This window comes from Sinohyriopsis cumingii, chromosome 14, assembly GCF_028554795.1.
Source record: "Sinohyriopsis cumingii isolate HCF-2022 chromosome 14, ASM2855479v2, whole genome shotgun sequence".
Lineage (NCBI taxonomy): Eukaryota > Metazoa > Mollusca > Bivalvia > Unionida > Unionidae > Sinohyriopsis > Sinohyriopsis cumingii.
In genome coordinates, this window is record NC_142974.1 from 23,419,739 (window position 1) to 23,563,917 (window position 144,179).

At 37.7% G+C, this 144,179-nt stretch overlaps 1 protein-coding gene across 1 annotated transcript; it reads right to left on the reverse strand.

The window, feature by feature from the left end:
• Positions 1–13,007: 13,007 nt before the first annotated feature.
• LOC149783422 (uncharacterized) lies at positions 13,008–77,287 on the reverse strand. Its single transcript, XM_089932838.1, has 9 exons — positions 77,124–77,287; positions 76,663–76,806; positions 72,645–73,418; positions 70,706–70,871; positions 56,170–56,267; positions 21,659–21,877; positions 21,084–21,227; positions 14,605–15,393; positions 13,008–13,306 (listed from the first exon to the last, which is right to left on the reverse strand). Exons 1-9 carry the CDS (start codon positions 77,272–77,274, stop codon positions 13,134–13,136), a joined length of 2,658 nt encoding a protein of 885 aa, XP_089788964.1. The 5' UTR covers positions 77,275–77,287; the 3' UTR covers positions 13,008–13,133.
• Positions 77,288–144,179: the final 66,892 nt, after the last annotated feature.

The window sequence follows — 144,179 nt, forward strand, 5'->3', positions numbered from 1 at the left end:
CAAATCTCGTATATGTCTAAACAGAAGTATAATCTCCACGTATGCCGTGCAGATATTACTTTGAAAATGAATCCTTACAAATGGATAAAAGAGGCAAATAGCTTACCAGTCGTCAACACATAAAAGATTATATGCATACCTTAAATCAGTAACACTCGAAATATTCCAGATTATGTGAGTGTTGGAATTACTTTTTAAGATATAATATAAACTTCAACATTTATAGAGTGCTAATTTCACACTGGAAATAGTAGAAGAACAGAGCGTTTTCCAGAACTATAAAACTGTCGATTGGAGTATATAATATTCCAAGTTGCTTATGGTGATCATATGCTTGTATGGGTGAGCGTTCTACATACTTATCCTGGGGAAATATAAATATTAATATATTTTTTTAAAGATATGGTTCCTTTTGTTGATACACTTATTTATTGTATTGCATTCATTATGACGATTGCTAGAAAACATTTCGATTTAGATCATGAATATTAATGGGTGTTATTTTTCTGTAGTGCCCAGTTAGCACAGACAAATGATTTATTTGGGTAGCATATATAATCAGTGAGAGCTCTTACCTACTACCTTGATACATAGTCCCTCACCCCAAATGTAACAGTGGTCAAGAATTCAAGTCCAGAGTGAATTTACAGATTTGCACGTGGCTCATTTATATATAGTTTTTTATTTGTAATGTTACATTTCAGGCAGTTTGGCAGTGTCCCTGCCCCCAGTGCGACTAATAAATGAAAGACAAAAATGAAGATACGAACACTTAACAGAAGATTACTGACGTTCGTAACAACATAGAAGCAAAGAACGATATGGCGTCCGCATACAACCTTTTGTCAATTGGAATGTTAAACTATTTTGAATGAAGGAAATGCAATTTATACATTTCTCTACATGTCGATATGCCTGTCTACCTTACTATCCATGTGTCTATAAACAATGTATTAAATGTGTTTACGCAATGAATATCGCAGATTTTTAGCTGTCATTTTGCATTTTTCCTCAATGCATGTGATTAGTGTTTTGTTTATTGTTAAGCTTTTTTCTTTCTTTCTCTTCTTGTACATATGTCTTAGTTTACTGACAGTTCTGGATTGGTTTAGTCACACTTATTTACGTCAGTAGCGCAGGGGGCAGTTCCCAAAATTACACAAGTATACATGAAAGAATGGAAACTCCGTTATTAAGAGATATATGAACAATTCGAAAACGTCATCTCCAACGTCATTCTCAAAAATTGGAAGTAAAATACAAAGGTTAGAGAACGGGCACTAAAGTAATTATTTTTCCATACGCAGAATATATCGGTTATGTCGTTAGCACACATACATCATAGATGGTTGTCCGAAAGTGCACTAATGTGGGAAGGATGTATCCAATATAGAATATCTAAACTTTGCATCCTGTATTGGACATATATAGGAACGAGTGAAATAGACTTGTATATGCAAGTAATTAACATTTCAGAAAATTAAATTTTGTTGTTCTGAAAAACTTGTTAAGAAATATCTAATCGACGTTGTCGCCATTGTATCTGATGTTGCATAATTATTGCGGCAGGAGATACGATACCAGCAGGTTCAGCACTCACTGTAAAGGTCCATAATGGCATTACATGGGAACAGTTAACTTATGAGAGAATTAGGAAAATAATGTGGAACAGTTTACAAAGTACAATATGCCATTAGCGAGAGGAGAAGTAAAGTTAGTTATCCCAGTGATATAAAATACCTTTGACATGGCAGTATCATCATCATAATTGGCGGCTCACTCTCGAAAGACCATGTAGCGCCCTTGGAGTGTAGTCTGTCTGTAGGTGTTTGGCAATGTCTGCTGTGGCTGTGCAGACCTATGCGTGACAGTCCTTATTGCAGTTGGTGCAGACGTACTGGGAAGTTGCTGTGGTTGCTGACGCGCTCTTCTTTCCCTCACGTTTCTCTGCCGACAGCTGACCTCTCCTCACATCAGCCACTGCTATGCCCTTACGGACCGTTTGTCTCCAGGTGTTTCGGTCCTCGTTCTGCACTTCGCAACCGTCGGATGGAATGTCGCATGCCTTCATGTCCCTCTTGCACACATCCTTGAAACGGATTGACTGGCGGCCGACTCTTCTGGTGCCACTGGCGAGCTGTTCATATAAAATTTATTTTGTCTGCCTTCCATCATCTACGCGTCGGACGTGTCCCAGCCATCGAAGGCGGTGTTTGCTCAGCAGGTTGTACATGCTTACGATACTAGCACCCATAGTTGAGCGCAAGAAATTCTTGATGAGTTTCAATTTACTGAAAGAACGCTCACTTGAGGCAACTGTTACTGGCTTTGAAGAGAAAATACGCAGCGCTATCACTGTATTTCTGAAGAGTTCACCAAGCTTCAGGTCTGAAATCTTGTTCATCATGTCAAATGGAGAAAGAGGTTTCTCACCAAATTTTGCTGCATGAATTTGTTTCGTATGCGGCAATTCTTCAGACAGTTCAGTTTTAGTTACGTCACATGAATATTTCTTTGAAAAATCAGAACAGGCACTTTAATTTCATCTTCAGACTGTTTTTAATACTCCCACAAGAAAGAGAATCTACAAGATGTTTTGAATGGCTGTGAAACGAACTGTAAGTCCACCACAAACTGAATCACTAATGTGATAAAAAAAGCAGTTATCCGAAAAGTAGTCTCTTCTTCTGATTCCATTTCCGTTGAATCTGTGATATATTCATCGTCTTCATCTTGTTCTCCAGCAAAATATTTACGCTTCACTTTCCGATGGATTGGAAATTTAGAACTGTTTTGGCTTCTTTCAAAATTGTTGGCCATTCATCTCGAACAGATTTGAGCTGACTGATCAATGCCTCAATATTTTTCTCCTCAACATCAATAGTTGCCTTTCTTGCCTGAATGACCTGGTTGCAGCGATCAATCAATGTGAGGACTTTATCCAAATGCCTGCCATGAGAACACATTTGAAGGAGTTCATATATTTTATGGCATCTTTCACATCAGTTCGTGTTTTTTGCAGTCAGATTCAAGCTCTGGACTTCTTCCAAAGAGGCAATGATTCCACACAAGTGATTGAAGAAGGAGCGAATGCTATCAAGTCTCTCAGTCCATCGCGTCCCAGATTGCCCATTCAGAGACACACCATGCAGCTTCTTTTGAAATATTTCCCAGCGTTGTGGACTAGCAGAGAAGATGGCATACACAGTTTGAACAATTCCAAAGAAGGTCTCAGCATTCTGTCCACACAAATTCAATGAATGACAGCCACAGGGTGAGAATACAGAAAGTGGGTTCTTTTTTAGGAACATTGCTTGAACACCTTTATACTTTCCTGACATGTTGGCCCCATTGTCATAGCCTTGGCCTCGGCAGTCCTCAAAGCGAATTTTCAAAGTTTTCAAAGTCTCCTGGACTAATTTTGCAATATCAGATCCAGTCTCTTTTGCACATCTGCAACGATCAAGAACCTGTCATAGATGGAATATTTTCCAAGTTCTTCATGTACGTATCGTATGACAAAAGTAGTTTGTTCAGTATGATTCACTTCAGGGGTGGCATCAACCATAACTGAAAAATACTTTGCAGATTCACACTCTTCTACAATTCGTCTCCGAACATCAGCAGCACAAAGTCCAATGAATTCATTTTGAGAACGATTTGAGAGATAATGCGCTTGAAACCTTCGACCCTTTTCCTGTGACCGTTTAACTTTCATCACATGTTCCTTGAAAATTGGATCATAATGCAAAATCAATTCTAGCAATCCTAAGAAATTTCCATTATGAGAATCTCCAATACTGTCGGACTTTCCGCGAAAAGTCAACCCACGTTCACCAAGAAACAGAACCACAACCAAGATTCGTTCTATTATTATTCTCCATGTAGCTGCTTCGGTGATGATTTGGCGACCCAGAAAATATTCAATTGACCGATCATTCTTCACTCGAACTTCTAATTCACTCCGTTGAATGTAGCACTGTTTATGGGCTTTTGAATGTTCATGCTTAGGAATACGATTGATAAGATTCTTCCATGTCTTTCCAGGTCCCCATCCTTCCGTCATTGCAAGTGATCAAGTCAAGCGTTGAACCTGATTTTCAGGTGAAAATAATCGACATGGCAAACAAAATAGTGCCATCAATGCTCGGCATTTACCTTTCAAAACTGACATTGGAAATATGTGATTTCCAATATCTTTTGGCAGCTCCAGTGGAAAGGAAATGTGACCAGCCTTGACACAATCATCCCGCTGAATGGATAAGAATGTCTCAGTTTCAAATTCCCCAAATGTCAAATGGCTGCAGCAAAACTGCTCCAGTTGGCCTTGCAGAAGTATTATCACTCCCACCAATTTCAGTGATTTGACTGTCCTCAAAAATGACTGGTGCACTTGTACTGTCACTGTCAGCACTGTTACCAGTAACAGATGCACCTGCACTTTGGCTTTTTGCTGAACTTCCAACGTCATGACCTGTGGTATCAGCTTCTAAACTCTATATAGCTTCTGGAACAAAGATTTGATGTCAGGGTCATCGTCTTTCTGAGTTGATGAACTGCAGGAAGGGGCATCTGAGGTCTTGGTAGTCGTCGTAATTCCAACATCAAATAAGGTTTGCCTCCCTTTTTGCAGAGCTGCTTTTTTTGCTTTGCTGATTTTTAGCTTTGACGCACCTGATGGATATGTGCGTTTCAATTCTTTCCACGTACTATGCAATGCTTTGACGACTTCAGGGGTATATCTTCCAACTAGAAAAGTAACGTACTGAAATGCAGTACTTGCTGTGTACTACTGTAGTGCTACTGAATCTTCAACCAAAGCACTCATTTCTCAGCAGTATTTCCATATTTCCGTTTTTAAATACGGTACACTTGAATTATTTTCAATTTGGAAGACATCGGCAGATCACAGCTAACAGATCCTTTTCATGCAAAATATATGCCTGACGACTGTCGTTTCCGACCCGAGAAAATTGCTCGGGTATCTCGACCTCTGCACGGACCTATATATATATATATATATATATATATATATATATATATATATATATATATATATATATATATCCCGGGAGGGAAATATAAATGTACACTAGTACTGATTATAGAAAGTAATTCCCAAACGTTTTAGGCTCCATAAAAGTTATTGTTTTAATTTTTAAATGCCATGTCATTACAGTTATGTGTCATGTCAGTCAGACATCAATTGATTAGTCTTCTCTTTCTCTCTCAGTCATTATGCTGCTGGGATGAATTATCAAGTTTCCTACCTTTGCAGTTTGTGACCCCGAAGAAGACAAAAAGCATAGTGTCATTTATGGTACGACATGCTCTAAAGGTTTCCAATAAAGTCTACAACAACACAGGAACAGCAGTATACAGACACCTATGCACTGGTTTCACGCCGTATGCAATAATAATTAAAATCCTTTGTTGATTCACCATTTCTGACACCATTCAAAGGCCTCTGATGATTCAAATCAGACTTTACTTTTTTCTTTCGTAATAAATGTCATCATTGAATTGAAACTAACAAATGTATGTTACTGCTGTATTAGATTTTGCCCTTACCTGTGCACTCATTAGTGTTGAAAATTGTGTCAGAAATGCTGTATATATCGTGCTTATTATGTAACAGAAATATACCCCACACCGATAGGGGGATGGATTGACACATACGTGTAAAGGGTATTTACCGATGAGTTAATATAGAAGCGAACGTATGTAGATAATCATATTTTTTTTAAATCAGGTAAAAACAAAAAGAAACTAAGGATATGGTCAAATTAAAAACAACAATTATAATACTTTAAGTTCAGTTTTATAAATTGGGAGTACGCTCATACAGCGATTATTACTCAGATATCATATTGGTAAAATAAACCTGAAATTAAAAGACGACCCTCTAGTCTATGAGCGTTTTAAATGGTTTATCCAGAGAAAGTATTATTATGATTAACAAAAGCACTTAGTATGCAATACAATAGAAGTACAGAGCATATACGGCTACTTTTGAAAGAATGTCAGCAATGCTTGGCTGATAGGACCATACAATTCAAATGGACGATTAAGTAAGACATATCCCTTTAAAAAAACGTGTCTCATTTAGCCGATTACTGGCGTATGGCAAATATTGGGACATCCCCATAAGATAATTAATTAAGAACACAATTGGGAGCTTTCCAACCACCTAGTTAAATTTACTGAGCAGCTCTGATGAGATAATAAATAGTTTGGAAGCATTGATCAATGCGAGAATGAGAAGCAAAACCGGTTAAATAACCATCGCATAAAGATTCCATAATGCCATAAATATTATAACCATTCCGTACGGTGGATGTCTCAAAAGAACGTTGTTATCAAAATTAGCAAAGACCATTAATATTTACAACTAGCTGATTGTTTCCGGAACACTCGTAAGTGTAGAATGCTTTCGGATGGTATGGCGCAAGAAGAATGACTAATTTTACTAATTTTATTTAGCCTAATTGCAAAGTTTCAAATAGAGGAGAAATAGTTTAGGATATATTATTCGGAATTTTAATTTTATGCCGTGTGATTCTTAGTTAGCACATCAACTTTCAGTCATCGTGCATTGGTCACAAATGTTACCTTTTTTTGTGGATTCGTTTTCTTGTTGTTCCATTTCCAACTTTTGTCTTAATTGTTGTTCATAATATGCTTGTTCTGAGTGTAGCAAACGTGTTGTGCATTTGATCCGCAGGAAGGATCGTTGTATAAATGTTATCTTTTGATCAAAATAAAAAAAAAAAAATTAATAATGGTTTTGTGAGTAGGACCATAACATAGTGGATTCCGAGGATTTGCATGGCTTTGCCCGTCCTCAGCCAGCAACCATAGCAATTTTATGGGAGACAATGATATATTAAATGAAATTAAGGCAAAGACATTGCGTACAAATTACTGCCCTCGCCACTCAGTTACTCATTCAGCACATAGAATAACTTAAAGGGATATGTTCCTTTATAGTCGATAGACAACAAGCTACAAACTAACTTAGGTATGACAAATTTATCTCTCTTCTAATGGGCAGTTCTCTAATGTATTCAAGTCACTCCAAGAACTAGTATACGTGTCTGTAAGCAAATATGCAAGTAAATGAATTTTTAAAAAATGTGAACCGTTTTCTCGTTGTTTCCATTGCCACATGCATTCAGTTTAAGACTGATTGAAACATGAAGTTATGATTAGGGTCAGCAATTACTCATGTTAGTATTGCATGCTGTATAGATCAGTTAATATTCTGACATTTATGTTTGTGTATCCGTCCCTTTATAATATATAATGATACCCTGCGTTCGAACTAGTTTTACCAGAGCAGAAATATTTCTTACTACCTACTGGTAACATCAGAAGAAGTTCTTCCATGCTATCTTTCTCGAACTATTCCATAGTGAATTAACTTTTCTTGTATAATCATAATGTATACTTCTATACTTGTATAATGTTGTATCTAGCCTCAACAAGTTGCATTTTTGAGGAGCATTTATAGTTAGTAATTGTATATCCGTTAAAACCATTTATGTATTGCTTTTAATTAACGTGATTGACGATTATACAAAGCTATCTTAGGGATGTCTTTGAGAAGTTACATTTTATCGATCTACTGTGAACCAACGTCATTGACTCCCATTGTCAACTGGAGCGTTTAATGATATAAATGTCATTATTTATGTGATTTGAATATTTGTCACGGTTAATACCTAATATAAAGGTATGTATTGCTTTCATAAAAGCTGCATACCCATCTACAACCCTTGATAGCTTTAGATATGTCTTATCACCAACATCTCACCTTGCTGTCATAGTAGGAACTCTCTCAGTCCGACATTAACCATGGTCAATAATTCCTAGCCGATGGAAACGTGAATGATTTACATGTGGTTTAGGTATAAACTAAAAATACTTTAAACGTTACATTTAGGTTAGATAATGACACACATGTCACTGACGACACTTGCAGTTTGCTCTCGTTATGATCCCCACCACATCGCAATAAAGGACGAAAAGTAGATCCAGATAATGATCTGATGTCGCAATAAAAACTTAGACAATGGAAACACATATTATTTTTATTAAGAAAACACAGTTTATATATTTTTATATGCACGTGTTCGTTTGTATGTCTGTTAACTTAACTGTCCATGTTTCTTTCTGTAATTTCGTTATATTTTTCATGCAATGGATATCTTCGTGCTTTGTCCTTCCCTTTGTGTCTTTTCACAAAGCCTTTAATTATTATTTTTATTGATATGATTATCCTTATCTTTCTTTTCCTCATCAAATCTGACAATTCTGGTGGATTAGTGATTACAGCGTCCGCTTCGGATGCGGGAGGTTGCGGTCCGAACCTCGGCCAAGTCACACCAAAGATTTATAAAACAGTTTCGAACAGATGCCTCGCATTGTGCTAAGCATTAAGTGGTTATTGTTAGGACAGGCCAGCCCGGCGTCAGGATATTGTGACTGGAACAGTTTTAAAGGAGACCAGAAACCAATGGAAACACAGAATAATAATAAAAGCACTATCTAAGAAAACCTGATTCTGAAGTAACATCTGCGACCGTAATGCCAATATTTAAATATTGGCATTTCTTCTAGGAGCTGTATTTCCGTGACCTCGTATGCAAAATTTCCGCTCCTATTCGGTTACTTTCGGGATGTGACGTCATAGTAGTGACTCCAGCATCCCAGCTGGGAGTTGCCAGAGTAAAAGACAATGCCGTTTTGCGTTGCTTACGAGTGTAACAGCACATTAAGAAAAGCCTGTGGACAACATTTCTTTTTCTTTTCCAAAGATAAAGGCATAAAGAAAGTATGGATGCATTATTACAAGCGAATCGATTTCAAAGCAACACCATACAGCATTACATTTCTCAAAGCAATGTTACGAGAAGGATCCTGAAAAAAACCTCAGTTCTAGGATACGCAAATGCTAGGCCTAGACTAAAAGTTGTCGCTGTTTCAGACATAACGTTGGATATTTTAAATCCTGGGAAAAGTGTTAAACGTGTGAGTTACGAAAATAGGCAGAAAGCCGAGTAAGTGACCACAAAATACAACAATCAATTCACAAATCTTTTATCTACACTAGCAGTGCTAAAAATGTGATAGCCCGACAACAGGGGCCCCTCTAATTTAGATCAGGCCCATCCTGTATTCAAAGTTAGGTGCCCGTCTGGTTTGTCGGGAAAAAAAAATGTTTGCTTGAAGAAACTTTGATCGCGCTGATGAAATGAGTAAGTGCATTTTCAAGGTGTTGGCATACATACCTTAACACGGCACAATCGAAATCAAAACACTTCTGTCGTAGGTGAAATTGAGATCTGATTTTAATCAAATGGAAGCTATGCTAAAAATAAGATTCTAAACCCCTGACACGGTCATGTTTCGAGAAAACACAATTTTCAGTAATCTTACACAAAAATTAAAGATTACAAAAAGTTTCAGTCTATGCCTGTTACACGTATTATGTATAAACGGTAATCTGTAATGATTGGAACTGATAATAAAACTATTCCTTGGAATGTTTAAATAACAGCGACTAAAAGAAAAGAGGTCAGGTATAAAATCAAAGTTTCAATTTAACTGGCTGACAATATAAATTGGGGGAAGGCTACTATTGACCCCACCCCTTGCCCCAATGTGCGAGCGCCCATGGGACACGCCATTTCTTCCTGTGATATGTCTTATTATCCCCCAGGACAAGCCACTTTTTTCATATTCTGGTCAGCTGTGGCTAAATTGCATAATAGCTAAAGGTTAGATCTGAGTACACAAGCGTAAGGCCAGTGTGACTAATTAACAGTTAATCCTTATCAATTCATTTATCTTGTGAAAAGGACTGCCCTTCAGACATACTTCAAAGAAACCATGTTCTATAATATGAATATGTAAACATCAGCAATTGATAGGCAAATAAACGATGCCCTATTGTGTTGTAGCTTACGATGCCTAGGACTTCATTTGAACAGTTAAAATCTGTTTTTTCCCACATTTAAATCCCACCTTATTTCCTTAGGTTTAAGTCTTAAGGCGTGTAACACTGTTTACTGACTAAAATATGTATTCTGGATTAATTCTTTGGGGGCAAATATACTGCGTGGCATATTTTCTTTTATTTCATCTTTTCAGTTAATCATTGTAATTAAACTTTACATATACGGTAGAGGAATGTCAGGCGTTAACTGGCCGAATTTCTTTGGCAGAAATGGAGATTGATTTTCTTTGCAGAGAAAATCAGTCAACATTCACATTGATCATTCATGGGATTTAAGCTAATTGGTGACATTCTTTTTATGCTTTTTTTAATACAATTATGTTGCAGTGATTTAAAAGATCTGAAATTTACGTGAAAAATGTTTAATCTTAATGATCTATTTACTGAAGAAAAAAAATGTGTGATATTTATTATTTCGTCACTACAATATTCACAAGTGATACAAATATAATATGGCATCTGTGGATTGTATACGTGTTATCTGTTTATGTGTGATATGTTTTTTTTTCTTTTTCTGAGAAATGAAAATTGGCAGACATAATGTAATAATAGGGAGTTCTCTGCGAAAACTCGGGAGATGTTTCTCCAGGCTTGAGAGTTGACAGGTATGAACTGTCCGGGCTTGTGGAATTTTAGTCAGGGCTAGTGAGTTTATTTAAGTCACCAGCCCTGGGCCTGGGCCTAACAAATTTATTTCAGCACTGGCCAGTACAGTACATAAACTATTTATACCAGACATGTATATACTATCAGATTTGTCAATACGCTATCTGTAGCCTGCATGTAAGATACACTGTAATTGAATCATAAGAGGGGAGCTTCTTAATGTTTAAATGAATTACTTATGATTTCTGCTTTGCAGATTTATTTGTGGGTTTTTTTGGGGGTTTGAAGAATTAATGCTTAAGTTACGACCGATGAAAACCGTTTTCAATGCCTTTTACACCTCCAAGGTAATGGATATTGTTTCACACACAAATCGGTCCCAGTTCTAGTCTCTTCGCCCAGAATTCAGTATTATCTCTCAGCGTTTCAGTGTTGGATGTATATTTTCAAGATATCCTACCTTCGATGGTGTGTGTGTGTGTGTGTGGGTGGGTGGGTGGGGGGGGGTAGGTAATGAATATGTCATTTACATATAAATACGATTGAACCTCATCCTTCTTAAATGAATTTATTGCATTGTGGTCAATTTTTAATTTTTACGTTGGGCACCATCCTTTAATCCTTATCACATTTTTGCACAGCACACAATGTATAAGTATTTATTTAAAAATCAAATTACTTTTTTTTAAATTCCAAAATATGAAACATGAACGCCTTCTTAGTGTTGTACTCTTCTTCTGTCAGGTCTTAAACACATTGCTAACACACAATTCAACAGATATAGTTATGAGCATAACTAGGAAGTATATTCAACTTTTGATTTAGCAACCCAAATCTGGTCTCTTCCTGTCTGTCTCGCTCGCCATGTGTATGTTTGTACTTGAGGACAGGCTAGTATTGCGTCACGGGACCACGTGATCTGTCGTCTCATCAAAGCTCGGAAAAACTCGGCAATTTACGGAATCGTGGTATCTTCCGCGCAATGAAATCACTAAAAGTGGGAAAAGTTATAGTCTTTTCCAATAAATCTCTAAACATAAAAGACAAATTCGCACACTCCTCATGGTAACGTATAGTTGGAAGATACTTGACTTAAAATACCAGTTTCGTGTTTATGTTATATGCGGTTTTGGCTTTTTATTGTACATATATAGTATGTACCTTCATTGGATGAATTTAGTATAAACAAGGTAAAAATAATACACTGTGCGTCATATGGTTTCACGTTTAACACATTATGGTCTAACTCATGTAAGGGAAGTGGGAGATAAATATCTCTCCCATCGGGTATAGAACCATTGACCACAGGAGTTCAGTTTAAATGCTATAAAAAGCTGAGATATTCCTATAGGGCAGTACGTTTACCTTCTATATAAAATAGCCTTTGTAAATGATTTCAATCGGATTATCAAGCTGCAAAAGTAGTTGTGCATCTTTGGCTAACACATTTCTGCTCTTGTGTTTGGGATGTAGCTTTATGGTGTTTTGTTTTGCTTTCAGTCACTTTTATAAGACAATTCTATAGCTTTTACTGACTAAAACCTGGTATGTACCATTAATCTTATCAAACGGATAAAGCTTTACTCATAATAAAATAGCAATGAAGCTTCCAAAAGTTCAAGCTCTAGTTCGACTATTTATGTCATTACCACAGTGAAATTATATATGATCTCGAAATGTGCATTCATATGGGAGAGATGCACCGCTGTCCCAGATGGGCTCACTGTCTCACAATAAGTACGAATAACTTTAAAAGAAGGTTTCCATTGTATACCCAGTACAAAAATATAAGTAATTCAGAAAGTCACTAATACATCTAACTGTCGTAGCCCTCATGTTTTCTTGAAATTATGTTTGTGGATATCATTAAATGTTAAACTGATTAACTAATATACAATTCTAAAAAAGAAAATGAGTACACTTTTTGTCAAAAAACACCAGTTAAGTAAGTGCACACATTATAATGTGTGATCAACATCATTTTTTTTATTTCTATGAAATAGTTATGTATTCATTTATTTTAATACAACCATCTATGTATTAGAAAACATCAATAAAATATTGAAACTGTATTTGCGATCATTAACATTCATAAATTGTAAAGACCACCTGAATATTTTGGTAACCCATGCCTTTAAAAACCATATGTACTCAACCGAGTTCACGTAAAGGAAGGCATAAGAAATGACTACGTCATTTACTTGAAGCACGTAGTAATAAGAATAGAAGATATCAAATATACTTCAAGAACAACAATACAAAATGTATAATTTTTTTATTGTATTGAAGTCTCTGCAAAAACTTTATATATATATATATATATATATATATATATATATATATATATATATATATATATATGTGTGTGTGTGTGTGTGTGTGTGTGTGTGTGTGTGTGTGTGTAGCGGTTCTTAAATAACATGATACATCTTAATGATAAAGGGTTCCCAGTCAAATTCTTCCACACATGTATTCACGCAAGTATCAGTCATTCCATAACATTACGTTACAATTTTGTAACTGTAGAAACGTGTTCCGCTATATCTGATATAACTATAATCCTTTGTCTCTGACGCTTCCTAAATATTGCTGCAAGATAAAAGATTGCAGCAATACCAGCACTAGATGTAGATATCCATAAAGACATTGCGTAGGATCCAGAACTATCTCGAATTCGCCCTGTATAAATAAACGAAAGAAACACGTACATCAATGTCAGTCGATTAAAGAAACACGAGTGGTCATTATTGCAAAAATATCAAATAATGTTATGTCGGTTAATTTTCTTAAGTTTGCGAGTCAATATCATCAATTTAAATAAGCAGGGTTAGTTAGAAATGGTAGCATCTGCTATGACGTTTTGACTGTGCAAATAATTTCACTTCTCGTTAATACGATGTTAGTGATTTTATAATTTAAAAAGTGCATTACAAAGGTGATAGCCGTAATTCATTGAGTCCTATACAGTGAAGATATGTGTAAAAATTACTCGCAGTCCTCTACACAGCTGAGCATTATATGGATAGGCATACTGGATGCAATATTAAATGAGTATTATCAATAAAAATAATGTCTTGATATCATGTATATGCAGCTTTCGTTTTATGGTCAACATTTTCAAAATCAATTCTTACTGCTGGACTATGAAATTATTAGATGTTATCTAGATGTTTCGTAGCACTATAAACCTTGTAAGTAACATAATATGATTGCAAAGCTTGAATGCTGCTAAATAATGAAAAGAAAATGTCGAATCAATTCTCATAAAAACTGCTATTTGAAAGAAAATGATAACGTCAATTAAATGTAAACGAGTTCTTGGGTAAACTTTGGTGATTTGCGACCTGCCGTAAATTGATTACTCATGCTCTTGGCTGCTGAAAGCGATCTGTTATAAATATGTGTTTTTCTACGGACACATTTAATACTTTTCAGCTCCTATGTTACGGACAATCTATAAGATTGTATCAAAAATTTAAATTATGTTTTATGTGAAGGACAATCTATAAGATTGTATCAAAAATTTAAATTATGTTTTATGTGAAAGCCTTTTGTGGCGACAATCTATTCAGCGAAGAACATTGCAATAAAATGCACAACAGACTATACTTTGTGGGTAAATTTGGAAATGCATGTGTAACAGTACAACATTTGGTCAAGGTTAACTGCACACACAATTTGCATTTCATCATTGAAACCCCAAGGCAGTTTGTTTCACAATAAGGATTTCATATTCATATTGTTCTCTCCATTTAATTCATCATCTCAATTACATCATTATTCTAGCAACTTGAAACATCAACGACAAGGAGGATTGTTAGGTATGTCTATCTAATCACACATTGTTAAGTCATTATTCCATGTTCTAAAGTAATGTCGAAGAATGTACTTTGACACTCATTGGATAGCGTCGTGGAAGACATTCCATATCAATTGAACAACTCTGAAATATTGATGGGTATAGAGAGAGTACTTACCAAAAATAGGTCCTACGACTACATTGCCAACTCCTGTCAACGAGAATAGAAACCCCATTCCAAGTGGCATATGTTCAATACCTAGAATTTTCATTGTACAAATGGGGAAGCTTGAAACTGTTGCACCAAATTCAAACCCAAAGAAGAAACTTGCAACGGCGATGGTACTGACGTCCTTTGCTAAATGTATAGTCACAAACGAAATGACTGACATGCACGCGTTAAGTAAGAGTATAGACATGATACCAGTTCTTGGTACTTGTTCAAGGACACCAAAGGAAATCCTTCCAAGCAAGTTTGATATACTGTGAATTAAATACACGAGGGTTATGTTTTCTTCACTTAATCCTTGATTCTTCATTATGTCTGTGAAAACTATTATAAATCCGTTGTGAGGAACATAAACGAAAGCCGTGCCAATGCAAAATATAATGAAAATTGTATGTGTCAGAACTGGTGAACATTGCAGAGAGAAGCATTCTTTTGCACGGGTTATTACACTCTTATTTGATAGTGATTGTAACTTCTTTGAGATTTTACGTTCTGTAGATTGCGGCATTTGCCAAAGCATTGGTATAATGCAGCAATTTAATAAAACACCACCCATAATCAGAAACGTCCCTTTTAATCCGAAAGTTTCACAACATTCGGTAAGGAGATAAATGAATATTAGCCTGCCTATTGCAGCTGCCGTTGACTGCACGGAAAGAGCAATTATTCTAGCATATCCGGTAAAATGATGACTCAGAATATTGTTTGTGCTTATCAGAACCACGGACGTTCCAATACCTGAAACGAGAATTAATTAAATTAATTACATGGATTAAATGACTAAGCAGAGTATTCAGGGCATGGTCATTTAACATTATGACCAGGAAGACCAGAATATAGAAACTATTACAGATATACTTTTATTTTATTAATTTTATTTCTTTATCTTGCACTTATTAAATGTCATGAAAGACAGAAGGATAATTAATCGATTTGATATAGATAATGGTGTTTATTATCTAAGCTGCCTTTGATTGATATATTTTAATTGAATTATGGTAATTTTTTGAAGCTTTTCTACCGAGTTATTTTTAACTATCCACAACCGGACATCTTGAATGTCATCCTCAATACTTTTAAATTTTATCTTACATTTTACTCATTTCGTTAAGAATTACTGATGCGATCTAGGTTGATGTGGTCCAGATAAACCTAAGATCCACAACTACGTACGCAGACATGTTTTATTTCTTTAGGGCTGTGCATAGTGAGTACTTCATATGCATGGTGTGTTTTTCTTTTGTGTGCTTACCCTAATTGTCAGATGGTGCAACTTCTGAGATTTGTGATGAGTTCCCATTTAGATCTCTATGTGGACCTTTATCAGAACTTCTATACTGTGATTAGGAATCAATACGTCTCCTAATGTGCTTCGAATATAATTTGAATGGAGTGCACATTATTGTTCCATACATAACTTCTTGTGACAACGTTTGAAATAACTATAGGCTAGAATGTTGTAGTGAGTGATCCGATCATGAGTCATCGTACTCTTACACATTCTGTATACAAATACGACAGTGTTAAGCATTATTAACTGTCCTCTTTCAACCGTCACAAATCCGTCTGTATAACTGAATTTCATCCAGGTGAAACCAGCATCCAGCATCGTCTTGTTTGGATTGCTTGATTGCTTTTAAATGGCCTTAGCAGTGTTAGCAATATGATTAGACATATTTCGTTATTTTGTCTACTTTTAAACGTCTTATTCGTAGCTGTTCCTTTGAAGGTAGTATTGAGAGTTTGCTACACTGCAGCGTAGACGAGCATCAGCTTTGCTGGATCTCAATCTACTTTATCAAAGTCTTCAGTTTGGACTGCTCCGGGGCCTAAGCAGGAGGTTGTGGGTTAGATCCCTGGCCGAATCATACCAAAGACTTACAAAAATAGTACTAGAAGCTGCCTCATTTGGCGCTCACCATTAAGAGGTTATTGTTAGGACTGGTCGGGCTGGTGTCATGATAATGTGACTGAGTGGGACATCATGCTACATGTCTGATGCATGACCCAGTGCTGGACATCACTATAATCTGCCACACTGCCGACATCGTAGCGATATGACTGAAAAGTTGTTAAAGCTACGTTAAAATACACACACACACACACACACACACACACACACACACTTCAGTTTGGCTTCACATATAATATATGTACATCGATCAGAACTTCCATGTGAAAATAATTATTGCATGCCCATACCTGAGTATGGAGTCTCATGATGTTTTCATCCATTGCTTGCATAATCTATATCTTGCTAATTTCTATATCGTCAATATTGTACAATTATTATTTTAAACGTGCTTGCATTTACAAGGCTTGCGTTCACAAAATTGATCTGTGGTAGGTCCTTTGCAAGTTCTGACCAAACGGTATATGTATCCCTCCTTGTTGTTTTAACATGCTGAGATATAATGCTAATATTATTTGAAACGTTTGGACTATTCTTCTATAAGTCGGTGGGAATCAGAATCAATTACCACACAATAGATTCTACTTAACTATCGTTTTCCCAATAAAGCCAGAAGTAGCATTTACTGAGAAAACCTAGATTATTGGGTTTAATGTTTTTAACTGTTTCAGCTTTCATGGTGATGGAGTAATACCGTGTAATGCATCATATATGTAGCGATTGAGGTAACCTCATATTGTCTTGTAAACATTTTCAATTAACCCATTGTATCGACAGGTTCGTCCTCCACCTCTTACACTTCGAATGAATCATCTTGACTGTTGAAAACATCGCTGTAGATTCGCATAATGCTGTTCAAAATAAACACAAGGCCGGCGTATTATCGTAGATACCATTATTATCTGTGATGTGGGTCTTTTTTCTCTAGTAATATCTTATTTAGTGATGATATTTGGACCTCGGTGTCTTTAAAACAGGAAACGTACTTACACATTCTTGCTTTTGGTACAGCTAATATGGACTTCGTCGATTTTTAATATTTTGATATTGATTCTTAGAATTGTGCAGAGCGTTTTTATTGATTCCATTGGTGTGATTCTGTTTAAAGTATTTACATTTCATGATGGTGTATTAATCACGAGTTTGCAGATATTCTGCTTGCCCTTAGTGTTTAGGCAGTTTATGTCTGGTCTGTTCAAGTAGTTCTGGTCCTTTCTTCTTTGGCGTGTCCAAAACGTCTTGCAGTCAGTATTAAACTCTATGTATGCATTGTTATCACCATTAAACTCTTGTGATTCAAACATCATGTTATCACCATTAAACACATGTGATTCAAACATCATATTATCACCATTACACTCACCATTACACTCTTGTAATTGAAACATCGTATTATCACCATTAAACTCTTGTGATTCAAACATCATGTTATCACCATTAAAATATTGTTATTCAAACATCGTGTTCTCACCATTACACTCTTGTGATTCAAACATCATTTTATCACCATTACACTGTTGTTATTCAAACATCATTGTATCACCATTACACACTTGTTACTCAAACATCATGTTATCACCATTACACTCTTGTGATTCAAACATCATGGTATCACCATTACACACTTGTTATTCAAACATCATGTTATCACCATTAAACTCCTGTGATTCAAACATCATGGTATCACCATTACACTCTTGTGATTCAAACATCGTGTTATCACCATTGCACTCTTGTGATTCAAACATCGTGTTATCACCATTACACCCTTGTGATTCAAACATCATGGTATCACCATTACACTCTTGTTATTCAAACATCATGTTATCACCATTAAACTCTTGTGATTCAAACATCATGGTATCACCATTACACTCTTGTGATTCAAACATCGTGTTATCACCATTACACTCTTGTGGTTCAAACATCATGGTATCACCGTTACTCTCTTGTTGTTCAAACATCGTGTTATCACCATTATCCTCTTGTGACTCAAACATCGTGTTATCACCATTACACTCTTGTGATTCAAACATCATGGTATCACCATTACACTCTTTCTATTCAAACATCGTGTTATCACCATTACACTCTTGTGATTCAAGTGTCATATTATCACCATTACATTCTTGTGATTCAAACATCATTTTATCACCATTACACTTTTGTGATTCAAACATCGTGTTATCACCATTACACTCTTGTGATTCAAACATCGTGTTATCACCATTACACCCTTGTGATTCAAACATCATGGTATCACCATTACACTCTTGTTATTCAAACATCATGTTATCACCATTAAACTCTTGTGATTCAAACATCATGGTATCACCATTACACTCTTGTGATTCAAACATCGTGTTATCACCATTACACTCTTGTGATTCAAACATCGTGTTATCACCATTACACCCTTGTAATTCAAACATCATGGTATCACCATTACACTCTTGTTATTCAAACACCATGTTATCACCATTAATCTCTTGTGATTCAAACATCATGGTATCACCATTACACTCTTGTGATTCAAACATCGTGTTATCACCATTACACTCTTGTGGTTCAAACATCATGGTATCACCGTTACTCTCTTGTTGTTCAAACATCGTGTTATCACCATTATCCTCTTGTGACTCAAATATCGTGTTATCACCATTACACTCTTGTGATTCAAACATCATGGTATCACCATTACACTCTTTCTATTCAAACATCGTGTTATCACCATTACACTCTTGTGATTCAAGCATCATGTTATCACCATTACACTCTTGTTATTCAAACATCATGGTATCACCATTACACTCTTGTTATTCAAACATCGTGTTATCACCATTACACTCTTGCGATTCAAGCATCATTCTATCACCATTACACTCTTGTGATTCAAACATCTCGGTATCACCATTACACTCTTGTTATTCAAACATCGTGTTATCACCATTACGCTCTTGTGATTCAAACATCATTTTATCACCATTGCACTCTTGTTATTCAAACATCATGGTATCACCATTACACCTTTGTTATTCAAACAACGTGTTCTCACCATTACACTCTTGTGATTCAGACATCATATTATCATCATTACACTCTTGTGATTCAAACATCTCGGTATCACCATTACACTCTTGTTATTCAAACATCGTGTTATCACCATTACACTCTTGTGATTCGAACATCATTTTATCACCATTACACTCTTGTTATTCAAACATCATGGTATCACCATTACACTCTTGTGATTCAAACATCGTGTTTTCACCATTACACTCTTGTGATTCAAACATTATGGTATCATCATTACACTTTTGTGATTCAAACATCGTGTTATCACCATTACACTTTTGTGATTCAGCATCGTGTTATCACCATTACACTCTTGTGATTCAAACATCGTGTTATCACCATTAAACTCTTGTGATTCAAACATCGTGTTATCACCATTAAACTCTTGTGATTCAAACATCATGTTATCACCATTAAACTCTTGTGATTCAAACATCGTGTTATCACCATTAAACTCTTGTGATTCAAACATCGTGTTAGCACCATTAAACTCTTGATTCATTATCATTAATTAAATATACTTGTTTGTTTTGCACTACTCTTAAGATGTTTTATTATTCTAGGTTGTGGTGATCGTGTTCGTTCGATTTTGTTGTTCTATGAACCTCGTTTATCGTCGGTATTTTTTAGGTGTCACTGGTATTTGTTTTGATTTAATGAAATCGACGGGCGTCCTAACTGGCATGAATCAAGATTCGTCTCTGAAGTCTTTATGTGCAGCCTTTGAGTCCCTCCTGAAACAAACCATTTGGGTGAATTTATCTAAGCCATTATTTGATATTGCCTTTTTAAAGCAAACGTCTTTTATCGTTAAGCTTTAGAGGTAAACATCGAACAAGAACGCATATAGTTGCTACCGGGTGGATATAACGGTTGTACTTCACTGAAATTGAGTAATGAATTGTTACTATGTTTAAACACAAAAGGGTTATCTTTCCATCTCTATCTCTCGATTGATCGATTGAAATCCGTCGTTTAAGTCGACAGTCTCTATTCCATAACAGTAGGTGTTCAAGATGAGATTGGTACTAACCACATGTTATTGATTACGCTGAACAGTTGGAACACTAAGGCTGCTTTTGCTTCTCTCATTGTTTTATGATCTACATAAGCTATCCCGGTTCCGATTCCGATTCCGATTCCATGCATCGTCTTATGTAGCCCACTTCTGAAGTTGCCCGTCTTCACCGTTTAATTTTCATTCAGACTTCACCTTTTCAGTTTCTTTCATAACTAACTGTTTGTTGTCCACCATATATCATATTCATTTAACATTATCTTGGTCATCGTCGTCATTGACATCAACACCACCATCACCATCATCATCATAATCATGATCAGAAGAAGATTATATACAGCTATCATAAAAAGCACCACTGCAATGTTTATTATTATTTGTAGTAGTAATAATAATAATAATAGTAGTAGTAGTAATACTTACCCATTGGAACAGCCAATAATAAATCTAGATAAAGAATCGATGACGAGAAGAACGACACAATCCATCCAAAACCCATCAACAATCCAGCTAGCGATCCCGATCTGCTCGATCCTATTCGGTGCACTAATATTCCATTGAAGACACCTTTAAGTAGAACGAAATGTCATAATATTATATATATATATATATATATATATATATATATATATATATATATATATATATATATATATATATATATATATATATATATATATATATATATATATATATATATATATATATATATATATATATATATATATATATATATATATATATATATATATATATATATATATATATATCGAGTATGTCGACAGGAAAGTATAAACATACATCGGCATTAATTACTATGTAAAATAAAATCATCACAAATTTTCCGCCATGAGATCAAACAGTAATATATAAAAAAAAACTTTAATTTGTTGATGATATTTCATTATTGTATTATGTTATCGAACAATATTTATTCCTCCACCCTTTCGCTCTCTCATATTAGTTCTGCTGCTGAGATGAACGTTCAGTTTGCCTACCGGTACATCCTGAGACCCCTAGGAGTAGAGAAATCGTAGTGGCAGTTATTTCGCGACTTTCTGTAAAATTTTCCAATAAAGTCAAAAACAACACCGGAAATGCGGTAAACAGACCCATCGCTATTGTTTCCACAATGTATGCACTAATAATGACAATCCATCGATGATGCACCATTTTTGTAATTTTCTTGTGATATTGTTCCTTACAAAGGTACACTCCTGATTAAAATCAATTTGTACTTTCTTCCCATTTAATAGCTTTAACATTAGAGCAATCTGCGTGTTTACACTTACTCAAGTTTGTAAATGATCAAATCTAGATTGTTGGCACGCTAGTATGTACTAAATTTTTACCCAGGACAAATAGGCGTACGTGACACATACACGTGTTGGGTAGACTCGGACGAATTACTATTTCTAAGAATTTTGGGGCGTGAGATGTCTGACGCTTTTATCTTAAAACTATATGGTGAAACCCGAGGAAATTAAATACTTTAAATTCAGTTTTATTCCTTTTGTCCATTATTAATAAAATTTGGTTCTGAAATTTCAAATATGCATCTCACAAAGTATCAAACTCATTTTCAAGGACTATGGTATGGTCTATAGTCATCCTAATTGTTTAAATTAGGTAATACGTTATGCCTCTTATAGTCAACAACAACAGGTATATTTATATTGTGTGATGAACGTTTGTCTACGATTAGAGACTGTCAATTTTAGTCTAGAGTGTAGCGGGTTATGATCACAACATGTTTACTAGGATTTGAGCTTACGAAAGGTGATTTTACTCTCGAGAAGGTCATAGCTTACCTGCCTTTTTAGGTTTGTTTGTGTTAACGGACCTGACATTGTGTACGATTTCCTTGGCTATTTCCATTAGCATTGATATATGTATAGGGATTTTTATTGCGTCAAATGGCAGGTGGCAGTGTGCTTGTTTGATGGAAACACAAGTATTTCAGTGCTACTTTTAGTTCAAATGTATTTAGATTTATTTTAAGAGGAATAAGTTATTATAAATTTCTCATTGAAATTATAACATGCTCACTGACATTTGTTGACTAAAACAAATTGGAAAATATTATGAATTCATCCAAGGAAATTAGGGATATATCAGCGTTCAAGCACCAGCTCATCCGATGCAGTTGGCACCTCATTACATTTAAATACAGAATTAATTCGGAACACAGCTTACGTTTTCACTTGTGATAGAACATTTAGGATTAGTCCTGATTTAATTCACAATATTAGAACTTCCTTTAAAAGTTTAACTTTTATTCTAGGAAATAAATTACTTTTCACTTTTTGATTTTGCTATTCTTGATATTATTTTGACAATAGACCCGTAACTGATATTGATGATTCGTAATGGATTAGAATTTCTTTAAATATTTCAAAGAATAAAAACATTGCTATTGAAATTTAAATTTCCTTCTTTTCGAAATTTCCAGTACCACTGTGAGAAGATCTTCCATTAACATATTTTAGAAATGGTGTTGAAACCAACAAACTGTAACAGCGTCATCTTAAGTGAAGAACTTTGTTTTAAATCCTACCCAGGATGGGTAGACTCTTTAATAACGGACCAGCTTACCACACATTATAATCTTCCCGAAACAAAGGCTTCGTTAACAAAGCAAAATATAAAGAATGTCTTGATTCAATATTTGGTGGGGAAAATGTTGGATAAAAGTGCTTTGTGTTTGATTAGTAAATCGGTATACCATTTCTTTAGTACCTTCAATGAATTGTTGTTTAAAATCAGATGGAACAAGAGCTTATAAAAATGCAGCTTCAGAAAGTAATAATGGAAATCCAAAATCAAACTGAGAGAGAAAAGATATACAAATTCAGAGAGAGGATGAAGACAAGAGAGAACAATGCTGAGAGAAAGAGAAAAAAATCGAAAGAGAAATGCAAATGAAGAAAGAGAAATACAGTAGAAGGAACGAGTATCGATCTTGTAGTGATGTGCAGTGACTTGTGAGGGAGGCTTCGGACAACAGTAACACTAATTCATGCGCAGATGCACACATCCTTAAGGGTCATGAATGTCGTTGTCCAATGAACGACGTAAATCAGAAGCAGCAGATGTTTGGACAGCTTGCGTGCCGAAGGCGTCTCTCTTTGCCTGATTAGCCATTCTCAAAGACATGTGACCTTTGTCCTTTACTCACTCGTTTTAGGATTTAACACCAAACATGGGTGCTGTTGTTGGGGTGGATTCAATTTCGTCTTCAAACATGATTAATATAAGTATAGCCTGGATTGTTCATTGAACTCTTTGTTCCTTTATATCTCATGTAGGTACTTGTTTAGGTACGAGATCGCTTAGGCGAACCGGTTTGCAATATATTCTCATTGGCATTTGCTTCCAGCTTCTTGTCCCCCTTCACTGTAAGTATTCTCAGAGTTTGTTAGCAATTTTAAAGTGTTACTTCTCTATGGTCTAAAATTATGAAACAGAAGAAAAAATAGATTTGCAAAACTTCACACATAATTTAATTCTCTAAGTCTTATAAAGAAAATGTATAATTAACCTAGCCTATTATGTATTAAATATTATAGATTAAATTCGAAATAGTCTTAGAAAGGTTTTATATACGACTAAAAGAGTTGAATGCTCTGAACAAATAACATGTTAGGGAATGAGTGGATGCGCACACAGTCTAGATGTATCACAATATCATTGTTCAGAACTCATTTGGAATACAATCAAAATAATCACAGTATAATACTTTACTCCAGAGGCAAAGGGCACTCGTAATTCCAATGCATAGTCGAAACTAATCATTTCCTTTCAAATTATATATCAACGCAACATTAAATACATCTGCAGAATTATATTAGAACATAATCCCTGAGATAAGAATTAATTAATTGATCAACTCTGCCCTTTTATAGACGTTATGGATGTATTACTACTTTTAGGTCGCTATACGTCCTACAACTGATGTGTCAAATTATCCGACGTCTCAACATAATCTACCTGAATGAACCATCCAGTGGAAAATTACCCCATACTTGTCATCAGATTTCTAATTAACATTAATTTTAAAAACTGTAAACGCCTAATAACAGTAATATAGTGCTTAAAACAGAGCGCATCAGCTTAGTATCTGCAACTAACAGCTTCATAGAAAAGTAACTCTTTAAATATATCATTGTTAATTGTCTTTTTCACACCGTTGGTTGGACTAGACGATATCTATCCAGGTTTAACCTAAACTCGAACAGGTTATGTTGTAGGAAGCGAAAATCAGTCCCCATGCTTGTGCAAAATACACCATTGCTGGTCTATGAGTCTTTTTCCAGAGTAAGGTACTTTTAAGTTTTCCTTCGAATTTAAGGTGCTTGGTACGATAGATTTCGCGCCCGTCATTTATGGGGGTTAGCGAGGTTTAGCTGTTAGCATTCTCGATAATTTGTACTTGAACCTAGTTTTGCTAAACCTGATCAATCTTTAGAATACCAATCAATGTGGATATATAGCACGAAACTGATTATTGATGTATCGTTGTGTATAAATGGAATACAGATCTGTGTGAGCATTTAATTGACGATTTTCTTCGAGCACGTGATGACTTCCTTTTTCGTGCGGTCTACAATTGCATTTTCTACAATCGCGCTCCTAGCAACACCAGTAAAGTATCGTGCGAGCATCGAAAGACCACGTAATTTCATTCAAAACGGGACACAATATTCAATAATTATATGCATGATTTCGACATTTCTTTACAAAATCTTAGCAGATGTATAGCACAGTTAATATTTGACGGATGCTGCTGACCCACTTGTCGATTGTTTTGTTTGTTAGGATTCTGCTCAGTAATTTCCACCAGCCATAACTTCACAAATAAGCTAGATTTAATATAATTTATCATCTGCTATATTAATGTTCTCTCATTAATTTAAAAAGCATCGGAAACTATAAAAACAACAAAATGATTGAAACCAGATATCCACTGTCCTGGGTGAAGATCTGACCGCCGCAGATTAGGGGAAAAATAGCCAGTAATAACTCAGCAACCATGATCAGAAATGATCAGTGTAACTCAAAATGTTCAACACAGGCTTTAAGAATATAAGTAAATAATATCCTGACTGCACGTAGAGATAAAAATATAATTGCAGAAGATCCAGTACCTGAAATAAGAATTAATTAAATTAATTACATGGACTAAATACTTAGGCAGAGTATTCCGAGACGGGTCCATTTAGTATAATGACCATAAATGTGAATTTATAGTAACCCTTACAGGTAAATCTTTATTTTAATTCATGTTATTACTTGCATGTTATAATTGTCAAATACCAAAAACTGCAGATTAAACAATCAGTATTATCTTGACTGAGATGGTGACTTTACTGCTTCATCAGCCACTGAACATTATCACTTTAATGTCACGGTAATAATTTTATTCCCTTTAACCATGTACATTCATATAGTTTGAGAACGCGATTTCATATTCTGATTTTTCCAAAAGATGTAAATATAACACTAGCATTGTCCCCGATGTCCTCAGATTACCCCACGTTACATCATTTTCATCTGTAATTCGGATACGATCTTCTTTTTTGATTTTAAGATAAAACAAAGTTCCATAACCCAGTCAGGGTACCTGTTTTATTTCTCCCGGGCTGTGTACTGTCTGCAGTATATATATGCATGGTGTGTGTGTATGTGTGTGCGCGTTCATGTGTGTGTGTGTTTGTGTAACTGCCATATGGTACAGTGCCCATCCTTTGTGATCTAGTCTGATCTGAATCCCCATGTATCAATTCATTATGACATCACTTATGTTGTTCTAAACCAGTTTACCTTTTAAATGGTCATACGTCATGTTGTGTACTGCAATAGCTGTAACAAGAGCTTGCATTATGCAGTCAAGGACAGTCGTGGTGGCAAAAGTAGACAATTATATGGTTTGAATGTCGTACCCATTCATCATCATCCTGGATCATACATTTTCAAGCTTGTAAACATTTTGTACATATAATATGCCGTGTTAACCGATCGCAACTGGTCTTTTACTGCAATCGTGAATTTGAAAGTGTCGATTAAATTTCATGAATTCGAAACCACCTTTTATTATAACAGTGTTTCGGTTTTGCTGATTCCGGGACAATTGTTATTAACTCATCCAGGATTTTCGAAACGCGGGCGCGCGCTTTTGATTGTACGTAAAAATGTATATCAATCAATAATTACTGGATGTTAGTTATTGGATGATATTTAAGGTGCAGAACATTTAGTAATCAGTAATGAATTGATATTACTATTAAGTAATAGCAATTAATTGGTTTAGCTTTAGTAAATAAAGCCACAAGACATCGGTGTCATACCAATTAATTCTCCTACTAAACTTGATTCAAATTACTGAATAACCTTGATAAGCTTTAGCACATATGTACTATGTGTATAAAGTTCATGTTTCTTCCTATTTGTTTTCCGTAGAATCTGAATGAGTATCTTACTTTCTGACTTTGAAATAATCTTCAAGAAACAACACATGCAATATATAATAGTTTAGAACAGATTGTGTCTCCTTACTATAGTCAAGCAAACCAATAGAGCGTGCATAACCATTAATGATAAATAAATTAGTACATAACATAACATGATTATAATTAATATACTTTGTTCAACAAGAGCAAGCCTTAAGAAGTCTCACTTGATCAACTGTAAGGATCACAAATCAATTGCAAAGCCTGCGCCCAACCAGCCAATGTTAGATAGTTTCATTACTTAAACAAGTATGAACAGAAGATGTAATGGGTCGATATTGTTATGGACTGACTCCAACGATTGCTGTGTATGTTATGTTATGTTATCGGAAGTCACCGTTTTATTTAGGGTATGGCAAAACAGATATATAGTACCCTTAACCCTACGCTCAGACCTAACTGTACCCACTTTCAATTCCTTATTATTGTTTGATTTCATAGGCATTATATAACAATTTGGTGTACCATTTCAAGGAAATGTACTTTAACTTTCACTATGTTCTCTATCTCGATAAGGCTAATTTATTTTTCCTTTTCTGTCAAACTTTCACAGCTAATTGGTATCAGTGTATGTCTCAAGTGCATTATGGACAGGTATATATCTTGATCAAGTTCATCAAAGACACTACACAATGGAGTATATATATATATATATATATATATATATATATATATATATATATATATATAATAACCTGAACGTTCAGTGTGATTATAATTACTGTTTTTTGTATATTCGTTATCTTAATACATCTGGAAATATGAGATGCAAACATGAATGCATTTGGATATCCTAATATTTCGACCTGACCCCTAATTTGGACCACCCGTTTCATGTCTCTGTAAGATGCCCATACTATTAGCTTTTACTACTTTTATATTTTTCTTATCATTCGGTGGGACCTATCGTTACTGTCCCTACATTGGTGGATATGCACATATCGTTTTTTCAATAAGGCTGAATGTAGCATAATGTTTTTTTTAAAAATAAATATTGGTTACTGTATTTCTGTTAGTTATATCAGCATTCGCATTGAGATACGAACATATTTCAAAGACGCGAGTCAGATAACCTCATAACGTGTTGGATACTTTTTCATTGATTCCATTTTATGGTCTTTTCCCACCTCCCTCTTCATCTTACAAATACTAACGTATCACATTTTCGGTAACTGATTCATCTTTAATATTGTCGGTAACTCTTTAACGTTCTCTCAGGTATACATTTTTCTTCCAAATGATCATATAACTGGTAGGCGACAATTTATATTTAAGAACGTCGATAACATTATGCATGTTCTCTCTCTCTCTCTCTCTCTCTCTCTCTCAATCGATCGATTGACCATTCCATCTGTAAATCTGGTTCAACACTTACAAATATGGATAATTTACATTGTAGATGTGGCTTGTGTATCTTTTAACTTCTGGAGGCTGGATTTGAATGATTTCATCTATTCCATGGCCTTCTGCGCGTAGATGTAGGTATAGTTCTTATATATGTTGTTACTATAATTTGGCGTTAAGTACTCTTTCAGTTTGTTTGAGTGCATTTTTGCCTTTTGTCACTCATGAAGCATTTTCTTGTTATTGTCCATTTGTATCACATGTCTTTCAGTAACTAGTGTTCCTATCGTAATTGACCAAACATCGTTCATACATTCGCTGTTAAACTCATGGTTAATTATCTTTAGTTAAATTGACCTGTTTTCTTTGCACTATGTTTACTATGATGTTATACGGGTTCAGGTGGTTTTGTTTTTATCCATGTTTCACTTGTTCTTTTTACCTAGTTCATTTTTCCTTTTTGTTAATAATGTTTTGTATATTAAATTTGTATTTGCTAGTTTTTTCTCCATCATTATCTGTTATGTATAATTGTACTTTGGACTTGCTCTTGTCCACAATCAATGTCACTGTGTACCTGACTTGAGACCACGATGTTTTTTCTTCTTCATGTTTTATTTCGCACAGTGACCTCTAGAGGGATGGACAACATAGTGGTAGTTCGTCTTTCTCTAAACGTTTCCAATAAAGTTATAAACAACACCAGCAATTTTAAACCTATATCCTTAGCCGTTGTTTTCATTATATATTTACTACTAACTGCAACCATTATTTTCGTAGTCTTCCTATAATATTGTTCTTTACACTGGTATTCCACTTATTGTAAACAAACTTTACTTTCTTGCCCAGATCATCACGAGGTAACTATGAAATTTATTTAACAATACTAAACTATGCCATTTTGCGCCTGTCAGTGCATTCATTATTGTTCAGTATTTGATCTAAGTTGTGAGCATATGTTAAGATATCTTGTACTAGATGTTTACCCCGGCTAAACAGGTTCACAAAACATATACTTCCATAGGGTACGTGCGGATGAATTAATATTTGAAAGACAATGGGTATAATATAACAATGCTTTCTAATCAGTAGAAAGACTAAATATATGGTAAAAACTGAAGCAGATGACACATTTCAATTTCAAGGGTATTTGTTTGGAGTGTATACATTAATGGATTATCTTATTAAAATAAAACGTTTCTAAAAATGTCAAACAGACAGTTAAAAGACAGTAAAAACAAAAACCGATGAAACCTCCTCCACAAAGTCATGAAATTCATAGACAAACATTTGGTCGATGTGTGCTATGAACATTTAATTCCGTAACCTATAATGATGCTTATAATTAAAAACAGAACGATGTCGGTAATAAAAATAAATGTAACGAACACTTGAGGCTAATATACAATGTTTTGTAGCCAATTTCTGGTTCACAGGGCCATTTAATTATCAGAAGTCAGAGAATATTCAGTAAGTAATATCAATGCTTAAATATTGATGACTTTTCAGCGAATTGGGGTATTGAAACTATCCGTTGTCCATAGAAGGTCCATAATTAAGGAAAGCAATAATGTAAGCACTGGCACCATAGAGCCAAATTTATCATACTTATCTTATAAGACCATGACGAGTTATTGAATATCGATAAGTACATATTAAAAGCCTAATCCTTCTGAAATTGTACGAAGTTATGAATTCAGCATTGAATGAGTATACTTATGAGGAGATGTGACTGCTTCATTATCTCAACAAAGTATGATGTTATTATAATATGTGCTACCCCCCTACAGCGTCATTGAGTTAACTATTTCTCTGACACATGTCAGTGTCAATACGATCGATTTGCCTAGCACAAAAAATAACTGAGAATTTTACATAACTACACATCCTTGCAGCCCTAATTCTTGGTTCGCAAATATTACCCGGAACTTTATGACTCTAACCTTGTTCATGTGCTATGCAAATCTTCTAATTGTTTATTAATTTTTTGTTTTAATGTTCTGTTGTTTTATTTGTTTGTTTTCACTCAATATACTATTCTTCACTTCAAATAGTAATTAAAATCTGTACAATTTTTGTACACGACTTGCTAAGCGATCTTCTCGTGGCAAAGATATTTATATTAGGAAACGTAGATGCAGTTCTTTATCATTCATGTGTGAGTGGGCTAATTACGTGGCTTTCATTTTAACTTTTTCAGTTTAAGATATATTCATACTTAAAGATAACATGTTAGCTACTGAATTATGTGCCTGCAGTATAGATCTATTAATATACTGCCATGTATATATTCATTTATTGGCCATGTATAGCATATCGTTGTATAAAGAAGTTACCTTTATGCCCTTGATGCCAATGTATTTATTTATGTTAGTTACTTTTGATGTCCATGTGATCCTCTCCAGCGGCCAAGTGGTTGGAGAGTCCGCCTCGGTAGGTCGCTGGTTCGAACCCTGGCCGAATCATTCCAAAGATTAATATAAATGGTATTAACAGCCACCTCGTAAGGCGCGAAGCATTAATATGTTAGTGTTAGGACTGGTTTGGCCTGGTATAAGGATAATGCTACTGACGCTACATGTCTGCGGCATGATACCCCAGTGCTATACATCACTTTAAGCTAACACACTGCAGACATCGTAGCGACATGAGTGAAACATGCTGGAGCTACGTTAAAAATTAAAAACAACACTTATCATATGAGACGTCTATGTACTGGTCCTATTAGCAGCATAAATTGTTCATCTTAGTGTAATCCCGTTACACTATGTGCTCTCGATGCACATTCACTGGTCAGTTTAGCAGTACACATAACTGATTGCATGAATTACTACTACTCACTGTATCATTCATGTTCATGTATTTAGTCCTGTTATTGGGATAGATGACATATTTCGGTTTGGTCTCGCTATCATTCAGCTTTATGTTTACGTATCTTGGTCTCGTTATTTATGCACATTTTAATCTTACACTGAAGCTTTCAACCATTTATGCCGTATATGTCCGTGTGCTGCTCTTGTTACCAGTACACCTTTACTGCTTGCATTATTTTACCCGCTCTATCCTGCCATAAAAAATACGTGCTTTTTTGTATTAGTTGCTCATCGTGCCATTATGTTTTATATGTTCGTATTGGTAAAGTTACATGTCATCATTATAGGTTGCAGTACAGTTGTCTACTATTCAGTCATATGTACTGGCCCCGTTACTAACACATATACATATATCAAGCAATGTTTCTGTTTCTTAGCAATTTTACTAATTGTGTTGTGACCATATAGGGTACTGAGTAATTATTTATGTTAACGTTAGATGAATTTTGTATCTCTCAACTAGTGTGTTGTTACCTACAATACTGAATAATATGCTTAAAAAAATTACATATTCTCTTTAATGCTTACAATGAATAAATTTCAAACATATCGACGGTTTTAAATTTTAAATATGCTAATGTGCGAGCATTAAGATATAATATTTGCATATATTGCTACAGGTCTTGCCAGTTTACACTTCGGAGCCGAGAATACGTCTACAATATATTAGTCTACGTGTAGGCCATATGGGTAGTGGCCCAAACGCTCCAGGCTAAAACCTCAGACAATGTCGATGACTACCCAGTACATGGATTGCACGCTCACAATCACCACTTTCTCCAGTTCTGATCACTTCTGTAAGCCTGGAAATAGCAAAACTAGTTACTGAAGCGAAATCGGTACAAGTGGAAGAAAAATCCAGCAGGCTTGATCGGCTCAATATAAAATGCAACGGTTTTCATCAGCTCAAAAGGTGTGTGCCCTAACCAACCTCTCTTTGTCCATTGGACTGACCAGTGTTGCTATAAAGTATCATAAGGCAAAACAACTTGGATAGACGCTGTCAAATAATATTGATGGGCCTAGTTAATAGCAAACAACCTTATCCACACGTCCCCTACAACTTAAATGTGTAAATACGCTTATCCTCAAGTTTAAATATATTGTATTAATGTGTGAATCGTTTATGAACTTCCAACTCCAGTTTCGACAGACCGAGAAGTCTACTCGTTTGAAGATTGTAATATAAAACCCATATAGCATCTAGTACAATGTCTCATCCATGACATTCCTATGTGATACATATATATTTATCGTACAAGAGGCTGCCAGCATGTCCTGTTCCGAAAATAATTTGCAGCTATCTCTTAAAGATACGAATTGAACTTTAATTAGACAAAATTGACGAGCCTTATTTGTATATCTTTATTTTCGGCTGTAAATTGTACATATTGTCCTTAGTTAGATTTTGCCGACGTTACTAGGGTCCGTTTTAGAAATATTAAGAGCGTACAATTACATATGATATATAAATGGACATTCACATATATGTTAATAATTACTAATTATAATCTTAATATAAAACTTAATGAAGACTTTGGGTTAATATTTCATTGGCTGATGGTGTTTGGATGGTTCTAAAAGAATTCAATAAATTTCCATTGATTGGACTCGGTTACATTAATATCCAGTTTCGAGAAAAATTCAGAAGTAAGATCTGTCATGTGGGGTGTTATGTGGAATATAGTGGTGATATACGGAGGGAGCCGAACAATCATATTCATACCTATTTTGGAGTCATTCTTATTTATTCTGGTCCTGTTGTAAGACAACATAAGTGTTTTATCTTGTACTGCGATATGTTTCGGGAGGAAAACAATTGTTTGGATTGTTCAGTGGAAAAATCAGATGTCAAAGGTGTCGACTGTAACTGCGATCTAGAACTATTGTGAATCATCCAAGGGATTTTTCGAAAATGCCATAACGACAACGTCACGATTCCTGGCAGACCAGAAGATTTCCGGTTTTGAAAATTCTTTATGGAATTTTTATTTCATTTTTGATTTCATATAATTTTATCAGGAGTATTTTGGATTAACTTCATAATACTGTATGTTAATGTCACACTATCATTTACAACTTTGACAGCGAAATTATGTTTCATGCTTTAAAACATGTTAGTTTGGCTTCTTTCAATAACTTAGTATATGACCATAGAACCGAAAGTAGTGAATAGGGATAGTATAGCGACAATGGGAATTAGCATTAAAAACACCCTTGGGAACATATAGCGACAATGGAAATTTAACATGGAGAAAAATCGTGGGAACATATAGCGACAAGGGAAATTAACATGGGAATAAATCGTGGGACTGTTGAGCGACAAGGGAATTGAATATGGAGAAAAATCGTGGGACTGTTTAGCGACAAGGGAATTTGAACATGGGATTTTTTTTTTTTAAAAATTTAAATTTAAAAAAAGGGTAGGCAATTGAAAGGCTATCTCTTTTCGAGAAATATGGCTGGCCCTGAAAAGGGCCTTTGGGTTTTCTTCTTCTTCTTCTAATTTCTTCTAATTTCTTCTTTTCCTCCACCAAGTTCTTATTTTATCTCCTACACTCTTCTTCTCTTTCTTTTTTTTCTTCTCCTCCTCTTCTTTCTTCTTCTCTTCCTCCTCTTCTTTCTTCTTCTTTTCATTTTCTTCTTCTTTTTCAATTTTTTCGTTCCAATTGCGTATTCTTATTCTTTCCTCTTCATCCTCCTTCTCCTCCTTGATCTCTTTCATGACACCACTAATCTTGTCCTTTGCTTTCCTTAAGTTATTAATTTCCATCTTCACACGATGGGGACTATAGGAATAATGGTCTTCAACCAGTCTTAATAGCATCTGTTCCATTATTCCTAACTTGTCTAAAACGTCTTGCAAGGTTTGTATTTTGTCGATTTGGTTTGACGCCATCTTCTTTTTATTCTTTGCAGAATGGTTTGAACAACGAACACTATGGGTTCTTATAGTGAAAGCGCGTACGTGAAGGAAAACATCCTCCTAATAACATAAATTTGATCTTACCTAGATCATGACTAACATCGCGCGGACGTGAAGGAAAACATCCCCACTTTTCTCATTTCGTATAATATAACCCAAACTATACTCTCCACATACGCTAAGAAACAATAAAGAAACCCATAATCTACTATTCACGCAAACTTACTTTATTAGTTACTAACACAAACACAAACACACAATCACATACACTTCCACTATTAATAAAGAGTTAGTGTTTATATTCACACTACTCTACCTACACACATTGGCTAATCGATCGTTATTTCTTTTCTAGAGTATTGGGTAGCCCTGAAAAGGGCTGTTTTGTTTGGAACTTCATGGACACCTGGTTAATGGTGGCACCTTCCAGGCCTGGCGCCACATACACATCTTATCCCCCAGTTACTTTTTACCTTTTGGGGGGAGAGAGCAGAGGCAGGATATGTCGCTTCAGAATCCCAATTTTCGCTCTCTGGGATTTTGAAATTTCTTCTCTCCTTTTCCTCCTCCTCCTCTTCTTTGTTTCTTCTTTCCTCTTTATATCTTCTTTCTTCTTCTTTGTATCTTCTCTCCTCCTCTTCTTTGTTTCTTCTTTCCTCCTCTCTTATTCTTCCCTCCTCGACAATGGCTTCCGCGGCCAGTTCATTTAATATGCGCCTGGCATATTCCAGATGCACATGAAGCTCCAACAGTTTCTCCAGTCTCGTGTTCATTTTTGGTGTTGATCAATCAACAAGGGTAGCTGGACTGCCGAACGAGTTTCAATTTATAGTGAAAGCGCGGACGTGATGGAAAACATCCCCTAATAACATAAAATTGATCTTACCTAGATCATGACCAAAATCAACGCGCGGACCTAAAAGAAACACTCACTCACTTTTTTTATGTTACCCATCACTTCAATAGACTATCCACATACGCAAGGCAATCCAATCTAACCCCAAATATACACCTCAAACACCAAAACAACAAACATCATTTTAATCTACTATCCATACCAACTTACTTAACCACTTACAAACACAAACACACAAACACATACCCTCTCATTTTTTAAAAAGAGTTAGTGTTTATATTCACACTACTCTACCTACACACATTGGCAAATCGATCGTTATTTCTTTTCTAGAGTATTGGGTAGCCCTGAAAAGGGCTGTTTTTTTTGTTTTGCTATGGCATTCTTTTTTAGTTTCTAAGAATGCGATGTCCTCTGAGGATAGACTTTCTGGCGATAGGTCTGCTTCTTCGGAAAGAGAAGAAGAATTCTTTGGTGTCGATACGACAATCGACAAAGCCTCTGTCAGCTTCAGGTTGCTGCTGCTGCTGTTGTTGCTGCTGTTGCTGCTGTCTCTGAAGTCTGTACTTCTCTGTCCATTCTTCTTTCTCCCTGTTCATTTCTTCTCTGAAGAGCTCTTCTATCAGGTCTTCAGTGATTTTTAACATTCTCACGTTCTCTATTTCTTCTGGTTTCGGTATCAGACTGTGTCTGACCCTATGCAGATTCACGTAGGCTTCGTTGAGCTTAGCTAGTTTGGAGCACATCTTCTTAGGAGGATGAGTCGACAATGGATGGCTAGACTGGGAACAACCCGGTTCTTAAAGTTAAAGCGCGGACGTGAAGGAAAACATCCCCCACACGGTTTTCGAGCCCAACGTTCATGAGAGGGATAGTAAGAAATGAAAGAGCATCAATCCAACATTCTTATAGCTAAACAAAAGACAAAGGCATTTTTTTCTAAACACAACATTTTTTATTCAAAAATCACTTAACACTAAACAACAACATTTTTAACAATAATCCAACACTATAACATCAAACAATTTTTTTCAAATCACAAACATTTTTTCTTCAAATACAATCTACTTTGAACAAGGCTGACAACGTTGTGAATGAAATTGTGATTTCCACTGTTGGAAATCATTAGGCCATTGATGGACACTACGTTTCCTAGCTTGAGACAAAAGATAAGCATAATGGTCACAAAACCATCGATCTACTTTCACATCGTTTCTAGCAGAAGAACGAGGATCAAAATGAGTCACTAAATGTTCTAAGGAATAGCCCAGGCTGCGATGATGCAGAAAATACACACAGTACTGTCCACACACCAAGGAATCTGTGCCTTGTAATTTCACGTTATTGAATCGGGTGGTTTGAGCATTTCTTCTCATAAAGTCGATGATATCGTCTTCCAAAGGGGGCAATCCGTACGAATCGAAATATTCCACACAGCCTTCTTGAGGAAAGTAGACGGCTACCCAGTGGGTTCCTGGGAGATGACTGTCGTCCGTGTTGATCACGTAAGCTTGATGGTCTTTAGGTTTGCGATGAGGGAGTTCATCTTTAGCACAGACGACAGGATTCCAAGAAGCCGTATACGAACTGTGGTTCAAAAGGTAATAAAGTTCCCAGGTATCCATTTGTGTGGTTTTTTTCTTCTTCACAGGTAATAATAAGTCGTCAATTCGATCCTGACTTTTTGCTTGAAAATGTCTGACGAATAAACGGTTATTCTTTCTGTTTCCTCACTCTGATTCAGGAGAGCTTCGATACGATGGATCTCTTGAGTGGTTAATGGTGGACAAGAATGTTCACGCAAGTCTTTATACCACTGGTGCAACACGTCTTTGTTCGAGATGAGACTCCAAGCTTCGTCCAGATACTCGTCCAATTTTTCTTCTTGACTCAACATTAGGCATTTATCGTGTTGAATTTGACTGGGATGATCGTTTTGACATCCATAACAATTTTTCTTGATCAGTTCCGTCATTTTATCGACCAAGTGTTTGGCAAAACAGGAGACTAAATGCGCTTCTTGTTCTGGCCATCGGGACTTCATCATGATCACTTCTTCTTCTTTTTCCACGGTCTCCTTACATTCCATGTCCAAAGTTTCTCCACTAGGTAAAGAGGGATAACAGTCTTCCATGGCTTCTAGTAATCTAGAATGACTTCTCTCAAACTATTGATTTCTATGGTATTATCAAATTCGGCATACAGGATGACGTTCACCGTTACATCAGGGTCTCGGTTTGCAAACTGAATTTCCACACGAATTTGGCCGGATTTTATAGGGTGGAAATGTCCCTCGTCGCTGCCTTGGTCTGGAGTGAAATCGAAAGCCCACAAAGCATAACCTCCTGCGTAATCCTCGTACGTAATGCCGTGACTGGCGTTGGTTCCTAACTGGCCGGTGGCTTCGTACAGGGACAAGTACGATCTCAAGTAATTCTTCTTCTCAAAGTCAGGTTCGAAAGGTCGGGTACACAAGGTCTTGCCATCGCGACTGACTTCGATCTTGGACACGCCAAAGTGTTGAAAGTAGAAAGGATTTTTTTCGACAGCTCCGTTGAAGGCTGTATTCTCGACGATACCAACGATTAAACGTTTGGGTAGCTGTCCTTGGAACAGATGATCTTCGATCATGGATCGCTGTCCCTTGGGAATGGTGAAGGTTTTCACTTCCACGCGTCGTATGGGATACTTGGCGGTCGTTCTGCTCAACGTCTGACTGATGTCGTTTCCCACTTTAGGTAACACTTCCACACGGCGTACGTAGAGCCTGGCTTCCTCGATGACAGTTTTGCAAACAGTAGTACCTATCAAATGGAAAGCGGCACTGCTACGATTCAGTCTCAGGCGAACATTCACCCCGTTTAGCAAATATTTCTCTTGCAACCACATGTCCAGATGTAAACGATCCATCAGTTCTAAACTTTGTCCGTTTTTGATTTTGTCTCTTCGTTCTACAAATCCGTCATTGTTTGGTGTTTTGCTTGCATCAGTTTCGAATCTTTTAAACTGGCCTGCTTCGTCAGCTTCCCATAGCACACAGGCATTGAGATGAGTGTTCTTGGCATCTATTCCGTACGTCAAGAGATTTTCCAGGTACGCTCGATAAGGGTAAGTATCCATGCTGCTGCTGACCAGTTTGTTGTTCAAGTACAAGTCCACTCCGCTAAACAAGGAATGCATGAAATTGTTGACGGGAGCTATTACCTCATCGCCATCTAGGGTCGAATTGTTGTCATCGACAACTTTGACTTTCAAGTACAAGTAACTGCTATTCAGATCGATGTAATCTTCGGGCTGTCCTTTGATTTCAAACTCGATGGGAGCTGAGGCTGTCAATGAGGAGACGGGGTGAAATTCCACCCACTGGGATTCTTGCATCGTCATCATGGTGGGGGGCATGGCAAACAGATCCAGTTCCGTCTTGGAACAGGCGCATGACTCTCGGTGCATCATTTTTTTGTTCTGTTCTTTCTCAATAATCGAAAACGTCTAAGTCTCGAACGGTTCTTCTTTTCTTGGCCTTTCTAGCTTGAAGTCTGGTGAAAGGGTGTTTTCTTCGTCGTCTCTTTCTGCCTTGTCCTTGCTGAATGCCTGACTCGGTAGCGTGCAGGGCATTTATAGGTGTGTCTCGTCGGCCCAAAATGTCTTTGCCCGTTTGCAGCAAGACATTTTTGCCTGCCCTCATGAAGGCTTCTTTAGGGTTTTGTTTGTCGATAATAACATTTTGGAGAAATTCTTTGCCTTGTGTCAGTGCCGCATCTTTCAAGGCGTGCAATCCGCGTGTCACCATCGGTTTCAACACCGGAGCCACCGAACGAAAGGCCGATTTTAACATGTCTCCTAAACCGTGTCCTCGCTGTCGAGCAACCCCTCGGTACACTGGATACATGACTTACTTACGAGTCGTGAGAAAACCGTTTTCGAAAATGGAGTTTCACCGTGACTTTTCCTTTGGTGAATGGAATATTTTGTCCCAGATCTCCTTTTATAGCAATGTTGACCGTGTCCAAATACGACTTACTGACAGGCAAATAGTGAGGATGGACAAATTCGCGGTGGACGTGGTAAGTGTTTCCACCTTCCTCGTCAGCGTTCGTGGCAGAATCCACTTTGAAAGGAATGACACGCAGTAACGGTACGGAGGTGTGTCCCACCACGTTATACTCCACCACATCGGAATACACGAACATCAAATTCAGTCCTTGGTTCAGTTCTACCGGGGCACGAAATAACTTGCTAAAAGACTCGTTGTCGTAAACGATGGGTAATTCGTTTTTCTTGAGCATGGCCTTTCTCATGTCCATGTCTCCGCCCAACATGTCAAACAATTCAGGACAAAATAAAATGGACACGATTTTACTTCGTTCAAATTTCATCAAGAAGCGACGAGCTGCTTTGTGGTACTCCATGGTGACATTTTTGTTGACATGCTCCAAAGCTTTCAGAAACACGACATTAAACCTGGAGGTTATGGTGCTGACCAAATGTTGACCACTAAAATAATAGCCTGGGGGAATGAACAAGTGATAGGTGGTGCACTTTTGTGTACGGGTTTTCTTGTCATATTTGACATTGCTATCCATCCACTGTTGCATTTGCTCGTCATGAACTTCCACATCAAAAAAATTTTGATTGGGAAGGACATTGAGGACTTGGGTCGGGTGAATCATTTCTACTAAAGCCACTTCCCAATGGGCTTCGTGATCTAACTGGATGGCCTGAGGTAACTTGGCCGTGTAACAGCACAACGTGTTCTTGGGAAACACCTCCATGGAACTGTCACTGGGTAAAGTTAAGTAAAATTGGTTTTGGTGACTCATAATTCCAGAGTTCTGTGGCTGTCCGAGGGGATATTACTGGACGTCAGAGGCGTGTCTCCGTCTAAAATGGGGTTCTGGTTGTGATTGAAGTGGTGACTGGCACTGGCACTGGACACAAGGTTCCCGGGGTTCCCGTTCGAGGTGAATTTCAGGGAGGGATTAGGAAGCAGGTAACCGATGCAACTGCTCAATAAAATGGTCCACAATTGTTTGTCTCCTTGTTGCAAACTCAAATTGGCGATGGCTGCCCCGATGACACAATACACCACGAAGATTTGGCAGAAAAAGACGATTTGCGTTTTAGGCACACGTTCTCCACACCACACCCACAAGGGTTGTTTTTGTAAATCTTGCACAGAAGAACTAGGGGAAGGAGGATTGGTCGACGTAGCTGCGTCTGCTGTGTGAAAAGGCATGATGGTCACTTCTTTTTATAGTCGATGACTTGCGAAGCGTCGATCCAAGAATCAAAACTGGGTGGATATCCTTTCCAACGTACTTTGACTTCTTTGACACGTCGTTTGCCCACTTTACGGGTTCTGCGTTCGAGAATGCTTTCGATGTCGTACACGTCGTCTTCTTTTTTGGTCACACGTTGTAACTCGGGCAAATAAAACGTTCCTTTGAGCACTTCTCCGTTCATGTCTTCCAATTTATAGACGGCAGGATGACGGCCATGCACTCGTCCAGTGACGCGAAACAATTCGGTCGTCCAGTTAGGTAAGTAACCTTTGTCGAAAGTGCGTTTGGTTTTGCCAATGCGCACCCAATCTCCTACGGCCAACTCTCCACTTTTCTTGGGGACAGCCCTCGTCGGGGACGTACCAAACAGGCGCTCAAACACCAACACTTCGTTCTCGGGAGCCACGTCTTGCGGGGCACGTCCGATGCTTCGATGGTAAGATTGGTTGTACGCTTGCACCAGGTGTGGTAAGATGTCGATGTACTTCAGAGTGTGGTGATGCGTAAAATATTTCCACATGCGTTCTTTCAAAGTGCGTTGAAAACGTTCCACGATGCTGGCTTTGGTTTCGGGATTCTCGGTGGTAAAAAAATGAATGTCACGTTTCTTTAATTCTTTTTGGAAAGCTTGGTTCAGAAATTCGGTGCCTTTGTCCGTTTGCCATCGAAGAGGGCGACGACCGCTTTGTTTCAACACCCGTTGCAGGGCTCGCACTAACTCGCTGCTCGATTTGGAAGTCAAAGGCACGACCCAGGCAAATTTGGAAAAGACGTCGATGACACAAAACAAATATTTGTAGCCACGATTGTAGCTGGCCAAATGAGAGACATCGGCTAAATCGGCTTGCCATTGATGATCGATGCCTTCCACTCGGGTGCGACTTCTGGCAAACTTGCGTCGAATGGGTTTGTGTAAAGTGTAGGTAGCTTGTTCTTGTAACCATCGTTGCACTTGAGGTAAACGGAGACTTTTCAGTCGCGTTTTGGCAGCACGATACAATTTTTGAACTCCTGCGTAACCTGCAGGATGCGAGGGATCGTAGTAAATGCTAGCTAAGACTTTTTCCATTTTTTTGTGTTGATTGGTGTCTTAATAAGGCACCCACTCTTGGAAGAGGCTACTCTTTTTCTCTTGGGGTATTTTCTTGGATTGCAAGGCTTTGCGTGTGCGGCCAGCAATAGGTGTCGAAGAGGAGGAGGATGTCTGAGCAGGGGATATCGGTTCTTGTTTCACTTCTGTCTTCACTTCTGTCTTCACTTTCTTTTTCTCTTGTGAGGAAGAAGGGGTGGCCATCATCTTTTTAATCCATCCAATTCTGGAGGTAGGTGGTGTTGTTAACTTGCGTACTTTTTCTGGTTGAGTTTGAAACCCTTCTTCTTCTTCTTTTCCTTTTTCTGTCTTGGTCACGGGTACTGGTGGTACTGGTACTGGTACTGGTACTGGTGATGGTGCTGGACTTTTCATCAAGGTCTTAAAATCTTTCAGAGGGGGTAAAGCTGTTTCGTCTAAAGCTTTCTGGTGAAAGAGTTGCAGTCTTTGCAAGAGTTGACCATACTTTTGCGATTTTTCTGTTTCGGACAAATCTTGGCGATCCATCAAGGATTGCAATTCGTGTTGTAACTGGGACATCTCGCTCAAATTGGGATTGGGAGGTAAATGCGGGGTGCGTTGTTCTTGCCACCGATGGTATTCCATCCATCGTTTGTAAGGCACTAAAGCTAGTTTTCGTCCTTCCATGGGGTTGTCAGGGGTGAATTCTGAGATCTTGGGACTTCCGAGGGCCTTTTTATCTTGCTCCCACCAGTCCTCCCAACATGGTTCCCAAGACTCCTTTCAGTATGGGGCCTAACAAGAGAGGTAAAATGCCTCCACGTTGGACCAACATCTTCTTTTTTTGACGAATGGGAATTTTCTTTTGAACCATTTTCCGAAGAACGTGACGATGTTTGCCTAAGCATTGTTTCTGGTGTTTGGACAAAGGGATCGTGCCTTTCAAAACGTTCAAACAACATTCGCACACGGTATCGATGACCTCTTTGGAGGCCGTTTGAATGAGTTTTTTTCGTAGGGGTGGAGAAGCTTTGGACAGGACAGATAACAGGTCCCCATGTTTGGCTAAACGTGGTGGCAGTCCTTTCCTTTTCTTTCCTTGGGGTTTTCTGGAGGGTGACATCTTTGAGTCTTTAGGAGCACCTAAAAACACTGATACCCTACTCGGTCACAGGCCTTTTTTATACTGGAACGCGTCGCCACTGATTGTCTTTACGGCGTATCAGTTTGAGGACAGGCATGACACGTCGTGCAGGGGTACGCAACGGACTAAATCGAGCCAGTTCTTGCTTGGACAAATCCAGTAAACTTTGTAACATGCCCGATCTTTCATGGACTTTGATTTTGGGAGAAGGTACTTTGTGAGCAGCAGCCACTGCCGCTAAATGGGAAGGTCCTGCCACTGGGGAAGTTCTTTTGGGGGTCATCAACGGAGAAGTTCTTGGTGTAATCAACGTCTCCAAGTACTCTTCAGTTCCTGGTGACATCAACGGAGAAGTGGACAAACGTGAGGCTGCCGGAGACGCTGTGGCAGGTCGTGGTTTGCGAGTGTAAGGTTGCGTCCTGGCCGAAGTGCCTCTCTTGCGACTAGTTTTCTTCTTCTGTGGACTTTTCTTTTTCTGGGGACTTTTTCTCTGTTTCTTTTTCTGGGGACTTCTTTTCTTTTTCCGGGGTGGTGTCTGGTAAGAGGAGGGTCCTGCCACTGGAGAAGTTATTCTTCTTGGGGACTTGGTCTTTTTCTTTTTCTTCTTGGGGCTTTGTTGAACTTTTGTCTTGGGGATAACTTTGGGGGCATTAGGATCCCATCTTAAGAGTGAGCGAATGATGACCCCTCCTAGAGTACCGCTCCCTCCAGGTTTCAAAATGATTTGTTTTTTGGTTTGAGTGTCGATGCGGGGATCGGCCAGTTGGACCAAAGCGACTTTGTTTCGATCGAAAAAGCGTTGGGTTTGATGAGGAATCTGAATGATTCCTTGGAGTAATTGACGTGCCGTCACCGTGAACCATCGTAAGACTTCTTTGAGACTAGCTTCTAAGACACGAGCTTGTGTTTGTGGATCTTTTTCTCGACTGATGCCATACAAGGCACGAATCAATTTGACGGGAAGATGCGACTGAAGGGACGTCATGTTCGCACTGAGAGTGAGACAGACGAAAAAGGGTCTGAGGTTTTTATAGATTTTTTTATGTGGAGTGAAATGAAGTCGAGGACGGAGACGTGTACAGGACAGGCCCTCCGTCTTGGCACCAGTGGTGAAACAAGTGGGTACGAAATCGCAAATCCTCGGGAGTCGTAGGTTTCAAATCGACGAGTAAATAGGCGTGTGGCGTTTGAGTGGCATCGTCGTACGCCTGAGTCAGCCAAGGCGTTCCTAACTGTTTGGCTAAGACTTGCACTTGCGATTTATCTCGAGGGCTTTTAAACAAGAGCACGTAATGTGCATTGAGACTGATGGTACGATGGGCTTTACTTTGTTGAAACAAATTTTGGGTGATGTAAACGACACTGGCATTACGGTGATGCCCTTTGCGCGTAAACCACAATTTAATTTCTTCTTCGTCTTCTCCTAACATGTCGTCGAAAATGACCAAATGGGTTAGACGGGAGTCAGAGACGATGCCATCGTCTTCTTTAGGAATGCATTCCACAAACACGATGGAATCGCCTTGACTTTCTCGCAAGAGGTTGTACGCCGATTGCCACTCTTTGTAACACCACACGATCCGTTGAGGTGGCCGATCGATCAAATGATGTTTATGTTCGATCAAACGTTTGACGAATTCGGTTTTGCCAGAACCGCTAGGTCCAGCAATGAGCATGTTAAAGGGATGGCGAAGATACAAAGCCTCCCAACTGGCACGATCTAAGTGTTCGTCGATGACTTTGACAGTAGAGGAAGAGGGAGCAGAGACAGTAGAGGTAGCCATGGTGTCAGAAATGTCACTTGTGACACGAAAACAAACAAGACAAGAGTTTATATACTTTTTCAGAACACGTTTATTGAATGTTTTTTATCAAACATGAATACGAAAGACAAAAATACATAAAAGCCAAAGGCTTAAGTACAAGAATAAGAGGCACATGATAACGATGAACGTGGAATAAACACAAGTGTCTGTACAACAATCACATGTTTTGGGTAATGTTCCAACCAGTTCTATAGTAGGGAGTAAGGTCACACAAGTGTCCTCCCGAAAGGGTCTTTCAGGTCTGTCCACGACAGTCCTGTCCTGGGTGACGGGTTCTTCTGGCACCGTCACTAACACGGGTTGAAAAGTAACTTTTTTCCTTGAACAACTCTCGTGCATACTGGGCCACTTCTTGGGTCCAAGCCTCAAAACCCCATTCTTTCCAGGCACGGACATCTGTCCAATGGGGATGTAAGTCACAAGCTACACACACATCGTCATACACGTCTTGGGTAGCTAAAAGTTGACGAATCTTTTTTTCCTGTTGAGGTCGAGAAGTATCCAGATGAAACCGCAAGGCTTTGAGCAAAAGAAGTTTTTCGTGACCATTTAAGGCCATGGAGGTGGTAAGTACTGATCGTAAAGAGTCCACAAAGAATCGGCTGGTAAACGAAATCCCAGAAAACAAGTCACTAAGACACACACCACTTGTCGTCCAAAATTGAATGGATACAGTTCTTGTAATAATTGATGGTAATGATCCACGGTTTGAATATGGTCATTGAGTTCCTTCCACGGAATCTGTTGGATGACATGTGACATAAACCGTGGCATGGCAGCCTGTTTTTATATTCTCTTTTTTTTGGATGCAATACACGTACTTTCTAGCCAGAGATCTTCGTTCTCCAGTAGGGAATCTAAAACTTGCATACTGTAACCGAAACATCAGAGTTCGTTTAGAAGTTTCCTCTTCCGCTAAGTAGATTCCACGTAACAAATGTTGGTAATCCTTTACCTTGTCTTCCTCAATGTATTGCTGTAGGTGAATCTCGAAGTAACCATAATTATGAACATGTCGATCATTAGCGACCTCAAAGTTTTGAACAATGTCTGACCATTGAAAGAATTTCTGACGAATCAGTTCTCTTATACCATTCAGGTACCAGTGGTTAAAGATCTGGTGACGTAACGGATGCAATTGTTCTTTACGTTTCACTTGTATTTTGACCAGCTCTCGGTAAATCCTTTCTCTTAACTCCACAGGCAAAGCACGAATGTTCTCTTGTAAAGTATCCATGAATAGGTTATACTAAATCCTCTTTGGTCTGACACAAGAAATGTACTGTTTGCACAAACATGGTTTTACTTCAGTGTCGAATTTAAATCGTTGAGTCACTAATCTACACATTACAATTCGTTCAGAAGTTTCCTCTTTCACCAAGTTGATATTGTGTTCAAGATGTTGGTAATTCGTTAACTCTTCCTCTGGAATTCGATGCAGTACGTTTACAATGTAGTAGATAGAATCGTCCATACCAAACCATTCCTTTTTATAACCAGGAGGTCGTTGATCAATGTCTGTCCAATGGAACACTTTCAACTCAATCAGTCCTTGTATAGCCTGAAGGTACCAGTGGTTAAAGATCTGGTGACGTATCGGATGCAATTGTTCTTTACGTTTGACTTGTATTTTGACCAGCTCTCGGTAAATGCGTTCTCTCAACTCCACAGGCAAAGCACGAATGTTCTCTTGTAAAGTATCCATGAACAGATTATTATGGTAAAAAGTTACTTCAATGTCTCGGTCCCACTAAAGGTAAGTAATGACAATTCGGTGACCATCGAGCATGTTCAACGTAGGCCGAATCTTGCGGTTCCCAGTGGTGAAGTGACACACCGCAACTGAAGCACTTGACTTTATCTCCTTCGCCCAAGTAGAAAAATCCGGCTCTGGCTAATTCTTCGGGGGTCGGTCCTCCCAGATACTTTGGCCATTTTCCTTTGAACGATTGAAGACGATTTTCAAAGTCGCAGTATTCCGACAAACGCACAGGAAACGAATATTCGTTTTTCACAGGTTCGTTTCGATGAGGGTTGGGTGACAGGAACAGGAGTTTGCTCAGGGCTGGATGACATCCGTAGGGGGGTAGACGTGAAGGTGAACATTCCCCTTTAAACCCGGTAAAATGTCTAAGAGGACGAGCGGCATCGCTTTCGCATCCCTCAGGTTTGACACGCAGAGCATCACTTTCCATGATAGGGGCAGTGAGAACAAAGTCCCCATGATGCTTTACGGCATCGCTCAGGTCACAACGTACAGCATCGGTCCCATCGCAAGGCTCACAATCGCACTCGTCTGCAAACTCCGTTACGCAATTACAATGGTAACCACATGGACAATCGCAGTTTCCTTCCGGACATTTTCCGTCGCAATGTCTGGGTCTTATCCATCCAGTATTAGTCACACTAGAGGAAGATACAACTTTTTTACAATCCCCAAACTGGAACGATGTCTTTTTCAAAGTATTCATCTTGTTCGCTCGGTCTTGGTAGTCACAATGAACTATCGGTCTTGCCTAGGGTTCCTTTTTTATATACAGACCAATACCGACGTGACCGTACGGTAAGGTGAAATGATTGGGAAGTCGAACTCGCTTCTGGTACACGATTTGATAGACTTTTTCCAAGGGCCGACTGACGATGTGGTGAGTGGGTAAACGTACAATCTTGTTCGGTTGGTAAGTGGTCACTTTAAAGTTTCCATCCTCTCCCGATTGCAAGGCTTCTTTCAATACCCCAAAGTTGACCACACGACTGGTACGATAATTCAGAGTCAGTCCTTTCACTTTGCACGTCGTGTGCACTTCTCCTTGTTTGTCCCGGTATTCGTAGCCGTAATTTTTGGGACCGCCACTGACGAAACTTAGAATCTTGTCGTCGGGATGCTCGTCTGTCCAGGCTCCTAAACGGTCTCCTTCGATGTTAGGGTGATGTTGAATCGGGTGATGGATGTAAATGCAACTGTCCGTGTCAAAGTACAGGACGCGTTCTTCTAACAGTTCTAAAGCTTCGTACAATTTTAAGCGAGCATGGGCTGTCACGTAAGCCGCAATGATGACATTTCCAAAAGGATCGTCTTGTACAAAGTCCAGATCTTCTTCGTAATTGACCAAGATCAAATTCTCTCGAACGACGTCCACGTGTTTCATGTATTTGGTTTTGTCGTGAATCATCTGGAAGTAGCGGGAAGGTTCTGTCAAATATTCCGTCTTGGGTAAACACGGTCGTTGTGCCATTTTACCCCACAAGCAATTTAACATCACTTTGGCAAACGATCGCCTGCCTTCGTTTTTCTCGATGTGGTCTAAAGTGATGCCTTCTTGTTCGTAATATTTCTCTTTGAATTGTATTTGGTCTTCGGGAGTGTGACACCAGGAAGGATAGCCGCTGGCTTCTTGCTTCAGTTTCAAAAAGGCATCCACGTAGTCGGCGAAAATGCCTTTCTGACTGGGATCACCCTTGCGGTACTGTTGTGTCTTGGGAAAGTGGCAAATCTCGTATACTTCTAACAGTTCGTATCCCATGTCCAGAGCTTTGAACAATTCTACGCTGACCCAGGTTCCCGTCAAGGCCCGTTCTTCCTGGCTGTGATGACAAGGCTGGTCTTGGTTGCACGTTTCGGCACAAGTACGGCACAAGGGAAACATCAGTTTGCCTTGACAATGGTGAGGTAAGACGGGATGGTAGAGGTTCGTGGGAGGCAAAACTTTACACTTGATCAAGCCTTCGTATTGTCGAATGTTTTTCAGGTCGATGTGTTCCGTTAACAATTGCGGGTGCCCTACAGGAAAGCGACAATATTTGCACACGTAGGGATACAGCGAGCACACGTCCAAGTATTTGATTTCTTCTCCTTTCTTTTCGTCGGCTTGGTACAGCAAACAGGTGGCATTGGTCCTTCCTCCGTACAAACTATCACTCGGGTTCAGCGGGTCCATGAACTGGTAACTTTCCACGAGGCGTTTAAACTCGGGATCGGTTTTCATACGGTGATCGTACTCGTGTTCCCACATTTCCACCACTTGGTATCCTTCCTGTTCCAACTTTAGGCGCCGCTGACAAGTGTCCTGGTACAAGTCTTCCATGGTTCGTTGCAAAAACTGATTTTTAGTGCCACGGTCAGGGTAACAAACAGGACATCCGTGAAATAAGCAACCGTTAAACTCGTACACGATCTTGGGGTTTTCTAAGTCCCAGCCATCGACCGAATACGTTCCGATGGTCTTTTCGCCCCCTCCGTTGCGGGCATGCTGAATCCACTTGTCTTCCTTGTCGCACAAGTAATGTAACCAGCGTAAGGCTTTGACCGAGTATTGACGTTTGACAAAGTGGGTCGTTTGAGGGCTGATGACAGCCACGGTGTTTTCAGGCATGAATCGTTGTCGATACACTAAGGAACACGCTTTGGCAATGGTACAAGCTTCTTTCAAAGGATCGACCCCTCCGTGTTCCATGAACAGTTCTCGAAATTTTCCACAGCAACGCCGTAAAATGTCCACGTCGGAACGACAATACTTTAGCATTTCTTCCTGAAAGTCGAAAGGGTCCGAGGCGTGAGCCTGGTACCAAGCGTAGAAAGCTTCTCGTTGTTCGGTACGCATGTTGTCGGGGTCGTAATAGTGAGCCTCAGGCAAATGGGGTAGAACGGCGTGTTGATTGGCTTCCGTATTGAAAAAGTGTGGAAAGTACCCTTTAGCCATTTCTGTCATTCCAAACGTTTTAGGCATTCGACTCAAAGGCATGGCCAAATAGCTCATCGAATCTTTAAACTGCACTTGTCCCACTTGCATGAAAATGATTTTGGCTCCGTTCAAAGTCACTTTAGGACGCTCGGTGCCTTGTTCCGTATAGTACCTCAAAAGAAACTGTCCATCGTATCCGGAGAAATTGTGAGCCATCACCGTGGCATGACGATGACAATCTCCGTAACGTTCGATGTCCTCTTGGCTCCACGTCTTGTCGATGGGGTCTAAGACCCATTGGGCAAAATCGGCTAACGTGTTCGGTCCCCGAAAGATTTTTTCACGCCCTCCGGGAATCTTGCTGCAGTGAGGGCAATGACTGAAGATAGGTTCTTGAATGCACTTCTCGCACGCTCGATGAGCCACGCAAAAATTAGGAATGTGAATCCCGGTTTCTTGCATGCATTCGAAATCGAAAAAGATGAAATTGCTTTTCTTCTTGTGACCATCCTCTTTCTCTGGTGGGGGTTGGTATTTTTGCACGTAACATTGGTGTTCCAAGTCCACGATGTGGTGACAAATGTGACATTTTTTCTTTCCTCGACATACGTGTGCCTTGGCAGCATTGGTACATATGACTTGTTCACACGTAGGGCACAATCTCTGGAGTTGACAAGCACATTTCTTCTGTGAACCTTGCGTTTTCAGATGTTGTTGGTAACAGGTAGGGCTGACAAACGTGCGCAGACAAGTGGAACAAGGCACTGGTTCTTCGCTCAGACAGGGTGAAGAGGCCAAACATCCTGAGCATTTCAATCCACAATGCTTGTGTTGCTCTCGATTATTATAACCATGGTCACATTTCTCACAGTAATAACCGTATCCCAGGAATCCGGTGATACTGGTAATCGTATCGAAATGGTCATCGTGATAATAGACATGAATGTATTTTCCGTCCTTAAAGTCTTGGCCTCGAAACAACAGAGGTCCGCGCACTTCTTGAGGGTGCACTTTCAAGGTGTAGCGTGGAGCTAGGGCATCTTGCAATTTTTGCATCTCAGGAATGCCACAGGGTGTGTCTTTGGACAGGCCGGCTTGTTGCAACAGGAGTTCTGCTTCATTTCGTTGTTTGGCTCGATCGGATCGTTGAATAGTTTTCCAGGTTCTTTTCCATTCTACCGTGTCGTTCTTGTTGGCATAGGTTCGTCCCACCACGATGGCACGGGCTAAACACATCTGGTCATGAGGATTGTGAATTTGGACAAGGCTACGCTTAATGCTGCGAAGGTCGTTCACCAATAACATCTTTTTGCGTCCGGTCCCTTGAGGAGGAGAGACGTGGGTCATGTCCAATGTGGCTTTTCCATCGGTGATGTCAAACTGGTCATTAGATTGTTGCACGTGTTGAATCTTGTCCATGACTTTGGAAGCGGTCAATTCTGCAGGGGTGCTAAACTCGATCCAAACAGGGGATTTCAAACCGTCGTGTTGTATGGAAAGTCTCAAGCGATCGTCTTCTTTGGGTTGACATTGTTGCTTGAGTGCAGTGAGCAAAGAATCCCACACCTCAGTGATGAACACTTCTGCTTTCTCTAACGGCACTTCAGCCTTGAAATCTTTAAACTTCACCGTGTATTTGTAAGCCGTGGTTCTAAATTTTCTAGAGGAGCGCTTTTCCGTCTCTCGAATGGAATAGTACTTTTCAGGGTTGACTAAGGGTGGTGAACTTGGTTTAAAGGTTTCAAATTCTGGTTCACTCATGTCCTCTTCAAAATCACTGGCATGAATTTGTGCCAAGATTTCAGCCCTGGTACGAGGCGATAGATCACGTTTCTGCCTCTTACTTTCTTCTTCTTCTTCTTTCTTCTCGAATGAATAGGATCGTTTCATCTTGAGTGCAAAAAGTCAAATGACTCAAGTTCAAACACCATGAGCTACTTTATAGTCATAGCAGACCAGCGTATATAAAAGGGTGTGTGTCTTATCCTTTCACTATTCATTTCACTCTCAAGCCGAGCACAACGATGGAAGAGACTAACCAGATGGAACGTTTCGTCAGAGCTTTGCGAGGGGTCATTAGAAAATTCTCTTCAGACCAGCCTACGGACTACTCTCCTTCCTTTCGAGATAAAAGTCAAGATACTTGCTATATCTGTCAGAAGAAAGGGCATTGGTCTTCAGAGTGTCCAGACTGTCAAAAAAGAACAAAAACAGGGACTAAAAAAGACAAAAGTCAAGATACCTGTTATTATTGTAAAGAAAAAGGACATTGGTCTCCAGATTGCCCAAAAAAGAAACAAGAGGAGTCAGAAGAAAAGAAGGATTCTTCAGAAGAAGAGAGGGATTCTTCGGAAGAAGAGAGGGATTCTTCAGAGGAAGAAGAGGAAGAAAAAAGACAATTCTATTTACAAGAGGCAAAGAAACAGGAGAAGAAGAAAAGAAGAAGGGAAGAAAATGAGGAAAAGACGGTGAAGAAATTTAAAAAACAGAGAGAGTAAACAAGGAGAAAGAAGAAGTCAATGAACTTTTTATTAAAGTGTTGTGTTGTGAATTGGATTGTAAAAATGGATGAAAGAATAAATGAATGATATAAGGTAAGTGTCTTTGAGTTTTGATTTTAAAATAAGAACGTACACTCACGCACTCATACACAGACACGTACTATAAGGGTAAAATGGGTGTTTTTTTTTTTTTGAGTTATTGGCAAATTGAAATTGTATTTCTTTTCGAGAAATGTGGGTGGCCCTGAAAAGGGCCTTTTTTCTTCATGGTGAAGGGGTGAGTTTAAGCAATCAACTTTAACTGCCTTATGCCTTTGCCACGGCCAAGGCCTACTTCTGGACTGCGTAATGTTGATGATGATGATAATGATTGGGTTGAAATCACTAAGGGTGGTACGGTAGGCTTAGTCACAGGGTTGACGTGTTTAGCTCGGGAAGGTCGTATTCTCTTCGGTCGTGATAAAGAAGTCTGATACATTTGTTTCAGACTTCTTAACTCCGCTAAAATGTCCAACAGTACCGTGACCGTTTGATTTTCACCCTCTTGTTTCTTTGCTGCTACTTCTTCTTGCTGTTGTTTTTTTCTTACCTCTTCTTCTTGTTGCTGTTGCTGTAGGAGAAAAGCCTGTTCCGCTTCCTTTTGTCGTTGTATAAATTTCTCCAATTCTTCTTTCTGTCTCTGTCTAAAATTCTCCACTTGCGGTAATGAAGAAGGTAACGAAGGTTCCGGAACAAATTCTTGCGAAGAGAGAAAATCCACAAAATCCCAATTCACCTCTTCTGAAAGTAAGTCCGGGTTCCCTTGGGCGGTCTCCCCTGCTGGTGCACCCCATTGGATCGTTTTCTGAGTTTCCGTCATGTTGAATCACTGTCGCATAGATTGACTGCACACAAGCGCTAGCGAATCTATATAGACTAAGTGACGTCACAGACTGCTCTCTTCGGATTGGATGCGGGCTGACTGAATTCTGTAACGCGTGTTCGGATTGGTGAATGAACTCAATCCGTTTCAATCCTTTCTGTCCCTATAAATAAGCGCAGTTCACTGCATTGATTCACCTATTCTCGGAGCCTCAACATGTGGACCGACGTTGAATCTTCAACCCTTGTGTCAACGATGATGTTCAGGACGGACATGCTCATGTATGTCCGATCCAAGTGGACCGTTGTCCACAGGACCACCAGCAGTTTGTGGATACGAAGAGTCTACATAGAGAGACAAGGTTGCCTCAAGAGGACTCTGATGTATGGCCCTGCTGTAAGACGAAGTTTGAGGAAAAGAAGATGCCACAGATGCCCTTTATGTTAAGGGCATATTAACATAAACCCAAAGGCCCTTTTCAGGGCCAGCCATATTTCTCGAAAAGAGATAGCCTTTCAATTGCCTACCCTTTTTTAAATTTAAATTTTTAAAAAAAAAAATCCCATGTTCAAATTCCCTTGTCGCTAAACAGTCCCACGATTTTTCTCCATATTCAATTCCCTTGTCGCTCAACAGTCCCACGATTTATTCCCATGTTAATTTCCCTTGTCGCTATATGTTCCCACGATTTTTCTCCATGTTAAATTTCCATTGTCGCTATATGTTCCCAAGGGTGTTTTTAATGCTAATTCCCATTGTCGCTATACTATCCCTATTCACTACTACCGAAACGTCAAGGATTCCAATTTCAGAAATAATTAAGAGAAATTGAAAGTGTTTTGAAATTTAATCCATTTTCTGGACATTACTTTATTCCTGGTCCTTTGATCTTACATAGTGAAAGCAACAAGCTTTCACAATATTATCCAAATCTGAAACCTGTTTTTTAAATCTTTCCCAGAAATGGTTAGAGTCCAGGATGAATTGTTCCAACTTTCCAAAAATATGATCTTTGTGAGGCAAAGCCATCTTTGTCAAAACATGAAATAAAAAATATTTTGGTTCAATACTTGGTGGCGAAGAATAATTTGGAAAACATTGCTTTTGGTTTGTTTCGTAAATCTCAATATAGGTCTTGTAATAAATAAATAGTATAGTCTCCTAAATTTATCAAATAAAACCAGCGTAAAATCACTTTACAAAAATAAACCAATTCTCGCTTCTAGTAGACCCAAACATTTGCAAGATTTTCTAATTAGAACGAAACAGACAGAAAATGAAAAACACACTTTCCGTCATCTAAATGTAACAGAGATCCGATGGTCCCAATGTGCAAACAGAAGAGAAAGTACTTCTTTCAGTAGCGCTAATATAAAAGACGTTATTTTTTCTTTACGAACACTAACTGCATATCAAGTGATGTGATTTATCTGGTAACCTGTAACAAATGTAGTATGCAATATGTTGAACAAACAGTTCAACAAGTTTCTAAGAGATCGAATAATCATCGCTTTCATATAACAAAATATAGAGATCATCAGTTTTCCTGTAATATTTCAACACACTTTAACACAAATAATCATTCTCTACTCGATTTTTCTTTCATGCCAATATATTTTGTGCATTGTGACATAAATAGAAACTTAAAAAAGAAACTTATTGGATTCATAAGTTCGATACTTTTTATCCTAATGTCCTTAATGCCAATGTACTATATAAAATTGTATACGATTATAAAAAGAAGTAAAACCACCAGATTTACTTGTCCGCCAAAAATCGTGACCTTGTCAAGATGGCGTCGTTCAGAACGCCTTCAAATAATTCCCAACAGTTCCAAAATGATATGATATTACGTATAACGAACACTTTTTATTTCGACTGAAGAGTCTAATCAAATGTTTTTTCTCTCGAATAATATCTAAGAACAACACAAGACTCATCTGTAGACTACTAACTGAAACACAAGAAAAGAGGATAACTCCAAATTCTAAATGAATCTGATTGCTCAGTTATTTTCTTATATATACATTCTACAAATGTTCATAATATGCCCCACGTGACAGCTCTTACTACTCATTTTGCTTCGACTTAGCTTCCTCATGTGACACAGCACAACAAATGGAAGGTATAGTCTGATCATTCAGATCCATTCCTATTTAGGACTGAGTCTTATTTCTTGCATTACTTCTGTAAGTCTGCAGAATTTTTTTATTTTTTTATCTTGTACTTAATATATCATCCCAGAGAGGAAACATTTGTTTGGTCTGTTCGTTGCAAGTATAAAGTGCGCTTTATTTGGACTATAATAGTATTTGTAACTATTGTGAAATATTTAAAGGAGTTCTGGACTACACCATCTTGACAACTTCACCATTCTTGGCGGACCAGTACATTTCCGGTATTGAAATTTATCAGGAAGTTTTCTTTCGTTGGGACTTCCATATATCGCTATCGGGATTATATTTTATTCACTTCATAACACTGTAAGTTCATCTAACGTCGTCATTTGTAACTGTGATAACTAAATCATGTGTTACGCTTTAAAATTGTTGTTGATTTTGTTCCTTTCTATTACTTTGTTTATCACCATAGAGTCTCAACAATATCCATTCAGATGTCACCTCGGGAAAGAGTTGAAAGGAATGTTACAGTCGGTTTTCTAGTAATCCATCACCAACCGTTTCCATGAAAGATAGTAACATAACGACACGATTTCACTGAAAACATTGCTCAACTTATGAAAACTTTACAATAGCTACATGTTTTACCAAACAACTTGGCTCTGACCAAGACTAAGACTAACATTCTTTAAGCTTGTCTTATTGTCGATATCTTCGAATGACATTACAAAAGGTTTATATTAAAATGGAAAGATGATATTACAGTAATGAATGCGTGCCTATAGAATGTAGATAGAGATACCAAATATTTGACAGATTAACATCGCTCTTCATTGGCTTGCAAAAAGAACATTACCAATCCGGAACCTGACTCATATACTAGATGAAATCTTAATGCTGATTACAGTAGCCCCTTCTGGCTGCGTGGTCTTGTGCGATCGATTTTGCAGCACACTGGCATCTCATTTCGTTTCGAGTACACTTGAGTCTCGGGTTCGACCAAAGTGGGAAAGTAAGAAAGCTAACTTGTAGCTTCTCGTCTGTCAATTTTTCTTCCGGGGTTTTTCCACCAAGAATACGGCCGCCATGCATAACTGAAAAATGGCGTTTAACCCACAAAAACAAATCGCAATAATGAATAAACCCATCACGGGTGGACAAACAAGCCCAATTGCTATTTATCTATCTATCGGTGTTCTCACATATGGGCGTTGTAATTGTCCAGGTAAAAGATAGATCTCCAGCACAACTAGAACTGACCTTGGCTGTGAGACGACTAGTTGGATCTGGGGGTGAGATGTTTTCCTCTAAGTAAATTATAACAACGGAACATATATTTTGTGGCGTGCAGTTGATAATCGCAAAGTAGTTTCGGCTCCACTTCCCTCGTAGGATGGATAAGGATTGGCCACGCAAGATATGCGCCCTCGAATATTCAGAAAGATGCCTCAGGAGTCTTCTTATTCGAGGCCGACACGAAGCGTTAGTCCTACATAGCGATAGAATCGCTATCTTCTTCCGAATCAGGCTCACCACCGACAGCAGCACAAGTGTTATACGATCCTCCCTCCACTGCTTCATATAAATGTGCAGCCACGATATCATATCTACATCCAATAAAATGAATAAGGCTGTGCAGTATATGAGACATGGTCAAGTACAATTTAATAATATAGGTCAACGTAAGCATGCACGTGAAGCTGCTTTTATCATATTAAATAATTTCATCAGAACTACTGTACGAGATTATTATTATAAAAGTCTGATTCGTATCCGACAAAAGTCGTCTCACAGAATTAAAAGCTCTCTAACTTTTAATCATCCTCTAATACATACAAGTATGCATTAATTCAATTAATCTATTCAGTTGTAAAATATCTAACGTGTTAACAGACTATAGTCTATCTAACAGCATTGTTTTATTGGGTACAGTTTTGGCCATCAATAAAAGTTTGATTAAATACCGGAACATCCAATATATCAAAGAATTATATTAATATATATATATATATATATATATATATATATATATATATATATATATATATATATATATCCCAAGGTCGTTTTCTTGTGTGTGTGTGTGTATTTTTATGCTTGAATGATACAATAAACTAGTTATATATTGCATTTAAGCTCTATATCGATTGTTAGGAATTGTCGTTGCTTAATGCCTCTTCCGCCACACACACCTTTAACTTACACGCAAAAGAACATACAATTAATTACAGACGACGGACGTAAAGATATTTGTTGAGGTATTTGTTTCTAGAAAGAAATCCGTTGCTAAATTCAGCAAAGGCGGGTATATGATCAAACGGTCGACGTGTTCAGTGATACATGGCATTGAAGGACTAATGCTTTTAGCCTACCTTGTGAAAGACAAACTAACAATTTTAATTAGAGCCACTTGCTTCTTATGTTTTGAAGGGATCAACGGTCACCACAATTTTCACTTTTGCAAATATGGCTCAAATTTGTTCCCATCTTCTCGCACGGTCGCCATCATATTATGTGCAATCTGTGTAATAGGTTATTCAGTTCTTTTTATGTTTGGTATGTGTATGGTGTCAGCGCCTTTGCGTTTGTTTTAGGTTTTACACTTTAGATTTTAACGAGGCTTAGCTCTTGAAACAGCCATCTTTCAATATGGGAGGTTCAGATCCCAAATCACTTAATGAGTATATCGATTTGCATTTTATAGCCCTTATCTTTTTGACTCAATATCATGATATTCAAGACATGATATAGTCTTAGCGAAAGACACTTTGTACGTTGTGTACGTCTAGACAAACTAATATTCATTATCATGAATACTTATGAGACAGTTTTGAAATAACAGTAAATGTTAAAATCTGTCACTGCATCTACAAATATAGTCAGATAATATAACTTATATCCATATCTTCTCTAAACCTATCCTCAGCTCTTTGTTGACTGGAAATTGAAGTTTGTATGATAAACCAGTTGAGCTGTATATTCTTTTGTGGCCTATATCTTATATTAAAATTACTATTTCTAGACATCTTTCACAATGTCTAAACTTTTAACACTACCACTACCACTACCACCTAACCAGTATCTAAGGCGAGAAAGGACTATCATCTGTCTTCGCCAACTGCTTAGGCACTAACGTTTTTGTGTAAATAAACTGTATCCATTTATAAGCAAATTGTTTATGTGAATGACAATGATTGGATGACAGCGATGTTGTGTGGAGGTGTACATTTAATAACACAGTAAATTGTAAGGATTGCTTGTCATGGAGTACGAATTTACGGTTTCAAGAATCAAATCCAAAATAAATCTAAGAATAATCCACGAATTAAATTACAAAATTCCGAGTAATAAATGTTCTAATAATTTCAAATTCGAATACTGATGTAAAATCCATGACGCTGACGTATGCTGTAATCAGTAAATTGCTTATCTACGGTTCCTTTTAGAAATACAAATAATGGCACTCCGGTATTGGAAATCCAAATTAAATTTGTAAACAATGTCTTTTCAAAATCTGTGTGAGCACTCTTCAAATATTTCAGGCGAATAAAGAATTAATCCTTTTGAAATCCAAATGATCTGAAGATAATTAACTCAAAATATGGCTACAACAAATTAACTTGACATGAGTGTGAAAAACACAAAAGTGAGAAATCTCTCTCAAAACAAAGGTTATATTGTATCATAAGAGGCAGTTTCGAAATCCCCCAAGTTGCGAAATCAGAAGGGGTCACGTGATCATGTTTATATCACGTACACAGAACATGGCCTTGATTAGACCAATAACTTTCTCTAAGCAATAAAATAATAATAAAAAGTTGTTTACATCTTAAATGTAATCCCATCATGACCTTGGGAACAAAAACTCATTTTAAAATAAAATATAACTTTTTTACAAATTTTAAATCAAGGTCAAAATTTAGATCAACACCTGGTGTTTATGAAAAGAATGATTTAGGTCAACAAATTGTCTGGAAAAATGGAAAAATATCATCTCCAGTGAATACATTTACATTATAATAGCATATAATATAATAAAAATAATTTAAATCTGACAAATAATTAAATTAAAATAAATATATATTAAATCAGTTATACGTAACACTCTCAATTTGTAGGTAAAAGATTACGTAGAATATTCAGACTACAAAGACATTTCGCTAAGCTGTTTCGTTTTAGCTGATGGTATGATAAAAATGCGTAGTCGTATTAAATGTACTGCGATATAGAAATATCACTCTCTGTACGACTGAGACGGAAGCATGGTAGAATGAATGGCAAATAAACAATCCAGCTTTCCCTTGAACGGAAGGCTTTCTTTGTTTGATAAAGATTGATATACAATGTCAACCGATTGCATTTTCCTCTAAATAATTTAGGTTGATGGTGTTTTGTTATATTCTTATCACAGATGGATGCTGTTTGACTTTCCTTGTCGGCTATGGCACTTGTTTTCTTCAAATCATATTCAAGACGTTACATGAATCATTATAAAACCGTACATTTGTCTCCATTGAGACTCTTTAGAATATTACAGAGATTGCGACGACCCATATTGGTATCAGATTTACAATTTAAAATATCGCTGATATCATGAATATATGGACGAAATATCCCAAGTAGATTAATGATATTGATCTAATTTATGGGACCCTCCTCCACCTAATATGTGATGTAATGGATTTATGGGACCCTCCTCCACCACATATGTGTCATGTAATGAATTCATGGGACCCTCCTCATCCAAATATGTGTCATGTAATTGATTCATGGGACCCTCCTATACCAAATATGTGTCATGTAATGGATTCATGAATAGTCTTGTTTTCCAGAGGATATGAACGTTTATGAGAAAGACACTTTATTTCGTACCATATATCACGTTTGAAACACAACTTATGCAAGATCATGCTTGGTAATAGGTTAAAAGAATATGAACTTAAAGCTTTGTGATAGTGACAGTTTGTCTAGACATAGCTGGTTTGGCCTTGTGTAGTTTCATTCTGTGCTTCATTATCAAGGCCATCAGGAATAAACTGGCGGACAAACCGGCACTCAGTGTACAAATGCAAAGAGATATTGAGTAGGTACCAGTAACATCCCCGTTAGCTCCTGCAACGATGCAATTTATTTCTCTGTTTCATCTACATATATAAGAATTGTTACTTTATTATGATAAATTCCCACATACTAGGAAAACAATTAATAATCTGCACAATAACTCATTTATTAGTAGTCAGTCGTATCCAAGTCGATCGAAATTATAACAGGGAAATGCTCGTCTCATGTTAAATATAGTGTAGACAATAATATGTTGTATGTCCTGTCAGGTATTCCAATCACTTATTGTAAGCATATTCTGCTGGTTGTTTTAGAATTGCAATCTTTTTTGTGATTAAATATTTTATTTGCGCTGCAAAAATGCTTCTGTACAATATTATAGGAATTGAATCAATTCTAGAAAGGCGATGAACGGGATATGTTCACGGTTATCGATACACATAGCGTGCGTTGTAGTAAAGAAATGTGTGTTTTCAATGTTTAACGTAGCTTTAACGATGTTTTATTCATATTGCTACGATGTCGTTAGTGCGGCAGTTTATAGTGATGTCTAGCAGTCGGGCAATATGATTCAGACATGTATGATGATTCAGACATGTATGATGATGTCCAACCCAGCCATATTATCCTGAAACTAGGTCGATCAGTCCTAAAACCAGTCTTTTAATGATGTGCGCCTAGCGAAGAAGCTGTTAGTACCATTGTTATGAATCTTTCTTATGACTCGGCCGGGGTTTTGAACCCACGACCTCCCGCACACAAGGCAGATGCTCTAACCACTATGCCACTGAAGCAATCACGTCGGAGTAAGAGCTAAATAAGTGCGTTAATATTTCAAATAATGATGCAGATTCTGTGTGATGTTTAGTTTGATCGGTAGTATTTTCCATTTAAGGGCATGTTGTATTAAAGGTATTGAGAACTTTGAGAAAGTGCATTTATTTCTGGCAAAAGTTAGGATGCAAAAACGAAACTTATTTAGATCTAAAATCGGCTTTGTTTATTATTCGTTTGGTACGTACGAGATATTGGTCCAACAACTACGTTTCCCACTCCCAATGTCGAAAATATGAGCCCTAATCCCAATGAGAAATTGTCAGGGCCAATACTTTTCAATGCACCGATTGGAATGGCTGCAACTGTCACTCCTATTTCGAATCTCAGGATGGAACAAGCGAATACAGTGGTCCAAAACTCTTTTGCTAGATGTTTTCTCGAAAATGATATGGCTGATATGCATGCAAAAATAAATGTCAAAGACAGAGAACTAACTCTTGGTATTTGCTTAAGAAATCCAAAGGATAGTCTTCCGTACACGTTAGAAATACTATGAATAGCGTATGCAAGTCTAATGTTCTCTATCATAAATTCTCGACTCTTCATTATGTCAGTGAACATTATTAGAAACCCACTGTGTGGAACATAGAGAAATGCAAGCCCAAATAAAAATGTTAGGAATGTTTTGTTTGTAAAAATTAGTCCATACAGAATGCAGCAAATTTTAATGTCCAATGCTTTTCCAGTCTCTTTAGAGATTGTTGATGTTTCCTGTCGTACAATCTGACTTGTTTGCCAAAGTATAGAAAAAATGGCTGAATTTAATAACAAAGCTCCCATAACTTAAAACAACCCGTGTAAGCCGAACGAATCCAAACATGCTGTTAGGATATATGTAAACACAATTCTTCCAATGCCTGATGAGGTTGTCTATACAGACAGGGCAATTAGACCAGTCTTTCCTTTAAAATGTTGACTCAACGTTTTGCTCGTAGACAGAGTACTTAAAGAACACCCGATACCTGAAATGTTAATAGTTAGAGCGTTTATAATAATTTATTTAACCTTGGGAGACACTAGCATATTTCACTTCAAACAAGAGACACATTAACAAGCTATACATACTAAAAATGGTCAATTCTCATTGTTCTGTCACAGCAAACGTAACCGTTTACCCTAATCTCAAGCAGGAGTAAGGTCATTGTTGTAAAATAGATGTTTGTCTGCTATTATCTCATTTTAAATTCTGGTAAAGATTGTTTTTGAAACGGTGTTTGATTATATTCATCGAGATATTAATAATATTTGGTCCATTTTCAATTATTACAAATTTAATCAATTTTCAAATGTTACAATTTAATCAATTGTTGACTGTTTGATCAAGACTTCCTTAACAAGTGGAATTCAAAGTGCAATTATTGGAAGCCATTCATTATCGTTATAGCCAGTAAATGTCGCGTATGGCAGTGCTAAATTGTATGGCCTGCTCTTTCTACTGATCTATATGACTATCTATCTATAGGTCTTACGTTGGGAGAGCTCCATGACCGATGTCGATAATCATCCTCCCCTTGATATTCGATATGTCCAAACGGGGTGTAAGGAACATAAAATACAGACTAATGTATCAAAACCTACTTGCGTGATATTTGACCATTTAAGGTCTTAGAAACATTCAGTATTTGTCAGTAATATGTTTGTTTATAACGACTTTTATTATTTAGAACATATTTATGTAAAATAGTCATTCCGGATAATGTTAATACATTTAGCTTAAAGTCGTTTTAAATTTAACCTGATTGACTTTATTCTGTGCATAAATACTTACTGCTTGTAAATATATTGTTATGCCTAATAATTTTAAAATTCTACTTTATTCGTGTTATGGAATTTTGATTAATAATGTGTGTTCAAGTAAACATGTGAAATAAATGTTTATTTGCTTTTATAGTTCTTTATTATGACCTTCGGTTTTCATCCTTAATGAGTAAAATAAGAAATCGTTCGAACGGCCGAACTAACGAGAAGATGAAGGGTTGTTTTGGGGATAAACCAGCTTAAAAAAATAGATTTTTAAAAATTGAAATAATGCAATAGTGGGTTTGGTGCTTTCTCACAACAAATCATCAAGGTAGGGGATTATTAACCAACAGTCTCGACACGTCCGTTGTCAAAGATCTTTTTCCAATTTCTATTATCTTTTGTTTTCTTCAAATTATCGACGGGACGTATTTTTGTGCCAAGAACAGATGGTTACTGCCATTAGTTGTGTTTTTGTTCAGCTGATCGTGGAGCGGCTACACACTTTTTCCATCCAAGTTTCGTCTAAATATCGGGAAATGAATGCACAGTACTCCTCCATTAAAAAAATTCAGATGTTTGAATTACACAGCACCTATCGGCACCTTTTCACTATTATCAATCGGAACATCAACGAACTATCTTAAAAGTTGTAAATATTTACGATAACCAAACGATTATCACCCCAGTCAGCTTGTCGGAGGAAAATGGAATACATTCACCATGCCTGGAGGGGTGTCTAATTTACACTTGCTGTGACTGTAATCGAACAGCATGACTTACATGTGGCAATCGATCAGGAGACTCCAAAAGGAAACAGTCAACATTTTTTCTGTATTGAAACTTACGCTTAGTTACACTTAACATCTCTTTGGTCACACTCAAAACTAGTTTTATATCTTCATTATGACACCCATATTTTTAGCACATTTATCTGAGTACTGGATAAAAAAGTGTCATAATAGAGTTTCTAATAATGATCCTATATTTACTCTTAAAGTAACGAGCAGTGACAACATTTTACAAATATTAAATTATTATTAGACACATATGCGGTATTGTTCAAACTGAAACGTTTTTTTTTTATTTGCCATACCAAGCTTTCCGAATAATTATTTTTTTTTAATGTTTTTTTTCACGCCATCTTTTGAGAAATACTTTTATTAGATGGGCTGCATTTAGTACACGTATTGCATTGCAACAAGGTTGCTTGATGTACAGAACCAACAATGACCCTGCACATGATACTTTATTTAATCTCACCAAACAACAAATATTTTAGCTTGACCTTCGATTTATTCCCCAGAAATTTCTAGTTATTCCACGCTATCGCTCTACATATGAAGATAATTATCTGCCTTTATGCACTAAAAAGCCAAGTATTATAAAGACAACAGAGCCAACGTGTCCACAACACATTTCCGTTAAATTAAATTCCGGCGTCTAGACACATCTGAGCTTAGAAATGAAATGATTCAATATAGTAGAAATAACTGTAGTCATATCAGCAAGTGGACATTTTCAAAGAGACATATTTTGTTTTGAACTATAATATTTTAAGATGCCTTAATCAATTTTGTTAAATCTTGTTTTAAAACAAGATGCAACAAATGTAGATTGTATATATTGTCGTTTACAGAATTATTATAAATAAGATATTGAACATAACGTTCACATATTAGTGAACGTATCTGGGTCGTGTTTGAAAATAAATAAAAGATATACAAACAGTTAATTGCGAAATATTTATGTCCATTGGTTTGGAATGCGTCAGAAAATTTAAGGACTATTAAAAGAACTCAATGCTTAATTGTATACTGAGTAGATATAAATATAATATAATAAATACTGTACACGTGTTATTTTATTTGCGTCTCCGTTCATAGCTTTAATAGACTATAGTCATTAATTGCTTGATTCTGGGGAGTCGATGTTGGGAAGCTACTTTTTATCCCGAATTAATTAATTAGAGTTTCATGATGTGAGGATATTCTTTAATTGGAACAATACTAGTGTAGCCTTTGCACGTTTAACAATTATTTATTTAAAACGACTGTTATCTTGTGGTATTTGAAGATAGAAATTCAATTACCCACATCTGAAAAATTTGTATCATTCACTCAGTAGCGACACCCCATGAGTGTTACACAAATTAATTTTGATTGAAATATGTGATACATGGTGGAGTTTAACTTATATCCAGGTAGCTATATATCAAATATATTTTAATTTGAGCTTTATTTAATATTATCATACAGATATATGCTTTTATATCTTCGTTATAAATTTGCACGTCCGTTTTGAATTGTTAAAAAGGAAATGTAAATGTTAAAACATGCTTTAAATTGCTACTTACGTTTAATTTTCCTCTTTTCTTATACTTAATTCTTCATTAAAGCTATAAGGAAAAATGCCGATTCAGTATTTTATAATAAATGCGTTCCAGGATGAAATGCAGCAGAATGCAAACATTAATGTATATTTACTTCTTTAAACAATGAAACTATGTATGTATGTGAAGTGATGTGATGTAATTTTGATTTTTAACGTAGCTTTCACAATGTTTCAGTCATATCGCTAAGATGTCTGCAATGTCGAAGTTTATAGTGATGTCCAGCACTGAGGCATTATGACATTTAGCATCATCTCCCACCCAGTCACATTATCCTGATACCAGGTCGACCAGTCCTAACAATAACCTCTAACGGCTGAACGCCAAGTTAGGCCGCTGTTAATGCCATTGCTGTAAGTCTCTGGTTTGACTCGGCCGGGGATCGAAAACACGACTTCCCGCGTCAGAGGCGGACGCTATAACCACTATATGTGTGCATGTATGTAATATGTATGTGCATGAATGTATGCATGAATGCATGTATGTATGTATGTATGTATGTATGTATGTATGTATGTATGTATCTTACCATGAATGTATATATGTATGCATATCGGCCTGCCTGTGTGTGTATGCATGCATGTATGTATGCGTGTATGTAAGCATGTATGTATGTATGCATGTATGTATGCATGTATGAATGTACGTTTGTTTGTATGTATGTTTGTTTGTATATATGTATGCATCCATGTAAGTATGTATGTATGTATGTAGGTATGTATGTATGTATGTATGTATGTATGTATGTATGTATGTATGCATGTACGTATGTATGCATGTATGTATGTATGTATGTATGTATGTATGTATGCATATCTGTCTGACTGTGTGTGTATGAGTGTATGTATGTATGTATGCATGTATGGATATATGTATGCATGTATGTATGGATGAATGTATGCATGGATGTATGTTTGTATGTATGCATGTATGTATCCATGTAAGTATGTATGTATGTATGCATGTCTGTATATATGTATGTATGTATGCATGCATGTATGTATGTATTTATGTATGTATGTATTTATGTATGTTTGTATGTATGTATGTATGTATGCATGTATGTATATATGTATGTATGTATTTATGTATGAATATCTGCCTGCCTGTGTATGTATGCATGTATGTATGTATGTATGAATGTATGTACATATGAAAATTAACCTACCTATGTGTGTATACACGTATGAATGTATGTATGCATGTATGTATTGATGCATTTATGTATGTATGTATGCATGTATATATGTATGTATGTATGTATGAATTTATCTTACCTTGAATGTATATATGTATGGCCTGTCTGTGTGTGTATGCATGTATGTATGTATGTATGTATGTATGTATGTATGTGTGTATGTATGTATGAATGTATGTATGTATGTATTTAGGCATGTATGCATGCATAAATGTATGCATGTATGTATGTGTGAATTTATCTTACCTTGAATGTATATATGTATGCATATCGGTCTGCCTGTGTGTATGTATGTATGTATGTATGTATGTATGTATGTATGTATGTATGTATGTATGAATGTAAGCATGTATGTATGTATGTATGTAAGCATGTCTGTATGTATGCATGTATGTATTCATGTATGTATGTATGTTTGTTTGTATGTATGCATGTATGTATGCATGTAAGTATGTATGTATGGATGTATATATGTATGCTTGTGTGTATGTATGTATGTATGTTTGCATGCATGCATGTATGTTTGTATGTATGTATGTATGTATGTATGTATGTATGTATGTTTGTATGTATGCATATCTGTCTGACTGTGTGTATATGTATGTATGTATGCATGTATGTATGTATGTATGTACGTACGTACGTACGTACGTACGTATGTATGTATGTATGTATCTATGTAAACATGTATGTATGTATGCATATATGTATGCATATATGTATGTACGTATGCATGTATGTATGCATGTATGTATGTATTTTTGTATGTATGCATGTATATATCCATGTAAGGATGTATGTATATATGCATGTATGTATATAAGCATGTATGTATGGATGCATGCATGTATGTATGTATGTATGTAAGTATGTATGTATGTATGTATGTATGTATGCATGTATGTATGTATGTATGTATATCTGCCTGCCCGTGTGTGTATGTATGTATGTTTTTATGTATATATGTATGTAGGTAGGTAGGTAGGTATGTATGCATGTATGTATGTAAGCATGTATGTATGTATGTAAACATGTATGTATGTATATATATATATATATATATATATATATATATATATATATATATATATATATATATATATATGCGTATGTATGTATGTATGTATGTAAATAAACAAGATGGTCGCTATCGGTTAACCGTCTTGAAGCAGCTTTTCCGTTTTTTAGTGCCGTTTTCACGATAATTGTGCTTGTTGCCTGTTTTTATCTACGTTTTTGTGTTCATTATGTTTTGGCTGTTAAATTCCTATATGTTTCTTCATCTCCTTGTTTTGGAAATGAGAACAATTAGACTTTTCTCAGCTGTCTTGGTCCACTGTTTTTGAACAAACCGCCATCACGTGATACTCGCCAGTCAACCCGTTTATGCTACGATTGACCCTCATTAATTGCTTTAAATGATCACTCCTTGGCTCTCCACAGTACATCGTGCTCTAGACTAAACGAACTAGGACTACTTTCATCATTACCTAAATGTAAACAGAAGCGGGAAAAAAAAAAAAAAAAAAACGTTGTTTCAAAGCTGGCCGGCGTAGAACAGGAAGAAGAATTCAAGCTATCTACCTTATTTCGGTTCAAAAATTTAAATAAAGTTCGACCGTTAATTTAGATAACCTAATTCAAATCCCAATTAATTCGTCAACCTTTGTGTCAACTATCCAAGAGGAACGAGGGAGTTTATCACTCCGGAGGTTAAGAGGTATTGGCAAGTTGTCGTACCCCAGAGATACAGATCTCAAGTAGTTACGGTGGCACATGAGTCTAGCATGGCAGGACACCTAGGTAAGTCGAAGACCACCAGCAGAGTAATCGCTGCATTCTACTGGCCTGGTGTTAATGGCGATGTCACACGGTTCTGTAGGTCTTGTGACGTATGCCAGAAAACCGTACGTAAGGGAAGGGTCACAAGGGTGCCCGTAGGACACATGCCATTAATATATGCACCGTTTAAAAGAGTGGCGGTGGATATTGTAGGACCAATGCAGCCAGTTATCGGAAAGAAGAACCGGTATATTCTTACCCTTGTGGATTACGCAACCAGATATCCGTAGCGTTACCGACTATTGAAACGGAACGGGTGGCTGAAGCATTTGTTGACATCTTCATTAGGGTATGGGTGCCAGAAGAAATCCTTACGGATTGTGGTGCCCAATTCACTGGAACTTTCCATGATCTTAGTAGTATAGTGGGATGATTTCGCTGCCTGGACTATATTTGTAACATTTTCTTAGCGGCTTCATAGATTTGCTTATGAATAGTGTGTCTGGTGGAAAGCCAAAGCCTCTCAGCTTTGCGGTGGTCTCTTTTAGCGGTGCGAAGCTGGTCCCTAACACTGCTATACCATGGAGAACACTTTTGAATTGATACTCTGCACTTGGTAGCTGGGGCATGTTTGTCAAGCAATGAACGCAGGAAGTTATCATGCTTTTCTGCGGTAGGAGGTAAGGAAGTTGTTAGGTTACCTTGGATGTCATGCATTAGTTTGGTTCTATTTATCATACGGAGATTTCTCTTAGTAGCAGATAAAGGTGGAGGGTTAAGGACTGATACATTAAATATATATAATGCAGAGGTGATCTGATGCAAGGTCATGGGATACCAGGGAGGACCGTAGAATGTTATCATCAGGTCTATGAAAAGAATCCAGTCTAAAATGTGCCCATGTTTATGGGTGGGTTGGTTAACTGATTGTCTGAGGTTGAAAATTTTAATGGAATCTATGAGTTTTTATGTATTTGGGTTTCCGGGACAGTCAAAGTGAAAGTTGAAATCTCCAAGAATAATCAGGTTGCCAACTATTGAATTTCCATAGTCCAGGAGATTCGGAAACTGTTCCAAAAAGAGAGAGTCATCCAGCTTGTATTTTCTACTAGAAGGAGGGTGGTATAGGCAGAAAAAAATGGACTGACCTTTGCTCCAATGTGAGTGTGGTTTGGACTAGTTCAAACGATGTGTGGTCGAAATTGAATGTTGTGGTGTGGTTAAGACGTTTTATCATGGAGTTCTTTGTGATGACAGCAATTCCACGTCCGTGAGAATTACGGGGGAACGACTTGATGGAGTAACCATTGGGTGTTAGATCCACACACTTGGACTCATCGCCTGATGTTTCTAGCCATGTTTCTGTCAGGAAAAAGATGCCAATATTCTGGTCGCTGACAAAATTACGCAGAGGTATCTCTTGGATATACTCCTAATATTATTTTAGAAAATAGCTTCACAAAACAAATAAGCTTTCACTGCTGAATTTATAGGAATCCAAGTGAATTACTTAAGTGGATCAGTAGTTTTTGTGATTTATGCTGTTCATTCTATGTGGCAAGTATGAATATAAATAAATGCAGTACAAACAATCAAGAAAGATAAGGGCATTAGTGCTAGAGCCAGTGAGATTCTACAATTTTCATTTTTCTTAATAAAAAAAAATGAGCCGAGAACTACTACAACCTTTAGCGATAAGTCCAAATATGTAGTTATGTGCATAAGGTCACCAGATGTCATGACGTTTATTGAGAAAACGTTTATCCGATTCAGAGAAGTTCAATCTTCACAAGCTGATAATCAAGGAAACAATAAACCGATACATTTGTTATCCAGCGAAACGATTGTACTGCTATTCTAGATTTAATTAATGTGGCAAAATGTTCATTTGACCTTCAGCATTGTGTATTAGGCTCGCCTGTGTCATACATTGGCAAGACAATATCAAAGGCAAGAAATGACTATCATCTATCTTCGCCATCTGCTTAGGCACCTACATTACTGTGTAAATAAACTGTATCCATTTATAAGCAGATTCTTTCTGTGAATGGTAATGATTCGATGAAAGAGATTTTGTTGGAGGTGTACATTTAATAACACAGTAAATTATAAGGCTTGCTTGTCATGGGGTACGAATTTATTCTTAGGGGCTCACACATTAAAATGGCACTTATAGACACGTGATAATTGAAATTCCGAAGCATAAATGTTTTGATGTAACGGCAATTGATTTGTGTCTGACACTGTATATTTAAATGTCATAACCCTAGATTTGTATGCAAGCAGTTACGTAGAATAATCAGACTACAAAGACATTTAGCTAAGCATTTTGCATTGAGCTGATGCCATGATATGAATGCTTAGTCTTATTACATTTACTGCGGTATTGGAATCTCACTATGTGTGAGACTGAGATGGAAGCATGGTAGTTGCATGGCAAAAAAACAATCCAACTTTTCCATGAACTGAATGCTTTCTTTGTTTTTTTAAAGATTAATATGCCATGTTAACCGATTGCGTTTTCCTCTAAATAATTTAGGTTGATGGTGTTTTGTTCTATTATTATCATAGACGGATGCTCTTTGACTCTTCTCGTCGGCTATGTCACCTTTTACTTCAAATCATATTCATATCGTCACATGAATCATTCTAAAACCGCACATTTGTCTCCATTAAGACCTTTTAGAATATTACGGAGATTGCGACGACCCATGCTGAATATCAGATTTACAATGTATCATATCGCCGATATCGTGGATATATGGACGAATTATCCCAAGTAGATTAATTATATGGCTCTGATTCATGGGACTCTCCTCCAACAAATATGTGTGATGTAATGGATTCATGGGACCCTCTTCCACCAAATAGGTGTCATGTATTGGATTCATGGGACCGTCCTCCACCAAATGTGCCATGAAAAGCAATTCTTTTTCCCCCAGAGCTTAGGAACGTTCATGAGAAAGACACTTTAGTTCGTACCATATATCACGTTTGAAAGACAACTTTTGCAAGATGATTGTGCTTGGTACTAGGTTAAAAGAATATGAACTTAAAGCTTTGTGATAGTGACAATTTGTCTAGACATAGCTGGTTTGGCCTTGTGTAGTTTCATTCGGTGCTTCATTATCAAGGCCATCAGGAATAAACTGGCGGACACACCGGCACTCAGTGTAGAAATCCACAGAGATATTGAGTAGGTACCAGTAACATCCCGGATAGCTCCTGCAAAGATGCAATTTATTTCTCTGTTTTATTACCTTCATCTCTCTCTCTCTCTCTCTCTCTCTCTCTCTCTCTCTCCATTTCTCTCCCTCTCTCTCTTCAGCGAATTACTTGATTTTCTAATTAAAATAATATTGATATTTCACTGTAGTGAAAAATAACAATATTTTTTCACTACAGGAAATACTTTTTGGGGTCACAACATACTTACATCCCTTTTGATTTTCTCTCAGTGAGCTACTTTTTCCTTATGTATTTCCTTATGATGAATTACTTGTGGTTGTTTTCTTATTAATAATCCCTGTCTGTTATCCTTGAAACTTGTTGTTTGTTATTCTGGAAATATCAGTTAATTTTTATCAATCTAATGTGGAACTAATTTTGTGCGCAGGTACACGTAGTACAGCAAAACATGTACGGTAAACAGCTGACATTACCTAAAGAAATCTGCTAATTCACTGTGTCACAAACTTTAGGTAGCCAACGTATGTGAGCATAAAATAGAAAGAAGCCACTCGTGAAAATACTGAGGTTTTTATGCACTCGATGAAATACATCCGTTATTCACTCGTTTCAAGCCAATATTATATATATATATATATATATATATATATATATATATATATATATATATATATATATATAATTGGTGACAGATCAGTACAGCATGAGGTGATTGAAATATTAAAATATTATTTGCATTGTATTACGGAAGGCATGCTAAGAAGTGTTACCCTATTTTGATAAATTCCCACATACAATAGAACAAAGGGAAACAATTATTAACCTGCACAATAACTCATTTATTAGTAGTCAGTCGTATCCAAGTTGATGGAAATTATAGCAGGGAAATGCTCGTTTCATGTTAGATATAGTGTAGACAATATTGTGTTATATGTCCTGTCAGTTATTAAAATCATTTATTGAAAGCATATTCTGCTGGTTATTTTAGGATCGCAATCTTATTACTGATCAAACGTGTTATACGCTCTTCACAAACGTTTATGTACAAGTTTATAGGAATTGAATCTATTCTAGAAAGGCGATGAACGGAATGTACTATATGATTATCGCTATACATAGCGTGCGTGGGAGTAAGAAAATATGTGTGTGTGTGTGTGTGTGTGTGTTGGATGTGTAACGTAGCTTTAACAATGTTTTAGTCATATAGCCACGATGTTAGTATTGTGGCAGTTTATAGTGATGTCTAGCAGTAGCGCATCATAGTGATGTCTAGCAGTAGAGCATCATGCCTGAGACATGTAGTATGAGGTTCAACATGGTCACCTTATCCTGAAACCAGGTCGATCATTCCTAAAACTGATATTTTAATGATGTGCGTATAGCGGGGCAGCTGTTAGTACCATTGTTATAAATCTTTTATATGATTAAGCAGGGGTTTGAACCCTCGACCTCCCGCATCCGAGGCGGATGCTCTAACAACTATGCCACTGAAGCGATCACGTGGGACCAAGAGTTAAATAAGTGCGTTAACATTTCAAATAATGATGCAGATTTTATTTGCTAGATATGTTACTTTCTTTTCCAAAAGAGTAACTCTCCAATTGAAACATTTACCTATTCTGTGTGATGCATAGTTTTATCCGTAGTATTTTCCCTTTAAGGACATGTTTTACAGGCATTGAGAACTTTAAACAAATACAATTATTTTCTGACAAAAGTTTGGATTAGTTAAATTTGCCAATGATTCTAAAAAATCGAAACGTACACTGATCTAAAATCAACTTTCCTTGTCATTCGTTATGTACTTACCAGATATTGGTCCTACAACTACGTTTCCCACTCCCATTGTCGAAAATATGAGCCCTATTCCCAATGGGAAATTGTCAGGGCCGATAATTTTCAATACACCGATCGGAATGGCTGCAACCGTCACACCCATTTCGAATCCCAGGATGGAACAAGCCAATGTTGTAGTCCAAAACTCTTTTGCTAGATGTATTGTCGAAAATGATATGGCTGATATACATGCGAAAAGAAATGTCAAAGACAGAGAACTAACTCTAGGTACTTGTTTAAGAAAACCAAAGGATAGTCTTCCGCACACGTTAGCAATACTATGAATAACGTATGCAAGTTTAATGTTCTCTTCCGTAAATTCTCGACTCTTCATTATGTCAGTGAACACTATTAAAAACCCACTGTGTGGAACGTAGAGAAATGCAATACCAAATAAAAACGTTAGGAATGTTTTGTTTGTAAAAATTTTTCCATAACGAATGCAGCAATGCTTAATGTCCAATTCTTTTCCAGTCTCTTTAGAGATTGTTGATCTTTCTTGTGAAATCGAATTTGTTTGCCAAAGTAAAGGTAAAATGGCTGAATTTAATAACAAAGCTCCCATAATTAAAAACAGCCCGTGTAAGCCGAACGAATCCAAGCATGCTGTTAGGATATATGTATACACAATTCTTCCAATGCCTGATGAGGTTGTCTGTACAGACAGGGCAATTAGACCAGTCTTTCCTTTGAAATGTTGACTTAAAGTTCTGCTCGTAGACAGAGTAATTAGAGAACATCCGATACCTGAAATGTTAATAGTTAGAGCGTTTATAATAATTTATTTAACCTTGGGAGACACTAGCATATTTTACTTCAAGCAAGAGACACATTAATAAGCTATACATACTAAAAATGGTCAATACTCATTGTTCTGTAACAGCAAACGTAACCGTTTACCCTAATCTCAAGCATGAGTAAGGTCACTGTTGTAAAATAGCCGTTTGTCTGCTATTATCTCATTTGAAATTCTGGTAAAGATTATTTTCGAAACGGTGTTTGATAATGTTCATCGAGATAATAATATTTGGTCCATTTTCAATGATTACAAAATTAATCAATTTTCAGATATTACAATTTAATTAATTGTTGACTGTTTGATCAAGACTTCCTTAACAAGTGGAATTCAAAGTGTAACTATTGGAAGCCATTCATTATCATTATAACCAGTACAATGTCGCGTATGGCTGTGCTAAATTGTATGGCCTGCTCTTTCTACTAATGTGTATGACTATCTATAGGTCTTACGTTCGGAGAGCTCCATGACCGTTGTCGATAATCATCCTCCCGTTGATATTCGATATATCCAAACGGGGTGTAAGGAACATAAAATACACATTAATGTGCCAAAACCTACTTGCGTGATAATTGATCATAGGCGAAATGAAAGATAGCCCCAGCGACATAATCACATGATATGACGCCCGTTTAACGTCGAACAACATTCAGTATTTGTCAGCAATATCTTTGTTTATAAAGACTTTTGTTATTTAGAACATATTTACGTAACAAAAATCATTTCTGACAATGTTAATGCATTTAGCTTTAAGTCTTATTAAGTTTGACCTTATTGTCTTGATTCTGTGCAGTCACTGAGGTAACTTAATTCAAAAAGATAACAAAGTCATATATATTTACTGCTTGGAAACGAATAGTTATGCATAATAATTTTAATGTTCTACTTTTATTCGTGTTATGGAATTTTGATTAAGGATGTATGTTGAGGTAAAGATGTCAAAAAATGGTTAATTGATTTTGTAGTTCTTTATTATTACCTTCGGTTTTCATCTTTAACCAAGCTTAATGAGTAAAAAAAAATCGTTCAAACAGCCAAACTATCGAGAAGTTGATGGCTTATTTTGGGGACACACAAACTTAAAAGAATAGATTTTTAAAAATTTAAATAATGTAATAGTGAGTAGGTTGCTTACCCACAATAAATCCCTAAGGTATGGGATTCTGAACGATCAGGCTCGACACGTTCCTTTTCAAAGATCTTTTTACAATTTCTATTACCTTTATGTTTTCTTCAAATTATCGACGGGACGTATTTTTGTGCCAAGACCAAGGGGTGAGTGCCATTAGTTGTGTTTTTGTTCAGCTGATCGTGGAGCGGCTACACACTTTTTCCATCCAAGTTTCGTCTAAATATCGGGAAATGAATACACAGTACTCCTCCATTTAAAAAATCCAGATGTTTGAATTACAAAGCACCCAACGGCACCTTTTCACTATTATCAATCGGAACATCAACGAACTATCATAAAAGTTGTAAATATTTACGATATCCAAAGTATTATCGCCCCAGTCAGCTTGTCGGAGGAAAATGGAATACATTCACCATGCCTGGAGGTGTGTCTAATTTACACTTGCTGAGAAGGTAATCGAACAGCGTGACTTACATGTGACAATCGATCAGGAGACTCCAAAAGGAAACAGTCAACATTTTTTCTGCATTGAAACTTACGCTTAGTTACACTTAACCTCTCTCTGGTTACACGCAAAACTAGTTTTATAGCTTCATCGTAACACCCATGTTTTTAGCACATTTATATGAGTACTGGATAAAAAAAGTGTCATAATAGAGTTTCTAATAATGATCCTATATTTACTCTTGAAGTAACTTGCAGTGACAATATTTTGCAAATATTAGATTATTACTCGACGCATATGCGGTATTGTTCCAAATGAAACGGTTATTCGTTTTGCCATATTAAGCTTTCCGAATAATTATTTTACAAAAATGTTTTTTTCACGCCATCTTTTGAGAAATAGTTTTGTTAGATGGGCTACATTTAGTACACGTGCTGCATTGCAACAGGGTTGTTTGATGTACATAATCTCACCAAACAACTAATATTTGAGCTTGACCTTCGGTTTATTCCCCAGATATTTTATATTTATTCCACAATATATCTGTTCATCTTAAGATAATTAACGGCCTTTGAAAATGTTATAAAAGTTCAGAGGGCTATTCATGTTCACATTTGAAATTCTGTTCCTTAATACCAATGGCTGCCATTTTGGCTAATCGCTAATGATAACGTGATCTGTATTCCATTCCTTTTATAGGCAAATAATGTCTTCATACTTTGCTACCGTATCTTCAACCATCCATTATTTTCAATTTAACACTGTTTTAAGTAGGGTTTCTAGTCATCACTGTTGTATATAATAATGCGAAGAGACTGAACATAATTCATGAATCTGCTCGGATCTGTTCAGATAATACACATTAGGACAGAATAATAACTTATACTAGAAAAACAAATTTACAGTCTATTTCGACGTAGAAAAGACACAACCGTACATTCTACAAACATAAAATGGCTCTGGTATCTATTAATAATTTAAGCATTGCTGTACACTCAAGTAGACGTTATCGGTCGGAACGTAGGTACATACCACATAGATGAATATATGGACTACCGGAGTTAAAAATGTAGTTTACCTTGATGACTGTCCAAAATGGAACAGAATCGTACACGTCGGGTGAAACAAAAACCAACGATGTTTATCAAAATAAAAGCAATAATTAATTTATTGAAAAATAATTGCTTCCAAAAACAATGAAATATTTAAACTTTAAAGAAACAAAATACTTAGCATAGGCGAATGTTTAATCGATTAATGCCTTTTCACACCGGCAACATCACTGTTGATGTTCCATTAACACAGTTACTCTATCGTTTCTAGAGAACAGTTTTAGTCTACGATATTCAATTTCGTGAAGAAAACAAAAGCAGTTGTCAAACGATTGGACAAACTAAATTATAGTAATCATCATAACTATCATTATTATTACTAGTAGTAGTAGTAGAAGTAGTAGTAGTAATAGCAAAAGTACTAGCAGTAGTATTTATAGCTGTAGTAGATCAGTAGCTGTAGCAGTAGTAGCAAACTGTAGTAGTAGTTGTAATAGTGGCAAATGTGTTAGCAGTAGTAGTAGTAGTAATTGTAGTAGTAGTAGTAGCAGAAGTAGAATAATTACCCGTTGGTACCGCCATCAACAAATCTAGATACAGAATGGAAGAGGAGAAAAAACAAAGCATCCAGCCAGCACTCATTAGCAGTCCAGCCAAAAGTCCAGCTTTCCGTGGTCCTATCCATTGTACCAGTAGTCCGTTTATGATACCTTAAAGCAAAAATGACTTTCAACTTAGCTCTTGTAAATTGGAATAAACTGCTGTGAAACAAACTAGGTAGAAAAATTAAGACAATTAAATATACTCATAATTCATCTTATTATATTATTTGTTGTTGGATGGCGGAATTGCTCCGTGGTAAGTAGTGAGTGGAATTTCATGTTAGCTGGTGTGATTTTAAGGCTTTTTATTTTATATTCACCTTTCCATATTTCAATTAATCGATCTCTCAATAGTATGTGTTTGCAAAACAACAAAAATTAAGAATATATAGTCATCATTGTGATTTAGAATTCATGCCACCTACCGCTACATCCCATCACGCCGATAAGAATCGATGATACAGTTGCAGTTTTAGCACGGCTTTCTCTGTACTTTTCCAACAAATCTACAAACAATACTGGGACAGCAAATAGCAGACCCAGTGATGTAAATTCTGCCAGGTATGTACTTAACATCACAATCCATCGGTGATGCTCCATAACAGCACTGCTACCTCTGTCTACTGTTCTTTAAATTGTATTTGCGAAAGAAAATGTTAAGTATAGATCTACTTGATCTAAATAAACTTAAGACAAAGCACGAAGTAGCATAATCTCATCATTTACTGGTCGCCAACAATCTTACCTGCCAGTGCATTAATTTTTGTTTTTGGCAGTTGAATCAAACTTTTACCTAACATCTTACCTTGATGCAGCATAGTTTCCACCATGCTAAACAAATGAAATGCTCATAAAAGTATACATATATTTTCCGATAAATATATTGGTTTATGAGGATCAACAGGAAATTGTCTGAGAATAAGGATGAAAATAAATGAAAACGAGAAAATGTATTATATCAATGTGTTTTTTTTTATATACTTTGAACGTGTTAAAACATCTTATTGACAGAAATGTGCTGATGTAACGTTAAGGAGAGTCTATCACAATCTCAATCTATATGATTGTAATTATACCTAGCGTAATATCACCAGAAATACAGGAAGGAGAAACATGTGCTTGTCACACATTTATTCGCATTACTAATATCAATTGACCAATAACATTGTAAATACAGTCCATGATAAGTTAAGTATTTACTTAGGGACAAGATGCTTAAATATGTATTGTACAGGTATTATATTTGTTTGAATATTGTCAACAACAAAGACCTTTAAAGCAAGCATGAATACTTTAGGTCTGGAAACCAAATATATCCATCACTTTGAATATTTTACGTTATGAGGCCTCAGCCGATCAAAAAAAGAAGTAAGAAGGAATGAGATCAGAGGGAGAAAAATGACACGAGGCCTAAGAAAAACAAAAATGACATATGCACTAAGAAGCCAAGTATTATAAGGCCGACAGAGCCTACGTGTCCACAACACATTCCGTTAAATTAAATTGCGGTGTCTAGAAAATTATGAGCTTAGAAATGAAAAGATTCAATGTACTAAAAGTAACTGTAGTCATATCAGCAAGTGGACATTTTCAAAGAGACATATTTTGTTTTGAATTATAATATTTTAAGATTCCTTAATCAATTTTGGTAAATCTTGTTTTAAAACAAGATGCAGCAAATTAGGTTGTATATATTGTCGTTTAAATGATTATTAGGAGTACGTTATTGAGGATAACGTTCATACCTTAGAGATTGTATTTGGGGCATGTTTGAAAATAAATAAACAAATATTCAAACAAATGCGAAATAATTATGTTCATTGGTTACGAATGCGTGAGAAAATTTAACGACTATTAAAAGAAATCAATGCACAATTTGTTTCCGTTTATACTGAGTTGATATAAACATAATATAATATACTCTGTGCACGTGTTATTTTATTTGCGTCTCCGCTCATAGCTTTAATAGACTATATTCATTATTTGCTTGATTTTGGGGACTCGATGTTCGGAAATGTTTTTCTTAAACCGAATAATTAGCCAATTTCTAGAAGCTGATGTCATAATCTACAATGTTCAGGATATTTTACGACAACATGTTCTGGTTTCGTAAAATAAACCTGCTTTATATCTTACAATAGGGCATTCTCTATACATTTTTGGTATACTTCTTTAGTAACATGACATAGGAATATATATTTTATTGAGCTTTTGTGTCGTGTTTTTTATTGCATGGTGCGAAATACTAATATTCGGATTAGAACAGCTTACTGAGCAGTAATACAAATTGTGAAACAAGATAAACTATCGAAGTACGAACTAATTAGAGTTTCTTGATGTGAGGATATTATGTGATTGGAACAATACGATTGTAGTCTTTGAACGTTTAACAATAATGTATTTAAAACGAATGTTATCTTGCGATCCTTGAAGATAGAACAGAACTAACCCAAAAATACAACATTTGTTTCATTCACTCAGTAGCGAGACCCTATTAGTGTAAGAAAATACATTTTGTAGAACTATACGATACATGGTGGAGTTTACTTTATATCCAGATAGCTATATATCAAACATATTTTAATTTGAGCTTCATTTAATTTCATCATACATATGTATTTATATCTTCATTACAAAATTGCATGTCGGTATTGAATGTCTAATAAGGAAATATTAATGATAATACATACTTTAATGTGCTTCTTATATTTAATTCTTCATTATATCTATAAGTATTTTTATAAAAACTGTGAACAAGTATGAAATGCAGCAGAATACAAATAGTAATGTATATTTACTTCATTAAACAATAAAACCATGTATGTATGTATGTATGTATGTGTATGTATGTATGTATGTATGTATGTACGTATGAATGCTTGCATGTATATATGTATGTGTGTATGCAGTTGTTGTTGTTGTTATAGAGTATAACGCCATTTATCAGCACAAGATTGGCTATGCATGACGAAAGTAATGATGGTGGAGGAAGAACCCGGGAAAACCCCAGAAAGAACCACCCACCCACGAGAAGCTACCAACAAGCTTTCTTTATGTATGTATGTATGTATGTATGTATGTATGCTTCCCAGTGTGTGTATTTACGTATCTATGTATGAATACATGTATGTATGTACGTATGTATGTATGTACGTATATATGTATGTAGGTAGGTAGGTAGGTAGGTAGGTATGTGTGTGTATGTATGTATGTCTGTATGTATTTAGGTATATATGTATGTATGTATGTTATGTGTATATGTATGTATGTATGTATGTATGGATGGATGGATGGATGGATGGATGGATGGATGGATGTAAGTCTGTTTGTCTCTCTATCTGTATGGATGTATGTATGTATGTATGCATGTATGTATGTATGTATGCATGTATGTATGTATGTATGCATGTTTGTCTGTCTGTCTGTCTGTATGTATGTATGTATGATTGACTGTGTATGTATGTATGTATGTATGTATGTATGTTTGTCTGTCTGTCACTGTGTATGTATGTATGTATGCATGAATGTATGTATATATATATGTATGTATGTATGTTTGTATGCATGTATGTATGTATGTATGTATGTCTGTATGTATGTATGTATGTATGTATGCCTTGTATATATATGTATGTATCTTGTATGCATGTATGTATGCATGTATGTATGTATGTATGTGTGTGTGTATGCATGTATGTATGTATGTATTCATGTATGTATGTATTTATGTTTGTCTGTCTTTGCATGTATGTATGTATGTATGCATTCATGCATGCATGCATGCATGCGTGCGTGTATGTATGTATGTATGTCTATCAGCCTGTGTATGTGTTTTTGTGTATGTATGTATGTATGTATGTATGTATGTATGTATGTATGTATGTACGGATGGATGGATGGATGGATGTTTGTATGTTCATATATATTATGGTTTATCCGTACATCAATAAAAAGCTGACTTTAAGGTGTATGTTTTAAGTAAAGCTAACAAATTAGAATTATAACAAATCGAAAGCAGGTATTTCGTGGAGAAACCAATCGTAAACATGACAGACATAATGTAATGCCATATATAATAAAAAAGTTTTAAAAAAATCAAAGACTTTGTAAATTTGTTTTCGTTTAGTATCTATTCACAAATGGCACTAACTATTAATAATGATATTAATATTTCTACTAATACTGCTTCTACTGCTACTACTACTAAAAATCATTTTAATTGGTAGAACTTAATACAATCGAAAATTACGTGGTCGACTGCCAACGGGGAATGTCAACGTATCTGCTCTGGTGGAGGTTCATCGTCCAGGAGAGATACATTAGTCAGGAATGTGCATCTATCTGTGGAAATCACACATCATCTCTGTTAATTTTTCCACCATTGGTGAACATAATACTGCGAATCTTGCTAATTCTGGTTTCATTCCTCGTGCTAATAATGTGACATCTATGTATCGTATCTGAGGGCAATCTTTGGCTTGTTTGCTTATCCTTTAGATTTTACTTGTAACGGCAGCTCTAATATTGCGTCGATTGTTTAGTCCGTCGGTAAACAAGGACCTAAAATGACGAAAGGAGGCGCTTTATGTCACTGAATTTACACTTGGAGGACCTTTTGAATGGACAAATATACATTATTATCTAGAGGGAGAGTGTGGGATAAACAAGGTGGTGTTTTGAATCTTAGAATATTAAATGTTTGAATTTATATAGCTTCTAAGGGAATACAAATACGTCAGAATACAATTGTATTAGGACAACATCATACACGGGACAAGTTGGATTAGAGACTTCATGAAGGAGACGTATTATATAATGCTTGTGTTTGTCCTTGAAGTGTATGTAGTACATGTGACACTATATGTCGCTCTGGTTCGCTTCATCAATAGAGGACAAGTTGCGCATTAACATAACGCTATTCGCGCTCCTGCAGTGTTTCTGCATTCCTTTTCAATTAAAAATCTGTAGCTCCAGTATGGATGAGACTAGGCCAGGTGGAGCGTTACTGTAAGAATTTTTCACAATACTCAGTTTCAATATTATAGTGTTTTAAGGGTGACTTGACTTGAAATAATCTTTGAATTGTTTCTTTCGACCACCCTTAATTCGTTTCATCTTTCAACTCATCATATATATTCCTTAATATAAAATAGTCTGACGTCTTGTTGAAGTGGCTGCACATCTCATCTATGATTTTAGCGAGCAGAGTTTGGATGCATTAAATATTTGTTTGCATGAGAAACTCAGCGTATGGGAATCTCCCCTGCTATGTTTTTTCATTCGTTTCCCACGGCTGACCATGTGAACATGGTTCAGTTATTTGGCATGGGGTCTGTACACTGTACAGATTTAATAAACACAATTCAGATCGGCAACATAATGGCATTTTGGCCTTCACATTTATTCGTAGAGGGATGTCTTTACACTTTCACACATTTCCAATTCTAGTATTGTTTCTGGTATTGATTTTCGTCATAAATATGCATTGCACGTGATTGATTTCCTGAGATAGGTGAACATGATCACCGCCTTGAGGACTTAGTTATTTAATGAGAGGTTAGGCTCTAGAAAAATCTTGCCTGGTATGACCTTGAGACTAAAATTATCAGAGAAATGTTCCATATTATGTTGTCTACCAGGGAACAGTGGTCAGCAAATACAGACATTCCTGTAACTTTTTTGCCTGCAGTCTCTTCATATTAAAGAGCTTGCGGTCAGTGCGGCATATGATGTAATTCCCCCAGTGTCACAGTCGCGTGAATCATCAGTAACATCATACTGATAAGAGTTAGATTTAAAACCACGACCTCGCATGGTGATTGGGAATTGTTTGGCTGATTCGCCGTCGTCCAAGACAAGAATAAGCATGCCATCACGGAATTGCCAAAACACACAAAATCATCATGCATATGTCTGGTCGAACAAATTTTACAGTGATGTTCCAACGCACCCATGGATGATTGTCAAAAGCTTTTCTTAGGTCGCACAAATTGGAGTTTGTCAACATGTACAAAGCTAGTCAGTCATTGCAATCAATTTACGCACTGGATCCTCCATGGTCTCAGCATAGGTGAGGTCGTTTTGAGTCTGTGATTAATTGACATATGCATAAACAGATACACCACCTTGAAGACACGAGGGCATACTTGCACTCCCTCATTATATCTACTTTTATTGATGTAATGATCCGCAATTGTATGACTTCCTTCTGCTGAAAAGCTGCATTCATTGTCTTCAATATGAACTTTGAATGTGATTGCAATTTTATTTTCCTTTATAGGACTTTAACCACTTGTTCTTCTTTTCTATAAAAGAGAGGCGACAGTTCACATTGGACGTAGAATACCAACGTTTACCATACACACTCATAACAAAATTACTTTTGGTGGCCATAATCATTGTTTCTCCTTCCTGCTTGGATTTGGCAGCTGACTTGAGTAAGTTTTGGTACACACACACACACACACACACATATATATATATATATGTCAGCACTTCTTTCTCATTATCCTACATAGACATGGGTATAATGTTAAACTCCTGATAACCCATTCTTATTTTAGGCACTAGATATGAGTTATAAGAATTAGACATAAGCTTTCGTATATTTGCTATAATAGACAAAGCTGTCATGTTGTACAGGTCGTTATCGTTGCAGTTCATGAATTCATATATATCAAATACGAACCTTTGCATACATATAAGTAACATTTTAGCGCTTTCGAAGATATCGAGGAAGAGAGTCCCGTGTGGTAGTTTGAAACACATAAGTTTTAATTGATCTGAAGAATAACGTAATGCCATGGCATCAAATGTAAATTTGTAAGACAATATCTAAAGGCAGAATTGAAAATAAACGTTGTTCCCCGACAGCTTATGCATTCATTCATTCGGCAAACTCTTTCTCTGAATAATAGTGATTGGATGATAACATCCTGCCCATTGCGCAAGGAGGATTGAATAAACAGAAAATTCAGTCAGTCAAAAGTTATCTGGCGTTTAATAAATAACATCTTTGTCACGCATTTGTAAGCGACCAGATAATCCAAGCATATTGGCGACAAAACACAATGGGGGCTGTTTATTGATATTCTAGATGTACACGAAACAAGTTAGAGACTACGCACATGTAACAGAAGAATACAGAGAGAGAGAGAGAGAGAGAGAGAGAGAGAGGGACATAAACATTTATTAAAAATACATTTTCGTCTTATCTAATCATAGACAAAGAAGGCATCGTTTTAGACACAAAAATTCAAATACAGAATCTGGACAAATTATTACGTAAACTTGAGAATCTTATTTACAGTGATATATCATCAATCTATTGATGAATGACATGTAACATAAGCATATATGGAAAAAAGAAACAACGGTCAGAAGCACTGCATATGCTCGTTAATCTAAAACGTCAGGTCGTAACGGTATCATGCAATGATTGTATATGATTGTGTATGAACGACTACGCAAATTGAGGAAGGTTGCCAAAAGAGTTCTTATAAGCGATAGTCACAAAGTCTCTGGACTTGCATCTGGAGAAGTGAACTGTGTAATAAAGAAGAAGCGAACCAACATTATAAGTACAATTCAACAAATAATTTCTTGGCCTTCAATACGAATTTAATAAAAAACAAATTCCCACTTTGTCTGAATTTGTTTGTTTCTTGTAGTTCCAAACACATGATATTTTAAAGAATGACAAATTGGCTTGTATTAATACAATATGAAATATCTCTGGTGTTTTATTTTTATTGTATAGCAAACGTGCTTCAGAATCAACGTTTAAAATTTTAAGCTCACTTCACAGCAAGCACGATCACTCATCGTATAAGTAAATTCACCTCAGTTTCCGTCTAAGACTTAAGAAAGGAGCAGGGTTGGGTCGACAATCAGGTGTAGTAAATAATAGTTTTGTTACTTTGCAAAATATAAAACCATATCCGGAAATAATACTACACCGATTCAGCAATGCATTGCAGCGGATGTTTTGTTGTTGTCAGTGAAATAAAGAGAAATGACTTCAGAGATACGCGAACTAGGTCTGGTCAAATTTCGTTACCAAACTTTAATTTCCATGTTTAAAATGTGAGGCTGTTCGTATTTATTTGTTCTAACTAGCCATGTACATTTTACTGCTCGTACATGCTTTGCGGGCACAAACAAAAAATCGTAGAATATCCTGATGGGAAATCTTATACTTTCACATGTGAAAATACAGGAAGAAAATATGAAATTGTTTCAACAATAAGTCTCAATATTTCACATTAAGGTATGTAATAAAAATCGAAAATTCAAAAGACACTCTCAGTGCTGTGAAATCAAATCCCCATATAATCCTAAATGTTCTGTCCCAAGTCCAACAGTATGGAATGTTTCGAATGAACTACAACAATCTCGTATGTCGTAATGAATTATATTTATTCAATGTCTTAGAATGAGTTCTCAATAATCCGAAGTAGCGTTTATGTCCAAACATTAAATGAACACTTGATAATTAATGCAAATAATTTCAATAAATAAATCCCTTCAAATTATAGCTGGACACAGCTATAAGTCCTGATTAATTCCCAAAGATTACTATGGAACAAGAATGAACGGTTGTTTGCGAAGCCTCTTGATACAAAAACACTCATGTCGTCAGGTTGTGGTTGTGGTTGTTGTAGGGTTTAACGGCATTTTTCAGCACACGATAGGCTATAAATGGCGGCTAGTATTAATGGTGGAGGACGAACCGGGGAAAACCCCAGAAAGAACCACCGACCCACGAGAAGCTACTGGCAAGCTTTCTCACATACCCACATTAGCCGAATCCGAGACTCTAACCGACGCAGACAGAGGTGAGATGGCAGTGATCCGTAACGAAGAGCGCGTTAGACCACTCGGCCACTCGGCACCCCTCCCCCCATGTCGTCAGATCAAGCTTTCAGAATACTCAAATCATTCTCCATTAAATCCTTTTGTACTCTATAAAATAGCGTACGATGACACATAATACTATCAGCATCACAACGAATCATTTCTCACAGATCGTATAAAAATATACCAAGCGTAATAGTTATATTGATCGGATTCGAAATAAATCCAAACGCACATAAACGGTGAATTACATTTATAAAAAATAAAACTAAAAACTTTTTGCTACTCAGAACCTAGTAATTTTCACAAGTAAGATGCTTAATTTAGTACCACGTGACACTTCTAAAGACCACTGCATACAACAGTATTGGTATTGGTACAGGTTAACGATAGTATGAACATAAAGCTTTCTTGTAATCACATTTTGTTCGGAAACATCTGGGATTTTTTAGATTGCGAAATTTCTTTCGGCGCTTCATTATCATGGCCACCTGGAATAAACTAGCTGACAAACCAGCACTCAATGTCGAGATCCAAAGAGATATTGAATAGGTACCAGTAACATCATGGATAGGTCCTTCAGTGATACATTTTTTATTTGTGTGGTAGTTGAATGTAGCTTGGCATTTGTATTCTTTTACTGGAGACATAATCAGAAGTTATGATCTACGCTGACACATATCTCATATAATACAGAACTATGGAACACAACTATCTATATGCAGAGAAGCTTATTTACTACCATGCAGCGATATATTCGACCTATATAATTATATAATCATTAAATGAAATCAACGAACGTCCTTAACACGCTAAAACAGCCAAGATAACTCTTTCTGTACATGTTCCTCTGGTTATTGTACGCTTCACATTATTATTGTTGATACAATATGTTATCTGCTCCTCGACTGTGTTTTTGTTTAATAGCGAGGAAGTAAATTCAAAAACAGGTGATGAATATTTGTATTTATCGCTAGATGTAGAGTAAGTAAGAGCACTGAAAAACATTTCACGAGAAAAGACAAATACCAATCCTGTTGGCCTTGTTAGACATACCCGCTTAATAGCGTTGGATAATTATCTTTACCTGAACAGATGTAAAAAGTAGATGATTGGCACAGATTAGGTTGAGCATTAATTGGATTGAAGCGATTTATTTAAGTAATATTCTTGCATGATCTAACATAAGCATTGTGAGAGTAGCAAAAAGTGCTTCGTAACCAGCATAACGTGTTTGAACGTAATATTCATGAGTAAGCTTTGGAATCTATCAATTTTATATGCCTTAAAAGCAGAAAAAATCAACTCATTGTTCAAACGTTAAGGAATTGTAAAACGCAATTTTGAGGAACGTTTTCAGGAGTGAATACGTTAAATTTTTTCTATAAAATAATGTATTATGTTATCTATGTTGCGTCGTGTTATAAGTAACATTGTTCCTTTTTCGACATGGCGTGTCAAAATTGTTTCGAAATGTTTGAAAAAGTGAAATTATTTGCTTCGAAAATTGCTCATGAATCATAATTGCGACTGATTATGCAAACAAGATTTCCACACTGATATATAATGGGCTGTTCGTATTATTCGATTGTTACCTACCAGATATTAGTCCAAGAACTTAATTTCCCACTCCCATTGACGTAAATATGAGCCTTTTTCCAAATGACATATTTTCAGGACCAATAATTTTAAATGCACCGATTGGAATGGCTGCAACCTTCGAGCCCATTTCGAATCCCAAGATGAAATAAGCGATTGTTGTGATCTAAAAGTCTTAAGCTTGTTGTATTGTCGAAATGATACGATTGGCATGCATGCGAATATAAATATCAAAGACACCGAGCTAATTACTGGCACATGTCTTAAAAGCCCAAAGGATAATCTTAGGCACATGTACGAAATGCTGTGAAAAATGTATGCAAGTCCAATAATCTCTTCATTAAATTATCAGCTCTTCATTATGTCTGTGAAAACTATTAAACTATTAGGAACCCACCGTGATAGACATACGGAAATGCCATACCAAATGAAAATGTTAGGAGTGTTTTATGCGTAAAAATGGGTCCATAACAAATGCATCGACATTATCTGTCAGATATTTTTCCAATTTGTTTGGAGATTGTTGTTTGTTTTTTTTTTTTTGTTTTTTTTTTTTTTTTTGTTGTCCTTATGGCTGCACTGTTTGCCAAAGTATAGGCATCATCGCACATTTTATCAACAAAAAATCAGATAATCAAAACGACCTCTTTAGCCCGAACGAATCAAAACCTGCCGTTATGATACAAGTGAATAAAATCGGGCCAATGCTTGATGAGATTGTCTGTAGTGACAGTGCAATCAGACCAAACGTTACTTTGAAATGTTCACTAGAAGTGCTGCTCGAAGACAGGACAACTAATGAAGATCCTGTACCTGAACTGATAATTGTCAGGGTGTTTAAAAGTAATAATTAGAACTTGATAGATACTGGCATATTTTATGAGATTATTTGAAATTCAAACAAGAGCCAAGGTAATCAGGTATAAATCCTAACAATAGGCCATGATTGTCATTGTTCTGTCTCCGCAAATATAATCACCTCCATTGATCCTAAATGATATTTCGACAATATCACTCAATCAGCCGTGACTTTTTTAAAAGAATTAGACGAAAGCCTATTTGCTACCAGCTCATCTTAAAATACTGCTGACGCCTTTATTCGAAATTTATTTGCTATTGTTCATTAGAACAATAATATTTCTCAAGACATATTCAACTATTACACACTGTTTGATCATACTTTACGTAACAAACATGACCCAAAGTGATTGCGTTGGAAACCACTCTTCAACCCATGAAACGTGGCTTATGTCAATGATCCAGTTTACGACCTGTTCTGTTTGTAATCTTGATACATTATTTATCTATAGTTCTTGAATATTATAATTCCGATATATTTGCTAATTACAGATGTATGTGCTAATTGGGCAACTCCTCATCCTCTTCAGACCTTGTTCAATATTTTAACTGTGGTTTACAGAAGCAACAAACATTAATCTATCAAACCCTACTTGCAGACCAATTTATTCCACTCCGTAGATGTCGAAAATTCGTGCCTTAGTTCTTCCGCTTTGGGCTTTCGAACAGTTGTATGGGTACTCACAATGTATGTTTGATATCTTCATTGATAACAATCTTCATTATGACAACCATGTTAAGCACATTTATCTGTTTCTGGATAAAATGACTGCTCTAATGCAATTTCTAATAATGAAATGTATTCTTTCGATGGATGTATTTGACTAATTATGTGTGCACCATTTGTGGAATCTGAACTACTGATCGAACATACAAGATTTTAAAAATTGCAAAGATTTTAATGTACAATTGTTTGATTATTAGTGCTCTATTTCGGGCAGTAATTTTCCAGCAGACATGAATAAAATGACAAAACGGGCTGCCACAATAATCCTAAAAACTGTTATTTTCATGACATCTGCATAATTCTTTTGTATATTAGTTTGGCTACCATTTTTTGAATATGCTGCATTGAAACAAGGTTGAATGACGACATGACCACTAATTGCCCTGTACCTGATACACTACCATATCTCACCAAAATATGAATGCTACCCAGATATTATATATTTTTATTCACGATTTCGTTATTCTCATTATGATTATTATCTGCCTCATTCGGGGTCTAATAGCAATGTGGACTACTTATATTTAAGTTTGGAATTGTTTTTCCTTCTGTGAAGTCTAACATTTGTGGAATGGTTGCTGTTTAATTCATCGCTAATAAAAACCAGGCTTTTATTCAGGTTTTGTTCTATGGACATATTATCTTCTTCTTTTACTGATTTAAATTTAAGCGGTCTAATATTTTCTAGTTTGCCTTTGCTGTTATAAGTATGATTACATGCCATAATTGTTGAATGCACATTACGCAGAGATTGTTTTAAAATATCAACGAATCTGCGCTGATCGGCGAGGATGGTCTATATATCAACAGAATAGTAACTTATCAAAGAAATACAAGCATAAAATATATTTCGGTGTGGAAAAAATACAGCCGTATCTTCTACATTAATAAACTGGCTCTGGTATATTTTGACAAGATGTGGTTGATGTTCCGTATGTAGACAATATTCGCATTAGGCTGACCGAAGGTAGATACATGCATCATAGATGTATAAGTGGAATTTGCGAGTGAAAAATAAGGTCACTGTATTTAAAGTGCAAAATATGATGGAATACCACACGTTAGGTTCCACACAAAAAAAACTACAATAATAAAACTCAGTACGCTTTACGAAAAAATAACAATAATCTAGCCCCTACTCGAAAGCAAACGCTGGATGCAATTCTGAAATACTTTACTACCAACGATAAAAAATATGTCGTTATATTCAAAGTTTGAGGTCATAAAAACTATTTAAAAAATATATTTTTGTTGTTAAATTATTGCAAGACAAAATGAAATTCTGGAATTTAAAAAGAAAAAGTACGGTATAGACGATAGATCAATATATTATTACCCGTATACATCTGTAACATAATTATTGAGGCTCCATTACCTCAACCGGATGATATTATATAGTAAACTGTTTCAGCTGACCATACAAGCTTGGTATTAAAAGCTGATGTCGTTAAACAGTTGGACAAAAATATTATTATTATTATTATTATTACCATTAAGTACTGCCATCAGCAAGTCAAGATACCGAACGGAAGAAGAAATGAAGCAAAGCATACATCGGACACTCATTAGCAGTCCTGGCAAAATTCCAGCTTTATTTGATTCTATCATCTGTACCAGCAGTCCTTTGATGTTACATTAAACATTAAAGGGAGTCCCAAATCAGCTGTAATACATATAACTGAATTTTGGAAAACAATAACTGAAATAGGGTAGAGTTAATTCAACCAAACATTATGAAAATTTATACTTTTAAAATCTGTCTTGTTTTGTCGAGAAAATATTCCATGGCAAGTGGTGGGTGGGTTTACTTACAAGCTTTTATCACATCGATTCTCTGTTTTCATATTAACTCTACCGTTTTTCAATAACACGATCTATCTTACTAACAAATGGATGTATTTGTTTTTAACAGCATAAATCTTTACAAATGCAGAGTTATCATCGTGATTAAGAATTCATAGCACGTATCGCTGCATCATGTAACATCGATGGCAATAGATGAACAGTGACAGTTTTAGAACGGCTTTCTCTAAACCTTTCCAAAATGTTACAAATAATGCAGGGACAGCAAATAAGTGACATAATTCTTTACATTCTACCAGGTATGTACTTAACATCACAATCCATCGGTGATGTCCAAATCATCAGTCTTACCGCTGTGTTCTGTCCTTTGGAAAGGGAAATTTCTTTATAGGTGACCTTGGTTTGAACGGAAAACAAGCATAGCACGTAATAAGTAAATGCATTTCGAAATTAAGTGCTCTCCAGCAATCATATTTGCTGTCGCATTAATTCAATATCTTCATCTACATGAAAGTGATGCCTAGCATCCTAATGTGCTGCAACAGATTTTACGCTATCCAAAAAGAATTGTGTCATGCAAGTATGCATTTATTTTATGATTAAAAGAAGGTGATGCATCAAACACGAGGAATAAGACCGAACATACTGACCAAATATATGAAAACTAAACGGTGTGTACTACTCCTGTGTATTTGACTTTACATTTCTGAAAAAGACCGTTTTAACGGATATGTGATGATGTGACATTAAACGATGCCTCTCATGTTTCAACACATTTGTTGACATTAGCAACATTTTCCGACCAATCATGCTTTACATACGGTACATGAAATTTCGAGTATTTACTTTGAGGCAAGATACTAAAGTATTTATTTACATAAATTCGTATTCCGTTAAGTTTCGGAACCAAATTCGTCGATCTCTTTTAAATGTATAAAATCATGAAGACTTGTATGAAAAAGAAACGAAAGCCTAAGGCTAGAAAGAAAAAGGTACTGTGAAGCCAGAGACTAAAACCAAGAATTTTAGCTTAACATAGCTAACATGTCCTCAAAAGGACCACGGTAAATTCATCAGCCTAATATAGAAAATATGAACCTACATTCGGCACAGTACAATTAACTAAAATGTAATATGGTCAAACAAGAAGTGTGTATTCGATAGAGACATGTGTCTGTCAGGCCGATCAACTGATTGCTCAGCACGAAAAATTAGTAATATCAGATGCGAATAATTATTTCTGCTGAGTATTTGTGTTGTATGTTATAATGGGATGATGTGAAGTAATAATATTCGACTTGGAAAGGATTATTGACGAGTCCTGCAAATATTAAACAGGATGAAATATGTAGGTGTGAAATAATTAGAATTTTCGTGACATGTGATAATTAGGCCATTGGAAGAATACTACTGTAGGGTTTGCGCGTTAGTAGTATAAGGGGTGAGATTAGCGACAATGGGAATTAGCATTAAAAACACCCCCTGGGTAAGATTAGCGACAATGGAAATTTAACATTAACCACCCTGGGTAAGATTAGCGACAATGGAAATTTAACATGGGCAAAAAACCCTGGGTAAGATTAGCGACAATGGAATTTAACATTGGAGAAAGGAAAAAAAGGAAATATTGAGATTAGCGACAAAGGCATTCGAACAATGGAAAAAAAAATATCGATTCTAGGGACAAAGGCAATTGAACATGGGGAATAGAGTTTGGGTCTGTCTAGGGACAAGGGGAATTGAACATGGGAATAGAGTTTGGGTTTGTCTAGGGACAAAGGGGAATTGAACATGTTAGAAAAAAAAACTACTTTAGGGACAAGGGGAATTGAACATGGGATTTATTTTTTTAAATTTTTTTTTAAATTTAAATTTAAATTTAAATTTAAAAAAGGGGTAGGCAATTGAAAAGTCATTCTCTTTTCGAGAAATATGGGTGGCCCTGAAAAGGGCCTTTGGTTTTTCTTCTTCTTCTTCTGCTTCTAATTTCTTCTTTTTCTCCACCAACTTCTTATTTTCTCTCCTACACTCTTTTTCTTCTTTTTTTGCTCCTCCTCTTCTTTCTTCTTCTCTTCCTCCTCTTCTTTCTTCCTCTTCTCATTTTCTTCTTCTTTTTCAATTTTTTCATTCCATTTTCGTATTCTTATCCTTTCCTCTTCATCCTCCTTCTCCTCCTTTATCTCTTTCATGACATCACTTATTATGTCCTTTACTTATTTTAAGTTATTAATTTCCATCTTTAGTCGATGGGGACTATAGGAATAGTGGTCTTCACTGAGTCTCACTAACATCTGCTCCATTATTCCTAAATTGTCTAAAACGTCTTGTAATTTTTGCATTTTGTCAAGGTGGTTCGAAGCCATCTTCTTTGTAGAATGGTTTGAACGACGAATACTGTGGGTTCTTATACGAAAAGCGCGGACGTGAGGAAAACATCCCCCGACATAAAATTGATCTTACCTAGATCATGACCAAACAACGCGCGAACGTGAAGGAAAACATCCTCTTCTTTTCTCATTTCATATAATATACTATCCACATAAGTGAAGCAACAATAAACAAACCCCAAATCTACTATTTACACACGCAAATCATTAAAACAAAATCCATAATCTACTATCCACACAATCGTACGTGAGCGGTTACAAAACTCAAACTATACTCTCCACATACGCTAAGAAACAATAAACAAAATCCATAATCTACTATCCACACAATCGTACGTGAGCGGTTACAAAACCCAAACTATACTCTCCGCATACGCTAAGAAACAATAAACAAAATCCATAATCTACTATCCACACAATCGTACGTGAGCGGTTACAAAACCCAAACTATACTCTCCACATACGCTAAGAAACAATAAAGAAATCCATAATCTACTATCCACACAATCGTACGTGAGCGGTTACAAAACCCAAACTATACTCTCCACATACGCTAAGAAACAATAAACAAAATCCATAATCTACTATCCACACAATCGTACGTGAGCGGTTACAAAACCCAAACTATACTCTCCACATACGCTAAGAAACAATAAACAAAATCCATATTCTACTATCCACGCAATCGTACGTGAGCGGTTACAAAACCTAAACTATACTCTCCACATACGCTAAGAAACAATAAAGAAACCCATAATCTACCATTCACACAAACTTACGTGAGCAGTTACAAACACAAACACACAAACACATACACTCGCACTATGAAAAAAGAGTTAGTGTTTATATTCACACTACTCTACCCACACACACACACACACACACACACACACACACACACACACACACACACACACACATTGGCAAATTGATGGTTATTTCTTTTCTAGAGTATTGGGTAGCCCTGAAAAGGGCTGTTTTTTTTGGAACTTCATGGACACCTGGTTAATGGTGGCACCTTCCAGGCCTGGCGCCACATACACATCTTGTTCCCCAGTTGCTTTTACTTTTTTGGGGCAGAGAGCAGAGGCAGGATATGTGGCTTCAGAATCCCAATTTTCGGTTTCTGGGATTCTGAAATTTCTTCTTCTTTTCTCCTTTTCCTCCTCCTCTTCTTTGTATCTTCTCTCCTCCTCTTCTTTGTATCTTCTCTCGTCTTCTTTGTATCTTCTTTCCTCCTCTTCTTTGTATCTTTTCTCCTCCTCTTCTTTATTTCTTCTTTCCTCCTCCTCTCTCATCCTTCCTTCTTCCACAATGGCCTCCGCGGCCAGTTCGTTCAACAGGCGCCTGGCATATTCCAGATGCACATGAAGTTCCAACAGTTTCGCCAGTCTCGTGTTCATTCTGGTGTTGATCAATCAACAAGGGTAGCTGGACTGCCGAACGAGTTTCAATTTATACTAAAACTGCGGACGTGAAGGAAAACATCCCCTTAAAAAACATAAAATTGATCTTAGCTAGATCATGACCAAAAAACAACGCGCGGACCTAAAAGAAACACTCACTCACCTTTTTATACTACCCATTCCTATTCTAAAATTTTTTTTCATTAATCACTCCAATATACTATTCACATACGCAAAGCAATCCAATCAAACCCCCAAATCTACTCTCCCCACACCTCAAACAGCCAAAACAAACATGATCTTAATCTACTATCCACACCAACGTACGTGAGATGTTACAAACACAAACACACAAACACATACCCTCACACTATAAAAAAAGAGTTAGTGTTTATATTCACACTACTCTACCTACACACATTGGCAAATTGATTGTTATTTCTTTTCTATAGTATTGGGGTAGCCCTGAAAAGGGCTGTTTTTTTTTTTTTTTTGTTTGCTATGGCAATCTTTTAGTTTCTAAGAATGCGATGTCCTCTGAGGATAGACTTTCTGGCGATAGGTCTGCTTCTTCGGAAAGAGAAGAAGAACTCTTTGGTGTCGATACGACAATCGACAAAGCCTCTCTCAGGTTCAGGTTCCTGCTGCTGTTGCTGCTGCTGTTGTTGTTGTTGCTGCTGCTGTCTCTGAAGTCTGTACTTCTCTGTCCATTCTTCTTTCTCCCTGTTCACTTCTTCTCTGAAGAGCTCTTCTATCAGGTCTTCAGTAACTTTTAACATTCTCACATTCTCTATCTCTTCTGGCTTCGGTATCAGACTGTGTCTGACCCTATGCAAATTCACGTAGGCTTCGTTTAGCTTAGCTAGTTTGGAGCACATCTTCGTAGGAGGATGAGTCGACAATGGATGCTTAGACTGGAAACAACCCGGTTCTTAAAGTCAAAGCGCGGACGTGAAGGAAAACATCCCTCTACGGTTTTCGAGCCGCAACGTTCAATGAGTGTCATGAGAGGGATAGTAAGAAGTCAAAGAGCATAAATCAACATTCTTATAGCCAAACAAACCACAAGGGCATTTTTTTCAAAACACAACATTTTTTATTCAAAATCACTTAACGTTAACCAACAACTCTAACATTTTTTAACAATAATCCAACAATATAACATCAAACATTTTTTTCAAATGACAAACATTTTTTTCAATTTACACTCTACTTTAAACAGGGTTGGCAACGTTGTGAATGAAATTGTGATTTCCACTGTTGCAAGTCATTGAGTCATGGATGGACACTACATTTCCTAGCTGAAGACAACAAAATAAGCATACTAGTCACAAAATCAACGATTTACTTTCTCATCGTTTCTAGAAAAATCACGATCAAAATAAGTCACTAAATGTTCTTTTGCTGATAATAAGTGATCAATTTCGATGTCGACTTTCTCTTTGAATTTGTCAAAGAGGGCATTGATGTAATGGATGTCTCGAGTCGTTAATGGAGGACAGAAATGTTCACGCAAGTCTTTATACCACCAACGTAACACGTCTTTTTTAAACAGACTCCAAACTTCGTCCAGATATTCGTTGAATTTTTCTTCTTGACTGATGTTTTGACATCCATAGTAATCATGCTTCATCCATATCGTAATTGTGTCTGCCAGGTATGTTGCACAGTAGGAGACCAATTGCTGTTCTTGTTCTGGACATCTCGACTTGATCACGATGTCCTTTTCGTCTTTGTGTTGGGATTCTCCTTCCACGGTCTCCTCACATTCCATCTTCAAAGCTTCTCCACTAGGTAAAGAGGGAGAACAGTCTTCCATAGCTTCTAATAGTCTAGAATGACTTCTCTCAAACTGTTGATTTCTATGGTATTATCGAATTCTGCATACAGGATGACGTTCACTGTCTCGTCCAGTGGCTTTGCAAACTGAAGTTCCACACGAATCTGGCCAGATTTTATAGGGTGGAAATGTCCCTCGTCGCTGCCTTGGTCTGGAGTGAAATCGAAAGCCCACAAAGCGTAGCCTCCTGCATAATCCTCGTACGTAATGCCGTGACTGGTGTTGGTTCCTAACTGTCCCGTGGCTTCGTACAGCGACAAGTACGACCTCAAGTAATTCTTCTTGTCAAAGTTAGGTTCGAAAGGTCGGGTACACAAGGTCTTGCCATCGCGACTGACTTCGATCTTGGACACGTCAAAGTGTTGAAAGTAGAAAGGATTTTTAGCGATAGCTCCGTTGAAGGCTGTATTCTCGACCATACCAACAATCAAACGTTTGGGTAACTGTCCTTGGAACAGATGATCTTCAATCATGGATCGCTGTCCCCTAGGAATGGTGAAGGTTTTCACTTCTACGCGTCGGATCGGATACTTGGCGGTCGTTCTGCTTAACGTCTGACTGATGTCGTTTCCCACTTTAGGTAACACTTCCACACGGCGTACGTAGAGTCTGGCTTCTTGGATTTTGGTTTTGTAATTATCGTCACTATCAGCTATTAAATGGAAAGCGGCACTGCTGAGATTCAGTCTCAGTCGGACATCCACCCCGTTCAGCAAATACTTTTCTTGCAACCACATGTCCAAATGCAAACGATCCATCAGTTCTAAACTGTGTCCGTCTTTGATTCTGTCTCTTCGTTCTACAAATCCCGCATTGTGGTCTTTGGCTGTATCAGTTTTGAATGTTTCAAATTCGCCTGCATCGTCAGCTTCCCATACCACACAGGCATTGAGATGAGTGTTCTTGGCGTCTATTCCGTACGTCAAGAGATTTTCCAGGTACGCTCGGTAAGGGTAAGTATCCATGCTGCTACTGACTAGTTTGTTATTCAAGTACAAGTCCACTCCGCTAAACAAGGAATGCATGAAATTGTTGACGGGAGCTACTGGCTCAGTGTCTATAGCATTTCCATCCTTATCTTGAACTTTGACTTTCAAGTACAAGTAACTGCTATTCAAATTGATGTAATCTTCGGGCTGTCCTTTGATTTCAAACTCGATGGGAGCGGAATCGGTCAATGAGACGGGATGAAATTCCACCCATTGGGATTCTTGCATGGTCATCATGGTGGGTGGCATGGCAAACAGATCCAGTTCCGTCTTGGAACAGGCGCAAGACTCTCGGTGCATCATTTTTGTTGTTGCTGTGTCTCAATAATCGAAAACGTCTAAGTCTCGAACGGTTCTTCTTTTCTTTGCCTTTCTAGCTTGAAGTCTGGTGAAAGGGTGTTTTCTTCGTCGTCTCTTTCTGCCTTCTCCTTGCTGAATGCCTGACTCGGTAGCGTGCAGGGCATTTATAGGTGTTTCGCGTCGGCCCAAAAGGTCTTTGCCTGTTTGCAGCAAGACATTTTTGCCTGCCCTCATGAAGGCTTATTTATGGTTTTGTTTGTCGATGATGACATTTTGGAGAAATTCTTTGCCTTGCGTCAGTGCCGCATCTTTCAAGGCGTGCAATCCGCGTGTCACCATCGGTTTCAACACTGGGGCCACCGAACGAAAGGCCGATTTTAACATATCTCCTAAACCGTGTCCTCGCTGTCGAGCAACCCCTCGATACACTGGATACATGACTTACGAGTCGTGAGAGAACCGTTTTCGAAAATGGAGTTTCACCGTGACTTTTCCTTTGGTGAATGGAATATTTTGTCCCAAATCTCCTTTTATAGCAAAGATGACCGTGTCCAAATACGACTTGCTGACAGGCAAATAATGAGGATGCACAAATTCCCGGTGGACGTGATAGGTGTTTCCACCTTCCTGGTCACTGGTCGTGGTACTATCCACTTTGAAAGGAATGACACGCAGTAACGGCACAGAGGTGTGTCCCACTACGTTATACTCCACTACATCGGAGTACACGAACATCAAATTCAGTCCTTGGTTCAGTTCTACGGGGAATCGAAAAAACTTATAAAATTCCGTATTGCTGTTGATCTTCGGTTTAAAATTTGGAGCCATTTTTGTGTCTCCACCTAAAAGATCAAACAAGTCACGATTAAAACTGATGGACAACGTTTGGGTATCCTGAAATTTCATCAGTAAGCGACGAACCACTTTATGGTATTCCAGGGTGACACGTTTTTTGACTCTGTTCAGGGCTTTGCCAAAGGCTAACTCAAACCTGGAAGTAATGGTGTCCACCAAATGTTGATCACTAAACTAAAGCCCTGCCGGAATTTTCAAGGTGTAGATATTGAAGGGTGAATTGTTGGATGGTCTTGTGTCCCCTGAAAACCCGATGTCATTCATGGCTTCTTGTAATTGTTGGTTCAGGATTTCGACCTCAAAAGTGTTTTGCTTTTCGGTGATGTTTTGGATTTGTGTAGGGTGAATCATTTCTACCAAAGCCACTTCCCATGGCCTTCGTGATCTAACTGGATGGCTTGAGGTAATTTGGCCGTGTAACAGCACAACGTGTTGTTGGGGAACACCTCCATGGAACTGTCACTGGGTAAGGTTAAGTAAAATTGGTTCTGGTGACTCATAAATCCAGAGTTCCGTGGCTGTCCGAGGGGTTAGTGGATGTCAGAGGCGTGTCTCCGCCCAAAATGGGGTTCTGGTTGTGATTGTTGTAGGAGTGATGACTGGCACTGGCACTGGACACAAGGTTCCCGTGGTTCCCGTTCGAGGAGAATTTCAGGAAGGGATTAGGAAGCAGGTAACCGATGCAACTGCTCAATAAAATGGTCCACAATTGTTTGTCTCCTTGTTGCAAACTCAAATTGGCAATGGCTGCCCCGATGACACAATACACCACGAAGATTTGGCAGAAAAAGACGATTTGCGTTTTAGGCACACGTTCTCCACACCACACCCACAAGGGTTGTTTTTGTAAATCTTGCACAGAAGAACTAGGTGAAGGAGGAGTGGTTGACGCAGCTGCGTCTGTGTGAAAGGGCATGATGGTCACTTCGTTTTATAGTCGATGACTTGCGAGGCGTCGATCCAAGAATCAAAACTGGGTGGATATCCTTTCCAACGTACTTTCACTTCTTAGACACGTTGTTTGCCCAATTTACGGGTTCTTCGTTCAAGATTGCTTTCGATGTCGTACACGTCGTCTTCTTTTTTGGTGACACGTTGTAACTCGGGCAAATAAAACGTTCCTTTGAGCACTTCTCCATTCATGTCTTCCAATTTATAGACGGCAGGATGACGACCATGCACTCGTCCAGTGACACGAAACAATTAGGTCGTCCAGTTAGGTAAGTAACCTTTGTCGAAAGTGCGTTTGGTTTTGCCAATGCGCACCCAATCTCCTACGGCCAACTCTCCACTTCTCTTGAGGACAGCCCTCGTCGTGGACGTACCAAACAGACGCTCAAACACCAACACTTCGTTGTCGGGAGTCACGTCTTGCGGGGCACGTCCGATGCTTCGATGGTAAGATTGGTTGTACGCTTGCACCAGGTGCGGTAAGATGTCGATGTACTTCAGAGTTTGGTGATGCGTAAAATATTTCCACATGCGTTCTTTCAAAGTGCGTTGAAAACGTTCCACGATGCTGGCTTTGGTTTCGGGATTCTCGGTGGTAAAAAAATGAATGTCACGTTTCTTTAATTCTTTTTGGAAAGCTTGGTTCAGAAATTCGGTGCCTTTGTCCGTTTGCCATCGAAGAGGGTGACGGCCACTTTGTTTCAACACTCTTTGCAGGGCTCGCACTAACTCGCTGCTGGATTTGGAAGTCAAGGACACGAACCAGGCAAATTTAGAAAAGACGTCGATGACACAAAAAAAATATTTGTAGCCACGATTGTAGCTGGCCAAATGAGAGACATCGGCTAAATCGGCTTGCCATTGATGATCGATGCCTTCCACTCGGGTGCGACTTCTGGCAAACTTGCGTCGAATGGGTTTGTGTAAAGTGTAGGTAGCTTGTTCTTGTAACCATCGTTGCACTTGAGGTAAACGGAGACTTTTCAGTCGCGTTTTGGCAGCACGATACAATTTTTGAACTCCTGCGTAACCTGCAGGATGGGAGGGATCGTAGTAAATGCTGGCTAAGACTTTTTCCATTTTTTGTGTTGGTTGGTGTGTTAATAAGACACCCACTCTTGGAGGATGCTACTCTTTTTCTCTTGGGGTATTTTCTTGGATTACAATGCTTTGCGTGTGCGACCGGCAATAGGTGTTGAAGAGGAGGATGTCTGAGCGGGGGATATCGGTTCTTGTTTCACTTCTGTCTTCACTTCTGTCTTCACTTTCTTTTTCTCTTGTGATGAAGAAGGGGTGGCCATCATCTTTTTAATCCATCCAATTCTGGAGGTAGGTGGTGTTGTTAACTTGCGTACTTTTTCTGGTGGAGTTTGAAACTCTTCTTCTTCTTCTCCTTTTTCTGTCTTGGTCACTGGTAGTGGTGGTACTGGTACTGGTACTGGTACTGGTGATGGTGCTGGACTTTTCATCAAGGTCTTAAAATCTTTCAGAGGGGGTAGAGCTGTTTCGTCTAAAGCTTTCTGGTGAAAGAGTTGCAGTCGTTGCAAGAGTTGACCGTATTTTTGCGATTTTTCTGTTTCGGACAAATCTTGGCGATCCATCAAGGACTGCAATTCGTGTTGTAACTGGGACATCTCGCTCAAATGGGGATTGGGAGGTAAATGCGGGGTGCGTTGTTCTTGCCACTGATGGTATTCCATCCATCGTTTGTAAGGCACTAAAGCTAGTTTTCGTCCTTCCATGGGGTTGTCAGGGGTCGATTCTGAAATCTTGGGACTTCCGAGGGCCTTTTTATCTTGCTCCAACCAGTCCTCCCAACATGGTTCCCAAGACTCCTTTCAGTAAGGGGACTAACAAGAGAGGTAAAATGCCTCCACGTTGGACCAGCATCTTCTTTTTTTGACGAATCGGAATTTTGTTTTAAACCATTTGGCGAAGAACGTGACGATGTTTGCTTAAGCATTGTTTCTGGTGTTTGGACAAAGGGATCGTGCCTTTCAAGACGTTCAAACAACATTCGCACACGGTATCGATGACCTCTTTGGAGGCCGATTGTATGAGTTTTTTTCGTAGAGGTGGAGAAGCTTTGGACAGGACAGATAACATGTCCCCATGTTTGATTAAACGTGGTGGTAGTCCTTTTCTTTTCTTTCCTTGGGGTTTTCTGGAGGGTGACATCTTTGAGTCTTCAGGAGCACCAAAAAACACCGATACCCTACTTGGTCACACACCTTTTTTATACTGGAAAGCGTCGCCACTGATTGTTTTTACGTCGTATCAATTTGAGGACAGGCATGACACGTCGTGCAGGGGTACGTAACGGACTAAATCGAGCCAGTTCTTGCTTGGACAAATCCAGTAAACTTTGTAACATGCCCGATCTTTCTTGAACTTTGATTTTGGGAGAAGGTACTTTGTGAGCAGCAGCCACTGCCACTAAATTGGAGGGTCCTGCCACTGGGGAAGTAATTTTTGGGGTCATCAACGGAGAAGTTCTTGGTGTGATCAACGTCTCCAAGTACTCTTCAGTTCTTGGTGTCATCAACGGAGAAGTGGATGAACGTGAGGCTGCCGGAGATGCGGTCACCGCCGTGGCAGGTCGTGGTTTGCGAGTGTAAAGTTGCGTCCTGGCCGAAGTGCCTCTCTTCCGACTAGTTTTCTTCTGTGGACTTTTCTTTTTCTGGGGACTTTTTCTCTGTTTCTTTTTCTGGGGGCTTCTTTTCTTTTTCTGGGGTGGTGTCTGGTCAGAGGAGGGTCCCGCCACTGGAAAAGTTCTTCTTGGGGACCTGGTCTTTTTCTTCTTCTTGGGGCTTCGTTGGACTTTTTTCTTGGGGAGAAGTTTGAGGGCATTAGGATCCCATCTTAAGAGAGAGCGAATGCTAACCCCTCCTAGAGTACCGCTCCCTCCAGGTTTCAAAATGATTTGTTTTTTGGTTTGAGTGTCGATGCGGGGATCGGCCAGTTGGACAAAAGCGACTTTGTTTCGATCGAAAAAGCGTTTAGTTTGATGAGGAATCTGAATGATTCCTTTGAGTAATTGACGTGCCGTCACCGTGAACCATCGTAAGACTTCTTTGAGACTAGCTTCTAAGACACGAGCTCGTATTTGTGGATTTTTTTTCTCGACTGATGCCATACAAGGCACGAATCAATTTGACGGGAAGATGCGACTGAAGGGACGTCATGTTGACGCTGTGTGAGACAGACGAAAAGGGTCTGAGGTTTTTATAGATTTTTTTGTGGAGTGAAATTAAGTCGAGGACGGAGACGTGTACAGGACAGGCCGTCCGTCTTGGCACCAGTGGTGAAACAAGTGGGTACCAAATCGCAAATCCTCGGGGGTCGTAGGTTTCAAATCGACGAGTAAATAGGCGTGTGGAGTTTGAGTGGCATCGTCGTAGGCCTCAGTCAGCCAAGGCGTTCCTAACTGTTTGGCTAAGACTTGCACTTGCGATTTATCTCGAGGGCTTTTAAACAAGACCACGTAATGCGCATTGAGACTGATGGTGCGATGGGCTTTACTTTGTTGAAACAAATTTTGGGTGATGTAAACGACACTGGCATTACGGTGATGCCCTTTGCGCGTGAACCACAGTTTAATTTCTTCTTCGTCTTCTCCTAACATGTCGTCAAAAATGACCAAATGGGTTAGACGGGAGTCAGAGACGATGCCGTCGTCTTCTTTAGGAATGCCTTCCACAAACACGATGGAATCGCCTTGACTTTCTCGCAAGAGGCTGTACGCCGATTGCCACTCTTTGTAACACCACACGATCCGTTGAGGTGGCCAATCGATCAAATGATGTTTATGTTCGATCAAACGTTTGACGAATTCGGTTTTGCCTGAACCGCTAGGTCCAGCAATGAGCATGTTAAAGGGATGGCGAAGATACAAAGCCTCCCAACTGGCACGATTTAAGTGTTCGTCGATGACTTTGACAGTAGAGGAAGAGGGAGCAGAGACAGCAGAGGTAGCCATAGTGTGAGAAATGTCACTTGTGACACGAAAACAAACAAGACAAGAGTTTATATACTTTTTTTCAGAACACGTTTATTGAATGTTTCAAACATGAATACGAAAGACAAAAATACATAAAAGCCAAAGGCTTAAGTATAAGGATAAAAGGCACATGATAACCATTAACGTTGAATAAACACAAATGTCTGTACAACATGTTTTGGGTAATGTTCTAACCAGTTCTATAGTAGGGGGTAAGGTCACACAAGTGTCCTCCCGAAAGGGTCTTTCAGGCCTGTCCACGACAGTCCCGTCCTGGGTGACGGGTTCTTCTGGCACTGTCACTAACACAGGTTGAAAAGTCGCAAGGCTCACAATCGCTTTCCACTTCAGAAGCCCCACACTTGAATTGTGCCTGTCTAAACTTGTTTTGTGTTTCTCTGAAAGTATTCATCTTGTTCGCTCGGTCTTGGTAGTCACAATGAACTATCGATCTTGCCTAGGGTTTCTTTTTATATACAGACCAATACCGACGTGTCCATACGGTAAGGTGAAATGATTGGGAAGTCGCACTCGCTTCTGGTACACGATTTGATAGACTTTTTCCAAGGGTCGACTGACGATGTGGTGAGTGGGTAAACGTACAATTTTGTTCGGTTGATAGGTGGTCACTTTAAAGTTTGCATCCTCTCCCGATTGCAAGGCTTCTTTCAATACCCCAAAGTTCACCACACGACTGGTACGATAATTCAGAGTCAATCCTTTCACTTTACACGTCGTGTGCACTTCTCCTTGTTTGTCCCGGTATTCGTAGCCGTAATTTTTGGGACCACCACTGACGAAACTTAGAATCTTGTCGTCGGGATGCTCGTCTGTCCAGGCTCCTAAACGGTCTCCTTCGATGTCAGGGTGCTGTTGAATCGGGTGATGGATGTAAATGCAACTGTCCGTGTCAAAGTACAGGACGCGTTCTTCTAACAGTTCTAAAGCTTCGTACAATTTTAAGCGAGCATGAGCTGTCACGTAAGCCGCAATGATGACATTTCCAAAGGGGTCGTCTTGTACAAAGTCCAGATCTTCTTCGTAATTGACCAAGATCAAATCCTCGCGAACGACGTCCACGTGTTTCATGTATTTGGTTTTGTCGTGAATCATCTGAAAGTAGCGGGAAGGTTCTGTCAAATATTCCGTCTTGGGTAAACACGGTCGTTGTGCCATTTTACCCCACAAGCAATTTAACATCACTTTGGCAAACGACCGCCTGCCTTCGTTTTTCTCGATGTGGTCTAAAGAGATGCCTTCTTGTTCATAGTATTTCTCTTTGAATGTCTTCTCGTCTTCGGAAGTGTGACACCAGGAAGGATAGCCGCTGGCTTCTTGCTTCAATTTCAAAAAGGCATCCACGTAGTCGGCGAAAATGCCTTTCTGACTGGGGTCACCTTTGTGGTATTGTTGTGTCTTGGGAAAGTGGCAAATTTCGTACACTTCTAACAGCTGGTATCCCATGTCCAGAGCTTTGAACAATTCTACGCTGATCCAGGTTCCCGTCAAGGTCCGTTCTTCCTGGGTGTGCTGACAAGGTTGGTCTTGGTTGCACGTTTCGGCACAAATACGGCACAATGGAAACATCAGTTTGCCTTGACAGTGGTGAGGTAAGACGGGATGGCATAGGTTCGTGGGAGGCAAAACTTTACACTTGATCAAGCCTTCGTATTGTCGAATGTTTTTCAGGTCGATGTGTTCCGTGAACAATTGTGGGTGCCCTGCAGGAAAGGGACAATATTTGCACACGTAAGGATACAGTGAACACACGTCCAAGTATTTGATTTCTTCTCCTTTCTCTTCGTCGGCTTGGTACAGCAAACAGGTGGCATTGGTCCTTCCTCCGTACAAACTATCCCTCGGGATTAGGGGGTCCATCAGCTTGTAACTTTCCACGGCACATTTAAACTCGGGATCGGTTTTCATTCGGTGATCGTACTCGTGTTCCCACATTTCCACCACTTGGTATCCTTGCTGTTCTAACTTTAGGCGTCGCTGACAAGTGTCCTCGTACAAGTCTTCCATGGTTCGTTGTAAAAACTGATTTTTAGTGCTACGATCAGGGTAACAGACGGGACATCCGGGAAATAAGCAACCGTTAAACTCGTACACGATCTTCAGATTTTCTAAGTCCCAGCCATCGACCGAATACGTTCCGATGGTCTTTTCGCCTCCTCCGTTGCGGGCATGCTGAATCCATTTGTCTTCCTTGTCGCACAAGTAATGTAACCAACGTAGGTCTTTGACCGAGTATTGACGTTTGACATAGTGGGTCGTTTGAGGACTGATGACAGCCACGGTGTTTTCAGGCATGACTCGTTGTCGATACACTAAGGAACACGCTTTGGCAATGGTGCAAGCTTCTTTCAAAGGATCGACCCCTCCGTGTTCCATGAACAGTTCTCGAAATTTTCCACAGCAACGCCGTAAAATGTCCACGTCAGAACGACAATACTTTAGCATTTCTTCCTGAAAGTCGAAAGGGTCGGAGGCGTGAGTTTGGTACCAAGCGTAGAAAGCTTCTCGTTGTTCGGTACGCATGTTGTCGGGGTCGTAATAGTGAGCCTCAGGCAAATGGGGTAGAACGGCGTGTTGATTGGCTTCCGTATTGAAAAAGTGAGGAAAATAACCTTTAGCCATTTCTGTCATTCCAAACGTTTTAGGCATTCGACTCAAAGGCATGGCCAAGTAACTCATCGAATCTTTAAACTGCACTTGTCCCACTTGCATGAAAATGATTTTGGCTCCGTTCAAAGTGACTTTAGGACGTTCGGTGCCATGTTCCGTATAGTACCTCAAAAGAAACTGTCCATCGTATCCGGAGAAATTGTGAGCCATCACCGTGTCATGACGATGACAATCTCCGTAACGTTCGATGTCCTCTTGGCTCCACGTCTTGTCGATGGGATCTAAGACCCATTGGGCAAAATCGGCTAACGTGTTCGGTCCTCGAAAGATTTTTTCACGCCCTCCGGAAATCTTGCTGCAGTGAGGGCAATGACTGAAGATAGGTTCTTGAATGCACTTCTCGCACGCTCGATGAGCCACGCAGAAATTAGGAATGTGAATGCCAGTCTCTTGCATGCATTCGAAATCGAAAAAGATGAACTTGCCTTTCTTCCTGTGACCGTCCTCTTTCTCTGGTGGGGGTTGGTATTTTTGCACGTAGCATTGGTGTTCCAAGTCCACGATATGGTGACAAATGTGACATTTTTTCTTTCCTGAACATACGTGTGCCTTGGTATTATTGGTACGTAGGCCTTTTCGACACGTAGGGCACAATCTCAGCAGTTGACAAGCACATTTCTTCTGTGAACCTTGCGTCTTCAGATGTTGTTGGTAACAGGCAGGGCTGACAAACGTGCGCAGACAAGCAGGACATTGTACTCTTTCTTGTCCTTAGCTCAGACAGGGTGGAGAGGCCAAACATCCTGGGCATTTCCATCCGCAATGTTTGTGTTGCTCTCGATTGTTATAGCCATAGTCACATTTCTCACAGTAATAACTGTATCCCAGGAATCCAGTGATAGTGGTAATGGTATCGAAATGGTCATCGTGATAATAGACATGAATGTATTTTCCGTCCTTAAAGTCTTTCCCTCAAAACAACAGAGGTCCGCGCATTTCTTGAGGGTGCACTTTCAAGGTGTAGAGTGGAACTAGGACATCTTGCAATTTCTGCATCTCAGGAATGCCACAGGGTGTGTCTTTGGACAGTCCGGCTTGTTGTAACAGGAGTTCTGCTTCGTTTCGTTGTTTGGCTCGGTCGGATCGTTGAATAGTTTTCCAGGCTCTTTTCCATTCTACCGTGTCGTTCTTGTTGGCATAGGTTCGTCCCACCACGATGGCTCGGGCTAAACACATCTGGTCTTGAGAATTGTGAATTTGGACGAGACTCTTTTTGGTGTTGCGAAGGTCGTTCACCAATAACACCTTATTGCGTTGTCCGGTCCCTTGAGGAGGAGAGACGTGGGCCATTTTCAGTGTGGCTTTACCATCGGTGATGTCAAACTGGTCATTAGATTGTTGTACGTGTTGAATCTTGTCCATGACTTTGGAAGGGGTTAGTTCTGCGGGTCTGCTAAACTCGATCCAAACAGGGGATTTGAAGCTGTCGTGATCTATGGATAGTGTCAAGCGATCGTCTTCTTTGGGTTGACATTGTCGCTTGAGTGCGGTGAGCAAAGAATCCCACATCTCGGTGATAAACCCTTCTGCTTTCTCCAATGGTACGTCGGACTTGAAATCTTTAAACTTTACTGTGTAGGTGTAAGCCGTGGTTCTAAATGTTCTAGAGGAGCGCTTTTCCGTCTCTCGAATGGAATTGTACTTTTCAGGGTTGACTAAGAGTGGTGAACTTTGTTTAGAGGGTTCGGATTCTGGTTCACTCATGTCCTCTTCAAAATCACTGGCATGAATTTGTGCCAAGACTTCAGCTCTGGTACGAGGCGATAGATCACGTTTCTGCCTCTTACTTTCTTCTTCTTCTTTCTTCTCGAATGAATAGGATCGTTTCATCTTGAGTGCAAAACGTCAAATGACTCAAGTTTAAACACCATAGACTAATTTATAGTCATGGCAAACCAGCGTATATAAAAAGGGTGTGTGTCTTGTCCTTTCACTATTCATTTCACTCTCAAACCGAGCACAACGATGGAAGAGACTACCCAGATGGAACGTTTCATCAGAGCTTTGCGAGGGGTCATTAGAAAATTCTCTTCAGACCAGCCGACGGACTACTCTCCTTCCTTTCGAGATAAAAGTCAAGATACTTGCTATATCTGTCAGAAGAAAGGGCATTGGTCTTCAGAGTGTCCAGACCGTCAAAAAAGAACAAAAACAGGGGCTAGAAAAGACAAAAGTCAAGATACCTGCTATTATTGTCAAGAAAAAGGACATTGGTCTCCAGATTGCCCAAAAAAGAAACAAGAGGAGTCGGAAGAAAAGAGGGATTCTTCAGAAGAAGAGAGAGGAAGAAAGCAGCCAGGTGAAGAAAAGAAGAAGGGAAGAAAGTGAGGAGGAAGAGGAGGAAAAGACTGTGACGGTGAAGAAATTGAAAACAAAGAGAGAGTAAAATAAGAAACAGAAGAAGTGAATGTAATTTATAAAGTGTTCTGTTGTGAATTGTGAATTGGATTGTAACTATGGAGAAAAGAATACATTAATTATGTAAGGTAAGTGTCTTTGAGTTTTGATTTTAAAATAAGAAGCTACACTCACGCTCTCATACACAGACATGTACTATAAGGGTAAAATGTTCTTTTTAGTTGATTTTTTAGTTATTGGCAAATTGAAAGGCTATCTCTTTTCGAGAGAAGTGGGTGGCCCTGAAAAGGGCCTTTTTTGGTGTAGGGGTGAGTTTAAGCAATCAACTTTAACTGTCTTAAGCCTTTGCCACTGCCGAGGCCTACTTCTGATGATGATGATTGGGTTGAAATCACTAAGGGTGGTACGATAGGCTTAGTCACAGGGTTGGCGTGTTTAGCTCGGGAAGGTCGTATTCTCTTCGGTCGTGATAAAGAAGTCTGATATATTTGTTTCAGACTTCTTAACTCCGCTAAAATGTCCAACAGTACCGTAGCCGTTTGATTTTCACCCTCTTGTTTCCTTGCTGCTACTTCTTCTTCTTGTTGTTTTTTTTTTCTTACCTCTTCTTGTTGCTGTTGCTGTTGCTGTAGGAGAAAAGCTTGTTCCGCTTCCTTTTGTCGTTGCATAAGTTTCTCCAATTCTTCTTTCTGTCTCTGTCTAAAATTCTCCACTTGCGGTAATGAAGAATGAGACGAAGGTTCCGGAACAAATTCTTGCGAGGTAAGAAAATCCACAAAATCCCAATGTACCTCTTCTGAAAGTAAGTCCGGGTTCCCTTGGGCGGTCTCCACTGCTGGTGCACCCCAATGGATCGTTTTCTGAGTTTCCGTCATGCTGAATCGCTGTCGCATAGATTGACAGCACACAGGCGCTAGCGAATCTATATAGACCACATGACGTCACAGACTGCTCTCTTCGGATTGGATGCGGACTGACTGAATTTTGTAACGCGTGTTCGGATTGGTGAATGAACTCAATCCGTTTCAATCCTTCCTCTACCTATAAATAAGCGCAGTTCACTGCATTGATTCACCTGTTTTCGTCGCCTCACGATGTGGACCACAGTTGAATCATCCAGCCTTGTGTCTTCAATGATGTTTAGGACGGTCATGCTCATGTATGTCCGGTCCAAGTGGACTGTTGTTGATAGGACAGATACTAGTCTATGGATGAGAAGAGTTTACATAGAAAGACAAGGATGCCTCAAGAGGGTACTTGTGTATGGACCTGCAGTTAGAAGGAGTTTAAGAAGAAGAAGATGTGACAGATGCCGTCTATGTTAATATTAATATTAACATAAATCCAAAGGCCCTTTTCAGGGCCACCCACATTTCTCGAAAAGAGATAGCCTTTCGATTGCCTACCCCTTTATAAAAATTTTAAAAAAAAAAAAATCCCATGTTCAATTCCCCTTGTCCCTAAAGTAGTTTTTTTTTCTAACATGTTCAATTCCCCTTTGTCCCTAGACAAACCCATACTCTATTCCCATGTTCAATTCCCCTTGTCCCTAGACAGACCCAAACTCTATTCCCCATGTTCAATTGCCTTTGTCCCTAGAATCGATATTTTTTTTTTCATTGTTCAAATGCCTTTGTCGCTAATCTCAATATTTCCTTTTTTTTCCTTTCTCCAATGTTAAATTCCATTGTCACTAATCTTACCCAGGGTTTTTTGCCCATGTTAAATTTCCATTGTCGCTAATCTTACCCAGGGTGGTTAATGTTAAATTTCCATTGTCGCTAATCTTACCCAGGGGGTGTTTTTAATGCTAATTCCCATTGTCGCTAATCTCACCCCTTATACTACTCGCGTTTAACAGACATTCGGTCGACAACGACTGTTAAGTCCTCAGAGGAAAAGGAAGAATTGAACCATACTCACACAGTTTATTCGCTCTGAGGGAAGATCACATTCGAGCAACAATAACACTGTTTGTACAAAACAAAAATTGGTGGTGATTTTGACTACATCAAGAAGTATATGTCAATGATATATTAATTAGAATTTCGTTTAATTTCATCATATGTTGATGTTTGTATATCTTCTTTAGAACGATGTACATACATACGTATTGTAGTTCATATAGGGCCATATACATGTTGTTATGCACTTCCCCTACTGACGTTCAGTTTCATCTTTCTTTGTAATAAATTCTTTATTTAATTTGTAAACAAAACTGTCAATTCAGAATTTAAGAAGATATTTACTCCAGTAAATTAGATATACTGCATATCAACATGATTAAAAGTCATGTAAATGTACATGGAATATTTACATGGAGAGAGACCAATTGTATGTATGTATGTATGTATGTATGTATGTATGTATGTATGCATGCATGTATGCATGTATGTATGTATGTATGTATGTATGTATGTATGTATGTATGTATGTACGTAGGTAGGTATGTCTGTATGTGTTGACGGTGACGGATGGCTGGAGTGATGTATGCATAGATGTATGCGGTTGTATTCGGGTTCAGCTGTACGTTAAAATAATGCCAGATATAATGATGCAGATTATATGCAAGTTATAAAGAAGAATGGTATGTGTATGTGTGTGTGTGTATGTGTGTGATTTAGATTTTTAAGATAGCATCATCAATTTTGCAGTCATATCTCGACGATGTCTGCAGAGTGGCAGTCTATAGTGATGTCTAGCTTCGGGCATCATGCATCAGACATGTAGTATGATGCCCGACCCAGTCGCATTATACTGACACCATTCCGATCAGCCCTGACACCAATCTCTTAATACTGAAGGTCTAGCGAGGCAACTTTTAGTACCATTTTTATGTCTTTGGTATGATTCGGCCGGGGTTCGACCCCACGGCTTCCTGCATCCGAGGCGGTCGCTCTAACCACTAGGACACCGAAGAGGTTAAAGAGAAATTAAATATAAAGAACTACAAGTAAATGTTACAAACACAAAAGAAACAAGATATACATACAGTAGTAGCAGATAAAATATAAAAGTAAAGGAAAATACAATTATATAAACTGTCAAGGGAAAAGTAAACGGCAATAAGTATAACATTATTACTATATCGAAATAAATTTTCAAAACTGCTAAGATCTTCTCTTAGTGCACAAAATCAAACATTTACTTTACGATAAAAAAATAAAAAAGTAAATAAATCAATCAATAAATAAATAAGTAAATAAATAAATAATAATAATATTAATAATAATAATAATAATAATAATGATAATAATAAGAAGAAGAAGAAGAAGAAGAAGAATCTGTCAATCAGGTAGAGGTTTATACACTCGAAAATAGGGTACTACACTGTCATGGACAACTGGAAATGTTTGAGCTCTGTTTGATGTACATCCTTTTGGAGATTGAGAGAATGTATGTGATTGTTGGCGCTGAGACATGGAAATCCAAGTAAAATAGTTAAATTTTTTGTCTCACCGCGAGGCTGTACCAAGGGGGAGACAAAAAAAAAAATGTAACCAAGCGACTGATGAATGTAACCTCGCGACTGGTACAAACACCAACATAGAATATTTCTCTCATCGAATTATTTTCCATTTAAATTACTCTGCACTTTTTGCAATATAGTTACGGGATTCAGAACAGAATATTCATCAGGTAATATTAATGCCTCCCACTCTGTATAACAATCGTCAGGTTTTGTACTATTTTAAGAAAACCTGGATAATTTTCTGAGTCTATATACACTGCTCATAGAAAATAAAAATCAAGAAAAGAAACATAATTGTTGCTTGTCGCAAATATTGCATCCTGAGCGTTTCGAGCCGTGTGCATTTGTCTTTGTAAACGCGCAATAATAATAACATGTTCATGTGGGCAATGAGGTGCCCAGTCGCATCTTGGTACAAAACGTCTACGCATGGCAAAATAGAAACCTAAACTCATTTGGTATTATTATTGCATTATCGAATTTAATATATGGATGTCATACGAAAATATCAATAAATAATTAATATATTTTATGTGTTTATCTTTGAACCTTCATCAGTTCTGATTTGGAAATTGCTGTATGTTAGGCAACATAAAGTAACATCCCAAACAAGTATGTAAGTAGTTTTAGGAGATTCCTAGTTCATGATTATGTTTGGAAATTTATATTTTCTGTCGTAGAAATAGTGGTATTACTGGTACAATGCTACGTTTCAAGGAAGTCTTGTAGAATAGAGTGTGGAATCATTGGTAAGGGCGGGAATTTACATTTGTTTACAATATTTGATTCAACTGAGGCTGGTTGGGGATGTTTGACGAAGTTAGAATACTGTAGATTTTGGCATAACACATTTCTGGATTTTGTCAGGTTTGCAGATGCCTATGAGAGATTTATACTTTTTTAGCGAGTGACGTGTATTGTATGTTTGTCTGGAACATTGACGTCTTATAGTTCGTTCTACACAGTATTATGAATTTTATGCTAACTGTAGCTTAGTAACATTCTGGTCAGCGGCATTAAATGATGATACATGTACCAAATTCGTTTCACACGAATTATTCAGAACTAAGTAGATACTTATATAGACATTTAATGACGCTGACCTAAATATTTACTCAGTTACTGATAGGATACAATTTGCAATGCTGTGCGTAGTTTTTAGCATAATACCAAAGAGCTCAACTTCGTGAATGTGCTTGTGGCTCTCTCTCTAAAAATGTTTTGCAAATTAGAGAGAACTTAAGTCAGTATATGAGTGAATTTGGTTGCTATATATCTGTTGTTGTTCTTTGATTTGATGACAACAGGAGTTTCTTCTTTTTACAACGAGTTCCTAGCGCGAGACGACATGACGGAGTCGTCGGACCGAGACGATATGACGGAGTCGTCGGACCGAGACGACATGACGGAGTCGTCGGACCGAGACGATCAGACTGAGATAAAAAAGCAATGGTAGCAAAACAGATAGATTTCTCTGACGCATAGGTGAGAAAAATATATCAAGTATGTGCATCTATGTGCCATGATAGCAAATATCACCTCAGCTCTGCTATTTATGATAACATTTATGGGCTTACAATTGCGAAGCTTGCTTGTGTAGGTTTCATAACACATTTTAGACAGTACATATAATATTTATATCATATATTAAGAGACTGCTTTGGCGTCTTTGTCTACCCATTCATTACAAATTATATCAATACTGGAAGGCAGCTAATGGTACAGACAGCTGTTGCCAGACTGTATGAGTAAAAAATACCTATGTAAGATTTGGAATATTAAAGGGTTGACATTTAATGCTTGGCAAGATTAAGAGTGTCAATGATATATGCTTGTGTGTGTGAGAGAGAGAGAGAGAGAGAGAGAGAGAGAGAGAGAGAGAGAGAGAGTAATCATTGTAGTTTGCCTGCAATTTCCGCTCCAAAAAATTTATCCTTTTTTTAGTTATCTGTCTGTTTTTTCATTATATGTTGTAAAGAAGCCTCGATTTTGCCTCCATTTTTGAACCGTCTTCATACAATAATCCATCGTCAGGAATGATGGCACTAATGTCTTTGAATTTTCAATTAAAATGGAGGAAATTTCTTTGAAGACCTGTAGATCTGGTAAATTAAAATGTTATCTTAGATGAGATGGTGTGATATACAAGGTGTTGGTTTTGCAACCTAATATATTCTTAGATTTTGTTGTTGTTGTTGTTGTTGTTGTAGGGTTTAACGCCATTTTACAGCACACGAAAGGCTATACATAGCGGCCAGTATTAATGGTGGAGGAAGAACCCGGGAAAACCCCGGAAAGAACAACCGACCCACGAGAAGCTACTGGAAAGCTTTCTCACATACCCACATTGGCTGAATCCGAGACTCGAACCCATGCAGACAGTGGTGAGATGGCAGTGATCCGTAACGGAGAGCGCTTTAGACCACTCGGCCACTAGGGGCCCCGTTTAGATTTTGTTATTGTTAGTTCTTACAAAATTAGATGGAATGAGGTTGGTTTTCATGGTATATGGTTTAGCATCTGGGCTGAATCATATTTGGTAAGATATGCATTAGAGGATGTATACTGATTATTCAGTTTTGGTTGTTTTAACATAGAGACTCTCTGAAGGGTTCGTAATACTCAGATATAAAAGTACTTATTATATCATCTATCTTCAAACGTGTAACTTTTTGTTCTCGTCCTGATCAACTTAATTTTGAAATTTCTATGGCACACACGACATTAGATGACACTTCCGTTTGCTTGAAGGAGAGCATATGAGCTGCAATTCTGGGATTAAACGGCTCGTTCTTCTGCACTGTTTCTGCAATTCTCGTCTGTTTAAAGACAGTCAAAAGATGCGACCAGCCGGGCAGTGACATCGACTTTACAAGAATATAGACGTATAGCGGCACAGTTGACGTTTTATTAGAAGCATGAAGAAATTTTAGTTAGCTCTATTATCCATTAATCCTTGTTCACACATCAAATATAGGCATCGTCCATGCTAACCACGTGTTTACCTCAGCCAGTATATTAATATTTTAATTAACGGTACGACCGATTGTTTATTTATGATTATATGTTTGTCGACAACCGTCACTATTGTGCTGTCGTTCACATCTGTTATCGCTGTGTGGTAAAAATAGCCGGCAGGCTCTTTGGAGACACTTGAAAAGTTGAGTTACGAATATATAAAATCAAATGGTGCACACGCAAACGAATTCGAACTTGTCTCGAATACACTCTAGAGAAAGGATGGAGATTCATCCCTATTCATCCTTCAAATTACTGCGGATAGATTTGCCAGGAAGAATACGGATATATATATATATATATATATATATATATATATATATATATATATATATATATATATAATTACTACATTTATTGGTAATGTTATAAGTATAATAAACTTCATACAGTAGGCTGAGCTGTGACAAGTTTTATTAAAATCATTTGTAGGCAATTTATAACTTGGTTGTAAGCTTGACCGTTTGGGTGCAAGAACAGATAGACAAGTCGTAGGCATACAGTCTATTCCGTGATCAAATTTCACACGCGGACTAAAGTCTTTCTTTTCAACTGTGTTGGAAGTGACATAACTTCTCTTAACTCACTCTATGTTGTCACGGATCATTAGTCGAAACTGATCAAGTATACACGGGCTGTTAATATGCATTGATTCTTCTGAGGGTGGCTTTAGTGCGTAATTTAAATTACCTGCGGAATCTCAACGCATTTCGTTTTGTTCGTAGGAATTCCAATTTAGGTCGAATTAGATATATGATCGTAATATGTGTAGCCGCCTGCACGACCAATCGACCGTAATAAAGGAAATACAATATGTCCAGGATATTCTAACTGAATTATCCAGAATATGACTCTGGTGAGACCGACACAGAAGGTGACCTTTTGCAAATCTGTAATGCACGTGTTCAGTTACAATTTGCTGTCGTCAGCGGTTGGCAGGTGCAGCAGAGCGTCTTAATGCTGGTCTGATTTGAAGGCTTCAGAGGGATATGGTTGGATAAAACTTATAGATTTTATTTCAAATCAGCTTTTAACATGTACTATACTACATTCTTTCTTACTTCGTGCTTTATTTGATTTATCTAAAACCTTTATAATGGGAACTATGTGGATATTTTGAATTATGTGTGTTTATTCCTAGCTCACCACAGGCTCGTTTAATTCGATTGGTAGTGAGACAAACTGCATATAATAAGACAGGTGTTCTGATGGCAGTGGTTCAGCTTTGGATACCTTTGTGATACCTATTTTATTTGATTAATGCTTATATTCAAACTTAAGTCCGGCTATTCGACAATGCGACTGCAAGGAAAGCGAATTGTCTAGGAAGTTAAAGGCTTCCCCGGAAGTTCTCTTTAAGTGAAATAAGATCTATTATTTTATTTTATTTTCTTGAATAGTTAAAGCCCAGTTGGAGCCAATTTTGTTATGGGTAGGATATAACTGAAGGAGGGACAAAATATATTTACACATATGGAGCGTTACAGGTTTTTTAAAGGTGGGTTAGTGAGACAATTTTTTCTGGATCAGAAAAGGGGTCAGTTGAACTTCATGTTCGTTTAGAACTAAGTTATTGAAACCTCATCATGTCTCACGGGTGACTTAAAATGACAAAATAGATCTTGTAATGAATTTTTTTCCCAATCCTGATTAATGCATATATACTGTAGTAAGATGACTTTTCGGCACCCGCCATCCCACCACACACACACACACACACACACTCTTACCGTCTTCAGTGTTCGCTAATCAAAATTGCGACCAACGGCTCTTTTCGTCATATAAGCAGGGTGAGCAAGTGTCTTTAGCCTGGTAGAGACCTGTTTGTTGAGAATTATTTCCTAAAATTGACTTTAAAATATTTTGGGGAACAGCACAGCTTTGATAATCAGGTTGTGAAGATCATTGTTTGTTGGTGTACCTCTGATGGACAGCTCATAATACACGAAAATTAGTTAGCAGTATAGACAATCTCAACGTTATGTTTAGAACTGTATTGTTTGAGCACTGGAAGCGTTGTCACTGCAAATCATTGATTATTGTAATTATCTATTTGATTTTGTTCAGAGTGTGCTCTCAGGTAAGATTGTTGGGTTCAGCCGTAGAATGACTGAATGTTTTGACTGGATATCCGTAAGCGTGCGATGTTCTCTATTGGAAACACATTCAGAAGCGGTGTCATGCCTGTTGATCGTGTGGATACAGATTGTGGGTTCCTGGGCATGATTCTTAGCTGTCACAAATATAACCATCATTGTAGCCTGACATGGTCTGGAACCGACGAGGTGTTTTGAGGCTCTGTTCAGGAGAGTATCACTGTGTTTCTTTGTCGTCTTGTTGCAGCGACTTGAGGCTGGTAGAAAGGATGTGATGTCGGGGGCTTGTCAAGAGTACAAAGGTGACCTTCTGTCGGCTGCACCTGGGATATTCGATGTAACCAGATAGTATAAGATCGAATTACCTTTGATATGGCTATCGTTATTATTATTATTATTATTATTATTATTATTATCATTATTATTATTATTATTATTATTATTATTTATTAGCTCATTTAGGAATATCCGGCTTCGTTTGAAAGGACCCGAAATATAACAACCATTGCTGGCATCGAATCGGCTGCATAGCAAAGAGAAGCAAGAGGGAGGGAGGCTGGGAGAACAACACTTTAGGTGAGCTGATATATTGTTCTTCGTGAAAGACGTTGAAATCTTCTTTTCTAGCAGATCATCGTAGCTTGTGCAGGCAAAGGAACGGTGACTTTATGTTATTGCTGGGATTATGCACGTATAGTAAGAAGGGATTTCAGCAATAATGATCAAACTTCCCAAGAAATTCACACAATGTAACAATATATTTATGGTAAATGCCTATCATAGTGTATTAAAAGATCAATCAGATTTTTACTTTTATTTTAGTTAAGATCAATCAGATGTTTGTTTTTATTTTAATTTTTAATTACGTATATTATTACGATTGTTTGTGTTTGGTCCATCACAACATTTGATTATATAACATGTAAAAGAATCGACATGACAATCACGAAAATCATTTGATGGTGAAAAGGAGATTGCCAGGGATTTTTTTTTTTATTAAGCCTAAAACACAGTTAATAAAGCATGGATTGTACACAGCTGAAAATAGAACGATGCATGTTGCCTCAGTGTCGTCATATATATAGTGTATGTGCGTTAGGAGAAAACATCATTATCATTTATAATTGGCCGACGCTAATAACCTCCATGTTTTCTTCACATCTGCTCATGTTTGCGACATATTTTTCATTGTTTTCGACAATACAAATACAACATTATTTCATGGTGCTATTTCATTTGATTACTAATGGGACATAATTGCGGCGTCAAGAAGAATACGTAACTCTGAAATGATAAAGTAGATCTCTGCAAAATGCTGCAAATAGAATACAAGCAATGTTCAATAAATACTCACTTCATTTGCTACCACAGTGCATGTAAATATTACACATCTGGATTGATTTCACAGGTATAATATCAAGAAGCAAAATGGGGTGGGCCGACACAGAAAAGATGCTACCGACTTTGGGGGTGGGGATGGACCACAATAAATGCTTCATTTTAGAATCTGAAGCTGAATTGTTTTTATCCAAGCAAAGTTGACTCATTAACTATCGAAATGCCTATCCGAGTGTTGTATGCAAACATTGTTATTATTTATGAAGGGTGCCGACCACAAAAACAATACGCGTTAACTGTGCGGGAGGGGGGGGGGGGCAATCATGTCCTCATTGTAAGAGTGTTAATTTTACCTCCAGTGATGCTGATTTATTAATCTGAGGCTAGCGAAAAGGAATGATTGCGACCAGGTTGATTGACGTGGAATATCTATTGAATGACTTTCTTGGGTAATTTTATGGGTTTTGTTTTGCTTTTTGCGTGAACACCCACCCACCTCCGATGAATCGCTAAGGGATTTTATAATTAAATTTAGAGATTCCGAGGGTTGTACATACTGATTTTCAATTCTTAAATTTGCAATAAAGTACATTCCATCAAGTGAACCCCGGGTGCTATCAAATTAACACCCTTATTTGGGTTAGGAAGAGGGAAAAGTCAAGTGCAGCTGGGTTACGTTGTACGAAGTTTACTATTACCAATTCAGCTTATGTAACATATTTTTTCAATGCATCGCAGGCACCACCACCACCACCCACACACACCATTTTTATATTTTCATAAACGCTGACAATATGTCAGGCGTGCTCTGGGATCATACACGTGAGGTAAGTTTCCATAGGTCGATCGAAAGATTGACCATGCGCCCTAACAACTCGGCCACTCTCTTAGTTAATAATATACTTCTAAAACAGTTACGTGAACTATACCAGCGGTGCTGTTATATCATTGCATTCGAACTGATATAACAAAAGGTGTAAACGTATTTAACAGAGAATCTATAAAGTATCTGAAGAATTTAAATCATTGCAGTTATATTATCGCAACAGGTATTGATTTTTGCCTGAGCCTGGAAAATCAGAGGGTTATTACCAGCGATCAGTTTGTCACAGGTATTTTCGGCAGTCGCCGGGGCAATGTCAAACTATGAGTCAAATTAAAACTCAGAGAATTAGTTGTAGCTGAAAAAAATACGTTACTTTACTGGATATAATTAAACTTAATATTTGGGTTATACAACTTTGATAGAGGTGATTTATAAATACCATTTGCGACAATCTTCACATAATCTAGATTAGTGTGAAAATAATTTTCAGCAGCTGGAATTGAAGTAAAATCTCTTATTTCTGCTGTTTCAAGATTAGATGACCTAATTGGTCGTGTTTCTTTTCTGTGTATTTGTCTGTCTTTCCACGTGTTTTAATTTGGCTCCGAATGACACCCAGTAAAACTTTACAAGATTATTTTCTTGTCTTTTAGGGTTCACATGATCAATAACTAACCCATAAGTGATAACGCCGTTTAAGCACTCGTAAATAAATATGTGCTAAAGATATTTGTTCACTTTTTCATATTCTGGAATTCTAATAGTGAGGTACCATATTATTGACATATCGAAGAGGTTTTTGGCGACGACCATGTATAAATACACCGGCTCTGCTCGCTTCGTAATTAAAGAATACTGAATGACATCTAATTCATTTAGATCAATATTTCTTTTTTAGCGTGTTCCATCATATAGTCTTTTCCCTCTAATATAACATTATTTTTCATCAGAAGAATATCTCTAGAGATAACCTTTTGCGTCTTTTATTCTAATGTAATTAGAAACGTTTCTATCTCGTAACAAATCTTTAGTGCTCGATATTTTCGTCTACAACAAGATAAACAAATTGTGTTTTTCCCTTGACCCCAATACCGCATTTCAAACATGGTTGTTTTCCAATACTGCTACGGCGAACAGTGGCGATATGATAGCCACAGTACTGACACGAATTATTTTCACAACATGTGACAGATCCGTTCACGAGTCATCGGCAATTACTTTTGGCTCCTGTCATATTATATTATTGGATGAAGTTAAATTGAAGAAATTACTTGTCCTAATTACATAATAAATGGCTAATTGTACAGTATGTTAGCATAACCGGAATAAACCCAGCTTCTCAAGGTCGAAAATTGCACACAATTATTTACGAAGTCAGTTAACAAATTATTAGCCGAGAGTGACATTAGGTGATTACCTGCGATCGAACCAAGGAAAATAGACAATGTATTGAACAGGGACGAAAAAGATTACTGGAGGTTGAACAACATCACATCACTAGATTTGACTTTGACAGAGTAACCAATGACAAAAAGTAACCACTATTTGAGCTGCATTTACACTAATTTTTCAAACTGGCCGAAAATGAGTTTGATGGCGCTGTCCGTGTTTGGTCAACGTTCAAGATAGACCGCGATGGTAATTACGTTGATTCTATAATGAACGACAAATGATCAGCGTATATTGTTAATAATGTTCCAGATGACAGACGATATCTGTTCAGAATTTTTTTTTATTGTCGAACATATCAGCCATGATGGTCCAACTTGGTCTATCCGTGATCAGCTCGACCCTGTTAAGGAATCATGGCGACATAACAATATCGCCAACGTGGACAAAAACCCCTCAAAACCCTGGCACGTTTAAAGAAAAAACAAACCATACTACAATGATGCGTATCCACGCGTATTGTGTGGTTTAGCGTGTCAGAGAAGACTTTATTAACTCGAGTCATGGAAACGGACCACCAGAGTTGAGAATAAAACGATAACAGAATGAAAAACTCTCTTATTAACTAAATTACGTAGCAGTGTTGGAAAAAAGTTTCCAATGCCATAAAAGCAATTACAAACAGTAGAATTTTATAACATCGACAATTTCGAGGAGATGTATAATATTAGTGCGAGTGACCCTGTCTGTTTCTACTTCATGGTGACGACGCAGATTTCTCTGCCATGGATACATCCGCTACAAATGAATCAACATTTGATCAATTTGTGCCTCAGCCAGGTATACTTTATCGGAAGAAATATCTCTAACGTGCGATGAAAGATATTGCGGTAAAATAATACCGCGACAGTGATGAATTACTCAATAACAGTTTGATAACATTGCTTGTCTTGACTCATATAGTACAATACAAATATTCATTGCGTCCATTTCCAAAATAATTTCTCGAACATATATAATCTCAGTTGACAGTGTGGCTTTATTTCCGCTAATTTTCTTGGATACGGCGAATGTTAACCGTATTTTGAACAGTTCGGTCATCCAACACACAAAATGATCAAAGTAGCTACAAACGGCACACTGCATCTCGACAACGATCTGATTAGATTTGCCCAGATTAAATCGTTCGAATTCTCAGCGTATGTTTATCCGGTTGTACCAGCCTGTTTTGGCTGTAATTTTTGTGCGGTAAATACCATTGAAAATCTCAACGACTGTTGTGCAAACAATCAGCGTGGTTGGGCTCCAATATTGCTATTACAATATATGTTGGACACGAAGATCCTTACATTGCTGACTGTAACTTCAGCGATAATTTCGTACAGGCTGGCGTAACAATTCGGTTACCGCACGATGATAAAGATATGTGAAGAAAAAGTATCGGTAAGTTCATTTTATCTGCGTTATCTCATACTAAATCCCGCTGTAAATGATCAATCATGGATCCGGCAGAACTGGATTTTGTGATTGCAGATATGGTGTTACTAAGAGTGTTAGTGTCGTGGCAACGAGTGTGTATACGCGATGGTACAGATAGTGATATGATTGTTAGCTACTACGATGGCGACTCTCCACAGTTCACACATTTGAGATCTTCGTTGCTCGCATTTTCGTCAATAAACAATTATTGATGATCAACCATTTTTTCGCGGATGCTGTTAGAGTCATCACTGATTCTTTGTGTATAAGTAAGCAGCAGGGAGGGCGTACAGACCAGGTGGCTCAGATAAATTTAAGCCTCCCACCGAACATTTCTTCGTAGAAGCCTCAGATTTCAAAAATAAAGCCTCCTGCGCAAATTAATCCGCAAAATTTCAACCCAAAGTGCATTTTCAGACATAAAAAAAAAACAGCAATTTTTGGGGGGGTATTGTAAAATTTTGTTTGCCATAATTGAATTATGGTGCAAATTCCGACTGCGGATATTAATTTTATTTCACAATAAAACAATATAGTTGAAAATAAGATGAGTCGAAAAGTTAGCACAGTTGGAGAACCTCAATCTGCCAGATTAGCGCGAGAGCAATTAGCGGCATTAAAGAAGTTCATTCCGACAAAACAATTATTTAAGAAAAATGTTCGTGGTTACGAAGATATGCAACATGGAATTTCAGAAACTTCGGCAAAATGGTTGAAGCCAGTGACCGGAACAATTGAGCAGGTTGTATATGGCGACGAAAAAGATCCAGATGCTAGAAAACGTGGAATCTTTCCTATGTTGAAAGGTATTGAGGATCAATCACGAACATTACCCGAGCGATTAGCAATAGCAGCAGCGGCGCAACAACTTGCAATTACTGATGGAGGAAAACCTGGAGATGGAAAACCGGGAGGAAGAAAAATCTCAATGATAAAAGGGAAGTTTAATATCGATAATTTAAGAGAAAATTTCACCGATGAGGGATGGGAAATAATATCGCAGCCCCTCTCGACATTGTATAATATAGATGAGGTTGGCCAATTTGCGGAGGAATATTTTAGTGGTCGAACTGAATATTTGACTGCAGTGGGAAAAAAAAGATATGCAACTCGCGATAGTTGGTATGATATGGTATATAAAATTTACACACAAACAACATCAATAAGGAAGACAGCGGATCCGCGTTACAGAAGATTTTTAGAAACAGCAAGAGATACACAAAGATATAATAAGCAAGAGGCGGAAGAAAGAAAACAACTGGAGAAAGAAAGAAAACAACAGGAAAAAGAAGAAAGAAAACAGCAAGAGAAAGAAAGAAAACAACAGGAAAAAGAAGAAAGAAAACAACTGGAAAAAGAAAGAAAACAACAGGAGAAGAAGGAAAAAACTAAAACACGAGGAAGAAAAGCAGCACCACAGGAAGATATTCAACCACAGGAGCCAATATTTCAACCAGAGGAATTAGGAGCTAGACCAAAGGAAGATATTCCACCACAGAAAAAAGAAAGAAAATCGAAAAAGAAAAAAGATCAAAGTGATGAACCGATAATTATACCCGAATATAAATCATCACCGGCTATTAGTGTGTTTAAAATTGATCCTAGTGTAACAGCGGATATTTATTTGAATTCAAGAAGATTTTATTTACTTAGCCACTATGATTCAGTAGTTCAAAATGCTGCGGATGATTCTACGGAAAATAAAAGATACTTTTTGCGAAAAGAATTTGATGCTGATAAAATTAAAACTGTTGATTGGTATGCGATAATGTATTTTGGTAGTTTAGGAAAACCAGTAAGATATTCCGATGAAGGTTTTGGGAAATTTATATCGGATGTTGGTAATTACAAAATAGAGTTATCAGAGGGAAAAGCAATAGCAAGAGCAAGAGCAAAAGAATTTTTAGCAACATCTAAAAAGGATATTCCTGCATCAGCATACTCCTACCTCGATCCATTACCTACAGATGTTTCTACTTTATTACAACCTCTTCCTCCTCGTCCCACTCCTCTTTCATTACCTACAGGTAAGGAAAGTTCGCCACCTGAAAGTAGTGGTACTCCTGAAAAGGCTTATATTAGTAATCTTCTTACTATAAGGGAAAAATATCCTAAACAAGATAGTCCTGCAGGGGATTTGCCACCGAGGTCATCGTCGTCAGGGTTATCTTCAACGCCGTCAGATGAAGTATTCTACGTAACGCCATTACAATCTCCAGAAACAAAAAAAACAGGAAGTGGATATTCAGTTTGTCCCGATAGTGTTGTCAACGATGTATCTCGCCTCGAAGTATTAATCGGAGGAAAGCGAGCCGGAAATAACTCCCGTGAGATAGTCAACGAAGCATCAGATATTTGTCAGCGATTATTCCGTGGTGGTATCATCGATTCTCACATTTACAAGGAGTTTGTCGATGAACTCATCGATTAAATCAACACAATTGAAATAATATGATTATTCATAAACATCAACGCAGACCTAATCAGGTCCGCATAGTAAACTCTCGATTGCCAGTATACAAATATATTCACGGTAATGGATTCGGCGATATCGTTGGAAGTCTCGTTACTCGAGTAATACCTAAAATTGGACCAATGGTAAAACAACTAGGATTGAAAGCGATAGGAAAGATAGGTGAGACTGCTGTTTCTGGTATTGGTAATTTGGCCAGTAAAGGCTTCAACGCTATCAAAAATAAAATATTAAGTTTAGTACGTAAAAAGCAGCCTGTTAAATTACCTATTACCAGAGAAATGCCACCTGAAGTCAGTAAGGCCATAAATGATGCGGCAAATAAAAAAATAAATGATCTAGCACAGGAAGCTGCTATAACAAATCTAGCGCAGGAAGTTGCTAATATAAATCCAGCACAGAATGTTGCTAATACAAATTTAGCAAATACAAGTTTTGTTTCAGGTAGTGGTCTTCGTTTTAGACGATATTATTAGTAATAAATGTTCGCACAAGTGTCAAATGAAGTATTTGATATGGACGAGCCAGTAGGTAGGGACACATCAGTGCGAGATTTTCAGTATTTCTCGTACGATGTAGTTGAGCCAGATTCAAGAAATCGGAAGGAAATTCAAGTCCACGATACAACAAGATATTTTCTTCCATCTGAGGCGTATATCGAATTTGTTGGAAAAATTGTAAAGGCAGCTGATGGTACCAACTACGATGCGGATTTTGGTGTTGGTTTTGTCAATAATGGTATCATGGCATTATTCAAGAATGCCACTTACATGATTGATGGAAGAGAGATTGAATCAATTACGAACAACGTTGATATAGCAACGACTATCATAGGTCTAGCAAGATACTCGGATGATTTTACCAGATCAGCCGGTCCTAGTATGATGTTTGCCAAGGATAATTCCAACTACCCTGAACATTTACCATTTGATATTGGTAGACCGGTAGACCCCAATGGCCAACCCGCTGATGTTCGTTCAGCGATGATTGCCCCCAATGGCAATTACAATCTTGGATTTGCCATAAGAAAAAATATGTTGAAGGGAGCTGAACGAAAATTCTCCTGTGCAATTCCATTATCTCATATTTTTGGATTTTGTAGACATTTCAGAAAAGTTATTTACGGAGCGAAGCATACGATATCTTTCGTTCGAGATGCCAATGATGACAGAGCCATTTGGAGAGATCCTGGTGATCCTGGTAAAGTTGTCCTTGAAAAAATTACCTTGTGGATGCCAGCAATAGTTCCATCGATGATCATAGAAGAAAAATTATTATCATTTATGAATCAAGGAGGAAAATCCATCATGTCTTGGTTGACAACAATGACTGACTCCAACGAAAATGTTAATTTGGACGGAATTTTTACCTGGCGAATTGCGTCACAGCAAGGCTCTTCCGCACCTAGACATATCTTTGTTGCTCTGCAAAGCATGATCAGAGACGATCAATTACATAGTAACATGATATTCGATCGATTAGAGGCAACAAACGTATCGTTGAGAATAAATGGCCAACAGGAGCCATCCGAGGAAATAGCCATCGATTTTGAAAATTATTCCACGGCGCGCGCGTATCATCGATTACTAAGTTTCATGGGACGTGATCAAAATATTGATACCGGATTGCAAATATCACAGTTAGATTTTAATACTCTCTATCCCATCTATTACTTTTCCCTGGAACATCTCGATTTGGTAAAGCAGTCTGTCGTTGATATTCATTTCAAAGCCAGAATTAACACGGGAGGACCAGCAAGAGCAATCGCGGTTATTCTCAGCGATAGAACGATGATCCTGGAGGGTATCAGTGGTAGAATGAGAGTTATCGATGCACCCGTAGAGAACATGTAATAAATTCTAAATTTAGATTAAGTGATTATTAATATGCCATACGATCACGTCAGCGTAACTCTGACCCCCGGTCAGGTGAAAAAACTTCATGCAGCAACAACAGCACGACGAGGTTTAAGTTTAACCTTAAAAAGTAATCAACTTCACGGTGGACCTAACAAACTATCGTTAACTAAAAATCAACACGGACATTTCACCAGAGCCAGATCAGCAAATACTGGTATTCGCCTGAATCTCTCGATAGGAGCAATCAGAGATATGATCAAAGTAGGTGGTATTTTTCCATTGGCTGCGCTTATACCCGCGTTAATAGCAGGTGGAAAAGCATTAGGATTAGGTGCACTTGGTGGGATAGGTTCCGCAATAGCAGGAAAAGTTGTTGGAAGAGGATATCGTAAAAAAAAGGGAGGGTTTATCTCCCCCTTCTCTCTTCTAGCAAAATTGATGCAGCCGCAACAAGGATCCGGCCTTTATCTAAGACGACCCCCGTACGGATCCGGTCTAAGTCGATCCTACCAGCCTCAAATTTAGATTTAATCAGTGAAGCAAAAAAAAAGAAAATAAAATTTTTCAGAGGCGTATTTATGCGAGATCAACTACCAGATAAACCAAATCCCACCGAGACAGGAATAATAAATCTTGATAAAAATTCCGGCCCTGGCACTCACTGGGTTGCTTACGCGATTAATCCTCGCGAAATCATCTACTTCGACTCATATGGATTAGCACCGCCAAATGAATTTATCAAATACGTGTCAAAACTAAAACTTCCGGTTTGGTATTCAACGCTTCCAACACAAACATTAGCGGATCCACCAATATGCGGTCCGGAGTCAATTAACGTCCTTGATGCAATTTCAAAATCATCCAATCCTTATCGCAAAATTTTATTTGAATATACCGTAGATAAATATCATGGTTGACATTTACGGTAGATCTCTCTTTAGGAAAGAAAAAAAAGACGTAGGCGACATCGATACATCAAAGTTTGCAACCAAGAGTGATATTAACAATCTTTTATCGCTGTCAGAAGTTGATCCTGGTGAAGTTGCTGTATTTCAAAATGCAGAAGGGCGATTACAAACTAGCAACGTCAAAATAACTGATATAATTAAGCGAGACGAATACCGCGATCATATTAGTCAGTTTACTCGCCAATCGGAGATGGTATTAAAATCTGTTGTTGATATCGCCGATATTATAGCAAAGTTACCCCTGAAGGCCGATAAAGCATTACACGACGAACTTCAAGATAGAATGACAAAAAGACTTAACAAACTAAATAACGATCTTAAAAAACTTGAGGATGTTTTAGCTAAATTTAGCAAAAAATTTGACGAGAATATAAAAACATCCAGTGATACTTCCTCCGCCGCAAACGAACTAGCAAATAAGAAAGCCGATGACGATCTCAGCGAGAAAATAAAAAAAATCAACGAGGAAATTACTAATATTCTTGCCAAAATTAACGAAGTAAATATCTCGATGAGTCAGAAAATCGATAAAACATCAATCGACGATCTCAACAAAAAAATAAAAAAAATCAACGAGGAAATTACTAATATTCTTGCCAAAATTAACGAAGTAAATATCTCGATGGGTCAGAAACCATCGATCGACGATCTCAACAAAAAAATCAACGAGGAAATTATTAAACTCGGCAATGTTGTTGTTCCTGAATTTACCAAGGGGATTAACTTGATGCAAGTACAAATAAAATCCATCAACGATGAAATTAACGTGGTACGTGAATTAGCGCGTCAAAAAGTCGATACATCAACGTACGACGGAGAAATTCAAGATTTAAACACGAAACTTCTTGCTGCAACAACAAAAATTGATCAATCCGCCGATAAAACTGGTCACGCCACTGACGTAAAGCAATTAGGTAAAGAAATTGACGATATCAACACAAAAATATCGTCAATGAACCTTGGAAGATTATCGCGAATTTCGATACCAACGGAGGTAGAAACAAAAAATATTGTCTGCAATGTGCCATTTGTGTTTAAGACATACAATTATGATTGGGACCCTAAAAAAGGTAGTCTCGGATTTTATTTCACCGTACCAATTACCGGCGTATATCGAGTATATGTTATTTCCAAGATAAAGTTTAAAATAAAATCGAATAGTGAAATTCATGAATTCTACCCCGGATTTTTTATTATTTCTATAGAAAAAAATACCGGCGTAGTCTGCGATCTAGAACCGCCAGATAGAACCACCACAGGACCGGTGGATTATTTTGTAATTTTCGAATATTTATCGGGATTGAAAACAGTTGGTATTCCAGGATAAACATGATAATCCCGTAATTGTTATTGTAAGATACTAATATATGACCGCATCTGATTACCGATACAATCTTGCGCGATCATGGCAGGATTCGTTGCGAAAACAACTTGACGATTATCAAACAAAAATAAATAAATACCAGCGCAAATTAGTTATCATTGATGTTGCAGTGTACGCAGTATCTGCGGTAGTCGCTGGTGCAGGAATAATTCTATCCGCGGTAACAATGATAGCGCCAATCGTTGCAACAATAATAATCTCGTCAACAACAGCAATCGCGGGTGTTCTTAATATCATCGCAAAAAAGATATCTTCGTGCACAAGTGAGAAATTATCTTCGTACAAAAGTAAACTTGCTAAAATCAATGATGCGTACTCGAAGTTATCATTGTTACTTTCTGAAAGTCTCAACGACGGTATTATATCCGATCTAGAATTTTCTGCAATGATTAGTATTTACTCGGAGATTGAACAAATGAATATTAATAATGTCCGAGTTAGCCCAGATCGTGACAAACACGACACCGCCGACAACAACGTTAATATCGCTAAGTTCAACGAAACCCGAGTTTAGTATTAATTTTTCAACACCAATTAACGTTAACGAAATTGCATTAACACAGTTGCGTGTCTACAATAGCTGGCCCAATGTTAGATCGAAATCATTTGGTAATTTGATGCCAAATAATTCACTTGTTTTTGCAAATAAGAATAAACCCGATGGAACACCCGATTGGATCGTCGTTGGTATACCAACGGGCAGTTATGAAATTGATCAACTGAATAATGAGTTTACCACTAGAATATCAAATTTAACCGGCGATGCTAAACCGGGCATAAAGATATCTTCACATGATCCAACACTATCGTCAATGATAGAAGTGAAATCACCGTACGTGGTAGATATTTACCAATCATCGATTAGGAATATATTAGGTTGGCCCGAGGTCGCACCTCTGATAAAACCAAAGAAATCGGATGTTATTATTCCAGGTTGGTATGATGAAACCCTTCCAGAACTACCGGAACCAAAAAAGGAAGATTTTACAACCGACGAAGGATGGTATGGAGATATCAAACACAAACCTTTGATCCACAGCGCCATCAATCTCATGAATAACCACAAAATTAACCTAGTAATATTCGCTTTCACTTTTATTAACGAAAGAATTCTCTCATGGTTGCCTCTTCCTAAAATCCCCCCAGATGTGAAAATCTTCGACGCTACCCACATTAACAGGATAATAGCCCCCATAGACGGTATCTTGGTAAGAAGAACACTAGACGAGTTTATTCAAGAACACGAATTACAATTAAATTTATTGCGAGGATCATTTCATGAATGCATCCTAAATAAATCTAGTTCATGTAGCGAAATTATAAAACACGTGAAAATTTTAAATCAACTTGCGAATGATATTGAATATTATCATGATATGTTTATTCGGGCGATAGTCGACGATATATCAATTGCCGACTATGTTCTTCCTATCAGCAAATTCGAGTTGATCAAGAACTCGGGTGAGAAACAAAAATTCATGAGAGTATTTGAATTAACCGAGGAAACACTGCCAAATTTCAAATTTCCCAATTCTGATTTTGATGCGATGAGAAAATCCGTCACTGATATCATCGATGATTTATTTCCGAAATTACATGCTTCATGGACCAAAAAAATACATTCAGAATTGATTCTTAAACACAATAACGATCCTGACAAAGGTGGACGACATATATCGCCGGGTATCGTTAATATAACGGAAGTTATCGCGATTTATCTTCACGCGGACGTTGTCGAGGGTAGTTATAATGCTGATGCGTCAGAGTCGAATCAAGCGAATCAGGGTTTTATTTTATATTCATTTTCACCTAGCGCATCTCCTGGTTTTTTGATAATCAAGGAGCCGATGAATCCGTTTTACCTGCGATGTCATAATCGATTATTGACAAGAATAAATTTCAAACTAACGGATCAGAAAGGAAATTTACTTGATATACGAGGAGAAACTGTAAGTATCAATCTTTTGGTGAAATCGTGAGAATCTCTGATTTTTAAATCGCAAGTGAATTTGTTAAATCTATCTCCCAGGAAAAAATGGGCGAAAAAAATAAATAAAATCCAGGGAAATTTTCAAAATTAATCTTTTTTTTTTGTTTTGCGGAGATATTCAATTATTCTTCGTCACTCTCCGAATCAAATATTATTGGTACATAGGAGAATTTGATCCACGAATCAGCATCATAAGAAAATGTTGCGTTGTATTTTCCTTCTGCCACTCGTTTTACTGAATGCGAGTCAATAACGAAATATTTTGCTGCTGCAGACATCGATGTAAACGCGATTTCCTCACCTGTTGCTTGATTCACTGATTTAACAGTCCTCGAATAATTAGGAAATCCACGGTTATTACCAAATCTTGAATTTTCACTCTGGGTTACCGCGCGCAGATTGGAAAGTTTATTGTTAAGTTTATTACCGTCAATGTGGTCGATAACAAGTCCGATATCTATTGGTCCGTAATAACACTCGAATATAAATCTATGATTCGAATAACATTCTGTTCTTTCATTTCTTTTATGGACTGTAAATTTGAGATATCCCGAATTACAAATACTACCAACACGTTTCTTTGTTTTGATGTTTCTGACATTACCATCCTCAGATGCTTCGTAACCTTCGATGATGGGATGCGATTTATATTCACTCATGGGAATCATTGATTTCATTTCCATATATGATATTCTCTTTGTTTAAATCGTAATTTGCTTTGAAACGATTAATATAATCTTCTTCGCATTTTATCACTGAGGAAGATCTTTTTTCATAATATCTTCGTAACTCACGATATTTTTTCCCTCCACAGGAGAAACACAATCTTGTTTTTCCTCGAATACCAACTTGGCAAACTAAACATCGTTGTGGTCCTTTGTTGCCTCGTCGAATTTCGTATATATGAGCGCCACAATATTCACCTCTGCAGGATTTGTTACATGATTTTGTTGATCCAACTGTTATCCACGCGCATTGCTTCATTATATTTAGATATTTGTCTAAAATATAATAATGGATATATTTGATCTTGATGAGGCAGAATATATCATTCCTGAAGTTGATAGTGCGAAGAAGGAATTTTTCGATGATGGAGCGATTCATGTTTGGTCGACATGGAAAACTAACTTCGTTAATGCTACGATGAATTTGGAGCGAGCGAAAAAGATAATCGAACACATAAAAAACTCACACAAAGAAGAGCGATTTATTTTCGGAATAAAATTTATTGCACAAATGCCCGATGACATTTGGATTATTCGTGATAAACGAGATCCGGTACGCGGCGGTAAGAAAAATGTTGTTCTTGATAAAAATTCGAAACCAGGATTGCTACTAGGGATTGATGGTCCTTATTATGCTAGGGCGTATCCTTCTAGTGCTGTTGTTTATGGAATTTATCGGCTGAATAATAATCCTGATGTGAAAAATCTACCTGCGATGAGGGAATCTCCGATAATAAACTGCGTAGCTGAGCGAGTTATCGAGCACATGAAAAATGCTCGTCGCGGATCTGGTCTGACTCAATTGAGATTGGATAAAATTAATTCATGGGCAAAGACAGTTACTGATGGCGCATCAATCGATGATGTTGCTGCGTTAAGTAAGAAACTTAAATTTCCTATTACGGTTAAAACACTATCGGGTGAAATATTATATTCATCGCCGTATAATTCTCGAGGAACACCAATCGAAATTGTTGATCATAATTCACATGCGTGGAGTCAGTCGGTAATGATATTTCCGCGAGATCGTGTTGTTAAGTTTTATCCCGTGGAATCCAAAGATAGTTCCGATGCAATGTTTAGATATATCAAACTATTAGCCAAGTCCGATCCAATATCGATTTGGTTATTTTCTAGCGAAGAAAGATACGATCAATTTATCTTACCACGCGGAGATATTTACCGAGATGAAATATTACATGAATCGATGAGAAATATCGCGGAGAAGTATTCGTCTAATCCAGATCAGTTACTGACAAATTGCTTTACTGTTCCGTCTGTTGCTGCTCACGCTGCTAGAGAAAGAAATTCGTGGAAACCTACAAGAAATGAATTTCTCAATGATATTCAACTTAGCTGTATCGAATACGGCCATGGAGGATTATGGAATACCAAATATTATTTCGAAGATATGATTTCCGTTGATATGAGCGCATGCTATCCTGGAAGTTTCCTTGGATATGGCGATTGTGCAGATTACTTTGCTAAATTTGGCCATCCTACCAACGAGATGACGAGAGTGGCAATTAACGGACCGTTACCCGATTTTGTAATGACAGGATTCGCTCATGTTACTTCATTCGAACTTGCTGAAAATTTGCATAAAATTTGTTATATTTGGTTTGGTCGGCATTTATCTCAGCGAAGATGGGTCCCTACGGTATTGTTGAGATATATGTTGGATTCGTCGATGTTGATATCATTGACGGTAAGTGAAGCGATTATATCGTATAGAAAGCAGACCGAGGTGTGGTTACCCACGGATTGTGAGAACGCGAAAGATATTGGAAGAAAAATAATTGGTAAATTTACTCAAGGAGGATCAGTTGATCATAAACATCGCCACGCTAGGTTATTTATCAATGATGCCGAGATGGATTTTATTATTGCTGATACAGTGTCGCGTGGAATATTTTGCAACAGAGAAAATATTATTATTGATGGAACGAAGTTAGGAACAGTGATAACTTATCTCGATGGAGAATCCGCGCAGTATACTCATTTAAGATCATCAATGCTCGCCTATGTGAGTATTAATTTGCTGTCAATGATAAATAAATTTTCTGATATCGCGGTAAGGGTTGCAACGGATTCATTTTATATCAATAAGAAATTTCAATGTAGATTGGAAAATTTAATCACCGATGGTTCCTGGGGAACTTGGAGAATAAAAAACGAGGATATTCTAGATTATTGTGAGGACGCGGATGTAGAAGATTGCGATAAATTTCATAAAGATAAATGCGATGAAGTATCAACAGCAGTATCTGCGTTTGATCCAATTTCACGAAACAAATTCGTTTACCTAAATGGTCCTGGCGGTAGTGGTAAAACAACACGAGCAATAAACTTATTTTCAAATTCTGATATGATCGTGTTGACTCCAACTCACAGACTAGCGAGAGAAATAAAACAACGTGGCGTTAATTCTTGTACGTATCATAGTTATTTCAAGTATAGCGGTGGATTGTGGGATTCAGCTCGAATGGGAAATAAATATATCAACAAGATTATAATATTTGATGAAATTTGCACAGTAAATTTAGTTATACTAAAATCATTCCTAAGTTGGTTGGAAGAGAAAAACACCGCAGTAATAATGTGCGGCGATCACGGCCAACCTGATCCTATTGATGGTGAATCTCCTCACAGGTGGCTTAGAAATTTTGTAGATTATTATGAAGAAATTGACGCTGATTATAGATCTAATGATAATTTATTGACTGAGTTTAAAAAAATGATTCGGCTGCAACCTAATAAGTTTCAATGTGATGTGATGAGAAAAATAATAGACGAGACTTCGATGGATAATTTTCTAAATTTGTGGCGTCCGGATCATTTGATCGTTGCTAGCAGAAAAATTATTCGTGATAATATTCAAGAAATACTATTTAAGCTTCACTGTGAGAAATTTCCAACGTTGCAGGTGCCGTTGTGTTATAGGCCAGCTGATACTAGGAAACAAAATATTAATGTTACTTTGCCATGTGGAGAAGAAAAAATAATGGTTTTAAATGATATTATTTTCGTTGATATTAATCTTGTCAATGATGCGATAAATGCCGAAAAATCACCATGGAAACTCGGATACGCAGCAACGATACACTCGTCACAGGGATTAACAGTAGATAGTCAAGTCTGGATTGTCGATGATAGAATTTCCTGGTCAAATTTAGTTTATCTAGCTGTGTCTCGAGTAAGAAAATTATCTCAGTTGGGTAGGATTAAATTTCACATTAACGACGATGGTGGTAATTGAGTATCCTTTGGAATTACTTGTAGTTCCTCTTTGGTAAATCCTCGTTGTGGTGCTAATGAATCTAGAAAATAAATCGCTGGCCTTCCTGATGATCTTGTTACAGCTGATATTTTATGTGTCGTAACACTCCAGTTTGGATCAGTTGCTCTTTTTCTGCCACCCTCGGCTTCTCCTTCCTTATACAAATACCTTACAATAACGCTACCTAGCACAGGTGGAATAGTAGAATCTCGCTTTAGTGGTATTTTTGTTTTTGTAATTGCAATTGCGGGTTTCATTGCTATTGTTCGTGTTACTTCGTTATTTAGCGCGTTAATCACGTGAGGTAATCTTGTTACCCAATCGTGAGATCGTTTATCTTGGATAAATTCTCTCGCGTACTGATATCCGAATAGTCGTTCTGCAAGAGTTTTATTGAATCTCTCAACGATAGCTTGATTGTGATGAACACCTACAATACCGCGACGGATTTTAACATTATTCTTTTTCATCAGTGAAGTAACCGCGCCAAGAAATTCTCGACCTGGATCAACCTGGAGAAGCTTCGGCCATGTTAATGGAGATCGTGAATAAATTTCGCTAAACGCCTTAGCAATATCTGTTGCTGTTTTATTTGATAGCGGTTCCGCTTCCTTGTACCTACTTGCAATATCAACAACCGTCAGAACATATTTGTATATAACTCCGTCGACGGTATCGTAAGGAAGAAACATAAGATCAGCCTGATGGACTTCATTAGGGACGCTGACAGAGAAACTCGCATATGATATTTTCTTAGGCGGAGGAAGATAAATTTGCCAAACTGCTTGCCTCGATAGCCACGATTCAGCGACAGATTGCTTTACTTTTGCTGCCTTAGCAAGTTTGGTTATTGCTGATTTTCCTCGCCAAAATCCTCGCGGAGAATAATATATTTGCTCCATTATAAATTACCAGCACCTAGTACTAATTTACCTTTCATTGCTCCTTTTATCAACCAAGTTGCCAATTTCTCTTTGAAATTTTTATCAGGAATAGCATCTATTGCGTGAATTAATTTAATATCAGCGAGATGTCTTTGTTGTAAATCTCCGCTGCGATATGCAAGATCGTGATAGTAGCATGCGTTATCGATGGCGTTTACTGGATCCTCGCCAGGATTTGGTTGATTATTATCGTTAAGTCTTATATCTAGCCTTGTACCAGGTCCGCAGTAATTATATCCTGGTAAATGTTTTTCTCCGGGATATTTCGCCCAGGGAGTTCCAGGCAGATTTGTTAAGGAGGTTGCGATGTCTCCTCCGGTTCTACTTTTTTTTTTACAAATCTAAACTTAATTGTCTTGCAAACTTCACATTCTCCCTTAATTGCATTCCTGTTGTTGCGTGTAACGACTTCGATTGGATTTATCGTAGCAGTTCGAGTGCGACACTTAACACAATATGAATCCATAATATTCTAATAACATGAATGTAATTGATTTTTCAGCCACAAAAAAACGCGAGCAAGTAAAGCACACCGAGGCATTACCAAATTCGATTAGAATGATAATCATTGGACCATCCGGTTCTGGAAAGACGCAATTGTTGCTAAATTTGATTATGCGATGGTTAAAATGGGACAAATTGTATTTGATTGCACCATCTGTTGATGATCAACGATGTTATCAGGTATTAAAGGAATTTAGCGATAATACTGAAGATGGCACAATAGAATTTATAACGGATATCAATGAAACTCCATCAGTGGAAAGTTTAGACGGTGATGCTAATAATCTTGTTGTTTTCGATGATGTCATGCTGGATAAGCAAACTAACCCAGCTAGGATATTCTCGCGTGGCCGACACAAGAACACCGATGTGATTTACGTGACGCAGCGATATACGCAAATTCCGAAGGTAATTAGAGATAATTGTAATATTTTATCAGTTTTCAATGGCGTTGATACTCACACGCTGAGGAATATTCATCAAACTTGGTGCAATGGCGACATGGATATAAATAAGTTTAAAAATTTCTTCAGTCACGCTCAGGCAACTCCGCACGGTTTTGTCACGATTAATCTTCATGATCCGCGTAGTAGATATCGAATTGGTCTTGATCAAATTTACTCATAAAATTGCAGTCCGAATTTGCAATCACAAACAAATTTTACAATACCCCCCCAAAAATTGCTGTTTTTTTTTTATGTCTGAAAATGCACTTTGGGTTGAAATTTTGCGGATTAATTTGCGCAGGAGGCTTTATTTTTGAAATCTGAGGCTTCTACGAAGAAATGTTCGGTGGGAGGCTTAAATTTATCTGAGCCACCTGGTCTGTACGCCCTCCCTGCTGCTATAAGTATATAGAAAACTGATCTTCAGAAACCATTTATCGACGCAGCTCGGCTGGTATAGACACTACGCATCACGACGACGATGTTGCACTGAGAGACTCGCTAGGATCGTTAGAGAATAAAACACGAACAAATACGTTATTATTCTGAATCTGCCGATGTTAAACCTGTTCGAGCTTATTACCGAAACAATCAGTCATCACAACCATCATCTTCACCGTCACTGAATGATCCATTCACGAGATATGGCACAGTTATCTTAATCGTCCTATTGTTTCTGATAAAACAATGTGTGCAATAATTTTCTTTGAAAGCTCTAGCACGATTGTGTTAACGCAAACTCACCGTCTTGTCAGGAAATTGACAAAGCGGGGAGTCAGTCTTTCATGTATCACTTCTTTTTCTTCGATGGCTTGGTGATGCTTTGACCCCGAGCGTATGGGACAAAACTATATTCCTAAAATCATCATCTGGGATGAAATATGTACTGTGTCCAAAACACAATGGATACGTTTCTTGACAGCGTAAAGACGACAAACACGGCGATTATCATGTGTGGCGATCAAAGACAGCCTCTGTCGTTTGCAGAAGAATCACACATGACTGGTTGCTCAGTTACGTTAGCTAATACAAAGACATATTGTATGACCATTGTCGCGCGATGAAACATTACGAAAGTTGAGCTCACTAATAAGATTTTAGCAGGTTAACATTCAATGTGAATTAATGCGTAACGTAATTCTAGAGACACCAATGACTGATTTCTGGAACTTATGGCGAAATAATGATTTAATAGTTGTATCATGAAAAAACGTTCATGATTCACTTCAGCGCAGATTATTTGAGGTTAACGAAGGAAACATTCAACGCTGCTAATTCCATCTTGTTTTTGTTCAGCGGATACACGTATACAAAATATACACCTTGGAATTCGAGAAACAGATACACAACAGAAACTTGTTCTCAGTGATATCGTCGAGGTTCCAGGAGACGCTCTACAGCAGGTGCTGTCGGCGGAGGAGACGAAGCCAACTAAGAGTTTGCAAATCACCATGGACTCTAGTTAGGCAATAACAATTCATTGGTCGTATGGGCTAAAAAATCCCATATACAAATACCTGGAGAGTAGACGATCGCATCGAAATTTCAAATTTAGGATATTTGACAGTGTCGAGAGTTACAAAAATATATCAACTGCTAGGAATTATCATAGTCAATTCTAATGTCTACAGAGGGAAGGCCGACTACACAACGGTGGCAGAGCCACAGCCACTGGCTCCGCGAACAATAGTCGCTGACATTCAAAAGCAAAATTAGCTGGTTACCTGCGAGAGGACAAAACAACAGCGCCAGTTTGATCTTGATGTTGAATTTATCAGGACGGCAACGACAAAATAATCACTATGCCTACCGTGACTAACTTTTAATCAACAAGATAGCAACCACCGGTCAAGTACCATCCAGTGTTTCCAAATTCGAGTACAGCTATTATCATTGGTCCGACTGGCTTTGGTAAATTAATTTGTTGCTCAACCTGGTAAAGAGGTGGCTCATATGGGACATACGATGATCTGATGTTCTTAAGAAAGTCAGTTAATCAGCAGCGGATTTGGAAAACAATGATGCTACTGAGTTTATCGCTGACATCGATGATACGCCGTCCATCGATGATCTTGACGGGGATATCAACAACTTAATGATGTAAGATCATGTCATACTTAACAACAAAGCAAATACGGCTAGAATATGTTTGCGAGGAAGGCATAAATACACATATATCACTTACGTTACACAGAAGTAAACCCAGATTCCCATAGTGATCAGAAGTAACTAATTTTGATTTTGTTAACGGCATTGACACACATGCGATTCGGAAAATCCATCAGACTTGGTGTCCATGCAACATGGATATAAACAAATTCTAAAACGTCTTTGCACAAATGCCCAGGAAACCCCGCATGGATTCATCACGATAAATTTACACGGTCCATCAACACGTTATCGAATTAGTCTTGAGAAAATCATTTATTTAAAAAATCAATTTTGTTATATGATGAACCAGGAAAATGATAACAATATTATATCTGAGATCGAGCAATTACAGCAAGATGGTCTCGCAGGTCAACTTGATGTTGAAAACAATCAATAACGATTTTGAGATAATACAGCCGCGACGGGAAGATGGAAGATAGACACAAGCTGTAGAATATAAATTTATCAAACTACTTCAACGAGAAATGGAACTCAAATAGCTAAATTGGTTCCAGAGGCAAGCGCCACTGAGAAAATGCGATCAAAGCTAAGTCGACAATACGAAACTCGTGCGGCTGTAAGTGCTGGTGCGAGAGAGCTAAACAAACATGTCTTGGAATCCGACAATGATACCGAATAGCAACGTCAGCAGTAACAACAAAAATTAACGATAACAAAGTCATATTTTACTTTTTTGCCGTTATTTTTTTTTGTCCACGGTAGGCCGTTTCACGGCGGACGATATCATAGTCTATCACAGACTTACATGTTAACAGTCAAATCTTCCTTCCTTATAAATTACCGGCTAGGTCGGTTAAATGAAAATGTATTCGTGACAACGATGCATTATGGCATCGTAAAAAAAAAAAAAAAACATGATTAACGAGAACGGACACAATAAAATAACCCGGTGGAACCTCTGGAGAAATGCTGTAAAGAATATATCCCTGCAGGGACTGGCCGTGTGATGCCTGCCCAAACGAGGTATAAAAGCCGTCAAAGACTAGATTTACAGAAGTCATCGAGGAGATGTTGACAATACTTGGTGATTCATCGGGATCGTTGTAATGTCAAGGATGTCTGAAGCGCCACTTTATTTCTCCAATCCCGCATAGATCCTTAGAAACTAGTCGCCTATCATGTCAACGTTATCATGTTGTATTTTATCTTCATCCAGTCCGCGTAGTTTGAATGTCTGCAATTGGTCTTCGTCGATCGTATGATGATCGAGAAATAACTTTTATAATCGTGATTACTAAAGGCTATTGAGATACATATCGGTACAGATATTAACATATCTTCTTTAATGTTCATCCGTAACCCCGTGTTATAACGGATATTGTTTCCTAAGGTCATCATTGCGATATTCGGATACATGTTGCTCAAACAGCGCTCGTAGATAGCACTGTTTATTTTCATATTCTTGCGTAGTCTCGCATAAAGTTCTGCTGCTCGAATAAACGATACTGTATCCGGAAAATATGTCCTTACAGGAGACCACTCCCCGAAGTACTTTGGTCTTATTTCAGGCAAAGAAATAACCAGCAAGTAATCACCTTCCGTTGGTTTTGGTGATGCAGTAAAAATTGGCTCTACCAGAGACATTTCAGCAGGGTTCTGATCGACGACATGCATATGTAATCATCTTAATTTGATTCTGATGAATCCCGTGGTTATATTTCAATGCTCATGTAAAGCGTTTGCTCATGTACTTCAATAGCGATCTTTGATTCTTGTCCTGTCATTGATTTAATTCTGAGCTAAAGTTCATCATTTACTTATTCGATTTTATATGATCCTGTTAGCACGCTGACGACGTTCCAGTCTGGGACGGTCTGCCAACGCACATTAAGCTTCGTTTTATGCAAGAATATCAGCAAATTGTTAGCACCTCGTCCACTATACGATTTTTGTTTGATATTTGGCAAATTATAATAAGATCTTAATTGTTCCCATGAGATCTCAAGTGACGGATCATGAGCTGCCGTACTCAAAGTTGGAAAATCCTTATAAAATTCATGCGCCGTTGAAGACCTTGATATCATTGTAAGTCAGCGGTGTTGTGTTGCGATAACCTTTTCCCGTCGTGTGTATTTTTCTGCCGTCATTTTCGTCTAAACGGTGAATTCAGAATGTGGCTTTGGCAATGTCTGCGTGGGTATGTTTGCTTTCTTGGGATACCGATAATAAATATCCCTAATTTCAGTAAATTCATTGTCTAATATTACACCATCGCTTAGCCCCGCTGACTATATAGACGATATATCTATATACGCATAAGTAGCAGTGTATGTTAATTACGTGTGTTCATGCAATGCTTGGTACCCTATGTATATATTTTTCCGCGGTAATATTAAAGATATCACCTGCAAAAACAGAGAAATCTATTCCAACAACGGGCGATATCACATGCGTCGCTGATAACGTACCGATGATCGTATAAAGCATTTTAGATGACGATAATTCATCATAGATTTTTTCGTTTGCTTTGTCATGTGCTCCTCTACGATTTAATCCAGCGATGCCTTCCACGCACATGATTGATCATAACGAAACAAATGATGTGTGGTATTCATTATGGTATATACTAAGTTATCAAATGAGGTGTTGCTTGATGAATCCAGACAACACCCATACGTCATTTCGGTTACCTATATGTCTTCTGGATTTAGTATGAATGTTTCCTAGGTATTTTGATTTAACACGACTGACATGGTTCCGGAAAATATATCGGTACAATGACGCCATGTAAATGTGGTAAATATTCTAAATCTCTCAGCGCTAAACAAGGAGAACCTGTACACTTAGATGACCTCAGCGGTATGCTTAATGGCGCTGATTAGTTTTCACCATGTTGCTGATGCAGACGCTATTGTGTATACCGCGTTTATGAACGGAGTCGTATGAATTACATCAGCGGTAATTGTTTTGATTGTTTCGTCTATTTTGGCGAGTCGTGCGTGAATTTCAGCGAAACTCATGTCGACGATATTTGCAACTTAAAACAAAAATCATTAACGGCTCTATTTATGAATCTGCGAAAATTTGTACACGTAGTTACGTGATTGCTTTATTCAGATCTGAATATGACCAATACATCACTGATTGTTATTAAGGAAGTCTTTGTCGCGATGTCCTTGTTGTCCATGTATTTCTTCGTTTCAACGTATTATCCGATTCCAGTAGTTCTTCCATAAATATATACCTTTATAAATTATTAACCGGTTTAAAAATACGGGTGGTATATTCATGCACGACTTTATGTGGCGGTACTGATAACTTTCCTACGGTGTTCAGTACAGTAAATACTTCTGCACCGCATATTGGTGGATCCGTTATTGTCTGTGCTGGTAATGTTGAATACCTGATGGAATAGTCCCCGATTCTGCTGACATATTTTAAAATACTTTTATTGCACCAATCCGTAAGAATCAACATCAATAACACCGCGTGGATCCACAACGAATGCACCTCAATGAATACCTGGACCAGAACGACCATAAATATTAATTATACCAGTTTCAACACAGTTTGATTTCTCCGGTAACTCAGCACGCAAAAAAAAAAAAAACCTCCTCTGATAGCAGATTTTTAATCTGACCGGGTGACATAATAACATTGACCTGATGATATGACATAATAATATCATGAATTTTTTAATTACATGATTGGAAAAACTTACATATTTCCAACGGGCTCATCACTGACTCTCATTAGTCAAACTACACTTTCAAGCAACATTGTTTTTTCTGACAGTATGACATCGATTGCTCTGTAACCGACAGTTGGAATCCGTGCTACACGAACTCGGAAGTCGTCTATGTCGACAGCCAATTGCCTAAAAATCTAGATGTTCCAGAGAAAAGTAATAAATCGAAAACAGCGTTGTAAAGTTCCTTTGATATATTTGCAAACCATAATCAATATTCTGATCAGTCCCCATGAATGTCGTCAACCGATGATACACACGTGCAACAATATTGTTCTCAAAATTCAGTATTTCTTGATGTCCATTTATTCTCAGAGAAAGGTCATTAACGCCGAGCGTGTGAAACACGTCTGGGTTTCGTGCTTGTGAATCTATTCGGGCGTTTTCATGAAACGCTATTGATATATCTCTGAGAGGTGAATAACCCAGCAACATTATCCTCGACATCGTCTCTACTCATCGTCAACTACGACAGCGTTGGCTTTCCGGCACTATCCATGAAATATAACACCCGTTATTTCTTCGTGAGTGATGGCGTTATTATTGGCATCCACAGCAATAGCTTTGTCAGTATCACTTTACCAGCATCAACAGTATCTGCACGCCAGATTGCATCGGTGTATGTGGCTTTTCTAACTAGTACTATTGTGTGTTTAGCACCGAAAATAACTCTTCTGACATTTGTGCAGAATGTAATGGTGTGCGACAGTGGAATCACACATACAAATTCTTCATCGTCTTTTAATTTTGATCGCCGTGCCGAAAATCCTAAGTTGAAATTTTCATTCATCGATACAACTGCATCTCCAGCGCCGTTCATTGTTACGTTATGGTTCTCTGGATGCAATATCAACAATATCCTTCGCGAACATCACTGATGGATCAGCGGACCGTGAATAGCAGGAGCAATATCGTCGTGGCAACATCAAAGTTCTTTCCACCAATGATATACGTAGCACTGCCAAACAACGCCATAACACCAGTATTAACAACACCAACTCGATCTCCAGTTCTGTTAGCTATATTATCTGCTTTCAAAAGCTGACATTCGATCTCAGTAGATAACTCAGCGGGCTATAAATATATGCTTGTATCCTGAACTTGTACTCGATTAATCCACGTGCGTCAAGTAAACGCGCACCGTAAGAATAATAACAATAATCACGTACCGATTCATCTTTGAGACCTGGTACGTCTGTGCCAAATGCGAGATCATATACACGCTTGAACATATTATTATATTATTTGTTGTTTATGATGCCAATCGAGCGTGACCAGTTCCCGCTATCAGACTTGCGGTTATATATTTTTGTTTTTTCTCGGCTGTGATTTGTTTTATCAGATATGGCCGGCCAGTTAATTATTGCTGACATAATTACGCTGCTGGGCAGGTTTATTGGAAAGCTTGCATTGCTGTGGTTTTCGTCGTATTAATCGCATTAGTCTGTCCCTGAGTGCTGAGAATGCTTTACCAGCGGCATCACCAACATTGCCAACCATGATCACAAACAACTTCGATGTCTTTCATGCCTAATTGTTTTGGGATTGGGATAGCTTTTTGTGCTTACCTATTGAATAAACCTAGAAAAACATCACCAGGTCCTTCTCCGTAGATCGCGCTATAAATCGGTAACCGTGAATTTATCACCCTGACGTTTTTAGGTCCACGTTGATCATTGTGTATAATCATGTTATTTTATTATCGCCGATCTAATCGATCAATCGCTGTAGTGATCGCTGGTAATTTCATTGAACAGTGTCTGATAAATTTTTCAGTCCATGACTCGACTGCAAAATAAACGCAGACAAATAT

What these genes read in the sequence shown, in the direction of transcription:
- LOC149783422 (XM_089932838.1), bottom strand. Translation starts at nt 77,274, where the DNA reads ATGTTAAGTACATACCTGGCAGAATTTACATCACTGGGTCTGCTATTT. An exon ending in CAAATTGTCACTATCACAAA is followed by an intron (nt 56,268 to 70,705) that starts GCTTTAAGTTCA and finishes TATACTGCACAG; the next exon opens with CCTTATTCATTTTATTGGAT. An exon ending in ATTATTGGCTGTTCCAATGG is followed by an intron (nt 15,394 to 21,083) that starts GTAAGTATTACT and finishes TTCTCGTTTCAG; the next exon opens with GTATTGGAACGTCCGTGGTT.